At 41.3% G+C, this 144,179-nt stretch overlaps 3 protein-coding genes across 8 annotated transcripts; 1 reads left to right on the top strand and 2 right to left on the bottom strand.

The window, feature by feature from the left end:
• Window positions 1–50,625: 50,625 nt before the first annotated feature.
• On the bottom strand, window positions 50,626–111,849 carry pigq (phosphatidylinositol glycan anchor biosynthesis, class Q). 5 transcript variants are annotated; one of them, XM_067232413.1, is made up of 14 exons: window positions 111,770–111,849; window positions 110,626–110,864; window positions 81,878–82,064; window positions 79,816–79,991; window positions 79,150–79,346; window positions 59,199–59,330; window positions 58,785–58,905; window positions 57,747–57,873; window positions 56,852–57,005; window positions 55,214–55,325; window positions 52,327–52,407; window positions 51,546–51,660; window positions 51,254–51,315; window positions 50,626–50,930 (listed from the first exon to the last, which is right to left on the bottom strand). In XM_067232413.1, exons 2-14 carry the CDS (start codon window positions 110,776–110,778, stop codon window positions 50,778–50,780), a joined length of 1,770 nt encoding a protein of 589 aa, XP_067088514.1. In that variant the 5' UTR covers window positions 110,779–110,864; window positions 111,770–111,849; the 3' UTR covers window positions 50,626–50,777. The 5 variants fall into 5 exon arrangements, 4 of the variants coding, with proteins under 4 accessions (XP_067088514.1, XP_067088513.1, XP_067088515.1 ...); XM_067232412.1 differs by lacking the exon at window positions 111,770–111,849 and adding an exon at window positions 111,389–111,519; XM_067232414.1 differs by lacking the exon at window positions 111,770–111,849 and adding an exon at window positions 111,389–111,519 and having other exon boundaries at window positions 79,948–79,991.
• Window positions 111,850–112,178: 329 nt separating this feature from the next.
• Window positions 112,179–116,555, top strand: eef2kmt (eukaryotic elongation factor 2 lysine methyltransferase). Its single transcript, XM_067232419.1, has 8 exons — window positions 112,179–112,461; window positions 112,546–112,608; window positions 112,699–112,779; window positions 113,027–113,128; window positions 113,224–113,357; window positions 113,480–113,724; window positions 114,206–114,355; window positions 116,343–116,555. Exons 1-8 carry the CDS (start codon window positions 112,258–112,260, stop codon window positions 116,441–116,443), a joined length of 1,080 nt encoding a protein of 359 aa, XP_067088520.1. The 5' UTR covers window positions 112,179–112,257; the 3' UTR covers window positions 116,444–116,555.
• Window positions 116,471–121,438, bottom strand: alg1 (ALG1 chitobiosyldiphosphodolichol beta-mannosyltransferase). Of its 2 annotated transcripts, none has more exons than XM_067232418.1 (13): window positions 121,151–121,438; window positions 120,974–121,042; window positions 120,764–120,867; window positions 120,297–120,445; window positions 120,117–120,206; window positions 119,769–119,879; window positions 118,973–119,094; window positions 118,783–118,821; window positions 118,554–118,613; window positions 118,152–118,262; window positions 117,779–117,893; window positions 117,195–117,270; window positions 116,471–116,961 (listed from the first exon to the last, which is right to left on the bottom strand). In XM_067232418.1, the coding sequence occupies exons 1-13, from the start codon at window positions 121,434–121,436 to the stop codon at window positions 116,827–116,829; spliced, it is 1,467 nt and encodes a 488-aa protein (XP_067088519.1). In that variant the 5' UTR covers window positions 121,437–121,438; the 3' UTR covers window positions 116,471–116,826. The 2 variants fall into 2 exon arrangements, with proteins under 2 accessions (XP_067088519.1, XP_067088518.1); XM_067232417.1 differs by having other exon boundaries at window positions 116,472–116,961; window positions 120,965–121,042.
• Between the last annotated feature and the right edge of the window lie 22,741 nt (window positions 121,439–144,179).

Raw genomic sequence — 144,179 nt, 5'->3', positions numbered from 1 at the left:
GATGTCCAATCAATTTGGTGTCATGTGATCGGCGTGGCCGCAGGAACCAAAAATGTGTTTTGGCCAATAACTGTTGATTTGTTTGCCTTTAGTTCATGAAAACTCTTGAGAATGTTTAGTACACAAATCTCAGAAAAAGTTGACTGTAAGATGAAAAGTTGAATTTTGGTGAATATTTGAAAAATGCATGCTTGGCTAATTGTTAAGGAAATTTCCAATGAAATGTCTCCCCTGCTCCTCAGCGCCCACGCTCCACATTCTCACACACTCAGCCTTTCCCTTGACACACGCGCAAGCTTGGCGAGACGCATACACAACATTTCAGGCAATTGTGGGCTGACCAAGCCCCCACTCATTGCTTGGTCTTTAGCAAAGGCCCATGTGGATCTTGATGGTATTGCATTTCCGATTTTGTATGCAATGGTAAAAAGTTCTCAAAATCCTGAAACATTGATAGTATAGGCCAAGAGTAACTACCACACCACAAATGGCCCAATATCACCCATAAGTGACGCTACAGGCCACACCCTGATACACAAAGATACAAGGCTTTCTGGAATGGGTAGGCTCACCAAGCCCCCTCCCTTCACTCCTTGGCTTGAAATAAAAGCCCTTGTGGATCTTGATGGTATTGCATTTCAGATTTGGTATCCCATTGGTAAGTCTGCAGCATGGAATTTTACAGTGACAATTTGTAAAGAATATACATTTTTCAGTGGTTTGCAATGTTTGGAGGAATCCGCCATTGCTGCTTGCAGTTATATTTAGGATTCCTCCGTAAGGAGGAAACCTATTGTTATTGTTAGTTTTATTATTATTATTATTATTATTATTATTATTCTAGTTCCATGGGAGTCAATGGCAGCCCCTAGAACCCTTGGATAACTTTTTGTGAAATTTGGCACACTCATTAAGGACAGTTCCTTCTATACCTACACCAAGTTTCATGTATCCCATCAGACCACTCTAGCGCCACCAATGGGTCAAAGTTGGACTTGTGTTTACACACGCAACTTTTGAACCGTATGCCTTATTTTCAAAAATTAGGTACCATTGGATTCCCTGGATCAAGACGAGTTCAACGCACCCTATGACGTAAATTTCCGGTTATATAGATTTTCCGCTATTTCCGGTTGTATCAAAAACCTTTGAAAGCCTACTCCTCCTACAATTTTTGTCATATCTTCTTCAAAATGACCAGAGATGATCTTCAGACCAAGCCTCACAAAAGTTATCCCATGGCGTTTTGATTTTCTAAACCGTTTGTCCGGCACAGCCAATCAAAATCAGCAAAAAAGTAACCAAACAGGAACTTGGGTCAAATCTCAGCAAATCTTTGAGATATCAACACTAAACTTGGTATATCGGTGGACGACACTACAACATGTTACCATGTGCAAAGGCAACTTCATATCTCAAAAAATGATTGATATAAAGCAAATCGAATTTATCGCTAACGCTAAAATAATGCTTTACACATCCGCCGGTCAAAAACTGATACTTTGATTCAATCACAAGTTCATATGAAGACTCTTGAGAATGTTTAGTACACAAATCTGAGGAAAAGTTGACTGTAACATGAAAAGTCGATTTTATGTGAATATTTGAAACATGCATGCTTGGCTAATTGCTAACGAAATTTTCAATGAAATGTCTCCCCTGCTCTTCAGCGCGCGCGTGCTCCACATTCTCACACACTCAGCCTTTCCCTTGACACACGCGCGGGCTTGGCGAGACGCATACACAACATTTCAGGCAATTGTGGGCTGACCAAGCCCCCACTCATTCCTTGGCTTGAAGTGAAGGCCCTTGTGGATCTTGATGGTAATGCATTTTAGAAAAAGTTCTCAAAATCCTGAAACATTGATAGTATAGGCCAGGAGTAACTACCACACCACAAATGACGCACCATTATCCATAGGTGGCGCTACGGCCAAGCCCCAATTTTCCATTTACAAAGTGATGCCATTCGCATCCCATTTGTCCCAAAATTCTGAAATTCATTAGATATGCCTTATTTCTCATGAGGAACAAAAAAGCCTCAATAACCTATAACGGCCGCCATATTGGATTTTTTGGTACAATAAAGATTTAGGAAACACGTTTTTTTGCTACTTCTCCTACAATTTTTGTCAAATCTTCCCCAGAATTGGCAGGTATCATCGTCAGAGCAACCCTCACTGAATTCTTCAACAGATTTTTGAATTTCAAAACCGTTTGTCCGGTACAGCCAATCAAAATCGTCAACAAAGCAACCAAACAGGAAGTTGGATCAAATCTCAGCAAATCTTTGAAATATCACCACCAAACTTGGTGTGTCACGTGAAAGACACTACATCATGTTCCCATGTGAGAAGGCAAATTAATATCTTAAAAAATGATTGAAATAAAGGAAATCTAATTTATTTCTATCTAACGCTAAAATAATGCTTTACACATCCGCCAGTCAAAAAACTCTGATTCAATCACATGTTCATAAAGACTCTTGAGAATGTTTAGTACACAAATCTCAGAAAAAGTTGACTGTAACATGAAAAGTTGAATTTTGGTGAATATTTGAAAAATGCATGCTTGGCTAATTGCTAATGACATTTCCAATGTAATGTCTCCCTCTGCTCCTCAGCGCGCGCGCTCCACATTCTCACACAGCCTTTCCCTTGACACACGCGCAAGCTTGACGAGACGCATACACAACATTTCAGGCAATTGTGGGCTGATCAAGCCCCCACTCATTGCTTGGTCTTTAGCAAAGGCCCATGTGGATCTTGATGGTATTGCATTTCCGATTTTGTATGCAATGGTAAAAAGTTCTAAAAATCCTGAAACATTGATAGTATAGGCCAGGAGTAACTACCACACCACAAATGACGCACCATTATCCATAGGTGGCGCTACGGCCAAGCCCCAATTGTTCATTTACAAAGTGATGCCATTCGCATCCCATTTGTCCCAAAATTCTGAAATTCATTAGATATGCCTTATTTCTCATGAAGAACAAAAAAGCCTCAATAACCTATAACGGCCGCCATATTGGATTTTTTTGTACAATAAAGATTTAGGAAACACGTTTTTTCGCTACTTCTCCGAAAATTTTTGTCCATTCTTCCCAAGAATTGGCAGGTATCATCGTCAGAGCAACCCTCACTGAATTCTTCAACAGATTTTTGAATTTCGAAACCGTTTGTCTGGTACAGCCAATCAAAATCGTCAACAAAGCAACCAAACAGGAAGTTGGATCAAATCTCAGCAAATCTTTGAAATATCAACACCAAACTTGGTAGGATGACTCGGAACCCTCTTCTGAGGATGTCCAATCAATTTGGTGTCATGTGATCGGCGTGGCCGCAGGAACCAAAAATGTGTTTTGGCCAATAACTGTTGATTTGTTTGCCTTTAGTTCATGAAAACTCTTGAGAATGTTTAGTACACAAATCTCAGAAAAAGTTGACTGTAAGATGAAAAGTTGAATTTTGGTGAATATTTGAAAAATGCATGCTTGGCTAATTGTTAAGGAAATTTCCAATGAAATGTCTCCCCTGCTCCTCAGCGCCCACGCTCCACATTCTCACACACTCAGCCTTTCCCTTGACACACGCGCAAGCTTGGCGAGACGCATACACAACATTTCAGGCAATTGTGGGCTGACCAAGCCCCCACTCATTGCTTGGTCTTTAGCAAAGGCCCATGTGGATCTTGATGGTATTGCATTTCCGATTTTGTATGCAATGGTAAAAAGTTCTCAAAATCCTGAAACATTGATAGTATAGGCCAAGAGTAACTACCACACCACAAATGGCCCAATATCACCCATAAGTGACGCTACAGGCCACACCCTGATACACAAAGATACAAGGCTTTCTGGAATGGGTAGGCTCACCAAGCCCCCTCCCTTCACTCCTTGGCTTGAAATAAAAGCCCTTGTGGATCTTGATGGTATTGCATTTCAGATTTGGTATCCCATTGGTAAGTCTGCAGCATGGAATTTTACAGTGACAATTTGTAAAGAATATACATTTTTCAGTGGTTTGCAATGTTTGGAGGAATCCGCCATTGCTGCTTGCAGTTATATTTAGGATTCCTCCGTAAGGAGGAAACCTATTGTTATTGTTAGTTTTATTAGGATTCCTCCGTAAGGAGGAAACCTATTGTTATTGTTAGTTTTATTATTATTATTATTATTATTCTAGTTCCATGGGAGTCAATGGCAGCCCCTAGAACCCTTGGATAACTTTTTGTTAAATTTGGCACACTCATTAAGGACAGTTCCTTCTATACCTACACCAAGTTTCATGTATCCCATCAGACCACTCTAGCGCCACCAATGGGTCAAAGTTGGACTTGTGTTTACACACGCAACTTTTGAACCGTATGACTGATTTTCAAAAATGAGGTACCATTGGATTCCCTGGATCAAGACGAGTTCAACGCACCCTATGACGTCAATTTCCGGTTATATAGATTTTCCGCTATTTCCGGTTGTATCAAAAACCTTTGAAAGCCTACTCCTCCTACAATTTTTGTCATATCTTCTTCAAAATGACCAGAGATGATCTTCAGACCAAGCCTCACAAAAGTTATCCCATGGCGTTTTGATTTTCTAAACCGTTTGTCCGGCACAGCCAATCAAAATCAGCAAAAAAGTAACCAAACAGGAACTTGGGTCAAATCTCAGCAAATCTTTGAGATATCAACACTAAACTTGGTATATCGGTGGACGACACTACAACATGTTACCATGTGCAAAGGCAACTTCATATCTCAAAAAATGATTGATATAAAGCAAATCGAATTTATCGCTAACGCTAAAATAATGCTTTACACATCCGCCGGTCAAAAACTGATACTTTGATTCAATCACAAGTTCATATGAAGACTCTTGAGAATGTTTAGTACACAAATCTGAGGAAAAGTTGACTGTAACATGAAAAGTCGATTTGTGGTGAATATTTGAAACATGCATGCTTGGCTAATTGCTAACGAAATTTTCAATGAAATGTCTCCCCTGCTCTTCAGCGCGCGCTTGCTCCACATTCTCACACACTCAGCCTTTCCCTTGACACACGCGCGGGCTTGGCGAGACGCATACACAACATTTCAGGCAATTGTGGGCTGACCAAGCCCCCACTCATTCCTTGGCTTGAAGTGAAGGCCCTTGTGGATCTTGATGGTAATGCATTTTAGAAAAAGTTCTCAAAATCCTGAAACATTGATAGTATAGGCCAGGAGTAACTACCACACCACAAATGACGCACCATTATCCATAGGTGGCGCTACGGCCAAGCCCCAATTTTCCATTTACAAAGTGATGCCATTCGCATCCCATTTGTCCCAAAATTCTGAAATTCATTAGATATGCCTTATTTCTCATGAGGAACAAAAAAGCCTCAATAACCTATAACGGCCGCCATATTGGATTTTTTTGTACAATAAAGATTTAGGAAGCACGTTTTTTCTTTACTTCTCCTACAATTTTTGTCCAATCTTCCCCAGAATTGGCAGGTATCATCGTCAGAGCAACCCTCACTGAATTCTTCAACAGATTTTTGAATTTAAAAACCGTTTGTCCGGTACAGCCAATCAAAATCGTCAACAAAGCAACCAAACAGGAAGTTGGATCAAATCTCAGCAAATCTTTGAAATATCACCACCAAACTTGGTGTGTCACGTGAAAGACACTACATCATGTTCCCATGTGAGAAGGCAAGTTAATATCTTAAAAAATGATTGAAATAAAGGAAATCTAATTTATTTCTATCTAACGCTAAAATAATGCTTATAACATCCGCCAGTCAAAAAACTCTGATTCAATCACATGTTCATAAAGACTCTTGAGAATGTTTAGTACACAAATCTCAGAAAAAGTTGACTGTAACATGAAAAGTTTAATTTTGGTGAATATTTGAAACATGCATGCTTGACTAATTGCTAATGAAATTTCCAATGTCATGTCTCCCTCTGCTTCTCAGCGCGCGCGCTCCACATTCTCACACACTCAGCCTTTCCCTTGACACATGCGCAAGCTTGGCGAGACGCATACACAACCTTTCAGGCAATTGTGGGCTGACCAAGCCCCCACTCATTGCTTGGTCTTTAGCAAAGGCCCATGTGGATCTTGGTGGTATTGCATTTCCGATTTTGTATGCAATGGTAAAAAGTTCTCAAAATCCTGAAACATTGATAGTATAGGCCAAGAGTAACTACCACACCACAAATGGCCCAATATCACCCATAAGTGACGCTACAGGCCACGCCCTGATACACAAAGATACAAGGCTTTCTGGAATGGGTAGGCTCACCAAGCCCCCTCCCTTCACTCCTTGGCTTGAAATAAAAGCCCTTGTGGATCTTGATGGTATTGCATTTCAGATTTGGTATCCCATTGGTAAGTCTGCAGCATGGAATTTTACATTGACAATTTGTAAAGAATATACATTTTTCAGTGGTTTGCAATGTTTGGAGGAATCCGCCATTGCTGCTTGCAGTTATATTTATTATTATTATTATTATTATTATTATTCTAGTTCCATGGGAGTCAATGGCAGCCCCTAGAACCCTTGGATAACTTTTTGTGAAATTTGGCACACTCATTAAGGACAGTTCCTTCTATACCTACACCAAGTTTCATGTATCCCATCAGACCACTCTAGCGCCACCAATGGGTCAAAGTTGGACTTGTGTTTACACACGCAACTTTTGAACCGTATGCCTTATTTTCAAAAATTAGGTACCATTGGATTCCCTGGATCAAGACGAGTTCAACGCACCCTATGACGTAAATTTCCGGTTATATAGATTTTCCGCTATTTCCGGTTGTATCAAAAACCTTTGAAAGCCTACTCCTCCTACAATTTTTGTCATATCTTCTTCAAAATGACCAGAGATGATCTTCAGACCAAGCCTCACAAAAGTTATCCCATGGCGTTTTGATTTTCTAAACCGTTTGTCCGGCACAGCCAATCAAAATCAGCAAAAAAGTAACCAAACAGGAACTTGGGTCAAATCTCAGCAAATCTTTGAGATATCAACACTAAACTTGGTATATCGGTGGACGACACTACAACATGTTACCATGTGCAAAGGCAACTTCATATCTCAAAAAATGATTGATATAAAGCAAATCGAATTTATCGCTAACGCTAAAATAATGCTTTACACATCCGCCGGTCAAAAACTGATACTTTGATTCAATCACAAGTTCATATGAAGACTCTTGAGAATGTTTAGTACACAAATCTGAGGAAAAGTTGACTGTAACATGAAAAGTCGATTTGTGGTGAATATTTGAAACATGCATGCTTTTCAAATTGCTAACGAAATTTTCAATGAAATGTCTCCCCTGCTCTTCAGCGCGCGCGTGCTCCACATTCTCACACACTCAGCCTTTCCCTTGACACACGCGCGGGCTTGGCGAGACGCATACACAACATTTCAGGAAATTGTGGACTGACCAAGCCCCCACTCATTCCTTGGCTTGAAGTGAAGGCCCTTGTGGATCTTGATAGTAATGCATTTTAGAAAAAGTTCTCAAAATCCTGAAACATTGATAGTATAGGCCAGGAGTAACTACCACACCACAAATGACGCACCATTATCCATAGGTGGCGCTACGGCCAAGCCCCAATTTTCCATTTACAAAGTGATGCCATTCGCATCCCATTTGTCCCAAAATTCTGAAATTCATTAGATATACCTTGTGTCTCATGAGGAACAAAAAAGCCTCAATAACCTATAACGGCCGCCATATTGGATTTTTTTGTACAATAAAGATTTAGGAAACACGTTTTTTTGCTACTTCTCCTACAATTTTTGTCCAATCTTCCCCAGAATTGGCAGGTATCATCGTCAGAGCAACCCTCACTGAATTCTTCAACAGATTTTTGAATTTCAAAACCGTTTGTCCGGTACAGCCAATCAAAATCGTCAACAAAGCAACCAAACAGGAAGTTGGATCAAATCTCAGCAAATCTTTGAAATATCACCACCAAACTTGGTGTGTCACGTGAAAGACACTACATCATGTTCCCATGTGAGAAGGCAAATTAATATCTTCAAAAATGATTGAAATAAAGGAAATCTAATTTATTTCTAACGCTAAAATAATGCTTTACACATTCCCCGGTGCAAAACTGATACTCTGATACAATCACAAGTTCATGAAGACTCTTGAGAATGTTTAGTACACAAATCTCAGAAAAAGTTGACTGTAAGGTGAAAAGTTGAATTTTGGTGAATATCTGAAAAATGCATGCTTGGCTAATCGTTAAGAAAATTTCTAATTAAATGTCTCCCCTGCTCCTCAGTGCGCGCGCTCCACATTCTCACACACTCAGCCTTTCCCTTGACACACGCGCAAGCTTAGCGAGACGCATACACAACATTTCAGGCAATTGTGGGCTGACCAAGCCCCCACTCATTGCTTGGTCTTTAGCAAAGGCCCATGTGGATCTTGATGGTATTGCATTTCCGATTTTGTATGCAATGGTAAAAAGTTCTCAAAACCCTAAAACATTGATAGTATAGGCCAAGAGTAACTACCACACCACAAATGGCCCAATATCACCAATAGTTGACGCTACAGGCCACACCCTGATGCACAAAGATACAAGGCTTTCTGGAATGGGTAGGCTCACCATAGACCCTGAAGCCGACGCCAAGTGCCACCAAGCGGTGCCATTTGAGTTTCAGCCAAAGCCAGCTAATATTTTGTAAGCCAAATTGAGCCACCATCTGATATTTTTTGGCTTAGCAAGATGAAATTATTTGCGTCAAACAATAATTATATCTATCACATAGAGACATACACACACAAAAAATCAATGATAAACTAAATCAATTTTGCACACCGGATTCGCCACAGTCTTGTGCTCGTTGCTATGATACACAGGACTCACAGTGAATTGATGACCAATTAAAATTGTGCGTTTTCCGATAGTGATGATCATAGACATAGACAGTAAAAGAAGCAATGCGTTTTTCTCTCACGCTGAGCTGAAATGGCGGAAACAACTAGAAAAGGTAATTGTGTTGTTCTCACATACTTTCTTAATTTCTATGTTGCATACTCAGACGTTTGTTAGATCTTCCGTTTTTGGAAGTAAGAATGCCGTTTTGTCAGGACTAGGGTTTTGTCGATATTTTTGTACTCTTTTAAAACTTGGAAATATTGAGATCTAGTAAATCAGTATAACATAAACATCTGTAGACATGAAGTGGCAGCTTCAGGCATTTGTAGCTATTAACATTTTGGCGGCTGCAGCAGCCATTTAGGTTTTGGCTGAGCTGGCTAGCCAGCCAATAACTTCATCAGCCAGCCATTATTCTCAAAACAAATGGCTTCGGGGTCTAGCTCACCAAGCCCCCTCCCTTCACTCCTTGGCTTGAAATAAAAGCCCTTGTGGATCTTGATGGTATTGCATTTCAGATTTGGTATCCCATTGGTAAGTCTACAGCATGGATTTTTCTATACAGTGACAATTTGTGAAGAATATACATTTTTCAATGGTTCGCAATCTTAGGAGGAATCCGCCATTGCTGCTTGCAGCTATATTTAGGATTCCTCCGTAAGGAGGAAACCTATTGTTATTGTTAGTTTTATTATTATTATTATTATTATTATTATTATTATTATTCTAGTTCCATGGGAGTCAATGGCAGCCCCTAGAACCCTTGGATAACTTTTTGTTAAATTTGGCACACTCATTAAGGACAGTTCCTTCTATACCTACACCAAGTTTCATGTATCCCATCAGACCACTCTAGCGCCACCAATGGGTCAAAGTTGGACTTGTGTTTACACACGCAACTTTTGAACCGTATGACTGATTTACAAAAATGAGGTACCATTGGATTCCCTGGATGAAGACGAGTTCAACGCACCCTATGACGTCAATTTCCGGTTGTATAGATTTTCCGCTATTTCCGGTTGTATCAAAAACCTTTGAAAGCCTACTCCTCCTACAATTATTGTCATATCTTCTTCAAAATGACCATAGATGATCTTCAGACCAAGCCTCACAAAAGTTATCCCATGGCGTTTTGATTGTCTAAACCGTTTGTCCGGCACAACCAATCAAAATCAGCAAAAAAGTAACCAAACAGGAACTTGGGTCAAATCTCAGCAAATCTTTGAGATATCAACACTAAACTTGGTATATCGGTGGACGACACTACAACATGTTACCATGTGCAAAGGCAACTTCATATCTCAAAAGATGATTGATATAAAGCAAATCGAATTTATCGCTAACGCTAAAATAATGCTTTACACATCCGCCGGTCAAAAACTGATACTTTGATTCAATCACAAGTTCATATGAAGACTCTTGAGAATGTTTAGTACACAAATCTGAGGAAAAGTTGACTGTAACATGAAAAGTCGATTTTATGTGAATATTTGAAACATGCATGCTTGGCTAATTGCTAACGAAATTTTCAATGAAATGTCTCCCCTGCTCTTCAGCGCGCGCGTGCTCCACATTCTCACACACTCAGCCTTTCCCTTGACACACGCGCGGGCTTGGCGAGACGCATACACAACATTTCAGGCAATTGTAGGCTGACCAAGCCCCCACTCATTCCTTGGCTTGAAGTGAAGGCCCTTGTGGATCTTGATGGTAATGCATTTTAGAAAAAGTTCTCAAAATCCTGAAACATTGATAGTATAGGCCAGGAGTAACTACCACACCACAAATGACGCACCATTATCCATAGGTGGCGCTACGGCCAAGCCCCAATTTTCCATTTACAAAGTGATGCCATTCGCATCCCATTTGTCCCAAAATTCTGAAATTCATTAGATATGCCTTATTTCTCATGAGGAACAAAAAAGCCTCAATAACCTATAACGGCCGCCATATTGGATGTTTTTGTACAATAAAGATTTAGGAAACACGTTTTTTTGCTACTTCTCCTACAATTCTTGTCCAATCTTCCCCAGAATTGGCAGGTATCATCGTCAGAGCAACCCTCACTGAATTCTTTAACAGATTTTTGAATTTCAAAACCGTTTGTCCGGTACAGCCAATCAAAATCGTCAACAAAGCAACCAAACAGGAAGTTGGATCAAATCTCAGCAAATCTTTGAAATATCAACACCAAACTTGGTAAGATGACTCGGAACCGTCTTCTGAGGATGTCCAATCAATTTGGTGTCATGTGATCGTGTCATGTGATCGGCGTGGCCGCAGGAACCCAAAATGTTTTTTGGCCAATAACTGTTGATTTGTTTGCCTTTAGTTCATGAAAACTCTTGAGAATGTTTAGTACACAAATCTCAGAAAAAGTTGACTGTAAGATGAAAAGTTGAATTTTGGTGAATATTTGAAAAATGCATGCTTGGCTAATTGTTAAGGAAATTTCCAATGAAACGTCTCCCTCTGCTCCTCAGCGCGCGCGCTACACATTCTCACACACTCAGCCTTTCCCTTGACACACGCGCAAGCTTGACGAGACGCATACACAACATTTCAGGCAATTGTGGGCTGACCAAGCCCCCACTCATTGCTTGGTCTTTAGCAAAGGCCCATGTGGATCTTGATGGTATTGCATTTCCGATTTTGTATGCAATGGTAAAAGTTCTCAAAATCCTGAAACATTTATAGTATAGGCCAAGAGTAACTACCACACCACAAATGGCCCAATATCACCCATAAGTGACGCTACAGGCCACGCCCTGATACACAAAGATACAAGGCTTTCTGGAATGGGTAGGCTCAACCAAGCCCCCTCCCTTCACTCCTTGGCTTTAAATAAAAGCCCTTGTGGATCTTGATGGTATTGCATTTCATATTTGGTATCCCATTGGTAAGTCTGCGGCATGGAATTTTACAGTGACTATTTGTAAAGAATATACATTTTTCAGTGGTTTGCAATGTTTGGAGGAATCCGCCATTGCTGCTTGCAGTTATATTTATTATTATTATTCTAGTTCCATGGGAGTCAATGGCAGCCCCTAGAACCCTTGGATAACTTTTTGTTAAATTTGGCACACTCATTAAGGACAGTTCCTTCTATACCTACACCAAGTTTCATGTATCCCATCAGACCACTCTAGCGCCACCAATGGGTCAAAGTTGGACTTGTGTTTACACACGCAACTTTTGAACCGTATGACTGATTTACAAAAATGAGGTACCATTGGATTCCCTGGATGAAGACGAGTTCAACGCACCCTATGACGTCAATTTCCGGTTGTATAGATTTTCCGCTATTTCCGGTTGTATCAAAAACCTTTGAAAGCCTACTCCTCCTACAATTATTGTCATATCTTCTTCAAAATGACCATAGATGATCTTCAGACCAAGCCTCACAAAAGTTATCCCATGGCGTTTTGATTTTCTAAACCGTTTGTCCGGCACAACCAATCAAAATCAGCAAAAAAGTAACCAAACAGGAACTTGGGTCAAATCTCAGCAAATCTTTGAGATATCAACACTAAACTTGGTATATCGGTGGACGACACTACAACATGTTACCATGTGCAAAGGCAACTTCATATCTCAAAAGATGATTGATATAAAGCAAATCGAATTTATCGCTAACGCTAAAATAATGCTTTACACATCCGCCGGTCAAAAACTGATACTTTGATTCAATCACAAGTTCATATGAAGACTCTTGAGAATGTTTAGTACACAAATCTGAGGAAAAGTTGACTGTAACATGAAAAGTCGATTTTATGTGAATATTTGAAACATGCATGCTTGGCTAATTGCTAACGAAATTTTCAATGAAATGTCTCCCCTGCTCTTCAGCGCGCGTGTGCTCCACATTCTCACACACTCAGCCTTTCCCTTGACACACGCGCGGGCTTGGCGAGACGCATACACAACATTTCAGGCAATTGTGGGCTGACCAAGCCCCCACTCATTCCTTGGCTTGAAGTGAAGGCCCTTGTGGATCTTGATGGTAATGCATTTTAGAAAAAGTTCTCAAAATCCTGAAACATTGATAGTATAGGCCAGGAGTAACTACCACACCACAAATGACGCACCATTATCCATAGGTGGCGCTACGGCCAAGCCCCAATTTTCCATTTACAAAGTGATGCCATTCGCATCCCATTTGTCCCAAAATTCTGAAATTCATTAGATATGCCTTATTTCTCATGAGGAACAAAAAAGCCTCAATAACCTATAACGGCCGCCATATTGGATGTTTTTGTACAATAAAGATTTAGGAAACACGTTTTTTTGCTACTTCTCCTACAATTCTTGTCCAATCTTCCCCAGAATTGGCAGGTATCATCGTCAGAGCAACCCTCACTGAATTCTTTAACAGATTTTTGAATTTCAAAACCGTTTGTCCGGTACAGCCAATCAAAATCGTCAACAAAGCAACCAAACAGGAAGTTGGATCAAATCTCAGCAAATCTTTGAAATATCAACACCAAACTTGGTGTGTCACGTGAAAGACACTACGTCATGTTCCCATGTAGGAAGGCAAATTAATATCTTCAAAAATGATTGAAATGAAGGAAATCAAATTTATTTCTAACGCTAAAATAATGCTTTACACATCCGCCAGTCAAAAAACTCTGATTCAATCACAAGTTCATGAAGACTTTTGAGAATGTTTAGTACACAAATCTCAGAAAAAGTTGACTGTAAGATGAAAAGTTGAATTTAGGTGAATATTTGAAAAATGCATGCTTGGCTAATTGTTAAGGAAATTTCCAATGAAATGTCTCCCCTGCTCCTCAGCACGCGCGCTCCACATTCTCACACACTCAGCCTTTCCCTTGACACACGCACAAGCTTGGCGAGACGCATACACAACATTTCAGGCAATTGTGGGCTGACCAAGCCCCACTCATTGCTTGGTCTTTAGCAAAGGACCATGTGGATCTTGATGGTATTGCATTTCCGATTTTGTATGCAATGGTAAAAAGTTCTCAAAATCCTGAAACATTGATAGTATAGGCCAAGAGTAACTACCACACCACAAATGGCCCAATATCACCCATAAGTGACGCTACAGGCCACGCCCTGGTACACAAAGATACAAGGCTTTCTGGAATGGGTAGGCTCACCAAGCCCCCTCCCTTCACTCCTTGGCTTGAAATAAAAGCCCTTGTGGATCTTGATGGTATTGCATTTCAGATTTGGTATCCCATTGGTAAGTCTGCAGCATGGATTTTTACAGTGACAATTTGTGAAGAATATAAATTTTTCAGTGGTTTGCAATGTTTGGAGGAATCCGCCATTGCTGCTTGCAGTTATATTTAGGATTCCTCCGTAAGGAGGAAACCTATTGTTATTGTTAGTTTTATTATTATTATTATTATTATTATTATTCTAGTTCCATGGGAGTCAATGGCAGCCCCTAGAACCCTTGGATAACTTTTTGTTAAATTTGGCACACTCATTAAGGACAGTTCCTTCTATACCTACACCAAGTTTCATGTATCCCATCAGACCACTCTAGCGCCACCAATGGGTCAAAGTTGGACTTGTGTTTACACACGCAACTTTTGAACCGTATGACTGATTTACAAAAATGAGGTACCATTGGATTCCCTGGATGAAGACGAGTTCAACGCACCCTATGACGTCAATTTCCGGTTGTATAGATTTTCCGCTATTTCCGGTTGTATCAAAAACCTTTGAAAGCCTACTCCTCCTACAATTATTGTCATATCTTCTTCAAAATGACCATAGATGATCTTCAGACCAAGCCTCACAAAAGTTATCCCATGGCGTTTTGATTTTCTAAACCGTTTGTCCGGCACAACCAATCAAAATCAGCAAAAAAGTAACCAAACAGGAACTTGGGTCAAATCTCAGCAAATCTTTGAGATATCAACACTAAACTTGGTATATCGGTGGACGACACTACAACATGTTACCATGTGCAAAGGCAACTTCATATCTCAAAAGATGATTGATATAAAGCAAATCGAATTTATCGCTAACGCTAAAATAATGCTTTACACATCCGCCGGTCAAAAACTGATACTTTGATTCAATCACAAGTTCATATGAAGACTCTTGAGAATGTTTAGTACACAAATCTGAGGAAAAGTTGACTGTAACATGAAAAGTCGATTTTATGTGAATATTTGAAACATGCATGCTTGGCTAATTGCTAACGAAATTTTCAATGAAATGTCTCCCCTGCTCTTCAGCGCGCGCGTGCTCCACATTCTCACACACTCAGCCTTTCCCTTGACACACGCGCGGGCTTGGCGAGACGCATACACAACATTTCAGGCAATTGTGGGCTGACCAAGCCCCCACTCATTCCTTGGCTTGAAGTGAAGGCCCTTGTGGATCTTGATGGTAATGCATTTTAGAAAAAGTTCTCAAAATCCTGAAACATTGATAGTATAGGCCAGGAGTAACTACCACACCACAAATGACGCACCATTATCCATAGGTGGCGCTACGGCCAAGCCCGAATTTTCCATTTACAAAGTGATGCCATTCGCATCCCATTTGTCCCAAAATTCTGAAATTCATTAGATATGCCTTATTTCTCATGAGGAACAAAAAAGCCTCAATAACCTATAACGGCCGCCATATTGGATGTTTTTGTACAATAAAGATTTAGGAAACACGTTTTTTTGCTACTTCTCCTACAATTCTTGTCCAATCTTCCCCAGAATTGGCAGGTATCATCGTCAGAGCAACCCTCACTGAATTCTTTAACAGATTTTTGAATTTCAAAACCGTTTGTCCGGTACAGCCAATCAAAATCGTCAACAAAGCAACCAAACAGGAAGTTGGATCAAATCTCAGCAAATCTTTGAAATATCAACACCAAACTTGGTGTGTCACGTGAAAGACACTACGTCATGTTCCCATGTAGGAAGGCAAATTAATATCTTCAAAAATGATTGAAATGAAGGAAATCAAATTTATTTCTAACGCTAAAATAATGCTTTACACATCCGCCAGTCAAAAAACTCTGATTCAATCACAAGTTCATGAAGACTTTTGAGAATGTTTAGTACACAAATCTCAGAAAAAGTTGACTGTAAGATGAAAAGTTGAATTTAGGTGAATATTTGAAAAATGCATGCTTGGCTAATTGTTAAGGAAATTTCCAATGAAATGTCTCCCCTGCTCCTCAGCACGCGCGCTCCACATTCTCACACACTCAGCCTTTCCCTTGACACACGCACAAGCTTGGCGAGACGCATACACAACATTTCAGGCAATTGTGGGCTGACCAAGCCCCACTCATTGCTTGGTCTTTAGCAAAGGACCATGTGGATCTTGATGGTATTGCATTTCCGATTTTGTATGCAATGGTAAAAAGTTCTCAAAATCCTGAAACATTGATAGTATAGGCCAAGAGTAACTACCACACCACAAATGGCCCAATATCACCCATAAGTGACGCTACAGGCCACGCCCTGGTACACAAAGATACAAGGCTTTCTGGAATGGGTAGGCTCACCAAGCCCCCTCCCTTCACTCCTTGGCTTGAAATAAAAGCCCTTGTGGATCTTGATGGTATTGCATTTCAGATTTGGTATCCCATTGGTAAGTCTGCAGCATGGATTTTTACAGTGACAATTTGTGAAGAATATAAATTTTTCAGTGGTTTGCAATGTTTGGAGGAATCCGCCATTGCTGCTTGCAGCTATATTTAGGATTCCTCCGTAAGGAGGAAACCTATTGTTATTGTTAGTTTTATTATTATTATTATTATTCTAGTTCCATGGGAGTCAATGGCAGCCCCTAGAACCCTTGGATAACTTTTTGTTAAATTTGGCAAACTCATTAAGGACAGTTCCTTCTATACCTACACCAAGTTTAATGTATCCCATCAGACCACTCTAGCGCCACCAATGGGTCAAAGTTGGACTTGTGTTTACACACGCAACTTTTGAACCGTATGACTGATTTACAAAAATGAGGTACCATTGGATTCCCTGGATGAAGACGAGTTCAACGCACCCTATGACGTCAATTTCCGGTTGTATAGATTTTCCGCTATTTCCGGTTGTATCAAAAACCTTTGAAAGCCTACTCCTCCTACAATTATTGTCATATCTTCTTCAAAATGACCATAGATGATCTTCAGACCAAGCCTCACAAAAGTTATCCCATGGCGTTTTGATTTTCTAAACCGTTTGTCCGGCACAACCAATCAAAATCAGCAAAAAAGTAACCAAACAGGAACTTGGGTCAAATCTCAGCAAATCTTTGAGATATCAACACTAAACTTGGTATATCGGTGGACGACACTACAACATGTTACCATGTGCAAAGGCAACTTCATATCTCAAAAGATGATTGATATAAAGCAAATCGAATTTATCGCTAACGCTAAAATAATGCTTTACACATCCGCCGGTCAAAAACTGATACTTTGATTCAATCACAAGTTCATATGAAGACTCTTGAGAATGTTTAGTACACAAATCTGAGGAAAAGTTGACTGTAACATGAAAAGTCGATTTTATGTGAATATTTGAAACATGCATGCTTGGCTAATTGCTAACGAAATTTTCAATGAAATGTCTCCCCTGCTCTTCAGCGCGCGCGTGCTCCACATTCTCACACACTCAGCCTTTCCCTTGACACACGCGCGGGCTTGGCGAGACGCATACACAACATTTCAGGCAATTGTGGGCTGACCAAGCCCCCACTCATTCCTTGGCTTGAAGTGAAGGCCCTTGTGGATCTTGATGGTAATGCATTTTAGAAAAAGTTCTCAAAATCCTGAAACATTGATAGTATAGGCCAGGAGTAACTACCACACCACAAATGACGCACCATTATCCATAGGTGGCGCTACGGCCAAGCCCCAATTTTCCATTTACAAAGTGATGCCATTCGCATCCCATTTGTCCCAAAATTCTGAAATTCATTAGATATGCCTTATTTCTCATGAGGAACAAAAAAGCCTCAATAACCTATAACGGCCGCCATATTGGATGTTTTTGTACAATAAAGATTTAGGAAACACGTTTTTTTGCTACTTCTCCTACAATTCTTGTCCAATCTTCCCCAGAATTGGGAGGTATCATCGTCAGAGCAACCCTCACTGAATTCTTTAACAGATTTTTGAATTTCAAAACCGTTTGTCCGGTACAGCCAATCAAAATCGTCAACAAAGCAACCAAACAGGAAGTTGGATCAAATCTCAGCAAATCTTTGAAATATCAACACCAAACTTGGTGTGTCACGTGAAAGACACTACGTCATGTTCCCATGTAGGAAGGCAAATTAATATCTTCAAAAATGATTGAAATGAAGGAAATCAAATTTATTTCTAACGCTAAAATAATGCTTTACACATCCGCCAGTCAAAAAACTCTGATTCAATCACAAGTTCATGAAGACTTTTGAGAATGTTTAGTACACAAATCTCAGAAAAAGTTGACTGTAAGATGAAAAGTTGAATTTAGGTGAATATTTGAAAAATGCATGCTTGGCTAATTGTTAAGGAAATTTCCAATGAAATGTCTCCCCTGCTCCTCAGCACGCGCGCTCCACATTCTCACACACTCAGCCTTTCCCTTGACACACGCACAAGCTTGGCGAGACGCATACACAACATTTCAGGCAATTGTGGGCTGACCAAGCCCCACTCATTGCTTGGTCTTTAGCAAAGGACCATGTGGATCTTGATGGTATTGCATTTCCGATTTTGTATGCAATGGTAAAAAGTTCTCAAAATCCTGAAACATTGATAGTATAGGCCAAGAGTAACTACCACACCACAAATGGCCCAATATCACCCATAAGTGACGCTACAGGCCACGCCCTGGTACACAAAGATACAAGGCTTTCTGGAATGGGTAGGCTCACCAAGCCCCCTCCCTTCACTCCTTGGCTTGAAATAAAAGCCCTTGTGGATCTTGATGGTATTGCATTTCAGATTTGGTATCCCATTGGTAAGTCTGCAGCATGGATTTTTACAGTGACAATTTGTGAAGAATATAAATTTTTCAGTGGTTTGCAATGTTTGGAGGAATCCGCCATTGCTGCTTGCAGTTATATTTATTAGGATTCCTCCGTAAGGAGGAAACCTATTGTTATTGTTAGTTTTATTATTATTATTATTATTATTATTATTATTATTATTATTCTAGTTCCATGGGAGTCAATGGCAGCCCCTAGAACCCTTGGATAACTTTTTGTTAAATTTGGCACACTCATTAAGGACAGTTCCTTCTATACCTACACCAAGTTTCATGTATCCCATCAGACCACTCTAGCGCCACCAATGGGTCAAAGTTGGACTTGTGTTTACACACGCAACTTTTGAACCGTATGACTTATTTTCAAAAATGAGGTACCGTTGGATTCCCTGGATCAAGACGAGTTCAACGCACCCTATGACGTCAATTTCCGGTTATATAGATTTTCCACCATTTCCGGTTTTATCAAAAACCTTTGAAAGCCTACTCCTCCTACAATTTTTGTCATATCTTCTTCAAAATGACCATAGATGATCTTCAGACCAAGCCTCACAAAAGTTATCCCATGGCGTTTTGATTTTCTAAACCGTTTGTCCGGCACAGCCAATCAAATTCAGCAAAAAAGCAACCAAACAGGAACTTGGGTCAAATCTCAGCAAATCTTTGAGATATCAACACGTAACTTGATATGTCACAAGAAAGACACTACAACATGTTACCATGTGCAAAGGCAACTTCATATCTCAAAAAATGATTGATATAAAGCAAATCGAATTTATCGCTAACGCTAAAATAATGCTTTACACATCCGCCGGTCAAAAACTGATACTTTGATTCAATCACAAGTTCATATGAAGACTCTTGAGAATGTTTAGTACACAAATCTGAGGAAAAGTTGACTGTAACATGAAAAGTCGATTTTATGTGAATATTTGAAACATGCATGCTTGGCTAATTGCTAACGAAATTTTCAATGAAATGTCTCCCCTGCTCTTCAGCGCGCGCGAGCTCCACATTCTCACACACTCAGTCTTTCCCTTGACACACGCGCGGGCTTGGCGAGACGCATACACAACATTTCAGGCAATTGTGGGCTGACCAAGCCCCCACTCATTCCTTGGCTTGAAGTGAAGGCCCTTGTGGATCTTGATGGTAATGCATTTTAGAAAAAGTTCTCAAAATCCTGAAACATTGATAGTATAGGCCAGGAGTAACTACCACACCACAAATGACACACCATTATCCATAGGTGGCGCTACGGCCAAGCCCCAATTGTCCATTTACAAAGTGATGCCATTCGCATCCATTTTGTCCCAAAATTCTGAAATTCATTAGATATGCCTTATTTCTCATGAGGAACAAAAAATCCTCAATAACCTATAACGGCCGCCATATTGGATTTTTTTGTACAATAAAGATTTAGGAAACACGTTTTTTCGCTACTTCTCCTACAATTTTTGTCCAATCTTCCCCAGAATTGGCAGGTATCATCGTCAGAGCAACCCTCACTGAATTCTTCAACAGATTTTTGAATTTCAAAACCGTTTGTCCGGTACAGCCAATCAAAATCGTCAACAAAGCAACCAAACAGGAAGTTGGATCAAATCTCAGCAAATCTTTGAAATATCACCACCAAACTTGGTGTGTCACGTGAAAGACACTACATCATGTTCCCATGTGAGAAGGCAAATTAATATCTTAAAAAATGATTGAAATAAAGGAAATCTAATTTATTTCTATCTAACGCTAAAATAATGCTTTACACATCCACCAGTCAAAAAACTCTGATTCAATCACATGTTCATAAAGACTCTTGAGAATGTTTAGTACACAAATCTCAGAAAAAGTTGACTGTAACATGAAAAGTTGAAATTTGGTGAATATTTGAAAAATGCATGCTTGGCTTGTTAAGGAAATTTCCAATGAAATGTCTCCCCTGCTCCTCAGCGCGCGCGCTCCACATTCTCACACACTCAGCCTTTCCCTTGACACACGCGCAAGCTTGACGAGACGCATACACAACATTTCAGGCAATTGTGGGCTGACCAAGCCCCCACTCATTGCTTGGTCTTTAGCAAAGGCCCATGTGGATCTTGATGGTATTGCATTTCCGATTTTGTATGCAACGGTAAAAAGTTCTCAAAATCCTGAAACATTGATAGTATAGGCCAAGAGTAACTACCACACCACAAATGGCCCAATATCACCCATAAGTGACGCTACAGGCCACACCCTGATACACAAAGATACAAGGCTTTCTGGAATGGGTAGGCTCAACCAAGCCCCCTCCCTTCACTCCTTGGCTTGAAATAAAAGCCCTTGTGGATCTTGATGGTATTGCATTTCATATTTGGTATCCCATTGGTAAGTCTGCGGCATGGAATTTTACAGTGACTATTTGTAAAGAATATACATTTTTCAGTGGTTTGCAATGTTTGGAGGAATCCGCCATTGCTGCTTGCAGTTATATTTATTATTATTATTCTAGTTCCATGGGAGTCAATGGCAGCCCCTAGAACCCTTGGATAACTTTTTGTTAAATTTGGCACACTCATTAAGGACAGTTCCTTCTATACCTACACCAAGTTTCATGTATCCCATCAGACCACTCTAGCGCCACCAATGGGTCAAAGTTGGACTTGTGTTTACACACGCAACTTTTGAACCGTATGACTTATTTTCAAAAATGAGGTACCGTTGGATTCCCTGGATCAAGACGAGTTCAACGCACCCTATGACGTCAATTTCCGGTTATATAGATTTTCCACCATTTCCGGTTTTATCAAAAACCTTTGAAAGCCTACTCCTCCTACAATTTTTGTCATATCTTCTTCAAAATGACCATAGATGATCTTCAGACCAAGCCTCACAAAAGTTATCCCATGGCGTTTTGATTTTCTAAACCGTTTGTCCGGCACAGCCAATCAAATTCAGCAAAAAAGCAACCAAACAGGAACTTGGGTCAAATCTCAGCAAATCTTTGAGATATCAACACGTAACTTGATATGTCACAAGAAAGACACTACAACATGTTACCATGTGCAAAGGCAACTTCATATCTCAAAAAATGATTGATATAAAGCAAATCGAATTTATCGCTAACGCTAAAATAATGCTTTACACATCCGCCGGTCAAAAACTGATACTTTGATTCAATCACAAGTTCATATGAAGACTCTTGAGAATGTTTAGTACACAAATCTGAGGAAAAGTTGACTGTAACATGAAAAGTCGATTTTATGTGAATATTTGAAACATGCATGCTTGGCTAATTGCTAACGAAATTTTCAATGAAATGTCTCCCCTGCTCTTCAGCGCGCGCGAGCTCCACATTCTCACACACTCAGTCTTTCCCTTGACACACGCGCGGGCTTGGCGAGACGCATACACAACATTTCAGGCAATTGTGGGCTGACCAAGCCCCCACTCATTCCTTGGCTTGAAGTGAAGGCCCTTGTGGATCTTGATGGTAATGCATTTTAGAAAAAGTTCTCAAAATCCTGAAACATTGATAGTATAGGCCAGGAGTAACTACCACACCACAAATGACACACCATTATCCATAGGTGGCGCTACGGCCAAGCCCCAATTGTCCATTTACAAAGTGATGCCATTCGCATCCATTTTGTCCCAAAATTCTGAAATTCATTAGATATGCCTTATTTCTCATGAGGAACAAAAAATCCTCAATAACCTATAACGGCCGCCATATTGGATTTTTTTGTACAATAAAGATTTAGGAAACACGTTTTTTCGCTACTTCTCCTACAATTTTTGTCCAATCTTCCCCAGAATTGGCAGGTATCATCGTCAGAGCAACCCTCACTGAATTCTTCAACAGATTTTTGAATTTCAAAACCGTTTGTCCGGTACAGCCAATCAAAATCGTCAACAAAGCAACCAAACAGGAAGTTGGATCAAATCTCAGCAAATCTTTGAAATATCACCACCAAACTTGGTGTGTCACGTGAAAGACACTACATCATGTTCCCATGTGAGAAGGCAAATTAATATCTTAAAAAATGATTGAAATAAAGGAAATCTAATTTATTTCTATCTAACGCTAAAATAATGCTTTACACATCCACCAGTCAAAAAACTCTGATTCAATCACATGTTCATAAAGACTCTTGAGAATGTTTAGTACACAAATCTCAGAAAAAGTTGACTGTAACATGAAAAGTTGAAATTTGGTGAATATTTGAAAAATGCATGCTTGGCTTGTTAAGGAAATTTCCAATGAAATGTCTCCCCTGCTCCTCAGCGCGCGCGCTCCACATTCTCACACACTCAGCCTTTCCCTTGACACACGCGCAAGCTTGACGAGACGCATACACAACATTTCAGGCAATTGTGGGCTGACCAAGCCCCCACTCATTGCTTGGTCTTTAGCAAAGGCCCATGTGGATCTTGATGGTATTGCATTTCCGATTTTGTATGCAACGGTAAAAAGTTCTCAAAATCCTGAAACATTGATAGTATAGGCCAAGAGTAACTACCACACCACAAATGGCCCAATATCACCCATAAGTGACGCTACAGGCCACACCCTGATACACAAAGATACAAGGCTTTCTGGAATGGGTAGGCTCAACCAAGCCCCCTCCCTTCACTCCTTGGCTTGAAATAAAAGCCCTTGTGGATCTTGATGGTATTGCATTTCATATTTGGTATCCCATTGGTAAGTCTGCGGCATGGAATTTTACAGTGACTATTTGTAAAGAATATACATTTTTCAGTGGTTTGCAATGTTTGGAGGAATCCGCCATTGCTGCTTGCAGTTATATTTAGGATTCCTCCGTAAGGAGGAAACCTATTGTTATTGTTAGTTTTATTATTATTATTATTATTATTATTATTATTATTATTATTCTAGTTCCATGGGAGTCAATGGCAGCCCCTAGAACCCTTGGATAACTTTTTGTTAAATTTGGCACACTCATTAAGGACAGTTCCTTCTATACCTACACCAAGTTTCATGTATCCCATCAGACCACTCTAGCGCCACCAATGGGTCAAAGTTGGACTTGTGTTTACACACGCAACTTTTGAACCGTATGACTGATTTACAAAAATGAGGTACCATTGGATTCCCTGGATGAAGACGAGTTCAACGCACCCTATGACGTCAATTTCCGGTTGTATAGATTTTCCGCTATTTCCGGTTGTATCAAAAACCTTTGAAAGCCTACTCCTCCTACAATTATTGTCATATCTTCTTCAAAATGACCATAGATGATCTTCAGACCAAGCCTCACAATAGTTATCCCATGGCGTTTTGATTTTCTAAACCGTTTGTCCGGCACAACCAATCAAAATCAGCAAAAAAGTAACCAAACAGGAACTTGGGTCAAATCTCAGCAAATCTTTGAGATATCAACACTAAACTTGGTATATCGGTGGACGACACTACAACATGTTACCATGTGCAAAGGCAACTTCATATCTCAAAAGATGATTGATATAAAGCAAATCGAATTTATCGCTAACGCTAAAATAATGCTTTACACATCCGCCGGTCAAAAACTGATACTTTGATTCAATCACAAGTTCATATGAAGACTCTTGAGAATGTTTAGTACACAAATCTGAGGAAAAGTTGACTGTAACATGAAAAGTCGATTTTATGTGAATATTTGAAACATGCATGCTTGGCTAATTGCTAACGAAATTTTCAATGAAATGTCTCCCCTGCTCTTCAGCGCGCGCGTGCTCCACATTCTCACACACTCAGCCTTTCCCTTGACACACGCGCGGGCTTGGCGAGACGCATACACAACATTTCAGGCAATTGTGGGCTGACCAAGCCCCCACTCATTCCTTGGCTTGAAGTGAAGGCCCTTGTGGATCTTGATGGTAATGCATTTTAGAAAAAGTTCTCAAAATCCTGAAACATTGATAGTATAGGCCAGGAGTAACTACCACACCACAAATGACGCACCATTATCCATAGGTGGCGCTACGGCCAAGCCCCAATTTTCCATTTACAAAGTGATGCCATTCGCATCCCATTTGTCCCAAAATTCTGAAATTCATTAGATATGCCTTATTTCTCATGAGGAACAAAAAAGCCTCAATAACCTATAACGGCCGCCATATTGGATGTTTTTGTACAATAAAGATTTAGGAAACACGTTTTTTTGCTACTTCTCCTACAATTCTTGTCCAATCTTCCCCAGAATTGGCAGGTATCATCGTCAGAGCAACCCTCACTGAATTCTTTAACAGATTTTTGAATTTCAAAACCGTTTGTCCGGTACAGCCAATCAAAATCGTCAACAAAGCAACCAAACAGGAAGTTGGATCAAATCTCAGCAAATCTTTGAAATATCAACACCAAACTTGGTAAGATGACTCGGAACCGTCTTCTGAGGATGTCCAATCAATTTGGTGTCATGTGATCGTGTCATGTGATCGGCGTGGCCGCAGGAACCAAAAATGTTTTTTGGCCAATAACTGTTGATTTGTTTGCCTTTAGTTCATGAAAACTCTTGAGAATGTTTAGTACACAAATCTCAGAAAAAGTTGACTGTAAGATGAAAAGTTGAATTTTGGTGAATATTTGAAAAATGCATGCTTGGCTAATTGTTAAGGAAATTTCCAATGAAACGTCTCCCTCTGCTCCTCAGCGCGCGCGCTACACATTCTCACACACTCAGCCTTTCCCTTGACACACGCGCAAGCTTGACGAGACGCATACACAACATTTCAGGCAATTGTGGGCTGACCAAGCCCCCACTCATTGCTTGGTCTTTAGCAAAGGCCCATGTGGATCTTGATGGTATTGCATTTCCGATTTTGTATGCAATGGTAAAAGTTCTCAAAATCCTGAAACATTTATAGTATAGGCCAAGAGTAACTACCACACCACAAATGGCCCAATATCACCCATAAGTGACGCTACAGGCCACGCCCTGATACACAAAGATACAAGGCTTTCTGGAATGGGTAGGCTCAACCAAGCCCCCTCCCTTCACTCCTTGGCTTTAAATAAAAGCCCTTGTGGATCTTGATGGTATTGCATTTCATATTTGGTATCCCATTGGTAAGTCTGCGGCATGGAATTTTACAGTGACTATTTGTAAAGAATATACATTTTTCAGTGGTTTGCAATGTTTGGAGGAATCCGCCATTGCTGCTTGCAGTTATATTTATTATTATTATTCTAGTTCCATGGGAGTCAATGGCAGCCCCTAGAACCCTTGGATAACTTTTTGTTAAATTTGGCACACTCATTAAGGACAGTTCCTTCTATACCTACACCAAGTTTCATGTATCCCATCAGACCACTCTAGCGCCACCAATGGGTCAAAGTTGGACTTGTGTTTACACACGCAACTTTTGAACCGTATGACTGATTTTCAAAAATGAGGTACCATTGGATTCCCTGGATCAAGACGAGTTCAACGCACCCTATGACGTCAATTTCCGGTTATATAGATTTTCCGCTATTTCCGGTTGTATCAAAAACCTTTGAAAGCCTACTCCTCCTACAATTTTTGTCATATCTTCTTCAAAATGACCAGAGATGATCTTCAGACCAAGCCTCACAAAAGTTATCCCATGGCGTTTTGATTTTCTAAACCGTTTGTCCGGCACAGCCAATCAAAATCAGCAAAAAAGTAACCAAACAAGAACTTGGGTCAAATCTCAGCAAATCTTTGAGATATCAACACTAAACTTGGTATATCGGTGGACGACACTACAACATGTTACCATGTGCAAAGGCAACTTCATATCTCAAAAAATTATTGATATAAAGCAAATTGAATTTATCGCTAACGCTAAAATAATGCTTTACACATCCGCCGGTCAAAAACTGATACTTTGATTCAATCACAAGTTCATATGAAGACTCTTGAGAATGTTTAGTACACAAATCTGAGGAAAAGTTGACTGTAACATGAAAAGTCGATTTTATGTGAATATTTGAAACATGCATGCTTGGCTAATTGCTAACGAAATTTTCAATGAAATGTCTCCCCTGCTCTTCAGCGCGCGCGTGCTCCACATTCTCACACACTCAGCCTTTCCCTTGACACACGCGCGGGCTTGGCGAGACGCATACACAACATTTCAGGCAATTGTGGGCTGACCAAGCCCCCACTCATTCCTTGGCTTGAAGTGAAGGCCCTTGTGGATCTTGATGGTAATGCATTTTAGAAAAAGTTCTCAAAATCCTGAAACATTGATAGTATAGGCCAGGAGTAACTACCACACCACAAATGACACACCATTATCCATAGGTGGCGCTACGGCCAAGCCCCAATTGTCCATTTACAAAGTGATACCATTCGCATCCCTTTTGTCCCAAAATTCTGAAATTCATTAGATATGCCTTATTTCTCATGAGGAACAAAAAAGCCTCAATAACCTATAACGGCCGCCATATTGGATTTTTTTGTACAATAAAGATTTACGAAACAAGTTTTTTCGCTACTTCTCCTACAATTTTTGTCCAATCTTCCCCAGAATTGGCAGGTATCATCGTCAGAGCAACCCTCACTGAATTCTTCAACAGATTTTTGAATTTCAAAACCGTTTGTCCGGTACAGCCAATCAAAATCGTCAACAAAGCAACCAAACAGGAAGTTGGATCAAATCTCATCAAATCTTTGAAATATCAACACCAATCTTGGTAGGATGACTCAGAACCCTCTTCTGAGGATGTCCAATCAATTTGGTGTCATGTAATCGTGTCATGTGATCAAAGTGGCCGCAGGAACCAAAAATGTGTTTTGGCCAATAACTGTTGATTTGTTTGCCTTTAGTTCATGAATACTCTTGAGATTGTTTAGTACACAAATCTCAGAAAAAGTTGACTGTAAGATGAAAAGTTGAATTTTGGTGAATGTTTGAAAAATGCATGCTTGGCTAATTGTTAAGGAAATTTCCAATGAAATGTCTCCCCTGCTCCTCAGCGCCCACGCTCCACATTCTCACACACTCAGCCTTTCCCTTGACACACGCGCAAGCTTGGCGAGACGCATACACAACATTTCAGGCAATTGTGGGCTGACCAAGCCCCCACTCATTGCTTGGTCTTTAGCAAAGGCCCATGTGGATCTTGATGGTATTGCATTTCCGATTTTGTATGCAATGGTAAAAAGTTCTCAAAATCCTGAAACATTGATAGTATAGGCCAAGAGTAACTACCACACCACAAATGGCCCAATATCACCCATAAGTGACGCTACAGGCCACGCCCTGATACACAAAGATACAAGGCTTTCTGGAATGGGTAGGCTCACCAAGCCCCCTCCCTTCACTCCTTGGCTTGAAATAAAAGCCCTTGTGGATCTTGATGGTATTGCATTTCAGATTTGGTATCCCATTGGTAAGTCTGCAGCATGGAATTTTACAGTGACAATTTGTAAAGAATATACATTTTTCAGTGGTTTGCAATGTTTGGAGGAATCCGCCATTGCTGCTTGCAGTTATATTTAGGTTCCTCCGGTAGGAGGGAACCTATTGTTATTGTTGGTATTCTTATTAGGTTCCTCCGGTAGGAGGGAACCTATTGTTATTGTTGGTATTCTTATTCTTATTATTTTTCTTCTCCTTGCGCCCCAATATCTCAAAAAGTCCTTGGTCATAAATTTTCTAATTTGGCACATTGATACTACATCCAAGTGGGTACCCCCACACCAAATATGGGCCACATCGGACCATAGGGGGCGCCACAGGCCACGCCCAAAAGTCCGATTTTCAAAGGGATGGCATTTCCACCCCATTGCTCCAATTCTTCTGAAACTTGGTGTGCATGCCTAATTTTTCATGAGGAACAAAAAAGCCCCAAGGACCCATAAGGTCCGCCATGATGTATTTTCCTGTACTGTGATAATTTGGGAAAACCTTCAAAATTCCTCTTCTCTTGAACCAAAGTTGAAATTGACTTGAAATTTGGTACAGATATTTATCATTGACGTATTTAAAAACGTTACTTAAGGCAATTGAATCAAGTACAAAATGGCTGAAATGGGTGTATATATGTAAATGTCCACATTGCCTCAGTATGTTTGTGTCACTAAATCAAATGTATTTTTGAAGGATGGTTCAAACCTAATAGGCTTTAAGGTGACATGCCCCTGAAGTCCCATGCAAAGTTTCACCTTGATATGTTGAAATATGACTGAATTACAGCTGTTTGAACTTCGACCAAATCTGACAATGCTCGCCATTGCAGAAACAGCTTTTTTTATTATCCAGTTTTGTGTAATCCCTGTCTGGGAATGTCTCAATTGGCTGAGATGTTGTGCTGGTAAGCAAAGGGTTGTAGGTTCAAAACCAGTCAGAGGCATAGTTTTTAATTTTTTATTCTGACAAAATGGTTTCTAGTCTTCCGATCAATCCTCCGGTTGTAAAAACATAGCAATGCGTGTTTATTTGAGCCCATCACAACACTCTGATCATCTGTTTAGCGAGACTGTGTAAACCACTGCAAAACAAGCCAGGTTCACCACAGTATCTAACTACTTGTAGTCTACGCATGGTAGAGATAACTCTAATGAAGTAAATTGATTGTTCAGGTAGATCCCTTGCCTGTTGCACAAATTCATTTCAGTAACCTAAGCCAGGACACATTCCCACTAATGCTAGGCATGATTTAAAATTCCCTTCCATGACAAGTTATGGCACTCCAAACAACCTGTTTAAAAAAACGATGAGAAAGTTATTCTTTACAGCAGCAACCAGTCATCCCGTTGTCCGTTTTTATAGGAAATGTACAAGCAGTTTCAACTTAGGCTGAATCTAACAACGCTTAACACAGAAGAAACAGCGTACTTTTTTATACAGTAACTGAACATGAAAATATTTAACACTGAGAATAGCTCAATGGGCTGGGATGTTGACCTGTAAATGTATAAGGTCGTAGGTTGGAATCCAGCCATAGTCGTTTGGCCTGTCATAGTTTTGATTATCTGTTTAGTTCAACAGGATGACATCATTCTGAAATACCATGCACAATTTCATGCAATTTCACCTTGAAATGTCAACCGTTTCTTAACCTTTGTCCCAAAGCTGACCAAAGCTAATACTCTGCCCTTTTACTTCATACAATCTCAACAATTGGTGTGTAGCAGAGAGGATAGAGAGACTGACTTGTGACCTTATGCTCATGAGTTCAAATCCCCATTCAGCCTGTTGTTGGCCAAACATGAAGTAGTTTTGCTCCCTTGTTGTCCAACTCCCGATCTTATACAGTGTACATGTTTATAATATTTTGCCATTTTGCGGAGGAACCTGCATCGCTGCTTGCAGCTATATTTAGGGTTCCTCCGGTAGGAGAACCCTATTGTTATTGGTGGTATTATTATTATTATTATGTTTTACCCATGGGAGTCAATGGCAGCCCCTAGACCAGTACCGTAAAAAGTTGTGAAATTTGGCATGTTGAAACTGCAGACCATTACTAACTACCATACCAAACATGGGCCATGTGAGACAATAGGTGGCGCTACAGGCCACGCCCCAATATGTCAATTTTCAAATTGATGCCATTTGCAGGCCATAAGTCCCAAAATTCTGAAATTCATTACATATGCCTTATTTCTCATGAGGAACAAAAAAGCCTCTGGAAGCTATAACGGCAGCCATATTGGATTTTTCTGTACAATAAAGATTAAGGAAACATGTTTTTTCCCTACTCCTCCTACATTTTTGGTCGAATTTTCTTCAAAATTTCCATAGATGATATCCAGACTGAGCCTCACAAACGTTATCATAGGGATTTCTGATTTTCAAAACCGTTTGTCCGGTAGAGCCAATCAAAATCTGCAACAAAGCAACCAAACAGGATGTTTGGTCAAATCTAAGCAAATCTTTGAGATATCAACACCAAACTTGGTATGTCACGTGGAAGACACTACAACATGTTACCATGTGCAAAGGCAACTTCATACCTCTAAAAATGATTGATATAAAGCAAATCGAATTTATCGCTAACGCTAAAATAATGCATTACACATCCGCCGGCCAAAAACTTATACTCTGATCCAATCACAAGGTCATATGAAGACTCTTGAGAATGTTTAGTATACAAATCTGAGAAAAAGTTGACTGTAAGATGAAAAGTCGATTTTTAGTGAATATTTGAAACATGCATGCTTGGCTAATTGTTCCCCTCGCCTGCTCCAAATTCTCACACACTCAGCCTTCCCTTGACACACACGCTTTCTTGAAATTGTGTGCTGACCAAGCCCCCACCCTCGTTTTTTAGCCCCTGTTTCATTTCGCTTCCAATCGCAGCTCGCCGTTACGAATATAAATTCTTTTTCGGCGGCCATTGTTGTTTTCAACTGGAGTCCCGTAATAGCCGTGTTTGAGGCAGCCACTTTCGGTAAGTCCTGTTTTTACACATTTTAAGCTAGAATTAATGATTGGGTTTGTGAAAGTACACTACTCTTGAATTATGGTGAAGGTTTAGCACTTTTAGACCTTTTAGATCGTGATTCTGAAGTGACGGAAAACCGAACTCGAAAAGTAGCTACTGTAGCTCTAGCTTTTTTCCTCTCTGTTTTTAATTAGTGAGTCATTTTGCATCTCGGCGAATTGTTCATCAAAAAGGTCGAGGAGAGGAGCCTTTAGGAGAAAAAGCACTTCCCCAACAGACCTGTCGGCTCATAATTGTGATTTGGGGCGTGAAAGTCTTTGTAATAAGCCTATGCGGCAGGGAGACCGCATAGGCGCTTACATTGTTTTGACGTTAGCCTCAGAGTCAGGCTCGGCTCGCCCACTGGCAGTGTGTAAACAATTTTGTATTTCACTCAATTCTACTCCAAAAACGTCAGGGAGGACTGCTTTTTGTAGACAAGGGCCTGCTAAAGATAGCCAGTATATCTGATTTTTCAAGGCGAGCCTGTTTCATTCGTCATATGCCCTGAGAAAGCGACCTACGTTAGCCAGGCTAGTTTTGCCAATTTCAGTAAGTCAGGCTATTTAAAGGTCTCTGACAGTCAGAATCACTGTTTACAGGCAAAGGTCGAGCTGGTCTTTTGTCAGATGTGTATATATTGACCAGTTTAGAGGTAAATACTCTTGCCAGAGCCTGGAATCGAACCCGTGTTTTGAGTGACTTTGCATGGGTCTCCATGAGGTCAACACATTTGGATTCAAGTTCAAGTAATGACACTGCATTTCACAGTCAAAACTGAAGTCTGTATCAAGTGTAGATGGGAAAAGCTTCATTTTTCACAACTGACATGGACCCTTTCTTCACTTTGACAGGTCTGGAGGGTCATGCAGAGGCCTGCTCAACAGAGTTCAACAGAGGATGCAACAGACTCGAGGATGGTGAGATCCACACAGACCCCTTGCTGGACTACCCCTCTCTAGCTGGACAGCTTCTCTTCAGCCCTGACCCCAGGACAACTTCATCCAGCTGGCCTGCCTGCCTGCCTGCCTTCCTGCCTGCCTGCAGGCCCTGCTTGCCCCTGCCTGCCAGCCCTCCAGAGACAGTCACCCCACAGACACAATAGCTCTGCAGCCTGCTTTTTTGAGGACATTGATGAAAAAGGACAAGCCAGCATTACTTTGATGAAAGTCTAAATGTTTAATCCTTTCCATGTGCCAGTATGCCAAGCTGCTGACTTTGTGTCTTAAGTGATGAAACTAGTTCAAGTGATAGACTTTTGACCTGAATCCAATGATTATTCATCTGAATAAAAACCACTCAAGAGAAGTACTGCTTCTTGGATCATTTTTGCTCCACATCAGTACATCTCACACATTTGCCTTTGTTTCCATGGGATTCATGGAATTGTTAGTTTCTGCTCCACCATTTCCACCCTAGTGTAATAATAAGTATAATTTAGGACAGCAATTACATTTTTGTGTTATCCTTCCGCATTACACACATTTAGTCAATGTTCTTAAACTCAACCGATTATTGTCATTTTACCATACTGTTCATATTGAACAGACATCAGTGTTTACTTGGAGAGATTACTGTATATTTCCACTTTTGATTTGTATTTCCGTCGTAAGTTTGGTCTTTAATTTCATTTGGAAGTGGTATTAAAAGGTCTTACATTTAACTTGATTATACCTGTAGACACCCTGTGAAGCCCCCACCCCCCACTCCAGAGACAGTTGGTGACAGAGAGGTGCAGACATTAAGTTAAACATGCCTTAAGAGTAGAGTAACAAATAGAGACTAAATGTGTAAATGGCTGTTGAAACTCAGTTCTCTGAGTTGGTGCATGTCAGTTTAGGCAAAGGTAACCTTTTAAACCTCTAGGTTTAAAACAAATTCAGATTTGATTGGAACTCTCTTTTATACATTTATAGTTGGATTTGACATTTAACAGACATTTAATTCATTTAGCAAGTTGTTTAACTCAAACAACCATAACACAGTACATATGGTATACAAAGCTGCAGTCAGATTTGGCGAAATTGTTAGCTTGGATGTTATCTTTACATATAGATGGGGTCTTGTTGATGCACACGCAGCTTCAAGGCAGAAAGACGCGTTCCATTTCACTTTTACTGTACCTACACCTTTAATGTTCCCGCCATCCCCCCATTTCTGAATAAAGTTCGACTGATCTGATTTGTTGATTTCTGTTGCTATGAAAACCAGTTTAGCCAAGCTAACTAACATTGTTTTTAGCTAGCTTGCATTACCATTCAATTGCTAACAAAACATTAGTAAAAAATATAGCTGCAAGCAGCAATGGCGGATTCCTCCAAAACATTGCGACCATTGAAAAATTTATATTCTTCACAAATTGTCACTGTATAGAAAAATCCATGCTGCAGACTTACCAATTATTAACAAATTATTATGAGTCACACACGGGATGTCCCAAGATATCATGAGACAAAGGAATCACTTAATAAAAGGCAAACAAATCAATAGTTATTGGCCAAAACAAATTTTTGCTTGCTGCGGCCACGCCCAGTGATCACATGACACCAAATTGTGAGGACATCCTCAGAAGAGGGTTCCGAGTCATCATTCCAAGTTTGGTGTTGACATCTCAAAAGATGTACTGAGATTTGATCCAACTTCCTGTTTGGTTGCTTTGTTGCCGATTTTGATTTCCTGTACCGGACAAACGGTTTTGAAAATCCAATATAAAAGTAATACCTGAGTGAGGGCTGCTGTGACGATGATGTGTGTCAATTCTGGGGAAGTTTGGAAAACAATTGTAGGAGGAGTAGGCTTTCAAAGGTTTTTGATACAACCGGAAATGGCGGAAAATCTATATAACCGGAAATGGAACTCGTCTTGATCCAGGGAATCCAATGGTCGCTTTTAAAAATCAGTCACACGGTTCAAAAGTTGCATGTGTAAACACAAGTCCAACTTTGACCCATTGGTGGCGCTAGAGTGGTCTAATGGGATACATGAAACTTTCACAAATTCTCACTGTAGAGAAAAATCCATGCTGTTGACATTATGGGTTCTTGAGACTTTTTTGTTCCCCATGAGCAATAAGGCATGCGTACCAACTTTCAGACATGTTGGCCTAACAGGGTCAAAATGCCACCAAGTGTGTTCTGTGCTCTGGTCAGGCACACCATGCAGAGATCCATCCTTTAAAAGCTTTGACTACAACAATAACTTAATGAAAGTGAGGATACACTTTACAAAAAACATACCACACGTGGCAATACTGTTGTCAAAGTTCCCCGGGACTGGTTTAAAAACCATGGATATTGGAACTCATCCTGAATTGACCTCTCTCTAGAATCTCAGTTAAACACAACTGACAAGAGTCATGCGGGCAACTGGACCACGGTAGAGCTAATGTCTATCTATATGTAAAGATAACATCAACTCTGGAGTTGGGAGTGGGGCCTTCTTATCCAACAAATTACATTTACATTTACATTTACATTTAGTCATTTAGCAGACGCTCTTATCCAGAGCGACTTACAGTAAGTACAGGGACATTCCCCCGAGGCAAGTAGGGTGAAGTGCCTTGCCCAAGGACACAACGTCAGTTGGCATGACCGGGAATCGAACTGGCAACCTTCGGATTACTAGTCCGACTCCCTCACCGCTCAGCCACCTGACTCCCTAAATTACACCCCTAAACATATTAATGGCCTACTACAATTGTAAATATCATTTGGACCTCTTTTGCAATTGGGCCTTGATACAATCTAATGTAAAATCTAATATTTTCTGGCCATTCTGCAGTTTGTGGGGACTTTCCAAACCAGCACACTTTTCCCATTTCCTGTATTCTGCATTATTACACTTTTTCTTTGAAACTTTCATGTAGGCCCATACTATAGCAGTTACGGATATACATAGAGGAAACTCAGGAGAGTGAATTTGAGATAATGGTAGTGGGAGGATGTTGTACCTTTGTACTTTTTCGCCAGTCTATGAAACGTATCTGGGCACCACTGCTTTTGCCTGTTAGTGTTTGCAATGCTGGGAAGAAAACTACAGTTTTTATTTGATTATACGTTGCCCTGGAATAAACGCTGCACCAAAAATGAACATTGTGTAATAAATGGCACCCTCGATTAAACGCCTCCCCCCAAAAATCAGAAAACGGTTATTTAATTGGTTTAAATTCCATCCATCCATCCATCATCTTCCGCTTGTCCGGGGGTCGGGTCGCGGGGGCAGCAACCTAAGCAGGGAGGCCCAGACTTTCCTCTCCCGGCCACTTCCACCAGCTCTTCCTGGGGGACCCCGAGGCGTTCCCAGGCCAGCCGAGAGACATAGTCCCTCCAGCGTGTCCTGGGTCTTTCCCGGGGCCTCTTCCCAGTGGGACGTGCCCAGAACACCTCACCAGGGAGGCGTCCAGGAGGCATCCTTATCAGATGCCCGAGCCACCTCAACTGGCCCCTTTCGACGCGGAGGAGCAGCGGTTCTACTCTGAGCCCCTCCCGGATGACCGAGCTTCTCACCCTATCTCTAAGGGAGAGCCCGGACACCCTGCGGAGAAAACTCATTTCGGCCGCTTGTATTCGCGATCTCGTTCTTTCGGTCACTACCCACAGTTCGTGACCATAGGTGAGGGTAGGAACGTAGATCGACTGGTAAATAGAGAGCTTCGCCTTTCGACTCAGCTCCTTCTTCACCACAACGGACCGATGCAGAGCCCGCATCACTGCGGACGCCGCACCGATCCGCCTGTCGATCTCGCGCTCCATCCTTCCCTCACTCGTGAACAAGACCCCGAGATACTTGAACTCCTCCGCTTGGGACAAGATCTCCTCCCCGACCCGGAGATTGCACTCCACCTTTTTCCGGTCGATAACCATGGCCTCAGGTTTGGAGGTGCTGATTCCCATCCCAGCCGCTTCGCATTCGGTTGCGAACCGCTCCAGTGAGAGCTGGAGGTCACGGCCCGATGAAGCCAACAGGACCACATCATCCGCAAAAAGCAACGACCCGATCCTGAGGTCCCCAAACCGGACCCCCTCAACGCCCTGGCTGCGCCTAGAAATTCTGTCCATATAAGTTATGAACAGAATCGGTGACAAAGGGCAGCCCTGGCGGAGTCCAACCCTCACCGGGAACAAGTTCGACTTACTACCGGCAATGTGGACCAAACTCTGGCACCGGTCGTACAGGGACCGAACAGCCCCGATCAGGGAGTCCGGTACCCCGTACTCCCGGAGCACCCCCCACATGAGCCCCCGAGGGACACGGTCGAACGCCTTTTCCAAATCCACAAAACATGTGTAGACTGGTTGGGCGAACTCCCATGCACCCTCCAGAACCCCTATTTCTTAACTGTTTATTTAAATTAATATATTTTTGGGAGATGAAGTAAACATGTAAATAGGTGCGTTCGACATGGACTGACTTCATGCAGCGCTGCAGCCGGCTGCAGGCGGATGACTTGAAACAGTGAATTCTGGTTAGACTTTTTGTCCGACTTGGGACGGCGCCGAGGCAAGGTCACTGTGACGTAGCCATCAAAGTACCGTGAGATCGATTCGAGAACTGCCGGCTGTGTAGCCGAGCGCATTTTCTCAAGAACAACTGCAAGGGTTCTAATGACAACACAGCTATTTCATGATTGGCCAGACTCACACACGACAACTTTGACTCGTGTTTTGTAATTATTCTGACACCTTCAGTCTCGCCAACGCTCAAATCCGAACCAAACAGTTTAATTGAATAAAAAATGTGTTGAAGAAAGGGTTTTAGTCCGCCTCTTCACTAACGGAAAGACTAAGTTTAATTATAAATAAAGTAAAGTAAGCAAACAGCGCTTGATCGGCCATGAATGACGTCAACGCAGCAAACCACGAGAAGCTGGAATGTCCGACTTTACAGAGCCGTTTTCAACTCTTCCCCGACTGCAAGCGGCTACTCTCGCCGGTCGTTTCATGCAGTTGCAGTCCATGTCGAACACACCTAGTCATTCATGTCTGCACTTCAAAAAGTCTGAATTTACGTTTCCGAACACGGACTAAAGTGCTTTGCGCGCAGGAATTTACTCGACGGAACTGTCTTTTGAGATTCTGTTTCCGCCTGTTTGAAATTATTTGCAACACATTTTAGTTTAACTTGACTTTTAGCCAAAGACTTATATATTAATAGCAGAGAATGTCTAATATAGAGAGAACTGCCACTCTCGGGAAACCTCCGGGTTCTGAACTGGTTGCAGTTCCACTCTAGTTCCATATGAGGGCGCTAACGGTCGAGTGCAGAATGAATGATGATCTATGGAGCTAGTCACCTTATTCCGGAAGTCACAATGGGCGCGGCCATCCGCGTATTCTCATTTCCGGTTTAGATACGTTCCGCTTTATAACGGTACTATAGGAGGGAAGATTACTAGTGCACATAGGGTTGTCACCCGTCCCGTATTGAACAATAAAATTTACCGTCAATACGGGACGCAATATGTTCCGTATTTTCGTGCTAAACCTACTCTAATGCTTACGTTACGTTTTCACATACTCCTACATGAGAAATAATATAATAAAATCAAGAGTTTCACGAGACATGGTAACAATGACATTGAGTGACTGCCTGTCATTCTGATACGTCTGTCTCGTGAAACTCTTGAATATCAGAATGACAGGCAGTCAGTCAAGCAACGTCATTGTTACCATGGTTACGTAGACAAAACGCAGGGCTTTTACAAATGTCGGCTAATAACCCTACCTTCGGCCCATGTCCGCCTGTCAAACGAGAGAGGAGTCACAAACAGTTATTATTAGCTATTTATTAAAACTGGCTGTATACTTAAGTCTTAGAATAAAGCCTATATTGTTACAACAATAGCCATACATCTCAGAATATTATGAGCATACATTTTTTTGTACATTCACTTTTTAATACTGTCAACTTTGAGGATTTTAAATATGATGTGCCTAAATATGCCTAATGTGCCTAAATATGATCATATATAAGTACCAACAATTATTTAAAAATATATATTTTATATTTAATTGTTTCTTTCATACTTCCTTCCTCCCATGTAACAGCTGCAGAGCTGACTCAGGTTTACCACACTGTAAAGCACAACCTGAGCTACAATAGTAGTGATTGTGCACAGAATCTCACCTCAAAGATTTTGCCAGACTCAAAGGTTGCGAAAAAAATCTCCTGTGGGAAAACCAAGGCAGAGTCATTAGTAAATAGATTAGATGTGCTGGCACCAAAGGCAGTGGAAGACGTAGTCAGGATGTTGAAGAAGGATGAAACACCTCTACCTTTCTCCATCCAGACAGATGCCTCCAACAAAGGCAACAGAAAGATGTTCCCAGTGGCAGTCCAATTCTTCACACCAGAATGTGGTGTGGTGAATAAGATGATCGACTTTGTCGAAAATCCAGATGAATCAGCAGTGGGGATCGTGGGGTGTCTGCTGGACTCGTTGGAAGCTGTTGGCTTGAAAATAGAGCAAGTTTCTGCTTTCAACGCAGACAACGCAAATGTGAACTTTGGGGTCCACAACTCTGTCTATACAATGTTGAAACAACAAAATAACCACTTACTTCAGGGTAACTGCCATGCACACATTGTCCACAATACGCTCAAGCATGCTCTTGACAACCTAAGTGTAGATGTAGAAAATGTGGTTATTAAAGTTTACAGCTTCTTCTCCATATCTGCAAAAAAAAAGAGAGGCTTTAAAGGAGTTTTGTGAGTTCTGTGAAGTCCTGCGACATGTCACTACCAGATGGCTGTCCCTCAACCCTGCCATCTCACGACTCCTGCAAAGCTGGTCGGCATTGAAGTCCTTCTTCATAAGCCTTGGAGATGAGTGGCCCCAAACAATCAGGACTTTGTTGAAGCTCACCACTGAGTCCGGACAAGAGAATGTTGGCGATGTTGTGGAGGTATATCTCCTCTTCTGCAACAACATTCTCTCTCTCTTTGAAGAGGTTGTCATAAAGCTTGAGACCAGTGCTACTACATGTGTAAAGCTGTATCCAATCATGCATTCATTCAATGCCAAATTAAGGCAGAGGCGGGTTGACCAGTTCTACGGTTACCTCACAAAAACAAAGCTGCAACGTCTCTCTCCAGTTGATGCAGGCAAGGGAAGAGTTCACTGCATTCATCAACACTGCCCTCAGCTACATCGAGAAAATGGTTCGACTTCTCTGACAGAAATTGGCTTCACTGTCTTCTACCCCTCTCTCTCCATGGCAAGCTCACCTTTAATGACCTGGAGAAGATCTGTGAGAAGCTTCACCTCATGGCCAGAGTGAACATGGACGACCTCTACGATGAGTGCACCACACTGAACATTGTTGTGGAGAAGTTCCTTGAGGGGGATCAATGGAACAATAAATGTTTGGTAGGCAAGTGGATGGCTGGATTTCAAGCAGCTGATCTCCTAAATATGCTCAACATAGTCTCATATGTTCTGAGCATACCAGCCTCCACAGGGTTTGTGTAAAGAATATTCTCCAAGATGAACAGCAAGTTGAGTGACGCACGGAACCGGTGCTCGGTGGATACAGTAATGCTGGGGGAAGAACGGGAATGATTTACACAAGTTCGAGTGTTATTGGTTAATTGGGGGAGATGTCTAGCCTGGTTTGGGAATAGGTGGAAAGATTGAAAGGGGCGGGACCAAGGGATAGGAAAGGGAGGGGAGGGTTAAACTATGCGGGCTTTTGAACCTGACGAGTAGGCAGACAGTTGGGTTTGGTTCTGAACGGGTCTCACCAACCTGGTTATTTGTTTTGGCGGACATCTCAACCCCGGGGTAGCTGTCGTGTCCGCACGAGGAAATATATCTGGGATCTTGAGCTATCAAACTGACAATGTGATCCCTGCCTCTTTTGTCCTGAGTTCTGTCTGTTTCCCCCGCACGCTACAATACTTATATACTGATATGTAATGTACAAAATTGTTGTGTTTCTGTACAAAAAACGAAACATACTTGCACGATTACAACTTGGCATTATTATATCAAGCCATATTTAACGCGACCGTAAACGTCCAGTGCAGTTACAAACCCAGTATGATGAATTAGATAACTAGCTAACCATTAATTCCAACAGTGTGCAACACAGTATTTTTAAAACTCAATGTGGCATATAGCTACTAAGAACACTTAATACATAACATTTAACTTACTGATTGGATGCATGCAAACTAAACGGACACATTTGAATACGGTAAACCAAAATAAGAAGTCCCACGTGTAGCACTGTCGATGATGATTGTAATGACTTAGCATTCTAATAATCAAGTTCCTGCCTCGATCTCTTAAAGGAGCTCTGCTCTTTTAACAGTTGTTCTGATCGGCTTGACAGCAAAACATATTCTGAACTTAATGCATTTATCTTCACAACTAATTGTGTTGTTAATTTAATTTCACAAATAAATTAAATATCCATCATAGTGGTCTTTGGTGGTCTACCAGGTCATTTGCTATTTCTGAGTTTATCAATGGTTTCTTGCTTCTTCCAAACTAAATAGTTAATTTTGACAGACCAAACATACTGCACATGTCCAGGATCTGATGTTTTAATCCTTAAAGCCCCCACAAAAAATCAAAAAAATACTTTACTGTGATTCATATTTTGTTCAACAGTAGACTTCCAGTATAGGATTCAGTATAGGATTGTGAAAGAAAACTCTTCAAACTGCACAGATGCCAGTTTAGTTATGTTTAGTCATAACTAAACTGGGGGTCAGATGGCTGAGCGGTTAGGGCGTTGGGCTATTAATCAGAAGGTCGTTGGTTCGATTCCAGGCCGTGCAAATTGTACTTGTGGCCTTAGGCAAAGCACTTCACCCTACTTACTCGGGGGGAATGTCCCTGTACTTACTGTAAGTCGCTCTGGATAAGAGCGTCTGCTAAATGTAGTCAAGATCAAACATTTTAAGGCACATAAATGTAAGAAAAACATTTTCCATTTAGGGCATCTTAAATATAATAGATGCAGCTCTGCATTAATTTTATGTTTAGAGTGGCAGAGGAATTTAAGTTGATGCATAAAAACCACACCCACAATCTTCTGGGGGACAACCCCGCTTAAATATTTCCCCACTGCCAAGGTGTCCATTATTTGACCACATTGGAGGTGGCAACCCTAAGTGCACACCCTATATCATGTAAGTTTTGACACATTGCATAAAGCTTGTACCAAAGACCCTCGATGAAAAAGTTGTTACTATTTATTATTACAGCATAATTTGTGTAATTTGTCACTCATACATTTGCAGTTCATGGCTAATAGCAGAGACCTGATGTAAAAACTAGAGCCTCAAGTAGATAAACAAGAAGCTAACGTTCTACTGCTAACAATGTTAGCTGGTCGGTTTTGCGGGGGAATCTCAAATACATGTACTGACTGTAAAATTCATCAAACGACTGAATTCTAGAGGACCTAAGCTTTCAAACAAAGTATAGCAAATGCATATGCCCTGCAGTGAAATCGTTAGAACATCTTATGTTTGTGGCTAATGTAACTTATCGCAGCACAGCAGAGCGCAGGGCAGCGATCTGACTGGCAAACGAATTATATAAACACTTAAAAGTCGTTTTCAAGCCATCCAATGAAAGGGTCTATTGCTGACTTGTTGTAGCACACGAACATAACACATCTGGCACAAATCGACCTAACTATTTAAAATTTTAGCAGCGGGACTTCTCGGCAGTTCTCCATTGAATTGAATGATATCCCCGGTAAACAGGAAGTGCCAATACAACGGAAGTGCGAAAAGATGAAAAAAGTGGGCGGGGCGGAATAAGGTCAATACCCCTCAAAATCCACTTTTCTCAGGATATTTTTATTTTTCTAGTAATTTGAATTTTGAATTCGAAAGGGGAAGCAAAACAAATACACACTGCTGGGTGTTACATTTTCTCACTCACCCATAACATTGTGTTGATGCTACATGTACTTTTTAAATGACCATAACTTGCTCAATTTTCTACCGATTTTTAAACGGTTTGGTTTGTTATCAACGTCAGAGATGTCGTTATGCCACTGCATACTTATGAATAATATTTAAATAGGATGGAAGTACATGCAGCATCAACACAATGTTATGGGTGAGCGAGTTGACTGTAGCAAGATGGCCGCCATGTGCGGACGTTCTAGACTCCGCCGTAAGACATCTAGTCTTTATATATATATCTATGGATGGAACACCCCCCAGGTAACATTGCTAGCTACGTTCTTCCTGCAATAACTATCGTTCGTTATCTACAAACAAATGCTTCGTAACTGAAGTGTATTTACTTTTTATTGGTGACATTGACAACAGAGGTTAAGGAACTTGTCTTTAATCAAAAGATCGTCTCCGTTTTCAATTTAAAGCAGTATCTAGTTTACTGTAGGAAATCTCCCAGCTCTCTCCAGCTTCGCTTCGGCTAAAGATGGACATGCATGCATTATTCACGTCTACCGTATTAATACAGTCTGTAAAAATACCACGTGGACACACTTGCAAGAAATGATCCGCTGGTAGATGTAGCATGATTTTATTTACTACCCACAATAGTTCAGCTTTTTTTGCAGCAGCATTTCCACTGCAGCAACGCGATGCGAGCGACAACATGTTTTCCATTCATTTTCAATGGAGCCAGGCGAATCGCTTGCGTGGTGTATTGTGGGTAGCGACGCGACGTGACCGAGTTGAGATTTTCTCAACTTTATGCAAATGAGGAGCGATTTTCGCTAGCGATGGCCAATCGGAGTGTTTTCTTGTTTCTCGTAACGTAGCAACCATGGTGAACATTTCTAGCTTTCTAGGTGGAGGAGAAACTAATTGTTTGTGTGGCTGCTTACCCAGTCCTGTACAATACATAGCTGTATTCGTACAGAGATGTTAATAAAAAACGGTCAAAAATTCAGTCTAGTCACATTACGTAACTTCGTTCTGTGGTAACTAGCTAGCTAGCCCGGCTGGAACTCCCTATTGTATCAGATTAGCAGACTTTGAGTAATATAATAAAACGTTTTTTACACATGTCAACGTTTATGTCTATTAAACAGTTTTGTATTTTGTATACAAGTTGTATTTTGATCGATGTTGCGAGTACGTAAACCCAAGTCTGCACACTTGGCCATGACAACTACAACAGTGACTTTAGAGAACTACATTTGACATGAATCTGTTTGAAACGCCCCCGAGCGTGGTGAACTGTGGGAAGGCGAGCGATGGCAAGCGATTCGCATCGCTGCAGTGGACACGCACTGTTACGCCTGGGACACACTGCCTGCGATCGGCTGCGATGCGCCTGGAAGCGCCTTCTTTTCTCTCTCGGCGCCCATGTTATCAAATGGGACCGACCACACTGGCTGCGAAGCCTGCGATCGCCTGCGAGCGTTTCGGCAGCTGGTCGAATTTTTGCGCGAGACGCTTGCGAAATCGGCTGCAGGATATGAAATACACCATATTAGTTGATATATTTGAATAAAAAAACATGTTATTAAGATTTTACTCGTAGTACTTGTAGACTACGGTGAACATTTGTAAAGTTGTAGACTTTATAATTACACAATGTTGGTAACAAACGTCCTTTACATGAGTTTACCCTGATGAAAACGAATGAAAATAAACGGATTGATCCATTGAGCTAGCATGCCCGTAGTTGTTTTGTTTGTTTGAGAGAACGAGTTGTCACGCGTTGCACACAACACACACGCAGACATAGCCTACCGAGAGAGAACCCCCAAGTCGATTTCTAAAATCAGCATCAAATGAATTGTCGAAGTTGAAAAGCACAGGGAGTTGTTCAGGGCCGGAGTGGGGCCACTTTTCAGCCCGGGAGTTTCAGGCCCAAGACCGGCCCTTTTTTTTGTATAGCAAACAGGGTCGGATGCAGCCTGCTTTGACTGGGGGGTGCAGTGAACGTTTCTGGGGGTATCATGATACAGAAAGGGATCGTATTATTTTTTATATTGATACAATTTTTGAGAGTTGCTCAACGATCCGAGTGTTAATCAGGCACGGAGCCAGACGTTGTAAACATTAGGAGCTTTGCCCCAACCTAGGACGTATGGGTTTGATGTGATGCAAGATAGGGACTTCTACACTTAATGCGAGCGTGCGTGTAGTGTTTTGGTGTAAGTGTAGTGTTTTGGCCATTATTTGACCGCAAAAAAGTTTTTTGAGCTTGATGTAAAATAAACAGACGTTTTTCAATTGGTAAAACCTTGTCTAGTGATGCCATCACTCCGGCCCTGCTCCCATCCATCCTCCCTGACACGTAGTTACGGTAGGGCCGCCCGTCCCAGCTATCGGTAGCCGGGTTAGGGTTATATGTTAGGGTTAAATGTTGACAATGACAATGACCAACGGTTGCTACGTTACAAGGAACCAATCCGATTGGCCAACGCTCCTCACTGTTGCACTGTTCAAACTTTTTTTCTGTTTCTACATCTTTCAATTATTAATACTTTTCAGAATGGGTTTAATTTGCCAAGAAACATCACACAGACAAGGAATTTACTGTGGCAGGAAGGTGCACACATTAAACATAAGAATGTTAAATAAGAAGTGTACAAGACTAACTAATACTAAGGGGCTAAAAATGTAAAAAGATTTAGAATGAAAAAAATATATAAAATGGCTATAGTACAAATAGGGCAACATACATAACAAACATATATGGGAAGTCAGGTGGCTGAGCGGTTAGGGATTCAGGCGAGTAATCAGAAGGTTGCCGGTTTGATTCCTGGCTATGCAAATGACGTTGTGTCCTTGGGCAAGGCACTTCACCCTACTTGCCTTGGGGGGAATGTCCCTGTACTTACTGTAAGTCTCTCTGGATAAGAGCATCTGCTAAATGACTAAATGTAAATACTGCAATATGGCAAGGTGTCTTGTGCAGATAAAGTGATAAGGGGGGGTCAGATGGCTGAGCGGTTAGGGAGTCGGGCTATTAATCAGTAGGTTGTTCGCTCGATTCCCCTTCGTGCCAAATTAAGTTGTGTCGTTGGGTAAGGCACTTCACCCTACTTTCCTCTGGGAGAATGTCCTTGTACTTACTGTAAGTCGCTCTGGATTAGAGCGTCTGCTAAATGACTAAATGTGAATAAGTGGTAAAGTCAGTGTGGGTCCTTGGCCTTGTTGAAGAGGCCAGCAGCGGATGGGAAAAAACTGTTTGTGTGGCGTGAGGTTTTGATCCCGATGGACCGCAGCCTTCTGCCGGAGGGGAGTGGCTGAAACAGTGTGTCCAGGCTGGGAGGAGTCGGCCACAATCTTCCTTGCTCGCCTCAGAGTCCTCGAGGTGTGCAGGCCCTGGAGGGTAGGCAGATTGCAGCCGATCACCTTCTCAGCAGCGTGGATGATACGCTGCAGTCTGCTCTTGTCCTTGGCAGTGGCAAAATTGTACCAGATGGTGATAGAGGTGAGGATGGACTCAATGATGGCTGTGTAGAAGTGCACCATCATTGTCTTTGGCAGGTTTAATTTCTTCAGCTGCCGTAGGAAGTACATCCTCTGTTGTGCTTTCTTGGTGAGGGAGCTGATGTTCAGTTCCCACTTGAGGTCCTGGGAGAGGATAGTGCCCAGGAAGCACAAGGACTCCAGTGTTGACTGGGGAGTCACACAGGGTGATGGGGGTGACTGTCTTAAGAGCATTGAGCTCTAACATAACGCTTTAACATTTATGAAATTAAATAAGATACCCTTTTCATCACTCTTTTTTCTCCTTTTTCAACTGTGAGAAAATATTGCAATGCATAACAATGACAGATATACTTTTAAAACCGTCTCACCATTTTGGTTTCAAAGCAACACTTTTTTTCACCTTCATACTGCTGACATACTTTTGTCTGCTATGATATTGATAACTGTTATGCAATATACTCTTCATCACTATATTTGCTCATTTTTCTAACTTCAAACTTTTTTCTGTTTTTCATTCTTTCATTCAACAAGTTTAAGAAAGCTTTATTGCTTGCGGCCGGCCCACAAGGAGACAAAAACATCACACGCCATTGTGCTACAAAGTTTGTCTGCTAGCATGTTGCGCTAGCTACCAATTTAAGCAACCCCACTCTTTACAGTCATTGGTTAAGACAAAGGCATGCAAATGTCCCATGGCTCTTCTTCATTGGCTCCCTTGCATAGACCTGGCGCGCGTGTTTACATGTGTGCGTGTTTACGACATCAACCCTGATTGAAACACAACAGGATCTCCGGTCCTGTGGCCTGTACTACGAATCAAGATTTGCCGTTAGCGAGGTAACTTCAGGTTCAACCCAGGGTTTTCTGTACTATGACGGTGGATCACTTGTTACCGGGGTAAGTCGCCATGGTAACACATGCTGAACGGCTAACCTGGGGCCTGTACTACGAATCAAGATCAACATGCTCTGGATCACTTTCAGTTACCCGGCTACGCGAAGCGTAACAATCGCAATCACGATAAGTGGTATCACAACGGCGGTTATCAACTCTCTAACTCAACCCAGATCTTTCCAATCTAGACACGTGCACGTTCACATAAAGGGGCGGTGTTTGCACCCTATGTCCAATCGCAAACATGGACAAAACAAGAGCCGCACATTTCACGCAGGAGGAGCCGACAATAATCTTCCAAACTTTGTCTACTCCTCCTGCGTGAAATATTGTAATACAAACATATCAGGAATACAGACATATAATACAGACAAAAATCAACAAAGTCGCTGCTGCCAAGCTGGCAGAAAATAGCAGACGCTGTAAATGCGTAAGCTACATGACTTACTGATATCTTGTGCAGGCACAAGATGTGACCATAATTACACGTGTGCATTCCATAACGTTAACCTTTTGTTGCTGTATTATTTTAGTTGCAACCCTGGCAGTGGCAAACGATCGTGGGAGCAAATAAAAAATAAATATAAAACCATAATTCAAAACGGTAAGTAGCAGTAGGCAATACTTGCACATATTTTAAGGCCAACAAGTACAAGGCTGAATTGCCTTAGTCAGTCCCTTTTGTAGGATATTGGTATAGCTACAAAGGGCCTATAGAACAATGAAATTGCTTGCAGCCAACAGGAAGAAAAATAAGGCATGAAAACTGGGGGGGCCCTCCTCCACAGGACTTCACTCCTGCTGAGGAGCTGGCCCTCTCCAGCTATCAGGGTCGCCCCATGATGGAAGGAGTGGAAGGGGGCATTTCTTCAGACCCTGGTGGCAGCAGCTCGGAAACCCAAGCATATGTATGTTTCAAGTATGTGACTATCTATGTGGTCTATGTGACCATGTTCATTCAACAATTATTTATGAATATTGTAGGAGTGAAATGTATTACTGTTCTTTGCAGTGACAGGATATACAGTGGTGTTGCTGCCACCACCCACTGTTGTCCCACTGTGCCATACAGAGGTAACAGTGAAACTAATAGTCATACGCCAGTATGTATGCCATATGTGGTTGCTGAATATTGATCAAATATACCATTTACTTTCTCAAGTGGAGGTCCGAGATGATCAGGAAACTGTGTCTGCCTGCTCAGAGAGCATTTTGGGGGTACACTTTTGAGTTTTATTTACCACTTGCAACACAGAGAGTGTGTGAACGTGTGGCTGTGATTGAAGTGTCTGTAATGACTTGCTAATGGTGGTGGTCTGAACATGAGACACAAGTCCTTACAGTGCTCATTTCAAATATGACTCAATTGATTAAATTGCGGTGTTAAAGGAACGTCTTCCTCACCCTGAGCCTATAGGCCTCCACTTCAAGGCCAAGACAAAGACACAAATTATAAGCAATGAACCTTGAAACACAGTAGTCAAATGGACACCTTCAATTTTCTCCAAGTGTGCCTTGCAAAGGGACAATGTTCTTTGTTTCAGGTTGGAGCAGACAATGGGAGGGCCCTGTATAAAAGAACCCTGCACTGCAGCGATGCAAATCGCTTGCCAAGTCACTGTTGTAGTTGTCATGGCCAAGTGTGCAGACTTGGGTTTACATACTCGCAACATCGATCAAAATACAACTTGTATACAAAATACAAAACTGTTTAATAGACATACACGTTGACATGTGTAAAAACGTTTTATTATAGTACTCAGTCTCTGCTAATCTGTCGATACGACCAGGGAGTTCCACCCGGGCTTACAGTAGTAGCCCAGCTGGAACTCCCTGGAACGTAACTTTGTTCGAGAGTACAAAGTACAAAAAAAACACCAGGAGCACCGACAACGTCGGCAAACCTGCGCCTGGCCTCATTCTTTTTATTAATGTCTTTGTACAAATACAGAGACGTATCGTACAGGACTGGATATGCAGCCACACAGGCGATTAGTTTCTCCTCCATCTTAAAAACTGAAAGCTAGAAATGTTTACCATGGTTGCTACGTTACGAGAAACAAGAAAACACTGCCATTGGCCATCGCTAGCGAAAATCGCTCCTCATTTGCATAAAGTTGAGAAAATCTCAACTCGATCGCGTTGCGTCGCTACCCACAATGCACCACGCAAGCGATTCGCCTGGCTCCATTGAAAATGAATGGAAAACATGTTGTCGCTCGCATCGCTGCAGTGTAAACGCACCGTAAACGCACTGTTAGAGAGTTGATAACCGCCGTCGTGATACCACTTATCGTGATTGCGATTGTTACGCTTCGCGTAGCCGGGTAACTGAAAGTGATCCAGAGCATGTTGTGGTGGCCGAACTGTCCGACTTGCCCAATGGGACGCAACGCCCCTGTGTATAATGCCTGTTTGAAATACGTATTTCAGAGTCGGGCAAGCCATGATCTAGTAACTTAAAGGCTGGTAGTTGATTGAAGATAATAATGGGGATATGCTTAAGATTGAGATTGGACTCAAATGTGGGTAATTGGATGTGTAGGCCTACATGTTATTTTTGCTTAGGGTTCACTTCAAACATTAAAAGAAAGGGTAAGATAGCAGACTTCTTCAAAAAGCTGAGCAAACAGGATCAGGTGGAAATAGACCCCAGTCCTTGCACCACCCCAAACCAATGGTTTGTTCATATAATAAAGGCAGTCTATAAACTATTTTAGAGCCATACTGCGAAATCCCTGCTGGCTTATTCATTGATACCTGGGCATGAGTGTCTTAGTATGTTGCTCCATATCATCAATCATCCAGTTTTGCTCACCAGCTCTTACCATAACCATACCTCAGCTTCACAATTCTACTACTACTGAAAACTCTAGACTACTGTAAGTACTTTGACATAGCCCTGTATTTTTTGGGTTTGAGTACTGAAATATATACATACATGAGAGCATGAGATAGTGAAAGACTGATATTAGTATACCAATAGTTAATGATACTTACAATGCAAAAGCAAACTGATAATAATATCATATACCAACACTAACGGCACAGTAGCCTTTATGATCCATGTTGTCAGATTATAAGGACATAAGGAAAAACAACGTAGTTTTGTAAATAATCCATAGTTTATTCAAATGGTAGTGGAACACAAACACTGATAAGACTGATATTCAACAATACAATATCAAATGAAATCAAACAACAATGCCAACAAAAAATTAATAATGTCTCTGTTTCAAGTCGAAATGATTGAAAACCTGTTTTAAAAATAAGATAAGTAAACACACTTTGGCACAGGAGAAAACTAAATTTTAATGGAAAGGACAAATTAGATGTAAAAATGGAAATACATACCATACAAGTGTACTATCACTTAAGGTTAGCTATTATTATGATTGGATTCCAGGGCAACTTGACACACACTGAGGCCAGGACAAAGTGAGCAGCCACCTGATTGGACAAACCTGTACAATCTGCCCTGCCCATGCCAAGTACCATGATCTATGGGTTTATAACACAGAGGTGAATCACAACCATAAAGTTCTCCTAGGGATAGCGCTAGCTACCAATTGGAGTGTTGGTGAAAGTATTATATATAGAACACCTAGGGAATGGTCCAGGAGGGCTTACCCCTAGAAAGTTAGGAGAGATAGAACGAGGATCATCTTCTATGCATTTCATAGTCATCTTCTATGCATTTCACATGGAACAATTGGAAGGTTGATTCCTACTGATGAACACAACAGGAAGTCATGACAACTGTCAAATGCATAGGAAAACGCAAAAAAATGAACACACAAATATTTATTCAATAAACTTTTGTTGACAAAGTCTCTAACATTAAACCCTTTCTCTACACATTCGGAATGGAATAACATTAAACTGGTTTTGTCTAATTTTGAAATGTAAGAAAAAGAAATCTAGGGTTAAATAAGACTACTTCATCTGTGCAGTGAATGCTTCAAATACCTGATTGTTAGTCAGGGATCATCGTCCCCCTTTTCTGTAACATCGACACACGTTTGTTCATTTGTAAAACGAAACCCTGTCCACGCACTCCCCCCCCCCCCCCCCCCCCACACACCTCCCTCTGCTCTCTATGGCGCTCCTACACTCCCTCTCTCCTGCTCATGAGTCTTCAACTAACCTGAGTATTACTTCTCTAGTCCATTTATTTATCTCCCACATCTACTTCCTCACCCTCTCCCCTCTGCATCGTATTCATCTCCTCACTAGTGTTCTTCAGTCAGTCTTGGTTCCCTTGTGTCTCCACGGGTAGACAAGCTCCCCTAGAAAGAGCTTCTTAACCAGTGCTCCCCAGGAGTCTTTGGGGTAACAGCTGTAGGTGGGCATCCGGTAGGTCTGCACCACAGTGCTACAGCTGATAGGGTTTATCTGGATGGGGAGGTTGGAGAGAGAGATGGAATGGGCGGGGATTAGAAAGTGACAGATAAAGAAAAAGGGAAATAAGGAGAGCAGGACAAGGAGTGAGAGAGACACAGAGAGAGTAAGATAAAGGAAAAAAAAAAGCAACAGAAAAAGATAAGAGATAGAGAAACGAGAGAAAGCATGTCAAGTATGTAAGAGTAGGGACATCCAAAGAAAAACTGTGGATACTGTGGTTCACAGTGTGTCTTTGTGTGTGTGTGTGTGTGTGTGTGAGAAAGAGACAGAGGAAAAGAGGGGGGATTAGAGGAATAAAAAGAGAGAAGTCGTACCTCCATCATCAGATGAAGTGGTGTGCCTGGTTCCTCACAGAGCACCCGGAACTTTACCCCCGCTGCAAGACATAGTGTCAGAGTCGGTCACACTTGCGCGCACACACACAGATAAGTGTGTATCTTTCACCAACATTATATTTTCATCCAAACATATTGCTAGGTGTTCCTTCCTCATTTAATTCTGCTGTTCCATAAAATCTTTCTTATTTCTTCATCTATTGGTCTACTCCCATGCATCCACCCGTCCGTCCCATCACTCTCATCCATCCACCCATCCTCGCTCCCTCACCTGCTAAATGGTAGGGCCTGGCTACCTTCAGGCCAATGGCGAAGAGAGGGAATGAGTTGATGAACTCCATACTGAGGTGGAGAATGCCCTGGAACAACACCACCACCAGGCGGAGCTGAGAGACAGCGTTGGGTAGAGTTCATGTTAGCGGGGAGAGCAGGAATCGAAAGAGGAATTGAGAGAGGGAAGAGCATGCAGGAATCAAACCAGGGTCCCTGTGGTGCGGTAAGGCCTTAGGCTAGACCAGGGGTGGGGTATGTCCGGCCTCCGGGCTGTATGTGGGCCCCCAAGACAGCTTGATCTGGCCCGCGAGGCAATTAATTAATTAATCTGGACAGCAATAAAGTTTTTGCTACGATAAAAGGAATTAATATAAAACTGGAGAATCAGGTGTTTAGGTCACGGTCAGTGTGATCGCAACAAACACGTAGCATTATGGCGACTGTTAAGAAATGCAGATGGTGGATTTTGTGCTTTCCAAGGGAAATTGACAAATTTCAACATTTCAAATTTATAATTTTTGTTGAAGTAAAAAGCCAGTGTGCCTTATTTGTGGGGACTCAAGGAAAGCCAGCTGCGAGTAGCCTCATCAAATCTACCATCTGACATCAGATGCCTCTCCAAAGTAAAAGAGAAGCTGTTCCAGCCATCGCATTAGAGAGATTAGCATGATATATTGTATGCATGGCTGTGGGAAGTCTAGATGGTAAATGTACTTAATGGATGAGTAACCGGGGGGGGGGGTTACTAGTTACGGGTTGGGATGTGGGCTGAGACTCACCAGAGTGAAGACCAGGTAGTAGAGAGCGGTGGTGGGTAGGAGGAACAGCAGGATGGTGAAGAGTAGTGTCCCAATGAACAGCTGAAACACAGGATGACGTACGGACGAGAGATTGAAAACAGGTAGCAAGTGTAAGCACAGGATGTGTGTATGATGAGGGTCCGGTACCTGGCCCAGGAGTGTGTGGTTTGCATTGCATGTGCATTATTTTGTGGTGTATGTGAGAGTGTGTGAAGGTGGTTGTTATTATTCATTCAGGTCAGTGTGAGTGCTTAATATGTGGTTATGTGTGTGAGGGGCGTCTGTGACACTGCCACTGAATTATATGAAAGCGCCTTACTAGCGCCTACTTACGATCTCACGATCATAACTCTGAACGTGATCTGAACGCACGCCAGGAATTTAAATAGACTCCCAATGGACACACAGGCGTGATGCACACGTCACGCTGGCTATGTGCACGCGTATTGCGAAGACGTGTGCACAGCACGTGCATCTAATGAACACTACCCCAGACATATGTACAAATACGCGTCACCTATGTCACATGAACACTACACCTTACAGTTTGATAGATAACTAGGCGTGCGTACAGACGTTGTTAGTGCTGTGCACAGTTTGTAGCGAATGTGTCAGCGCAGCACATCAACGCCTTCAAACGCCAGCACGCCTAGACTGTTAGCTCTTTAGGCTGCATCAAGGGATCACTGATCCCAAGAAAGATAACTAACGCATTCTTTCTTTACATGGGTATTAACATCTTTAATTCGGGTCTACTGCTATTATGTTCGGCAACATAGCTATGCCAGTGAATCTGCTATCAACAATATAATTATAATTGGGCACTACTAAGAATCATATTAGATTAAACTTTATTGTCATTCAAGTACTGAGACAACAAAATGCAGTTTAGCAAAAGCCACCTCAGCTGAGACTCGAACTCACAGTCCCTATAGACCAGGGGTGGGCAGTTAATTTTCCCGAAGAGCCACATGAGAAATTGGGGCCGTTGTGGCGTGCTGAAGCAATAGGCTGAACTTAATTCTGCTCAATATTAATTTGATTACTTTATAAAAAAGTAGAACAGGTGTCAAAGTCCATTGACACCTCTTTCCTATCTAAATCTAACAATTTGAAACTGCAACTGTAAAAAGATCGGTTTCCAAAAAGCTACATTTGTGACGTCACAAATGTAGCACAACCTTTTTTGGCTCTGGTCTGTACCTTTGTCACGCCCAAAAATTTGCTGTGCGCACCTCCACAGAATTACAAAGAAGAACGGGATATTGAAAATGGACTACGGTGGTAAATGCAGTGTTCCAGGCTTTACAGGGAATGCTGACACTTTGAGTCTTCCTAAGGAACCAAACACTCGACGGGCTGTGATGTTTGTCTATGAGAAGATCCCTGCCTGTATCTAGCATCGGTAGAATGTGTGATGATTTAGTTTATTGGCAATGGGGCTAACGTTATTTCATGTTCCTGACTGTGTTTCATTCAAATAAATAACCTGTGTTGTCATGTAACTCTACAATTCAAGATGCATGTTTGTCCAGATATATTTTTCATCAAGATAGCTAGAGCTAACTGAAGCTGAGTTGAATCACAATAGTTTGTTTGCTAAGCTTTAGTGCTAACGTTACCCACCTAAGTCGATCCCATTTGCTTCTGTCGTAGGCCGAAAACTGGATATAAGACACCTCAGGTTAAGCTGAGTGGAAAACACCACGATATAGGGTTGTCTTGACATTTTGCCTCTCAGTGAAACTGAGAGAACATCACATATTTACTAAAACGCTCACAAGAGATAACGAGAGGCACCCACGAGAGCTCAGACCTTGTACGAAGAACAGAGGGCAGGGCAAACTGACATTTTAGGGGTTTAGAAGATAATCACACCATGGCAGGCTAAACTGCCATGTAGATCAGGGGCGTTCTGTGCACTATAAATGCTGTCTGTATTCAATTGTTAAGTGGGCTCTCTATCTTGTGCTCGGAGAGACCTAACGTATGTTGCCTTTCTGACTTGATCAATAAACTTGCCATTGCATCTGAAAACTTGGACAGACCCCCTGCGTTCGTCCTTTCGCACCTGTTCGGCTAAAAAGCTAGCCACCACACTTCAACAACAGAAGTGGAAACAACTAACGCCTATATGCACGCCTAGTTATCTATCAAACTGTAAAGGCCGAATTATACTTCTCCGACTCCGTTACGGACAGACGGACTCGGACGGATTGGTTGAATTTATAGTACTCCGAAGGCTGTGGGTGCTGAAAAAATTCACTGCCAGAAGAGTAGGTGGCGCTGCACTGCGATGCTAGCTAGGTTATCGAAAAGTCAGAGCAAATTTACAAATTAGCCGTTTCATCAATAAAATAAGCACATTTTTAGCAACTACACTACTTCTCGTCACATTTTAATTCAGATGCTGATTTACATGTACTGTTTATCTGAAATATGAGTTGTAAACTTACAACAAAGGATTCTGTTCGTCTTGTTGGTCACGGCAACCCCGCCCCTGACGCAAGCGGTTCTTAATATGGACCAATCACAGCCAAGGGGCATCAGTAAAATGAAGGACGGACGGATAGTCAGGAAAATCAGGAGGTGCACGTAGAGCTCTCCGAGGGGGTCGGAGAGGGCACAGAGAGGGAGTTCCTCGTCGGAGAGGACGTTCCCTGTGTCCGTCTCCGAAAAAACAGAGAAGTATAAATCGGCCTTAAGGTGTAGTGTTCATATGGCTTTTGCTAAAACTCACCAAAGTACACATACTTCACCCGTAGCAGGTACGCGGTGAATGCACTATGTGCAGTTGCGCTGGCACGGATACCGCCCCATAGGCACATAAGTATGCGTGAGTGTTTGTGAGAGCTATGTATCGTACCTGGTCCAGGTCGTAGCAGCAGGAGTCGACTCTCTGTCGTAGCACGTTCCACTTCTTGCCTCTGAACAGTCTCCAGAGAGAAGACAAGCCGTAGACCTTCATACAGTACAACCTGACACAGAGATACACATCATTCATTACAACCTCACAGATACACACCATCATCCAGTACAACTTGACACAGAGATACTCACCTTCATAGAGTAGTCTCTCACACGTACACAAACACCTTCATATAGGGTTATTAGTTCTGCTGAAAGTGTGAGGGAGGATAGCTATCTTTTGACCAATACATTCATAATTACCTGAACCCTGACTGAAACAGGGCAGGCTCTTTCTGGAGCATTTGTGTAATAATCACTAACCGAGTGAAGTCGTATTTCCGAAGAATAAGTATGGTGGTGTATGTATGTGTGGGGAGGAGGAGGGGGGTGCGGGGGCTCGCAATAACAGTCATATGGCTGCTACTGTTGTGGGAAAAACATCACACTGTTGTAATTATGAAGATGGGTAATGATTATGGATTTAAATGATTTTAAATGAAACTCTTAATCACCTTTTTTAGCATCTGCTATATTACTGAAACCAGATGCAAAGCTGTTGACTGATTATTATTGCCACTAAAACGTAGAAGATATTGAGCCCAAAAGGTGAAGATCTGGATTATTAGGGGCTGAGTGCGAGAGATGACTGTGTTTATGCTTCTTTCATAGAGAAAACAAGAAAGCCCAGCTATATCTCATGAGGCATATGAATGGCCCTATGCCCAGAAACCTAGTGCAGCTGGCCTTCAAGGTCAGAGCAGGCCTAAAAATGGTTAGTTTTCTATGCAAAAAAAGCTCCTGTAATCTGAGTCCCCTATGACGAGGGACCAGCTGAGTAAGAATGCATAATGCATCTGTGACCAACAAGTATTGTACCAATGGCAGACTATCATGAAATAAGGGAGAAAATATATAAGTGAAATGTCCGGAGAATAATTTGTCTGATCCCGGGAACTTGCACACGCGTTTGTTGGAGCTTGTGTCACCTTGAAGCTCAATACACATTTTGCATCAAACTTTGCTGAGTTCCAGTGCTGTTCTTAACTTGGCAAATTGGTTGAAGACAAAGTTTTTTCCCCCCAATACACTATGATAATAAGGCCAATGGGTTATCACAGTATGGGGAACTTAGGATATCTCATCCATTCAGTGAAGGGGAAGAAAAAAAAAAACTCTTCTTTTTGTACTTTTAGAATATAGCAAGTAGGCCCTTTACAATAACATTATAATGGACCATCGATATTTTTTATAATGCATCCACAAATGTTCATCCAAAAATTGCATCCAAATTACATTGGATGATGTGTGACGAATTGGATCCCAAACTGTCTGTCTGAGTACGAGACTGAGGAGTCTATTATCTGTACAGTACACAAATTTGTTTGAAAATAGGTTCATAAAAAACACTGCTGTATTTTCCATTATTTACTGTCATCTACAGGTAGGACACCAAATTGCCTTTAGCAACAGGCACAACGGGAATTGGGAGTGGGATAAAGAGACGGGGAAACTAAATAAAGTGAGAGGAAGACAGGAAGAAAGTGGATTAAACTTGGTAGCACATTGAGGACACAACCACCCCCCCTCCTCTCACCTTGCCCCGTAGACGTAAAAGCAGTAGATATGGAAGGTGAGCAGCGCCACCATGTCAGACAGCAGGGAGATGGCGAAGGTCAGGCCCAGGCAGGCAGACAGGCCCACGTACCACAGAATCATCTCAATGAACGGAGACATCAGATGGATGTAGCCTGGGGTGTGTGTGTAGTATAAAAAGTACAAAAAGGAAACATCATGTGTGTGTGCATTTGCCACTAGAAGAAGTCTGTAATCTGTGTGCGTGTCTGTCTGTGTGTGCGTACACAAGTGTGTCCTCATTAAGGCCGATTTATACTTCTCCGTTTTTACGGAGACGGACACAGGGAACGCCCTCACCGATGAGGAATTCCCTCTCCGTGCCCTCTCCGAGCCCCTCGGAGAGCTCTACGTGCACCTCCTGATTTTCCTGACTATCCGTCCGTCATTTTACGGATACCCCTTGGCTGTGATTGGTCCGTATTAAGAACCGCTTGTGTCAGGGGCGCCATTGCTGTAAGTTTTTACAATTCATATTTCAGCTAAATAGTACATGTAAATCAGCATCTGAAATAAAATGTGACGAGAAATGGGCAGTGTAGTTGCTGAAAATGTGCGTATTTTATTGATGAAACAGCTAATTTGTACATTTGCTCCGACTTCTCGATAACCTAGGTAAATAAACACTTGACGACGACTTACAAAAAACCGTTGCGCCACCTACTCTTCTGGCGGTGAATTCTTTTCAGCACCCACAGCCTTCGGAGAACTATAAATTCAACCAATACGTCCGACTCCGTCCGTCCGTCTGTCCGTAACGGAGTCGGAGAAGTATAATTCGGCCTTTAATCCAAGGTAGATACTGTATGGCAAAAGGGTGTGTGTTTGTGCATAGTGTGTGTGTCAATCCTACTCACTGATCCACAGGTGGATGTGGTAGAGGAAGAAACGCCCCAGGACCTGGTCCAGAGCCCGGTTCATCTTCAGGCCAGCCGGCGCTCCCATCAGCCACTGCAGCAGCTGTTCCAGTTCTTCAGCTACGTGCTAGAGCGTGGGGGCGGAACATCACGTCAGTCACTGTCCTTCACAAAGCCCATTTTTAAACACCAATATGGCTAGTACAAGAGGCTATAATAAAAGGCCATCGGACGGTATTTAAATGACAAAAGAAGCGCAGAACACACTTTCACACACGTAACAGACAAGAAACGCTTTAAAGAAAACACACAGGTGTTGCTCAACACCTGTGTGTGGTTCTGTGATGCACAATTATGTTCATAGCAAATCAGGACTTTAGAACTGGTGAGTACAGCACGACATGACAGATCACAAATGTACACAACATTCAAGGTAAACCGGAGAGGTTCCAAGTTCGAATTTAAGCATAACAGCAGTTGTTTTATCATCTTTGATACATACAGTATAGCCTGAATACTGTTGTATTTTTCTTTTTAAGACCAACTAAGTTTACTCAAAGGGATCCCTTATTGTCAGAGAGAGTTTACATAATATCTTACATCCAATTAGTTACATCCAGCGGTTTTACATTAACAAGATGTGTCAGACATGTGCAGTGTCTTCAAATGATGTTTACATAGTGTTATAACGTCTGGACTACGTATTTTGCTTGATGAGGGAGACGTCATGCGTTACAACAGGGCTGTCCTTCATGTCACTGGAGAGATAACCTTCGTCCGGTAGGTTTTCTGATCCAACCTTTACATTGAACACCCCTCAATTAAAAAAGTGGTTGAAAAAAGGGTACCTGGTTAGTTACAACTAGGGCTGGAGAGTAAACCTACAGGATGGTACATAGCTCTCAAAAATAGGGTTGGAGAGTATTGAAGAAAGTTATAAATACAAAGAGAATGTTTTTTATGCAGTTTTTTTTAAACATATAATATTGGTGTTTTATGCTTTATTGGACAGTTTGAGATATACTCAACTATACTCACATCTGCAGCTGGCACCAGCGCGTTGGCCAGTTGGCCGATTCGGTTTTCTCTGTAGAGCCAGGACACGAGCAGCATGCCCAGGGCGACGTCCACCAGGAACGACACAAACGTGTTGGCTTTCCTAGAGAAGGGGAGTGAGTTAGAAGTGTGTGTGTGAGAGAGTGGATATGAATATGAATATAGTAAGTGTGTGTTTGTCAGTGTGAGAAAGCGAGTGTGTCCATGCAGGTGAGTTGGAGAGACACAGAACAAGAGAGGGACCTATAGGGAATGTGAGGGTGTATGAGAGTGTGTTAGACACAGTGGGAATACATACAAGAGCAATCCAGGTTCAGTTTGTGTACACCTGCTACAGTAACATGCAATGTATGATAACACATTCTCCATTCCTTGGCCCTCTACACACACACACACCTCATGAAGTGTGCGTGCGTGTCGGCTCTCTTTGTGGAGCTGAGCATCTGCAGGTGCTCGGTCCTGTAGCTCAGCTGGACGCAGGTGGACAGCTTACTGGAGACAAAGATCACCGGACGCGTGTTCAGGAGCCTGCAGAAACATGTTGGTTTAGAGCCAACGTGTTTCCATGAGGTAGGAAAAAGCATGCACACTCATCGCTTGTATCTTTTTTTCCTGTGACACGTTAGAGTTGTTTGTGTATGTGAATTTTGAAAACAATGTGTGTATTTATATAACTTTGGTTATACAGTAGAGCCCGGACGATTTATCGGCGGGACGATATCATTGGCCGATTTTAGGCATTTTCCAAACTATCAATATCGGCATTTATAATGGCCGATATTTTTTTTAATAATTATAATTTGTATTTTTTATTATGCCTTCACAATACAAACAAACAAACGCGGTACAAAATCAAGGATCATAATGGCCGATAAATGAATATAAAAAACGGGTGAAAGACCCTTCAATCATGTTATGAGCGTTGGCGTTGCATAGTTTGTCCACCAGAGTGCACTCTACAACTTCCCTGTTGGCAACACATGTTTATAATGCCACAAACCCTACAACCAACTGATCCAGCCTGAGTCGGGCAGAGTGTTAGGGAAATCTGTTTGTGTTTTGTTACATGTTTCTGGATTCTGGTTTCTATTGTTTTTGTTAGTATTCTTATTATTAGGGTTACTCTGGTTGGAGGAAACCTATTGTTTTTGTTAGTATTCTTATTAGGGTTCCTCCGGTAGGAGGGAACCTATTGTTTTTGTTAGTATTCCTATTATTAGGGTTCCTCCGGTAGGAGGGAACCTATTGTTTTTGTTAGTATTCCTATTATTATTAGTTTTCCTCTTCTCCGCTAAATGGCTCAATAGCTCAAAAAGTCCTCGACCCGATTTTTTTAAATTTGGCCCAATGATACAACAGGTCACTCACTATTCCCAGACGGCTAGTGGCCCACGCACGCCCATAGGTGGCGCTATAAGCCACGCCCAAAGTCTATGTGATTTCCCCAGCGCCCATTATTCCAAAATGCCTGAAAATTGGTGTACATGCCTTATTTCTCATGGGGAACAAATAAGCCTCAAGGACCCATAAGGTCTGTCATAATAGATTTTGCTGTACTGTCCCAATTTGGTACAACCTTCAGAACCCTTCTCCTCATAAACCATAGATCCAATCGACTTGTTATTTGTAATATATGTGTAGAATACATGTCTTTATATAGGGTGACATGGAATAAGAAATGCAATACAAAATGGCTGAAAGGGGTGTATTTATGTAAATGTACACATTGCCTCAATATCTTTGTGTCAGTAAATCAAATATAATTTTGACTTATGGTTTTTCAAACCTTATTGGCTTCAAGATGACATCATTCTGAAGTACCATGCACAATTTCATCCAATTTTACATTGAAATGTCAACGGTTTCTTAACCTTTGTCCCAAAGCTGACCAAAGCTAATACTCTGCCCTTTCTATTCTTAAAATCTCAACAGTTGGTGTGTAGCAGAGAGGATAGAGAGAATGACTTCTAACCTAATGTTCATAAATTCAAATCCCCATCCAGCCTATTGTTGGTGGCCAAACATGAAGTAGTTTTGCTCTTGTTGTCCAACTCTTGACCTTCTACAATGTACATTTTTATAATATTTTGCCATTTTGCGGAGGAACCCGCATCGCTGCTTGCAGCTATATTTCATTATTTATTTTTTACATTTACATTTGGTCATTTAGCAGACGCTCTTATCCAGAGTGACTTACAGTAAGTACAGGGACATTCTCCCCGAGGCAAGTAGGGTGAAGTGCCTTGCCCAAGGACACAACGTCAGCTGGCACGGCCAGGAATCGAACTGGCAACCTTCGGATTATTAGCCCGATTCCCTCACCGCTCAGCCACCTGACGCCCCAATTTTTTATTTATATCGGCCGATGTATCGGAATATCAGATTTTTAAATCACCAAATATTTGTATCGCTATGGGCCTTAAAAATCCTTTATCGGTCGGGCTCTATCCTTTATCGGTCGGGCTCTATTAGTAACAATGGCAGTCACAAAAGTTGGAAACTTACAAACTTACAATAGAGAATTGACAAAGTAGGCAACAATGGCAGGTTCTTTCCTTAACGTCTATGTTTATGTCGGGAGTCAGTTGGCTGAGCGGTGAGGGAGTCGGGTTAGTAATCCGAAGGTTGCCAGTTCGATTCCCGGTCATGCCAACTGACGTTGTGTCCTTGGGCAAGGCACTTCACCCTACTTGCCTGGGGGGAATGTCCCTGTACTTACTGTAAGTCGCTCTGGATAAGACTGTCTGCTAAATGACTAAATGTAAATGTCCTTAATAACTATTAAGGACATACCAACAAAATACCTCAAAATCACACAGAGGAATTTAAGGCTATTTTGCTCATGTTTTGGTTTAATTGTGCATTTGGCAACTTTTCCCCCTGCCTTTCAAGGCCTTAATAATATCAGCAGATATTACAAGGGTTCCCTTGCACAAGTCTCATACAGACAAAGGTTAGCCTATATAGCTTAAATAAGATGTCTAGAAAATATGTAAAGTTTATTTAAAGTCTATAATTATGTGCAAATTGGTGACATGAGATGGAATGGAAGTGTATGGTATGAGGTGCATTAGCTTCATATGGGCGTGTGTGTGTGGTAAGTGCATTTCTCATGTCATGACATAGCGGGAACAATAATTCTAATCGTAAAATGCAGATTAACATAACTAATAAATGCATTTAGCATATTTACACATGATCGAAACAAATCATATGATATGACTTTTACAGTTTGCAACTATTTTGCAAATGGTAGGCTAAACTATTTAAGAATATAATAAGGTAGGTCTAATAAAAGGAGACGACGGCATGGGCAGGGGCTGTTATGATAATTGGATTCCCAATAGTGTAACCGATCGTTCTTGAAAGCTTGAAGGAGTCATTGACTGCAAAACCGAGTTTACCTTGTCTAGAGCTTTAGCTGCGCGCTGCTCTGTGTACTTCCACGGGAATTACAAAGAAAGTTTGGAGGTTTAAAAGAAGGATTTAAACACAATGGACAATTTAAAGAAGGATTTGCTCAGCCGCTGTTCCTGAAAAGAGGTGCTGTTACGACCGTATGCTCATCAAAAACTCAAGCTCTAACGGTGCGTTTACACTGCAGCGACGCGATGCGAGCGACAACATGTTTTCCATTAATTTTCAATGGAGCCAGGCGACTCGCTTGCGTGGTGCATTGTGGGTAGCGACGCGATCGAGTTGAGATTTTCTCAACTTTATGCAAATGAGGAGTGATTTTCGCTAGCAATGGCCAATCGCAGTGTTCCTTGTTTCTCGTAACGTAACTATGGCTGGGCGGTATGACGGTATATACCATGCGACGGTACAAATGTGTCTACCGGGAGAGATTTGGCTATACCGTTTCAACCGTGGTATACTTTTATACTATATTTTTGTATTACACATGTCAATTAAATGTCTGGTTGTTGTATTGTATATAAGCCATCATGTAAATCGCATTCTTGTGATATTTAGAATTGTAGTTAACTTTTATTTGATTTGCTATTTTCGTCTGACCTTGAAGCACATTTGCGTTGGAACGGAGTGTATTTTGTCTAAGCGGACCACATTCATGCCGATGCTAATTAATTATATATTTGGTGACCCATTCTGCAGGTAACCAATTCGATTTGTTGTTCAAGTTTTATATCTCGTGCTGTAAAATTATTGATGTAAAATTACACTGGTGGCGTTGCTAGCATTCTTGATCTAGGATGACTAGTGAAGGCTAGTCAGCTAGTCATTAGGGAACTAAGTTTCCACATGCACTCTACCTCTGGGATCGATCACATTGACAGCTGATATTCAGGGGAGGGGACTTCTTACCAATATGTTTAAATGTCTTACATGACGACTTGTGAACCAGGCGATCAGACTTTGTCTCCTTGCTGGCAAGCATTAAACCATTGTACTTTTTTTGAATCCAACAACTCTGTGCATTACTTGATAAAGAAATTATCCTAACACCCCTTTAAAATGTATAATAATTAGAGACACAAACAGATTAGAGAGCTTCAAAGGGTTGATACCCTCTGTCTCTGGGGGAGAAGGGGAGCCAAATGGCAAACTAACATCAGCCTGTCCCCTCTAGCCCAGAGTAAACTCAGGACAAATGTATTTAACAAGAACTGACCTTTATGGATGTATAAACATTTCTCAAGGACCACACTGTTCATGGGCCCTACAAGGATGATAGGAATTGATGTGTGATAATGTGTGCTTTTCCCTTTTAAATTGTGTTTATTTAACTTGATGTTTTAATTTAACTTCCTTTCAAGTTACGATAAGTATTGGTATCCAATGTATTGTAATCTACTAACAAAACCACAACCAATGTTGTGTAGATACATTATGAAGTATATACAGGTATGAACATTTTAAGGCCACAATCCTAAAGTTACATTCCACTCACACCTCTCTGTGAATCAGCTTGGACAACACCCAAGCCGAGGAACTGACCAATAAACTCTCACCTACTCAAAGACACTCCCTCTTGGACTATAAAAAAACAACAAGAACAATCACTCGTTGAGTCCATTGATACCGCAAGTCCAGTGATCAGGGTATCTGCAGGTTTAGGACAGTTGGATTTAAGACCTTTTTAGTACCACGCCGAATGAAATTTAAGACTAGTTTCATTTGAACAATTTTGTAAAGAGCACACAATACCACCAATGACCTTCCTTATGGAACATTGTTTATTGTTATATAAAAAATATATTGCAACTTAAGTCTTTGAGCAACTGACTAAACATTAGGCAGTGACTGCACTGAAAGCTTTGATCACTTTTGTTCAGTTGTATAATGTTCTTATAAAATGTACACCTGAACTTGTACACACTGCCACTAACTTGATATAACCACGGTGCAAAACTAGGGTTAGGCCTATGTCACCAGTTTTCATTAAATTTGCACTTCCCCCATGGTTAAAGTGCAAACTTTTCTCCATGTAGGGCCCAATCCCAATGTCCCCCCTAAACCCTAAGCCCTTAACTTGACGTCACCTCGTAATTTATTGAGTGCAAGAGGCTTTAAGGGCTCAAAATGCTATAAATTGGAGAAGGACAGCACTTTTCTGCAATATCCGCAAAATTGTAATGTTGTTGGATCAAATCTGATGAAAGCATATTTGGAATGTATCAAAGGACAAACTACACACAGTTCTGGCTATATTAACCATCAATGAGCTTTGTGCTTAAAGTGAACTTTTATTTCTATGTTTGTCAGGATTGGTTGCTCCTTCCATTCTTGTTTGTTTACCATTCTTCTTCTTTCTTGTCTTATGAGGCAGGTTTGCCAGGATTTTTCTCTCGCTTCTGGGCTTCCCCTGGTAACCCTCATATTTCACGTTACAACTCTGTGAATTGTGGGCAATTCCCTTAGGCAAAGTAAAAAATGCCGACTTGGAAAAAGGGTGTATAAAAGGCTATAAATGTCTGCGAAAGAGCCCTCACACACTTGACGATATGACAGTGGATCCGCCCTAAGCCCTTACAGACTTAGCGAGAACACGCCTCAGAGTCTGAGGGGTAGACATTGGGATTGGCCATACTAATATTTGGTTTGCGCACCTAACGACCCCCCACAATCATCTAACTGTTGTTGGTTCCGCTTTTTGTTTTATAAACAGAGGAACATATTTTTGTAACACGATTTCAAAAAGAAACAAGTGAAAATGAAATAATATTTGTTACGGTATCAGCTCAGTTGCATTTTTAAGAACTTTTAAACTTGAATTTAAGGAATTTTAATTCTAATCAAGGCCTTATTTTGACATTATGGAATTTAAGACTTCTCAAGACTTAAAGATCCTGTAAAGTGGACCTGAAAACGAGTTTTAAGTTTGCCAAACCACAGAATAATGTGTTATGAACTACCCATCCAAATTTAAATGAAAAAATAACACAGACAAGTATGTTAAATTAGGCTTTGAAATCGTGAAAAAATCAGCAGTCTTCTCTGCTTGAGACTGGGGGGGCGTGTTGCCTGAAGGAGCTGAAGCTCCGCCCCCTTGCTGGAAGGCGCTAGCTCTCTCAAGTAGGCTACCTCCGACTCAGATAATGGACGCTACGTCAAGCCGAACAAAACCGTATAGAATTAGAATTTATTTGTTCAATGAGTGAAACATAAAGATGCATATAAATTATATGTTCCCCTGAGCTGTAACAGTAAAAATGGACACCAGAGACAGCAGACAGTGAGCTCTCCAACTAGGCTACTTCTAACACATTAGCTACCATTTCACCAAAATACTATCATTCTACACCGAGTATCCTAATATCAATTTAGCGGTTTGCACTAACTCAAAGCAGAGATACCTCTGGAAAAGTTATCTAGTATAATTATAACAAGCACACAGAACAGAGTGATGAACTGCTGGCGGCGGTGGATTGTCCAGGTGCGACCGGAGGAGGAACGCCGGGAGGACGATGCTCGGTACGACTCCGCGCTGCAAGAGAAGCCGTGTGTCCGCGAACCCCGTCTGTCTCTGGTCCATGTTAAAACTATCCGCCGTGAAATGGTCACTGCATTTAGTCATTTAGCAGACTCTCTTATACACTGCAGAGGCGGCTGTTGGAGTTTATCCGAAGCTTTCCATCAGCGTGGCTCTTCACAAAATCAATCCACCTATTTTTCCTTTCCTCATCAATAGGGAAATTAAATAGTGTTGCAGCGCAGCTGAAGTTTTTGCATCCAGGGAAGATGCAGTTGCAGGTGGAGGGAGACATCCTGAAGCTAGCTAGGTAGCTAGCTGATGTTGGCTACAATAACAGTACAGCAGTCAGTGATCTGACGTAGATGGGTCGAAATGACGTAGATGGGTAACTTTTTGGCCCCGCCCATTAAAACCTGATCTGAAAACGGAACAAAGTTTTAGCGCTTTGCTCATGCTTTCAGGAACTCATTTCACACATATGTAATGTACTGACAAGCAAATCATGGAATTGACTTTACAGGATCTTTAAGGATCCAAGGATACCCAGAGTGATAACGAATAGGCATTCAAAAGGATCTCGACAAGCTTCTCCTAAGAATTTATTTGGCTAGTGATTGCAACGCTACCAAACAAGTTCTCCAAAATAAGTACCCAAACCGCAAACCACTAATCTCAACCTGACTGATATAACAAAAATCTGTCTCACTAGATTAAAATAAATACTTTTGACGAAAGGACCTTTTATTGAACTATACGGATTCCTAGGGATTAGAATTTAAACTGAGACAGCTTTGACCCACAAAACACATCAACAAAAGTAAATGCGACTAGCTATAATTTTTACGAGTGACATCGGTATGAAGAGATTCATATTGTTGTGTTTGATTAGACTACAAGTAAAGCTAACTATCGTTGGTGTTATCGCTAGACTCTTCTAGTTACCAGGCAAAGCCTGATTCTTTCCCCCTCTTCCTGCTCTTTTCACCTTTCCATTGTTCCAATTGTACATTTTGCTATCCATCTTTAATACTCACCCAATAACATATCCAGTCCTGTTCATTATATTTCCATGTTCTTCAATAAATCTGATCTGCTCTTCTCTTAGTAGAAATTAAATCCTTCAGAATACTGGTTATTACATATTGACTATAGGCTACGTTTCCTTGGTCTTCTAAAACCAATATCCAATAGGTGGTGCCCCGATAACTCAATTATAGATTAAGTATATCTAACCTTTATGTTTTCCATATATTTGCATATAGTAATTTACTTTTGATACAAAATACTAAGTTGAAACACAAAAACAAATGATCATTGATAAGTGTAAGCAGCAATGAGGGGGCCAAGCAGCTTAAATTACCCCCAATATTTGTTTTACCTCCTCAGAACAAAATTCTGAGTACATAAAGGTTTTGTGTGAATAATCAAAGATTTGCATATATTGATGATTAATGTGAAGCTTGTTTGTAGGAGTAGCGAAAAAAGGTTTTTCTTAACTAAGAATCATGTCAAATTCGCCTAAAACGTCTAAACAAGGCATACCCAAAGTAAATTGAAAGCTGTTCTTGAACAATTTGGAGTACATGCATGGTCTCTTTGAAAGGTGACACTGAAGTTTCTTCCCCTGTTGTCAGGATAAGTCCTATTGGTTTTGAGTAATAGCAGGGTTTTTCAGTGCTCCAGAAAAAAAGAATATATATATATCCTTTTTTTTCTTTTTTTCTAATAAATGTATTTATTCCCAGGTGTTTTGCATCTCCCTCAAACAACGAAAATCACCAGTTAACTTGATTTAAATTTGCAAGAACTATAGACTTATGTTGTCAGTTCATTTAAGCCTGTTATTGTATAAGTTATACAATTTACAGTTCTCAAGGACACACACGCAATCTCAACTGCGGTGTGAAGCGCGTGTCCGTGCAATTCTCCGACATGCACTCTAACAATCACTGCTGATAGACGGCCTACATTTTTTTACAGCCTGATTTCTGATACCGTGGCGGCAGAAATTTAGCCATAGAGTAAACACTGCACTATATATTATCATTCCAGGTTAAGAATACCAATGGAGGCTGCGTTGGAAATAGTAAATCAAACTTTTGTCAGCATTTTGAGTAGAAATTTCCTTTGCATTTGTACAGGTGTATTCGTGCACGTCGGGCTGGCCCTTGCAGCGGAACGACAGTTTAGTGGCCACTCTGTCCATTCGCGCACCTCACAGTTGCGTATTGATCAGACAAGAAGACACGCTTATCAACTCGATTACTATTGATCAAAACAGAACGAGGGTTCGGCTGTAGCCTACTTGAAACATACTATTGAGAACATATTCGCTGACATGCATTGCACGCGTGATGAACACAGACTTTTTTTTTGCCTTTGGTGCTCGGGATATGTCATTGGTGCTCGGGAAAACAGTTTTGGCGCGCGCCAACATTTTCTCTATGCAGGAAAGACCCTGTAATAGAAGCTTGAAATTGAAAGATTTCATTTCCGCCTAGATTTCTTTTTGTAAACAGATGCTTGAAGAGGCCTATAGGTGGGAGATATTAGCTGGAAGACACAATGGGACCATAGCATGAAGCCTTACCTAATCTAGGTCAAAAGTCTAATACAATACATTGTTCATATTTGACATGTTTTTTTAAGAGTACATCCAGGCGTTTTCTAAAAGGGCCTTGTAGAGACCAAAAGGACCCTTGGTAACCAAGGTCAAATACTTAGGATAAAAAGGTATTACTTTTCATAATTGTTGTCTCTAATGAAAGGTGGTACTTAGAACTATCATATATCATAGATAAATCCCCCATTAGTATTGCTGAAACACAGAAACTGAAGCATAAACACATTAGACTGCTTTATCTGACTCATGGTATTTACTCAGAAAAAGCCCTGCTTCTGTGAGCCATTTTTGCACCTGGACTTTAACTTTGAAGCTTCCAAAGTTACCCCTAATATTGCCTATTGGCGTCTGCAGACTTTCATGGGCTAACAAGCTTAGTTGTGAGCTAGCTAAAGGCAATTTCAATTTTGTACCAAAGAAAGAGTTGGAACAGATTTTGGGAGCCACCTGGTTGGCTTTAGAAGGCTATGAACAGGGCAGCTCCTATTGGGTCAAATGAGGTGTCAATCGAAAGGTCAGAGTGCAGTGGTCATTTTGACAACAAGATATCGTAGATATTCAAAAACGAACCGGAGTTATGACCAATTGTACGTAGGTGACTGGTCTCTTCAGTCTGCAAAGTCAGAATGATGCAACAAGAGTTCATGTCTACTTATGGATGTAGTAATACATGGTTTTCGACGAAATACTTTACGTGGTTTTTGTTGGGATGTTTTGCATAACTGGACAACTCTGAGCCTTGTTAGGTGAGTAGTCTCGGTTTACTTTCACATTGTTGACACGTTCGTGGTTGGACAAAGACGTTGATTGTGCCTGCTGTTACGACTTGATCTTGAAATGGTTTACATAAATAGAATCTCACAAGACTCGCAGCTTTCCAACAATAAATGGCATGTGTATGGCAGTCTAAACATATATTTGTTTTTTTTTTTTGGGGGGGGGGGGGGGTTACTTACATTTGACAACTAATATTTCTGTATAATTTAAATAAGCACAGTTAGGTCCATAAGTATTTGGACATTGACACTATTTTCATCATTTTGGCTCTGTATACCACCACAATGGATTTGAAATAAAACAATCAAGATGTGCTTTAAGTGCAGACTTTCAGTTTTTCAGTTTTATTTACATCCAAATCAGGTGAACGGTGTAGGAATTACAATACATTTTATATGTGCCCCCCCCCTTTTTAAGGGACCAAAAGTAATTGGACAATTGGCTGCTCAGCTGTTCCATGGCCAGGTGTATGTTATTCCCTCATAAAGGGAGTTCGTTATTTCATTGACAAGGAGCAGATAAAAGGTCTAGAGTTCATTTCAAGTATGGTATTTGTGTTTGGAATCTGTTGCTGTCAACTCTCAATATGAAGTCCAAAGAGCTGTCACCATCAGTGAAGAAAGCCATCGTTAGGTTTGTTTTGATTTTTCAGCGAGATAGCAAAAACATTAGGTGTGGCCAAATCAACTGTTTGGTACATTCTTTAAAAAAAAAGAATGCACTGGTGAGCTCAGCACACCAAAAGACCCGGAAGACCACGGAAAACAACTGTGGTGGATGACAGAAGAATTCTTTCCCTGGTGAAGAAAAACCCCTTCACAACAGTTGGCCAGATCAAGAACACTCTCCAGGAGGTAGGCGTATCTGTGTCAAAGTCAACAATTAAGAGAAGACTTCACCAGAGTAAATACAGAGGGTTCACCACAAGATGTAAACCATTGGTGAGTCTCAAACAGGAAGACCAGATTAGAGTTTGCCAAAAAACATCTAAAAGAGCCTGTACAGTTCTGGAACAACATCCTATGGACAGATGAGACCAAGATCAACTTGTACCAGAATGATGGGAAGAGAAGAATATGGAGAAGGGAAGGAACTGCTCATGATCCAAAGCATACCACCTCATCAGTGAAGCATGGTGGAGGTAGTGTTATGGCGTGGGCATGTATGGCTGCCAATGGAACTGGTTCCCTTGTATTTATCGATGATGTGACTGCTGACAAAAGCAGTAGGATGAATTCTGAAGTGTTTCGGGCAATATTATCTGCTCAGATTCAGCCAAATGCTTCAGAACTCATAGGACGGCGCTTCACAGTGCAGATGGACAATGACCCGAAGCATACTGCGAAAGCAACCAGAGTTTTTTAAGGCAAAGAAGTGCAATGTTCTGCAATGGCCAAGTCAATCACCTGCCCTTAATCCAATTGAGCATGCATTTCACTTGCTAAAGACAAAACTGAAGGGAAAATGCCCCAAGAACAAGCAGGAACTGAAGACAGTTGCAGTAGAGGCCTGGCAGAGCATCACCAGGGACGAAACCCAGCGTCTGGTGATGTCTATGGGTTCCAGACTTCAGGCTGTCATTGACTGCAAAGGATTTGCAACCAAGTATTAAAAGTGACAATTAGATTTATGATTATGTTAGTTTGTCCAATTATTTTTGGTCCCTTAAAAAGGGGGGGGGCACATATAAAATGTGTTGTAATTCCTACACCGTTCACCTGATTTGGATGTAAATACCCTGAAATTAAAGCTGAAAGTCTGCACTTAAAGCACATCTTGATTGTTTCATTTCAAATCCATTGTGGTGGTATACAGAGCCAAAATGATGAAAATTGTGTCAATGTCCAAATACTTATGGACCTAACTGTATGTGTTGTGGAAAAAACATCACACTGGTGTAATTATTAAGATGGGTAATGATTATGGATTTATATGATTGAAAATGAACCTTTTAATCACCTTTTCAGCACATGCTATATTACTGAAAACCAGATGCAAAGCTGTTGACTGATTTTTTTATTGCCACTTAAACGTAGAAGATATTAAGCCCAAAATGTAAAGATCTGGATAATTAAGGTCTGAGTGCGAGAGGTGTATATGCTTCTTTCATAAAAAACTACAAGGCCCAGCTATCAGCAGGCATAGTCATGGCCCCATGCCCAGAACCTAGCAGCTGGTCTTCAAGGCCAGAGTAGGCCCAAAAATTGGGGAGTTTTCTATGTAAAAAGACACCTACAATCATAATGTATTCTGTGACCAACACGTATTGTACCAATGGCAGAACCTCATAAAAATAATTGGGAAAATATATAAGACGAATGTCGTTAGCTTTAAACGTTAAACTGGAGCTGGAAACGACTGAGACAAACGTGTGTGACTAGCGTGTGTGTGTATATTTGTTTGTGACAGTGTAAAGGGGGTTAACATGTGTGACTAGTGTGTGTACTGTGTGTGTGTTTTTGTTTGTATGAGAGACTGTAAAGTGGGTTCTTAGTTTCTACCTGACTGACTGCATGTGTACTAAGCATCCCCTTGTTTGCCAAATACTGTAGCTAGTTTTGTCATTCACATAGAAATCACACTGAACTGAATTTGGCATCAATAACATGACTTTGTATACCTAATCTAAGACATACAATTTAACAAATGGTTTTGGCATTAAAATGCCTCCCGAGACTACTGCTTAGACTACTGTTTTGATTAAAAAGAGACTAAAATACAATTTTCATTGACTTAAACTAGACTAAATGTCATCAGTTTTTTTAACTAAAACTAGATGAAAATAGTCATGGATAAGTCTGACTAAAATAAGACAAATGCTCAGACTTTTAGTCAACTGAAACTTGACTAGACTAAAAAGAGTATGAACGTGACTAAAACTAATAAAAACTCAAATGACAGCTTGACACAAAGACTAGACTAAAACTAAAATTAAAACAAGCCGCCAAAAACAACACTAACTAGAGAGGGTACAATTTCTGGGAAAATTGTAGGGTGTGCTTGCTTGCGTCGGTTGCAGGTGGGTCCATTTTCCCTTCTAGTGATATTTTCAAGCATTTAGCCTACTGATATTGCATAATTCATTAAGAACACCCTTTGAAACAAGCGAACACCCTTTGAAACAAGCTACTGTAACAACGTTGTCACTGGCAGTATTTCAGATGGAATTGCGATTCATACAGTACCGTCTGCTAACTGAAAATATGCCCCCCAAAACGTAAATAAGTTTGAAATTAATTTAGGGGGACATGGCTAATTCAAAAGAAGTTTGCTAGAGGCAAGCTAGCTGCTGTTGCTAGCCACACTTCACGGATTGTTTGAAAGCGCTGGAAATTAGAACATTTCTTTTGACATAATAAAGTTTAGCCAAATGGTGGCATAGAAGATAGTACTACAATACACTGCCAGTGGGAGAGCCGAGTCTGATCACTGCTACACTACAGTCAGTAAAGCCTACCACGCCGTCCCTCGTGCAGCACTGGGTCACTCTGACCATGCCATGGTCCATCTGATTCCTGCATACAGGCAGAAATTAAAGCTCTGTAAACCTGTTGTGAGGACATCGAAACAGTGGACCAGTGAGGCTATGGAGGATCTGTGGGCGTGCTTGGACTGTACTGACTGGGATATGTTCACGACTGCTACCAATAGTCTGGATGAACTGTGAGGACTGCTGTATTCCTCCCCCCTCCCCCCCTCTACAGTGACGACTCTCTCCATTCAGGAGGGTGAAGTTAACAGACTTTTCAAGAGGCAGAACTCCCGCAAAGCAGCTGGGCCGGACTGTGTCTCTCCTGCCACCCTCAAGCACTGCGCTGACCAGCTGTCTCCGGTGTTTACCAACATCTTTAACACCTCCCTAGAGACATGCCATGTGCCAGCCTGTCTCAAGTCCTCCACCATCATCCCTGTGCCCAAAAAGCCAAGGCCAACAGGACTCAATGATTACAGACCCGTCGCCCTGACCTCTGTGGTAATGAAGTCTTTTGAGCCCCTTGTGCTGGCACACCTCAAATCCATAACGCCCTTTTCCTGGACCCACTGCAGTTTGCCTACAGAGCCAACAGGTCGGTGGATGACGCTGGACGGTGGATAACATGGCCCTCCACTTCACCCTACAGCACCTGGACTCCCCAGCATCCTACGCCAGGATCCTGTTTGTCGATTTCAGCTCTGCCTTCAACACCATCATCCCCGTCCTGCTTCAGGACAAGCTTTCCCAACGAACGTGCCCGACTCCACCTGCAGGTGGATCACAGACTTCCTGTCTGACAGGAAGCAGTGCGTTAAGCTGGGAACACAAGTCTCTGACTCCCGGTCCATCAGCACCGGATCTCCTCAGGGCTGCGTCCTTTCCCCTCTGCTCTTCTCCCTGTACACCAACAGTTGCACCTCCAGTCATCCGTCTGTCAAAGTTTGCGGACGACACCACCCTCATTGGGCTCATCTCTGACGGGGACGAGTCTGATTATAGGTGGGAAGCTGACAACCTGGTGACCTGGTGCAGCCAGAACAACTTGGAGCTCAATGCTCTTAAGACAGTGGAGATGGTTGTGGACTTCAGGATGTATACAGCCCCACTCACCCCCATCACCCTGTGCGACTCCCCAGTCAACAGTGTGGAGTCCTTCCGCTTCCTGGGCACCATCCTCTCCCAGGACCTCAAGTGGGAATTGAACATCAGCTCCCTCACCAAGAAAGAACAACACAGGATGTACTTCCTAGGGCAGCTGAAGAAATTGGTGCACTTCTACACAGCCATCATTGAGTCCATCCTCACCTCTTCCATCACCATCTGGTATGCTGCTGCCACTGCCAAGGACAAGAGCAGACTGCAGCGTATCATCCGCACTGCTGAGAAGGTGATCTGCTGCAATCTGCATACCCTCGAGGACCTTCACACGTCGAGGACCTTGAGGCGAGCGAGGAAGATTGTGGCCGACCCCTCCCACCCTGGCCACTCCCTGTTCCAGCTACTCCCCTTCGGCAGAAGGCTGTGGTCCATCAGGAACAAAACCTCACGCCATAAGAACAGTTTCTTTCCATCTGCAACTGGCCTCTTAAACAAGGCCAAGGACTCCCATTGACATTCATTCATTATTTAACTAAGTATCTGATTGCACTATGTTGACCACTCATGCTGCTCATTCTTATTCTTATATATATTTTATATTTAAATTGTTTTATTCTTAGATGGTTTAGTTCTTAGGAATAGTTAAACTTCTGAACCTTTACTTAATTTAAGATTCGTATATTTTTAGTGTTTGCACCTCCGTGCCACAGTAAATTCTGTGTTTGTATAACATACATGGCGAATAAACCGAATTCTGATTCTGATTCAGAGACCTCAGACAAGCAATTGTCAGACGCATTGAAACGCATTGTAAAAGTTGCAGGAGATACTAAATTAAAATCTTTATAAAAGTAAAACAATTTGTAATACAGGATGGAGAAACACTGTGCATGAGGTACCTGTAATACAGGCACCAGGTACCCTAAAAGATTGGAGGGAGGAGTCGTTTTTGTTATTTTCCAAAGCCGAAAACAAAACTAGATCAATGTAAGCGATGGACAAGGCTCTGTGGTCCAACTGAACGTCCAGACTATTACCAAGGACATTTATGTTTGCTCAAAGATAAGTTAATTCCTGATTTGTAAATAAATTATGCATTTTTACATGTATACGTGTGTTAGCCTACTACTATTAGCTACAGTAATTAATTAATTTGTCTATCAATGGATGTAGTTTCATCCATTGTAACAGTATATGCCATATGCCAGCTTGGTAGATAGATTGAACTTTTTCCTCAAAGATGTCATATATATGACAATATATATGATGTGATCCTATCCTAGTTCAACCAACTCAATTATTGCAAGCTAGTTAAATACTCTGTTGGCTAGTTCAAGGCTGGCATCTGGACAGCTGCTTATCACGTCGCATCACTCTCTTTGGGGATTTCATGTTGTAATGTAGCAGAATAATGATTTACCCTGCAGTGCACAATCAACACTGGTCTTTGATGATATTGTCATCAGCAACATCGATGCTGAGCTTGTGATGTTTCTCATTTTTCCATTGCGAACGGTAGCTAGACATTGGCCTCAATTCTTATATTTTTCTTTTTGGATAATTTTACCCCATGAACATACCACTCATTGGCATACAGTAAAACCTTCTGCCTGCTGCTTGTGGATATAACAAAAAATAAACAGGTCTATTACCTGCTGTGGCTATTCAGATGTGTATTTCTGCCACTACTTTCAATATGATGTCAGTGAACGCTTGTCCGACGTAGCAACAGTAACTAAGAGGGGTAGGACTAAGCAATAGGTTAATTACAAAAAACAACAACATGTATAGTGTAATCACACATGCTTATGGTACTGTGAGGATTCTAGTTCTCCCTCTCTCCTGCATTTGGCCATAATTGGGGCCCATATCTCATAATTTGCCATCATTCAGTTTTTAATGTGTTTTTAACAGTTTTGGAAACAGAGCGTTAGCATTTGAAAAATGTGTTGAAAATATACTGTGTTTTGCAGGTGGTGAAGTCTGAATGATTCATAGTTTGGTCCACGTACACCTTTTCCTCATTTGATTTGTGTGTTCTCTTACAGTGGGCAAAATAAGTATCGCTTAAAAAATAAAATTGTAAAAAGGCTTTGTTACCATGATGTCACACAAGAAACATAGTGAAACAGTACATTTTGAAGCCATACTAAAGCGTTTGTCGCATTGTTAAAAAATATTCAGTTGGAATGTTTGAAATCGCATATGTGAGACCCGCATTCGAACGATCACATATGTGCGACGCTACTCCTGTACGGGTTAATAAAGAAGTTAAAGTACATGGAATCTTAGAAAAAACTTTAACGTGGTATCGAAATCGGCATTGAGAATCGTGTTATTTTACTGGTATTGGCACCGACTACTGAATTCGCTTGGGCGACGATCATTACTCTGACAAGTGTGTCTGTATTGTCATCGTACTGCTACTATGGGTTAGCATATGAGTGTATTTCAACGCTAGCTTAACACTACTTTGTCTTGCCAATGAAAATACACGATCATGTGTGACGTGATCTGTAGTCGAGAGGAGGAAGGGATGGGGGCTAACAAACTTTGAGAAGAGTTCAACAAAACATCCAGCAGGTGGTGGTATACAGTCAAATTGAGATTTCATCGCATAGTTTGGAGATGTAGAAGCGTGATATCTTATTGTGGAGGACATAACTACGTCCCCGGATATGTTGACAGCATTGATGGTCAGTTTGGTGACCCTGGATCAAGTTAATATCCCCGGAAAATAGCAGCAGCCAGTGTTTAGAAGTGCGGTTGGGTTTGGACAAGAGTAGCGCACGGCTAATTTACCAGCGCCAGCGTCATTTTACCGACCAAATTTTTTTTAACAATATTTATCTCGAAAGGTAAGAAGTTAAAGCTTAACGTGAAGTCAGTAAATCAGCTGAAAACGTGATACGGTCGGGATTGGACACAGTGACGCTATACCAACAGTGAAGTTTGGAGGTGGAAGCGTCATGGTGTGGGGCTGTTTTTCATTGCATGGTAGACTATATATAGTTGAAGGAACGATGAACTAGCTTACCTGGCTAAATAAAGGTGAAATAAATAAAATAAAAAACGGCCCCCCTTAGCGGGAGCTTCTTCAGAAGAATCTGCTTCCATCCACCAGGATGATGAAGATGAGATGTGGGTGGACCTTCCAGCAGAACAACAATCCAAAGTATACAGCAAGAATGGCCCAGTCAATCACCTGACTTGAATCCAATTGAACATTTGTGGAAATGAGCTAAAGATCAAGGTTCACAAAAGGGCCCAACAGAAGATTTAAGATTTTAAGACAATATGTTCAGAAGAATAGGCCAAAATCACACCTTAACACTGTGGCCGATTTAAATTCTTCATACAGGAAGTGTCCTGAAGCTGTCATTACAAACAAAGGGTTCTCCGCTAAGTATTAAATACATTTCAGTTAGCTTGTTCAATACAGAATTACAGATAACTTCATTTTTGGACTTTATGGACAAACTAATGTTTGGATTTCTTTATGTGTGGATTTGAGTTTATACCAAAGTCTGGTGAAAATCTCATGTGAATAACCTCATTGGAAATGTATATTATATATATATATATATATATATAAAGAAAATATACGCAACTTATTTCCCCCGCTATCTTTCCCATGTAGATGTATGAATATGTCCACATTGTCACCTCATCTATTTTTACATGTGAAACAGAAATTCATAGATTATTGTTTGTAAGTTCCTAAACACTCTGATCAACTTTAAAAAGTCTAATATAAATGGAAAAATTATTCAGCAGTTTGTTCATAAGAATGTTTAGGGGTGCCAATAATTGTGGCACACAGGGTTTCATTAAAAATAATTATTTCTTAATGCCAGATTTTGGTTTTCACAAAATAAATGTTGGATTGTTCTCATTCTTTCCACTGTGACATTAAGCTGAATTACTAAAAAGGTGTGTGCGTCCTTGAGAACTGTAAGTCGTATAACTTATGTTGTCAGTTCATTTAAGCCTATTATTGTACAAGTCTATAATTCTTGCAAATTTAAATCAAGTTAACTGGTGATTGTATTCTTCCCCTGTTAACTAAATTGTCTGTTGATTCGATAGCTGCCCTTGCTCAGGTTTGTATTTTAGGTGCATTATTATGCTGAAGTAGTTTTAATTAATAAAAAGTGTGTTTATTGTTATTATTTGCTACAGAATGCTTAGCCTATCAAGATCAAATGAAGCAGGCAGTGTACATTCTTCAGAGTGGCCTACCTTAATCGATAGGCTAGGCTACTGACCATTTAGAATACGTTTTTACGTCAATTATTAATTGGCAGCATTTATGCCATTTAGAGCATACTTTATGAGTGTAAGGTGTCTTTAAGTAGCCTAACTTTATTGCTTTAGGGGAAATAGGACGAAAATATGTGCAATATTAAGGGAGTCATGTGGTTGAGCGGTGAGGGAATCGGACTAGTAATCCGAAGGTTGCCAGTTCGATTCCCGGTCATGCAAACTGACGTTGTGTCCTTGGGCAAGGCACTTCACCCTACTTGCCTCGGGGGAATGTCCCTGTAAATACTGTAAGTCGCTCTGGATAAGAGCGTCTGCTAAATGACTAAATGTAAATTACATTAGCTATTAGACTATTACAGGGGGGGGGGGGGGTGCAAAACACCTGGGAATTTTTTCTTTTTTGGAGCACCGAAAACCCATTTTGACCCAGGAAAAACCCTGACCACTATCGAAAGTATACTAACCTACTGCATATCGGCATGGTACTCCGGTTGCACTGCAGCAGACAAGAGAGCCCTCCAAAGGGTCATCGACACAGCCCAAAAAATCACTGCCGTCTCACTGCCCTCCCTGGATTCCATTGCCCGCTCCTGCTACCTTAGCAGGGCCAATAACATCTTGAAAGACTCCTCTCACCCAGGCCAACACCTGTTTACTCTCCTGCCCTCAGGCAGACGGTACAGATCCTTTAGAGCAAGGACCACTCGTCTTAAGAACATTGTTTTCCCCGACGGCCATCAGAACACTAAATATAGACATGCACTAAACACTAATCACTTTATTGACTACAAGTCACACATACCATCTCTGTCACCTTACACGTGTATGAACATAACTGTTTCTATATTTATTGTGAAGAACCTCAGGGAAGTACTGTTGATGTATTTATTGTTCCTCAGGGAAGTACTTTAATCTAGACCACCACACTTGTTGAACTCAATATATATATATATATATATATATATATATTTTTTTTTTAAGCTATTCATACCGTTTTTAGATAGTTGTAATATTGTTTTGTTATATGTTGTTGTTGTGTTTTATGTTGTCCCTCGTTGCACCAACAGGAGAAGCACTCAATTTCGTTGTATGCAAATACAAGGACAATAAAGGCTTTTCTATTCTATTCTATCTGCATGCTTGTGTGCGTATTTGTGTATGTGTGCCTCACCTCAGGCTGCAGAGCCAGGCCCAGAAGACCAGCAGCTTGGTGAGAAGCACACAGAGGGGCACTGACGCTTGTTTCATCAGCTCCACAATGATGCTGGCTTCGCGGCCCTCCGACTGCCAGTGGGTCAGCTTTAGTGGCCCGTCGTCGTATTTGTCCTGGGAGAACAGCAGCTCCCCCTGGGCCACCGTCTGGAACACCTGCCACAGGAGGGGGGCGGGGGTTGGACAGAACCAGGCTTCAGGTCCTTACTCGCATGATCCTCATGACGAGACACAGCACTGATATTCTTTATCGTCTTTATTTTTCTCATGTATCTATTATAAAGCCAGACAGCACCACATACATCTATTTGCAATAAAATAGTCAGAATCATTTACAATCTTCAACATTAAGATTGAGGCAGAGCCATAAACAGCCATATGGAGCACTCATATTTGGTTGGGCTAGAATCTAAATATATTTTACTAGACTAGATGTGTATAATCACATGGCATACTGTAATTCAGAACCAAAATAAATACAATAATAATTAATAAAATAAAGATTTATGAAAAACTATACAAATAACTAAAAAGGTTGCTAACCCTAACTACTAAGTATTGTATTTTTTAAGTAGGGGGGCCTGGAACAGATCAAATGGCCTCAAGATGTTCTTTAGTTTGTTACCAGGCGGAGTTCTGAGGTGCGGTTGGCCTTTGGGTCACAATGGCCATTCTCTACAGGATGCAGCTGGGACAGCATGACCTTCCTCTGCTCATAGTGGACAAAGATAACCCTTCCCTTGTCTCCGTCCCCTACCTCACCATCACCCTCCTCTGTCAGTTCCATATGCTCCTCACCAACTGTTGTAGGGAGATAGATCACAGGTAATTGTAGTGAAACATTTTCTTCACAATATTTTGCTCTTAGAGTATTTCAACATGAGTTTTAGCGCAAAAACTAGCTCCTACATCTGTGAAAATGTAGGGGTAGTCAATAGGACTCGTAAGTCACTAAGACGAAATCACAAACAGTCCTACAATGTATGTTGCTGCTGATCCACCTTGGAACATTTTAGTTCAACATTTCTGATAATGAGCTTTTAAAAAGGTATTGCCTTAATCCCAAGGGTATTATGATTGTAGTAGTTATCAGGAATGCAATCACTTATAGAAACAACCCCAAACCATCGGAGATTAAGGTTTTGAAAACTCTACACTACTTAGCCACAGGGAAAATACAGCTATGCAGTTCAGACGAACTAGGTATAACCATCCATCAGTAAAACAATGCATCCAACAACAAATGCCCTCTCCAGACCCCATATCAACAATTCACACGGCTGCCTTTATGCATATATAAGATGCTGACAATTAGTAACTGAACATGTACCGTATTTTTTGGACTATAAGTCGCATCAGTCAAAAAATGCGTCATGAAGAGGAAAAAAACATATATGTCGCATTTATCTAGAAATGTATTTCACAAAATCCACGACCAAGAACAGACATTTAATCTGGAAAGGCAAGTTATTCAGCTACACAATAGCATAAAGAACATACCTGGGAGGCTGAATAGGCTAAATTAACATAACAAGCTAGCGAGTCCAACAAGCAAGTTACCGGTAAGCTAGTTCACCAAGCTCACAATCTCATTCCACATCACTGAATCCGTTGAACTTGTTGGTTTGTGTCAGTCAGTAGGAATTAACATTTAAAAACATGTTAAGTTATATATATTTTGATATACAAGTTGCACCTGATTATAAGTCAGGTGCAGGACCAGCCAAACTATGAAAAAAAGGTGTGACTTATACATTTACATTTAGTCATTTAGCAGACGCTCTAATCCAGATCGATTTACAGTAAGTACAAGGACATTCCCCCTAGGCAAGTAGGGTGAAGTGCCTTGCCCAAGGACACAACGTCAGTTGGCATGACCGGGAATCGAACTGGCAACCTTCGGATTACTAGCCCGATTCCATTATAGTCCGGAAAATACGGTATGTTATATGATGTAAGTATATATACTTGTTTAATTGGTGACACTTGTGGTAGGACACTGACCTACAATTGAAAATCTGTATTTGAATATGGCAACGTGATACCTTGTTCTACAATATTTCTATGACAAAATCACAGACAGAACCCCATCCCCTTTAAGCCATTCACTGTGGGCATAGTTAGAAAACTTGTTGACATCATCCATAGCAACAAGATAAATCCCGCCTTTTCTCTTAGCTTAAGATTTCTCTCTTATCCTTAGCAAAAGTTGGTCTCAGCAGCTTTTTTTTGAATATGTTTAAGAAGGAAAGGTTTAGCTCAGAACTTTTACTGCTATTTACATTTAGTCATTTAGCAGACGCTCTTATCCAGAGCGACTTACAGTAAGTACAGGGACATTCCCCCCAGGCAAGTAGGGTGAAGTGCCTTGCCCAAGGACACAACGTCAGTTAGCATGACCGGGAATCGAACCGGCAACCTTCGGATTACTAGTCCGACTCCCTCACCGCTCAGCCACCTGACTCCCTGCTATTTAAGAGAACTCTTATTGGTAAGATACAATGTTCTATGAATACAGCCAATAATCTTTAAAATAATTACTGTCTAGTATCCTCTACAATACTTTGCAACCATGGCTTTGGCTTCACTATCACCATAAAGCTGTTGGAGAGGGTATCCGATTAAACTGGGCTTTACAATTCACTCACATTGAAGTTGACACATTTTAAAAGGATCGTCAGACTTACTCTGGTCTCGGTGGAGCACCTGACACCTGAAACCTATCTCGCCTATCTGCCGGCTGAGCTGGAGCCAGTGTTGCTGGGGGAAGATGGTGCTCAGGTCCCTGAGGAAGCTCTCCATGCCCTCCTGGCCCTCCTTTGGCATGCTCCAGGAACCCAACACCGCAAGCTCCACGTGGCTCTGGCCCTGTATCTGGAGCCGGGAGAGAAGGTGGAGCAGGGTAAACAATTCATAGTTTTAAGTAAGGGTGCGCCGATCGTTTGGTCGCCGATCATTTTCGGCCGATAACCATTTTAAATACTCAGATCGGTACTCACTATAAAGGCCGATCAAAAGAGCCAATTTTTATTTTAATTTGTTTTGCTGTGCACTCTATTGCCCATGGTCCTTTATCTCCTACCTAAATGCAGAGAAAAATGTGAAACAATATTTTGACTTTAGATAAAAAAAATATGCAACATAAAAGGCCAAAGTTAAAATGTATAAAGACACAGTTTATTCTGTTTTTGTAATTTATTATTCGGCAGGATAGTTCAATTAGTTTATTTATAAGCAGTTATCAATAACCCAGCATAGGCTGCTATGGTTTATGTTGCGTCTCTAAGAAAGCGAGTGGAATATATTAACCTGACTATGGTCCGGGCCCGCCTGCGGCCCCAAAACGCTGCCCCCTCCTCCCCCAGTTACTGCGCACTAGGGCTGTCCCCGACTAAGATTTTCTTTGGTCCACCAAGACTCGACTAAACACTTCTGAAAATCGACTAATCGAAATTTGAAACTTTTTTTTTTTTCTAGAAATGTCACAATGTTTTTCATCAAACCCTTTTGTGTGATGTTTTGCCTCACTGTTTTAAGAGATAATATGAAAGAAATACATACGTAAGAAGGGATATTGACAACTAGACAAACATAAATGTACAAACATTTTCCCGATCTGACTCAATGTAGCTGCTGGACATTCCAGATTCAGCCGCTATAAAATAAGCTAACTAGAGGGTACAATTTCTGTGGAAATTGTAGGGTGTGCTCGCTTGCGTCGGTTGGAGGTGGGTCCGTCCCCTTAAGTTTTTTCCCATCTAGTGATATTTTCAAGCATTTAGCCTACTCAAGAACCCCCTTTGAAACAAGCGAACCCCCTTTGAAACAAGCTACTGTAACAACGTTGTCACCGGCAGTATTTTAGATGGAATCGCGATTCAAACAGTACCATCTGCTAACTGAAAATATGCCCCCAAAAACGTAAATAAGCTTTACATCTATTTAGGGTGAAATGGCTAATTCAAAATAAGTTTGCTACGAGCAAGCTAGTTGCGGTGGCTAGCCAAACTTCACTGAGTGAGGGGATTGTTTTTAAGCACCGGAAATGAGAATGTTTGTTTTGACAAAGTTTAGGCTGTGGCACTGAAGCCAGCGACGCACTACACAAGCTTGAGTTTAAACTTTACATACATTCTTTAATGTGACATTACTTACTGTACATGCAAGTCTTGATTTGCTTAAATGTACATGTATGATGCTGCTAGTAGTAGAAAAGAGTCAATATAAGTTCTTTGGTAGTAGGACACCACGGCACGATACAATACTCGCTGTGCAACAGCACATCAATCCATGCGTCGTTGCTAACGTGGTGATGTAGCTAGCACTGAGTACCCTTCGTCGACTAAAGGCACTTTTTTGCCACAAAAACATTGTAACCTCCTAAACCGTGCAACGGAACGTAAATAAAAATACAAGCAACGCAATCGAGACCAAGACAAACATTTTGACACAGGCGTCGTCTATGTAGTCCAAATATTGACTGATCCTTAGGGGGGCAAAAATAAACAATAAATAAATAATATATATGTGAGAGAACAAAGGTTGTGCCCTTGCCGAAGGCAAAGCACACCCAACTAGAGAGGGTACAATTTCTGAGGAAATTGTAGGGTGTGCTTGCTTGCGTCGGTTGCACAGGGGTCCGTTTTTTAATGACATTTTTACAACTGATATTTCTGTATAATTTATATAAAAAGGCATACTTATTATTTATAAAGATAACATAGATTTAAAAGCATCTTTTTTTTGCTGCTCAATTACAACTCAAAATACGAGTGAAGTGTAGAATGAAATAGATGTCTTTTCATTTCCCCTGCAAGAGGCAGCCTCATAGCTGAATCAAAACGAATACATTTGGCAGAACGGTGTAAAAATTGACCTAATCTCTATGACTTAAACGTCCTTTTAAGTTTTTCCCTTCTCGTGATATTTTCAGGCATTTAGCCTACTCATATTGCATTCATTCATTAATAAAGAACCCCCTTTGAAGATTATTTTACGACGTTACCGGCAGTAGAAGATGGAATCGTGATTCAAACAGTACCATCTGCTAACTGAAAATATGTCCCCCAAAACGTAAATAAGCTTGACATTTATTTAGTGGAAAATCGCTCATTCATAAAAAGCTCAGTGGTAGCGATCATTGTCAGTAACAACGCAAAATGCGATATAGCCCTGTGTGGAGAAGCTGCCCCGGTAAATTGTACTACTACGGTACAGTACTAGACTACTGCTGTGTTCGTCTTGGTAGCGATTGCGTTGGTTGAATTGGATTTAACGTTCCGTTGTACGGTTTAAGCTGAAATTAATTATTTTCATGAACAGATTGACAACGTTTAGGCTGTGGCAATGAAGTTCAGGTTAGTAGTTAGATAGACTTTTGATTTAAGTAAGGGGAGTACCGAACATGTTCTGTCGCCGTTTGACTTCCTAAACAGCTGTTTAGTGTAGATGTTTTTGTACAGTAGTGTGTCTCGCGTAAGCTACAGCATTGCAGTGAGCTACACTGGTTTGAAACCACAGGTAATGGTAATTTCACCAACAAATCGTTTTCTAATGTCAGAATAAATCCTACAACGAAAATGTATATGTGAGGAATGTTTATTTTAACGATTGAAAACAGATAACGCTACATCATAGACCACTGTAGTATGTGTTGCCCGGGCAACACAGGCTAATGTCATGATGCTAATACTTCAGTGAAATAGTAGACTACTGTTTCCGAAAGTAGATGTACTTCCTTAATAATATCAGCTTATATTGTACATTACACATCACAATTGTGTGTCATATCACAAAGTAAAATAAGTAAATAGTTATCACCCTGGCCTCTTTTCTTGTGGCGTTTCTGCAGCTGCCTTGCAGTAAAGCTATAGTTAGCCTAGCTATCCCCCAAGTTAACAGATGCTAAACGAATGTTCTGGCAAAGGTAGTCACGCGTGTTTTCGTGACGTTAGTGATGCAGTGACGTTAGTAACGTCAGTGACTGTGGCTAGCAAATTAGCCACCGTTAGCTTCACTTTTCGCCACAAAAACTTAACTTAAGCTTAAACCATGCAACGGAACGTAAATTCCAATAGAAGCAACTCAATCGCTACCAAGACGAAACTTTTGACACCTACGTTGTCTATGTAGGCCAAGTATTGACTGAGTTTTAGGGGGGCAAAAAAATAAATAATAATAATAATAATATATATGTGAGAGAACAAAGGTTGTGCTCTCGCCGAAGGCTTGAGCACACCCAATAATAAATATATATGTGAGAGAACAAAGGTTGTGCCCTTGCCGAAGGTAAAGCACACCCAATTACTAATAATAAGTCTCGTGTCCTGTCTTGAGTCCTGTTGTTACCGAATTCCGATATAATACAAAATGCTGGATGTGATTCTTATAATAGGCATATTCATTTTTCAACCCAGTGTGTTATCATTAGCGAAGTAGGCCTAAGCCAACTTACGTTTTTTCAGGTGGTATCATATTCGAAGTTGAACTATGAAAAATAAACCATTGTCGGCAGAGTTTGCATTCAAAGTTTTTCGAGTCACCCGACTTTGTAAATTTACTTTAATGAAATGCTGCCATACCACAGATTTCTTTGCCATTTGGACTAATAACACCGACAAAGTAGGCTATGGCAGAGTTTGTAGTTCGGCAGCCAATTCTGCTTGTGCCGTGTGCAAAAAAAACAAAACAAAAATATAGCTGCAAGCAGCGATGCGGGTTCCTCCGCAAAATGGCAAAATATTATTAACATGTACACTGTAGAAAAACAAGACTTGGACAACAAGAGAGCAAAACTACTTCATGTTTGGCCAACAACAACAGGCTGAACGGGGATTTGAACTCATGAGCATAAGGTTACAAGTCAGTCTCTCTAGCCTCTCTGCTACACACCAACTGCTGAGATTTTAGGATTAGTAAGGGCTGAGTATTAACTTTGTATAGGATATTGAAACTCTTCTTGAGTTGATCTCTTTCCAGACTCTCAGTCAATGCACAACTAACAATAGTCATGTGGGCAACTGGGCTTGGGCAGAGCTCATATTCAGCTCCTTGCGAGAATAGCCTGTGACAGTACAGCAGCCGACTCTCTGGTCCCATTAAACTACACAACATGCACAATCAGGGTGACCAACAACATTATATTAACTAACAAACAATAACATTACAAACATCTATCTGAATGAACACAACAACTGAAATCCCTCACACGGCTGTTGTAACCAAACTATTTTCCACAAGTCTTTGCGTTTTTTGACATGCCGCACTGCATGCTGGGAACCCAAGGGTGCTGACGCTGATTATCTAGCTGTGCTCCGACTGCGTGATATGAGTATTAGTTTTTGGTCAGCTTCGGACAAAGGTTAAGAAACAGTTGATATTTAAAGGTGAAATTGCATGAAATTGCGCATGGTATTTCAGAATGATGTCTGCCTGTTTAATTAAACAAGTAATCAGGTGGGAGTCAGGTGGCTGAACGGTTAGGGAATCAGGCTAGTAATCAGAAGGTTGCCAGATCGATTCCAGGCTGTGACAAAATGATGTTGTGTCCTTGGGCAAGGCACTTCACCCTACTTGCCTCTGGGGGAATGTCCCTGTACTTACTGTAAGTCGCTCTGGATAAGAGCGTCTGCTAAATGACTAAATGTAAATGTAAATGTAATCAAAATGATGACAGGCCAATAGACTGTGCCTGGATTCGAACCTGTGACCTTGCACTTTGTAGGACACCGTTTCAACCCATTGAGCTACCCTCAAGAACGACAATACATGGTCAGTTACTGTACAAAAAAAAGGAAGCCGTTTCTCCTGTAGCATGGATTGTTCGATTCGGCCAAAGTTTAAACATCTGTAATTCAATAATCTTTTGACATATCAAGGTGAAATTGCGCATGGTTCTTCAGAACGATGTCATCCTGTTTAACTAAACAGATATTCAAATTTAAGACAGGCTCAAATTTAAGACAGGCTCAAACATCATCCTGTGGCTGGATTCAAACCTACGACCTTCTACTTTGGAGGTCACCGTCCCAGCCCATTGAGCTATTCTCAGTGTTGAATATTGTCATGTTCAGTTACTGTCTGAAAAAGTAAGCCGTTTCTCCTGTGGTAAGCATTGTTAGATTCAGCCAAGGTTGAAACAGCTCTAATTCAATCATATTTTGACATACCAAGGTGAAATTGTTTATGGTACTTCAGAGTGATGTCATCTTGAACCCTATTAGGTTTGAAAAACCATCATTCAAAATGACATTTGATTTAGTGACACAAACATATTGAGGCAATGTGGACATTTACATAAGTACACCCCTTTCAGCCACTTTGTATTTGATTCAACTGTCTTACATAACGTTATTAGATACATCCATGATACATATCTGTTCAAAATGTCAAGTCAATTGGAGCTTTGGTTCAAGAGAAGAGGAATTTTGAAGGTTTTCCCAAATTATCACTGTACAGGAAAATCCATCATGGCGGACCTTATGGGTCCTTGAGGCTTTTTTGTTCCCCATGGGAAATGAGGCACGTACACCAAGTTTCAGAAGAATTGGAGCAATGGGGTGGAAATGCCATCATTTTGAAAATCGGACTTTAGGGTGCGCCCCCTACAGTCGAAGGTGTCCCATATTTGGTGTGGGGGTACCCACTCGGATGTAGTATCAATGTGCCAAATTAGAAAATTTTGATTTAGAGATATTGAGGCACAAGGAGAAGAAAAATAATAAGAATACCAACAATAACAATAGGTTCCCTCCTACCGGAGGAACCCTAACAAAGCGCAGATTAACGAAAGGGAAAACAGTAACACCTTTTCTTTTAAATGCTATATATTTTTTGAGTTGCTTTACTTGTCTTAAATAATAATATACAATTTATGTATAAAATTTCTTTAATTCAGCAATGGTGACACAAGCGGGAATCAGATCTCACACTGCCATACGGGCAGCTCGACTAAAAAAATCTTAGTCGACCAAGAGCATATCGACCAGAAAGTCGACTGAGTGGGGACAGCCCTACTGCGCACTCACTTTTAACAAATATATAAGTCTGTGCAACACAGTCCTAGCAAAAAACAGGAACATCTGCCTGTCTCACAGGCACTTTTGCAGTCGCAGTGTATCACATGCAAAACACTGTCAGGGGCCGAATTTCTGGTCATCCAGGTGACGTGCAAGGTCCCATCCTCTATTTGCCAACCATATCCATCCATGTTGACAAAAAGCAGCTACCTTATTGGTGTAGAACGATCACGTGTCGAACCGTGCCACCAAAATCCTATTACGCTCTGAAGAAACTAGTTCTGCATAAAACAGACACATCGACAATGGACTGGAATTTTTGCGCCAAACCTTTTTTTGGTAGCTAAGCACGACTCGGTCTTTTTTTATGAGCTAAAGATTGTGTAGATGCCAGACTGTGGAACGGGATGAAACGATAATAGGGTTCACCTTATGGCCTATTTCACTGGCTCTGAAATGAGCTTGTTATCATTGTAGCTAAGAAGATGCTGAAAATGCTAATACCCAACATGCTAGGTATCTGTGGAGCCTTCAAAATAAAAGTCCCGGGAGTAATACAGATAGACACAAGCTGTGTTTCTTGTGCGTCAATCCTGGGAATCAGATAAAGCACTCCAATGTGTTCATGCTTCAGTTTTTGTGTTTCAGCAATACTAATGGGGGATTTAGCTATTATATATGATAGTTCTAAGTACCACCTTTCATTAGAGATAACAATTAAGAAAAATAATACCTTTTATCGTAAGTATTTGACCTTGGTTACAAAGGGTCATTTTGGAGTCTCCAAAAGGCCCTTTTAGAAAACGCGTGGATGTAGACTTCTGGATAAGTTAAGAGCGTCTTTTACAGTTTTAGATTCATTTAGCGTCTGCTAAATGTAAAAGTAAGAATTTAGGATAAAAAAATTATAAATATAGCTGCTGTGACAAGATTTGACAGATTGAAGGAGGAGGATTCAATGGCGGAAAATCTATATCACTGGAAATTGAAGTCAAAGGATGTGTTGAACTCGTCTTGATCCAGGGAATCCAACGGTACCTAATTTTTGAAAATCGGTCATACGGTTCAAAAGTTACGTGTGTAAACACAAGTCCAACTTTGACACATTGGTGGCGCTAGAGTGCTCGAATGGGAGACATGAAACTTGGTGAAAGTAAAGAGGGGACTGTCCTCGAGTGTGCCAAATCTCACAACTTTTTACCATACGGTTCTAGGGGCAGCCATAGACTCCAATGGGAGAAGAAGTGTAATAATAAATATAGCTGCAAGCAGCAATGAGGTGGCCAAGCAGTCTAATGACCCATAAAACAGGTTAGACATCCTCAGAAGAGGGTTACGAGTACACGCAACAAGTTTGGTGTGAATCCGTCAAAGATTTTCTGAGATACGACCCAACTTCCTTTTTGCTGGCTTAACGGCACATTTTGATTGGCCGTACCGGGCAAACGGTTTTGAAAATCCCAATAAACGAAAAATTATGGCTTTTGTGAGGCTTGGTCTGAAGATGATCTCTACCAAATTTGGTGAAGATTGGAAAACATTTGTAGGAGGAGTAAAGAAAAAAAAAATTCAGTCATTCAAAATGGCTGTACCGGACAAACGGTTTTGAAAATCAAATAGAAAAGTAATACCTGACTGAGGGTTGCTCTGACGATGATGGTTGCCAATTCTGGGGAAGATTGGAAAAAAATTGTAGGAGGAGAAGGCTTTCAAAGGTTTTTGATAAAACCGGAAATGGCGGAAAATCAATAACCGGAAATTCACGTCATAGGGTGTGTTGAACTCGACTTGATCCAGGGAATCCAATGGTACCTCATTTTTTAAAATCAGTCATACGGTTCAAAAGTTGCGTGTGTAAACACAAGTCCAACTTTGAAACATTGGTGGCGCTGGAATGGTCTAATGGGATACATGAAACTTGGTGTAGGTATAGAATGAACTGTCCGTAATTTGTGCCAAATTTCACAAAAAGTTATCGAAGGGTTCTAGGGGCTGCCATTGACTCCCATGGAACTAGAATAATAATAACTTGAGAGGGTACCATTTCTGGGGAAATTGTAGGGTGTGCTTGCTTGCGTCGGTTGCACAGGGGTCTGTTTTTGAATGACATTTTTACAACTGATATTTCTGTATTTTATATAAAAATGCATACTTATTTATAAAGATTACATAGATTTAAAAGCATTTTTTTTTTCTGCTATTAACTATTTTCATGAACAGATTGACCAAGTTTAGGCTGTGCCAATGAAGTTCAGGTTAGTAGTCAGAGTTTCATCTATTGAAAGACTTTTGATTTAAGTAAGGGGAGTGCCGAACATGTTCTGTCACCGTTTGACTTCCTAAACAGCTCTATAGATGTTTTTGTAGTGTGTCTCGTGTAGGCTGCAGTGAGCAACACTGGTTTGAAACCACAGGTAATGATAATTTCACCAACAAATCGTTTACTTGTAATGTAATGTCATAATAAATCCTACAACGAAAATGTATTTGTGAAGAATGTTTATTTTAACGATTGAAAACATCATAGTCCACTGTAGTATGTGTTGCCTGGGCAACAGAGGCTAATGTCATGTTAATGCTTCAGTGAAATAGTAGACTACCGTTTCCGAAAGTAGGAAAGTTTTATTAGGATTCCTCCGTAATAAAACTAACAATAACAATAGGTTTCCTCCTTATGGAGGAAATCCTAATAAAACTAACAATAACAATAGGTTTCCTCCTTATGGAAGAATCCTAACTAGAGAGGGTACAATTTCTGGGGAAATTGTAGGGTGTGCTTGCTTGCGTCGGTTGCACAGGGGGGTCCGTTGCTGAATGTCTTGTGAACATTTAAAAGGTTGAATGGTGTCTCTAGCTGAAAGTATGCTGAAATAGTTAAGTTTGAAAGAGGAGGAAGCTTTTTTAATGATTTGAAAGGATTTACCATTACTTTTAAAGGGAGAATCATTTGCACAAAAACCTTAATGTATTAAAAAGTATAAAAGTGAGAAATTAAAAAAGTCATAGCACACATCTCCTGAAAGAGCTGAACGTTTTGATACAAAAATTGTAGGAATCGGTGAAAGTATGCAGGACTAGTTAATGGACAAAAAAACAGCGGAAGAACTAAGAAGTTGAACTAGAAAATGCATTTCCAGCTGAAAATGCGTTGAAATGCTAAAATCTGAATTTTTCTTTTTAAATGGCTGAAAATACAGAAATTAGAAAATATCCGCAAGCTGACAGCTGAAATTTATTTAAAAAATGTGTGATTCACACAAGAGTGTGGAAGCTAAACTGCATCATCTAACAAAGCTAAGAGCTTAAATAGCCTACAATGCGGGAGAAGCTGAAAGCTGAACTGTTAAACAGAAGAAGAAGTAGGCTAGCTAGTCATAACAAGAATATTATAGTTTTAACAGCTGAAATTATAGTTGGGGTAGTAATAGCTGTAGCCTATCATTGAGTGCGTTTACTCAGCTTTCTTAGTAGGATTCAATGTGTTGATTGAATGAAACATACAGCAGTAGGGCCAATACAGGAAGACACGGCAACACTTTGTTGCAGAAGGATGATGGTGCAAGTTATCCGTGGAGCATACAACGATTAATAAAAATAATCATGTAGACGCGTTTATTGAGTAATCGCATAACTAATTACACATGTAAACGGAGTAATCGTATTATTGGCATAAACCGACAATTGCTAGTAATCAGGTTTCTCATGGTTAGTAAGTAAACGCACTCAGTGGCGTAGTAGAATAAAACAGTTCCATTAGCAATGGTGGTAAAAGAGATATTAGCAGCACCTGCAGTCACTTCTTGTAAATTGTATTAGGTTTAAATACTATCAAACTCTGTCTTGTGACTCCACTAATCAGCTAATACCAATCGCCTGTGTGAGAGACTGAGTAAGTAAGTAAGTAAGACTTTATTTATATAGCACTTTTCATACAAGAATTGCAGCTCAAAGTGCTTTTGAGTGGTGCATGTCTGTCGTTGCCACGGTGATGGTGCAGCTATGATTGCTAACGCACTGAGGGCAGAGAATAACAGAAATGTAGCTAAAATCCACACCTCAAACAAGTTAAGCTAGACGCAAAACTATACGTCCAATCCAAAAAAGAGACCCAAGACTCTGCCGAAACCAGAGATGTCCTTTATATGTCTGTGCGGTCAGAAATACGACTCTACCGGCAGTTTCAAAATCTTGTTCTTTTTGCTTTCTCTGACGATTTTGTCACCAGATTTGCATTGGTCTCTATGGGGCGAGAGTTGGACTTTGTCTCGCTTTCGTGGGGCTCTGAACAAATGTGTACGTCTGTTGGATTCAACAGACAACTGTCTGCGACCAGCACAAAATTAGCTATCTATTGATCCAAAAACGAAGCATGAAGAGCGAAAATTGTGGCAATGCTGGCAAACTAGAAATATTCTTTAAACAACATCCGAGGCTCAGGCCTCCACTCTAAGCGTTTCAGTCTGCACTCTAGGCTTTCACATACACACCCATGTAAATCTCAGAAACGGTTTGAAAAAGTCATGAAACAATCAGTAATATTGAAAAAAAGTTGAATAGATATCAAAAAGCTGAATTATAAAAATACATCAACAACATTTTAACGTTTAAATGGTGGCTCTAGCTGAAAGATTGCGGAAGACGAAGGTTTTGGAAGTTGAATAAGTTTAAAGAAGTTTGAGAGGATTTGAAAGAAAACTCCATTGGAAAACCATGTAAAAAATATTATGAATATTGATTTATATTAATTCAAGCATAAGAGGTACAAAGCTGAAAAGTCATAGCAGGAATGGCATGAAACTGCTGAATTTTTTGATAGCTGAACGGTTTTAATAGCTGAAGATCTGAAGGCGCTGAAACGTGCCACGGAAGAAATAGAATAAGAACAATATGAAGAAGTTGAATAAAGATTCAAAGAACAATACTTGGAATGCTGAAGCAGCAGTCCGACAACTAGAAAGTGCATTTCCTCCAGAAAATGCGTTGAAATGCTGAAAGATGAATTATTTGTTTTTAAATTGCTGAAAATAGGCTACAGAATTAGAAAATACCCGCAAGCTGAAAGCTGAAATGAATTAAAAAAATGTGTGAGTCACACAAAAGAGGCAGTGTGGAAGCTAAACTGCATCATCTAACAAAGCTAAGTGCTTAAATACAATGCGGGAGAATAAGTTTGAACGTTGTGAAGCAATCGAAGAAATAGTAGAATTTCAAGAGGCAGTGTGGAAGCTGAACTGCATCATCTAACAAAACTAATAGGCCGTAAGGTGAACCCTGTTATCGTTTCAACCCGCTCCACAGTCTGGCATCTACACAATCTTTAACTCATAAAAAAGAACGAGTCCTGCTAAGCTACCCAAAAAAAGTTTGTCGCTGAAATTCCAGTACATTGTCGATGCGTCTGTTTTATGCAGAACTAGTTTCTTCAGAGCGTAATAGGATTTTGGTGGCACGGTTCGACACGTGATCCTTCTACACCAATAAGGTAGCTTGCTTTTTGTCAACATGGATGGATATGGTTGTCAAATAGAGGATGGGACCTTGCACGTTACAGTGTTTCCTCTGTTTATTTTGCCGTGGCGGCCCGCCACGACTACATTTCTGCCGCCATGGTATCAGAAATAGGGCTGCACAAAGTTTTAGGACGTCTATGTGATTGTTAGAGTGCATGTTGGAGAATAGCATGGATACGCGCTTCACACCAGTTGAGATTGTGCGTCTTTGAGAAGTCGTATAGCTAACTTGTCAGTTAATTTAAGCCTGTTATTGTATTAGTCTATATTCTTGCTAATTTAAATTAAGTTAACTGGTGATCTTCGTTGTTTGTATTATTCCCCTGCTAGCTAAATTGCACGTCTGTTGATTCGATAGCGATTGCTGCCTTTGCATTATCGGTGCATTACTATGCAGAAGTAGTTTTAATTAATAAATAGTGGGTTTATTGTTATTATTTGCTACAGAATGCTTAGCCTATCAAGCTCAAATGAAGCAGACAGTGTACATGCTTTCGAGTACCTTAATGGATAGGCTAGGCTACTGACCAACGTCAATTATTAATACGTCAATTAATAATTGGCAGCATTTATGCCATTTAGAACATACTTTATGAGTGGAAGGTCTCTAAGTAGCCTAACCTTATTGCTTTAGGGGAAATAGTATGAAAATATGTGCAATATTACATTAGTTATTAAACTAGGCTATTACATTAACCTGGGGGGGGACAGACAGACTTATGTTGTTGTTGTAACATTCATTCATTCATTCTTCCACAAATGAAAACACTGATCAACCATAAAAACAATCGTAATTAAAAATATGAAATATGATATATAAAACTGTACAAAACAGAATAAGGAACTATAAAAGGCATTTCCTGCAGAAAATGCGTTGGAATGCTGAAATCTGAAATTATTATTTTTAAATGTCTGAAAATACAGAAATGAGAAAATACCCGCAAGCTGAAAGCTGAAATTTATTAAAAAAATGTGTGATTCACACAAAAGAGGGCGTGTGGAAGCTGAACTGCATCATCTAACAAAGCTAAGAGCTTAAATAGCCTACAATGCGGGAGCAGCTGAAAGCTGAACTGTTAAACAGAAGAAGTAGGCTAGCTAGTCATAACAAGAATATTATAGTTTTAACAGCTGAAATTATAGTTGGGGTAGTAATAGCTGTAGCCTATCATTGAGTGCGTTTACTCGGCTTTCTTAGTAGGATTCAATGTGTTGATTGAATGAAACATACAGTAGTAGGGCCGATACAGGATGACACGGCAACACTTTGTTGCAGAAGGATGATGGTGCAAGTTTTGTCCGTGGAGCATACAAGGATTAATAAAAAGAATCATGTAGACGCGTTTATTGAGTAATCGCCATGACATGGCATGTCAATTCTGGTGTCCAAACCATATTCATGATATAAAACATTTACATCATTCTGGGTAACTGTCCCGGCTTAAAATCTGAACAGAAAAATATAACAAAAATGTCAAATATATGAATAAAAGTATTTCAAATATACTTGGGCATAATAGTACTGATGTTTTCAATGATACCTAAACATATAGTGATAATACTAAGCTTATAAACAATTTTATGACAGAAAGACTTCTGTCTCCAAACTGTGATTTCTTAAATGTCAGTCCTGGATAACAGACATCGATGACCATTTTGGACCATAATGCAATCTGAAATGTCATGTGTCATGTTTTCCATAGGTTAAGTTAGTGCCTGATTATAAAGAAAAAAATTTAGCTTTGTCATTCCTGGATAACAGCTTGTCTTTCTTGGATAACAAAAAACCTCTGTTAACCAGGACATGTCATTCGTTATCTAGAATGACATGTATAACAATCTAGTTTTTTATTATTATTTGTAAACTTTTATGCATAGTTATATTAACATAATCTACATATTTGTATGTTTTCACCCCATATTCTTTCCTTAATCTTGATTTCATATGATTCCATGGGTCACATGGGTCATCATCATTTATTTGAATGTTGTAATGTTATTAGTCAAACATGAATAATTTAATCATTTATTAATGTAGCAACATTTGATTAAAGCCTTAGTATAGATTCTGACATTTTAAGGTCAATTCTGTCCTTCCAGATGCCTCTGTCTAATAAAGAGAGGCAGAGACGGTTCAGAGCCAGGAAAAATGCAGATGCAGAAGCTAGAGCTGAGTATCTTGAGAAAAAGAGAGCAAGGTATTATAGTCATAAACAAGTGAAGTGATTGTATGTAACAAGAAAACTTGAAATATTCTTAAAAATAGGTTCACACTAATTAGTTTACTAGTTTAATGTTTCAGACTATACCCGTGGCCATTGTTTATGAAGCCATATCGTTTTACAGATTTACTGTCATATTTTGAAAATAAGATTGTAGTGAAATTGATTACAATCTAATACTTTTATTATTATTACTGTTTGTAGCTACTACAAATCAAGGCCAGTCCCCAAAACACCTGTACGGCTGATGAGCCTTTCAGCTGCAAAGAGGAAAAGGGAGCAGTGGAGGGTAAACCAGAGGAATCGGAGGGAGAGATTAAAGCAAGTCAATGAACTAATGAACGACACTCCAGTCTCAATGAATGGAGAACCCCAACCAGACCACCGGATGACCCTCAGCCACACTCACCCAGAGAGCCAGATGTACCTCAGCTACAACCACCCAGAGAGCCACAAGAGGATGTCCAGCCACTTGCTTCGTCTACCCCAGAATGAAATGATGGCAACATCGCAATAAAAAGCCCAAACAACAATAAACTAAAGAATGAAAGTCAAACTTAAAAGGCAACTTGCTCTGTCCCCAAAAAAATCGGAGAAACTAAGAAAACGTCAGCAAAGGGTTAACAAAACAAGTGCTACATGCGTCAGTGAGAAACACAAGCCACGTGGAGCCAAGAAACTCTCTGCAGTAAAGAAGGCAGAGGTTACTCGCTTCCTGTGTAGGGATGTAAATAGTAGACTTTTACCAGGAAAAATAGACACAGTAACAAAAAAACAAGAGAAAGTTCAAAGAAGAGTCTTACAAAAAAACATGAAAGAACTACATTTACACTACAATAAGGAAACACAAAAGGAACTGACACTGTCATATAGACAGTTTGTGCGCTTGCGCCCATTCTACATCACGGAACCTAAAACAAGTGATCGCAACACTTGCGCCTGCATTGACCACGAAAACGTCCAGATGCTTGTGGAGAAACTATTTCAAAGTGGCTTTGTAAAAGTGGCAAGTGTTTCACAGTTGTTGGCATCTATTGTGTGTGATCCTCTTAGAAAAGATTGTATGTATTGTGTTTGCGTTAAGTGCTGTTACAAAGATGTGGAAATAGCTCCTCAAGAACAGAACACCACCACCCCATGGCTACAGTGGGAAAGGGTCAAGACCACCTCTGGTGAGAAGGAATTCACAAACTTTGTGAAAAAAGCTGAATGTGGAACATGGCAGGACCTACAAAGAATACTGAATGAAAAACGTGATCTGCTTGCCAAACATCACTACAACTGGATACACCAGGTTGAGCAGTGCAGACAAGTGAAAGAAACAATCAGTGACACAGAGGTCGTGGTCCACATGGATTTCTCGGAAAACTATGCTTGCAAGCTCCACACCGAGATTCAAGCTTTCCATTTTGGTGGAAGTCGTAAACAGGCCACAATTCACACCAGTGTGGTCTACACATCCGATGGGAGCCAATCATATGCCACAATCTCGGACAGCCTTCGCCATGATAAAAGAGCAGTGTGGGCACACATTGAGCCAATTTTAAAGAAGTTGAAGGAGCAGAAGCCCACTCTTACATCCATCCACTTCATGAGTGATGGGCCTGTTACACAATATAGAAATAAGCGCAACTTCTATCTCCTGACAACGCTGCCATTTATTTGGGGGTTCAAGGAGGTGACCTGGAATTTCTCTGAGAGAGCCGATGGTAAAGGTGCACCTGATGGGGTGGGTGGTGCTGTAAAGCGCATGGCTGATCAGAGGGTGAAAATGGGAGCAGATATTCAGACACCAAAAGAGCTCTATAATACTTTACAGACCTCAGCCTCTTCTATCAAGTACTTTTGGGTGTCAGAAGTGGACATCCTGAAACATGATGAAGCTGTACCAGAGAAGCTACCTGTTGTGAAGGGCACAATGAAAATTCACCAGATTGTGTCTCTTACCCCTGGACAGTTTAGTCACAGAGAGCTGTCCTGCTTCTGCAGCCGAGGGAAGGGTAACATTTGTGACTGCTTCAGTCCCAATGAAGTGGACATGAATGTGTGTGAATTACCCACCAGTGCTCCAGCAACAACACCACATCATACTATGACAACAGATCTTGTTGGAAGGTTTGTCATAGTTAAATATGATGCACAGCCATTTGTCGGCCAAGTCCTAAATCTGGTTGGTGATGAACTTGAAGCGAGCTGCATGTGACAGACAATGGGCAGAAATGCCTTTGTGTGGCCAACAACCCCAGATGTAATATTTTATTACGTGTCTGACATGCAAGCCATCCTATCGGAGCCTGAGCCATTAACAAACCGCTCATCACAACTATGTATCCCTGACTGGGAAACATTCCAAAACATGTGGTAGTCACATGCCCACACTCATGATATTGTCACAAACATGTCTTTTTAAGTTCATTTGTAAATGTTCAAAAGTTCCTATCTTCTCTTCATAAACTGATTTAAACTCGTCTGATTAAATGTTGGCAACTCAAATGGTTAGATGAGGTTATAAATGTAAATGTCACTAAAACAGTATGTTACTCTTTAAATGTATTCTCTATGTAAAATATATGAAATATGTTAATTCCTAAGTGTTTTATAAAAATGTTATGTAATGTTAAGTGAAATTAATCAATTAACATTTTTATTAAAACATTTTAAAATCATTACAAACTTGTCAATTTCTCTTATTTAGTTTCAAGTTTGAGTGTTGGTAAGAAAAATTGTTTTTAAATGGTAATCCTGAAAATGTTTGCAAAATGTCCTTCCGTCTAACAGTATATCATTCCGGCTAACAATGACACAGCCAAGTAATTTAACCCATATTTTTGTGTTAAATTACACAAATCTGTTATTTGTTGAGTTAAGGATACATCAATAGTCTTGTTTTCTTTACTGGAAAACTTTTTTATTTTAATTCCCCCCAAAATTACAATTTGATTTTGAATTATGAGTTAGCGCCAGCCAGAAATGAGCCCATGTCTATATGAAATTCCAAATTGATTATATTAGTTGGGAGTAAAATGTCGTTTTCTAAGCACTAATTGTTTGTTGAGCTCCAATTATAAATATTAGTACATTTGTATATTCCAACAAAAAGGTTTATTACATTCTTAAAATTAAAACATGCAATTGCATTATATACGCAACACTGTAAACAGTTTTGAAAGTCCTTAAATTTGATATTGTCAGTTTTTTTTTTCTCCAATTTTAAAATCCTTATCCGTCATTCACCCATAAACCGACAATTGCTAGTAATCGGGTTTCTCATGGTCTGCACTGAGTGGTGCGTGTCTGTCGTTGCCACGGTGATGGTGTAGCTATGATTGCTAACGCGCTGAGGGCAGAGAATAACAGAAATGTAGCTACAATCCACACCTCAAACAAGTTAACCTAGACGCAAAACTGTACGTCCAATCCCAAAAATAAGGATATTTTCCGAGACCCAAGACTCTGCCGAAACCAGAGATATTCTTTATATGTCTGTGCAGTCAGAAATACGACTCTACCTGCAGTTTCAAAAACGTGTTCCTTCTGCTTTCCTGGTGCATGTTTGTTAGGTTGCCAGAGCTATGGAGCAGCTGTGATCGCTAACGAGCTGGGCAGAGAGAAAAACGAACATTTACCTAGCATCCACACCTCAAACAAGTTGACCTAGACGCAAAACTATACGTCCAATGCAAAAAATAAGGATATTTTCCGAGACCCAAGACTCTGCCGAAACCAGAGATGTCCTTTATATTTCTGTGCGGTCAGAAATACGACTCTACCGGCAGTTTCAAAATCTTGTTATTTTTGCTTTCTCTGACGATTTTGTCACCAGATTTGCATTGGTCTCTATGGGGCGAGAGTTGGACTTTGGGAGTCAGATGGCTGAGCGGTGAGGGAGTCGGGCTAGTAATCCGAAGGTTGCCAGTTCGATTCCCGGTCATGCCAACTGACGTTGTGTCCTTGGGCAAGGCACTTCACCCTACTTGCCTCGGGGGAATGTCCCTGTACTTACTGTAAGTCGCTCTGGATAAGAGCTTCTGCTAAATGACTAAATGTAAATGTCTCGCTATCGTGGGGCTCTGAACAAATGTGTTCGCAGCTTCGCTGCTTGGCCTCTAATAATAATACTAACAAATACAATAGGTGCCTCGCCGCTTCACGGCTTGGCCACCAATAATACCAACAATTGCAATAGGGTTCCTCCTGACGGAGGAATCCTAATAATAAAAAAAACTACCCCTGCAGTTGGTTGCCTCGATACACAACAAACTATGTCAAACCGATTACATAAAGATGTGTTTTAGGGCTAAAAATACGATAATTAATAGACCTGTATATACTTGTGTTTAACTTTACTTGAGCTTACCTTTGATGAAGTGTTCGCTGCAAATATGTGTATATTTGGACGGCTGCCATTGTTTGCCCTCCCCGGAGACAGAGGTAACGTTATGTTTAATGGCACAAATCCACAATCGCCTCAGAATCAGAATCAGGTTTATTCGCCATGTATGTTATACAAACACAGAATTTACTGTGGCAGGGAGGTGCAAAACACTAAACATATACAGATCTTAAATTAAGTAAAACTACAAAAGTTTAACTATTTCTAAGAACTAAACAATCTAAGAATACAACAATTTAAATATAAAATATATATAAAAATAAGAATAGAATGAGCAGTGTGAATGGTCAACATAGTGCAATCGGATACTGAGATAAAGTGGCTTATGCATACTGAATTGCAATTAGATGGACTTATAGTTAAATAAGTGAATGAATGTCAATGGGAGTCCTTGGCCTTGTTGAAGAGGCCAGTAGCAGATGGAAAGAAACTGTTCTTATGGCGTGAGGTTTTGGTCCTGATGGACCGCAGCCTTCTGCCAGAGGGGAGTAGCTGGAACAGGGAGTGACCAGGGTGGGAGGGGTCGGCCACGATCTTCCTCGCACGCCTCAGGGTCCTCGAGGTGTGCAGGTCCTCGAGGGTAGGCAGATTGCAGCCGATCACCTTCTCAGCAGTGCGGATGATACGCTGCAGTCTGCTCTTGTCCTTGGCAGTGGCAGCAGCGTACCAGATGGTGATGGAAGAGGTGAGGATGGACTCAATGATGGCTGTGTAGAAGTGCACCATCATTGTCTTTGGCAGGTTGAATTTCTTCAGCTGCCGTAGGAAGTATATCCTCTGTTGTGCTTTTTTGGTGAGGGAGCTGATGTTCAGTTCCCACTTGAGGTCCTGGGAGAGGATGGTGCCCAGGAAGCGGAAGGACTCCACAGTGTTGACTGGGGAGTCGCACAGGGTGATGGGGGTGAGTGGGGCTGTATTTTTCCTGAAGTCCACAACCATCTCCACTGTCTTAAGAGCATTGAGCTCTAAGTTGTTCTGGCTACACCAGGTCACCAGGTTGTCAGCTTCCCACCTATAGTCAGACTCATCCCCGTCAGAGATGAGCCCAATGAGGGTAGTGTCGTCCGCAAACTTCAGAAGTTTGACAGACGGATGACTGGAGGTGCAGCTGTTGGTGTACAGGGAGAAGAGCAGAGGGGAAAGGACGCAGCCCTGAGGAGATCCGGTGCTGATGGACCGGGAGTCAGAGACTTGTGTTCCCAGCTTAACGCACTGCTTCCTGTCAGACAGGAAGTCTGTGATCCATCTGCAGGTGGAGTCAGGCACGTTCAGCTGGGAGAGCTTGTCCTGAAGCAGGGCAGGGATGATGGTGTTGAAGGCAGAGCTGAAGTCCACAAACAGGATCCTGGCATATGATGCTGGGAGTCCAGGTGCTGTAGGGTGAAGTGGAGGGCCATGTTAACGGCGTCATCCACAGATCTGTTGGCTCTGTAGGCAAACTGCAGTGGGTCCAGGAAAGGGTCTGTGATGGCTTTGAGGTGTGCCAGCACAAGGCGCTCAAAAGACTTCATTACCACAGAGGTCAGGGCGACGGGTCTGTAGTCATTGAGTCCTGTTGGCCTTGGCTTTTTGGGCACAGGGATGATGGTGGAGGACTTGAGACAGGCCGGCACATGGCATGTCTCCAGGGAGGTGTTAAAGATGTAGGTGAACACCGGGGACAGCTGGTCAGCGCAGTGCTTGAGGGTGGCAGGAGAGACACAGTCCGGCCCAGATGCTTTGCGGGGGTTCTGGCTCTTGAAAAGTCTGTTAACTTCACCCTCCTGAATGGAGAGAGTTGTCACTGTAGAGGGGGTGAGGGAGGAGGCCTCGTGGGTGGGAAGGGGTAGTTCAGGACAGTCCAATTGTCTTTCAAATCTACAGTAGAACTCATTCAGGTCGTTGGCCAGGCGGGAGTTGTTAGTGGAGTGGGGGGCTCTGGGCTTGTAGATGGTAATCTGCCTGAGCCCTCTCCAGACAGAAGCAGAGTCGTTAGCAAAGAACTGACGCTTCAGTCTCTCTGAGTACAGTCGTTTAGCCTCTCTCACCGCCTTGCTAAACCTGTTCTTCGACTTGAATCTGTCTCTATCCCCACTCCGAAATGCTTCCTCCTTCTCTGACCTCAACCTTCTGAGCTCTGCTGAGAACCAGGGCTTGTCGTTGTTGAAGTTCACCCTGGTGCGTGTTGGAATACAGCAGTCCTCACAGAAGCTGATGTATGATGTCACAGCCTCTGTGTTCATCCAGACTATTGGTAGCAGTCGTGAACATATCCCAGTCAGTACAGTCCAAGCACGCCCGCAGATCCTCCATAGCCTCACTGGTCCACTGTTTTGATGTCCTCACAACAGGTTTACAGAGCTTTAATTTCTGCCTGTATGCAGGAATCAGATGGACCATGGCATGGTCAGAGTGACCCAGTGCTGCACGAGGGACGGCGTGGTAGGCTCTACTGACTGTAGTGTAGCAGTGATCCAGTGTTCTCTTCTCTGGTTGGGCATTTGATGAATTGTCTGTATTTAGGGAGTTCGTGGCTGAGATTACCTATGTTAAAGTCGCCGAGTACGATAACAAGGGAATCCGGGTTTGCTCGCTCCACACTCAGAATCTGGTCGGCGAGCATGCGTTGGGCCTCTAACCTGTGGACCCGGTGCCATGTAAACTCCGACCAAAATGAGTGACGCAAATTCTCGTGGCGAGCAAAAAGGTTTACAGTTTATAAAAAATGATTCCAGATCCGGAGAACAATGTTGCAGAATCACTGTCACATCTACACACCAGCCACTGTTGATGTAGAAACAAATACCACCGCCTTTGGTTTTGCCGGAGAGTGCAGTGTCCCGGTCAGCTCTCACGAGTTGAAAGCCTGCCAGATGTAATGCAGTGTCCGGGATCAAATCGCACAGCCATGTCTCCGTCAAGCACAAAACCGAAGATTAAAGAAAGTCCCTGTTTTTCACCATCAGTAACTGAAGTTCGTCCATTTTATTGCACAGTGAACGTACGTTGGAGAGGAAAAAACTTGGAAGCACTGTTCGGATTCCACGTCTGCGAAGCCGAACTAGCGCTCCCGCTCGCTTTCCCCTTCTTCGGCGTTTCACTGCATGAGCAAAGCCTAGCGCGGCACTGGCTATAATTCCCACTAAATCTGCCGCTGGAAGCAGAAAAGTGGGAAGCAAATCCACAGGAGTTGTAGTCCTGATGTTTAGAAGTCAGGGCTCTAGAGTGCGACCAATTTGGTCGCACTATGCGACCAAAATCTGTACGGGTGCGACTAAATTTTTTCCTAGGTCGCACCGGTGCACCTAACCTCCTCGCATCCGCTGTCTCTCCACAAACGAAGCGTTTGTTATCCTAAGACGGAACTGACACTCATGGTTGGATCATATCGTGGTCTAAACCAATCAGAGACAGAGATGGGGTGGGTCTTTGCCTCTGATAAATAAATGTGTTGAGCGGTAGTAAATATGTAGTCCTGAAAGACTACAGTGATCAGGCGATTTACATATGTGCGCTTGCGCAACCTCACCGACAGGAGAGTTAGCTGTTGGTTAGCACTCGAAAATGAACTTTTAACAAGACATGGACTTCTAAGTATCTGTTTACTGAGGTCAAAGTGAAAGCTGTGAAGAAAAAAAACTAACGCGGACATAATAAGAACTTGACTGATTCAGTGGGCGCGGGCTGATGGTTTGCTAGTTGAACTGCAGACCCTGATCATTACCTGTCAGCTGTCCTTCGCATTCAGACAGATTTCGATGCACTTGTTCAAGCCCACTGGATTTCTCTCACAGAACAAAATGAACTGTAAAAACGCTTTTTGCATAAAGTTGATCAAACTTTTCAGTGTTTGTGAAGATTAACTGGTTACAAATAAAATGAAACACTGTTGTTGCTGTTTATACTGTTTATTACTTCTATAATCTTTCCTATTTGACCTACACCAAAATCTAAAATATTTATATAAATATTTACAGAATATCCTTATTCTTCTGATAACCAGTAGCAGCTAATCAAAATATATACTTTACTGCTTTTTACAATGGGAGAAAATGAATAGTGAGCAAATTGATGAGGCCCTCCAACACATTTCAGGTTTCTCATGTGGCCCCTTGTAAAAATGAATTGCGGACCCCTGAGTTACGAAGCTGGGCCATGGAGCTAACCCATGGAGCTAGGATTTTGATGCTAGGGAGAGTGTGGCAAGATGATTTAGCCAAGGCCATAGGGCAAGAAGACCAAATTACAGGTGTTGGCCATCTGAAGGGCATGGGACAGCAAGGTGGGACCCGCTATAAGACTTTGAGCCATGAAATGTTAGGTCTCAGTTCAGGGAAGCACTTTTAAACTGTAGCACTTTCTATTTTTAAATGTTTTATTTTGCTTAAAATGTTTTAGTTTGGTAGCTCAGTGAAGCACTTAAAATATATTTTTTTATATATATACACAGTATGATTGTGCTTCAAATAAAAAATATATTTACCTACACCTTATTCTTGTTTAAGATCATTTATATAATATATATGAATGTATATGGAGCGTGATAAAAAGGTGACCTTGAAATTGTGGCGATGCAAGGAAAGATTTGGGTGCACCTAAATTTTGTGCTGGTGCACCTAAATAAAAAAAGTTAGGCGCACCAGTGCAACCAAGGCAACAAGTTAGTCTGGAGCCCTGGAAGTACTTCTCTTGTTAGAGAACCCCGGAAATCTTGGCAGAACACTGAATTAACAGACAAAACAGAGCGCACCTAGCAACCGAGGCAGCCATTATCGGCGCCATCTTGGATCAAACTCCTCTCTGGGTTTTCTTTATCGGACAGCTAAATGACTAAATGTAAATGTATTCCCACATCATAAAGTGTGGAATATTGTGATACCCTATTATCCAATTAGTTGGGTGTTCCCTGTGTATGCTTGCAGGCCCTTTGTGTAGTTTCCTAATAGTGAATGGAATTCACTGAATTAATGGAAATTGTCAAATTTAGCATCCCAAATACCACATAGTATTCCAAGACCCCTGTTGTTAGTGAGACTACATACACACCAGAAAATTAAATTGTAAGATAATTCATGCGTGTATAGTAACACAGCCCAGGCTCGTCTCCTGTTCGATTAGTGCATCCGATAGCACAACAACTATATGGCATTTTGGCAACACAAAAGCAACAGACTCAAAGTAAATGTATGACTTGCTTCCTGGTTGGTGGTCAGCAGAAGTCTTTTTTGCCCTCCAAGGGCCCCTTGGAACATGACATCAAGTGAAAACTAAGTATAGGGGCTTGCAGGCAGAGAGGAGAGCTCCACCCATGATATCTCTCTGCCCTGAAAGTGGTCATGGGTTGGGAGCTGTGAATCTCTTTCTCTGTGACTCTTGTAACACCATTACTGCCTGACTGTCACTATCTATGTTTACATTCTTGTGCCCTATAAAATATTGTCCTCCAGCCTTCCTTTGAAGGAGGACCTGATTGAAACCTAAGCCTGGTTTTGTAATTTATTGTCACAGGTCTGGTTCTCTCCCAATCTGCAGATTGATAATACTTATAAAAATCCAGAACTCTAACTTAGTCACTCCGTTAATGAAGAGACGGACAAAACACTTTCTTAATCACTTACCCACACCTAGGGATGAGTATTGATAAGATTTTAAAAAATTCAGATTCCTTATCAATTCCTGCTTATCGATTCGATTCTTTATCGAGTTATCGATTCTCCCCTCTACAGCCAACTAGGTCTGTGCGTCACACACACACACACACACACACACTGGTTATTGTACCCATGTGAGGACCTTGACTCAGACCCCACGAAGTGAGGGCCACCCTATCTGGAGGAGAAGGGAGCCTGCAAAAATATATTTTAGCACTAGGTGGCTCTCACGAGGCCAGAAGTCACCTCAAAATCACGATACACTCGTAAGAAAAAATATGTGTACAGACCCGCGGGTGTGAGGACCACTGGTTACTACTCTGTTACTAGGTAGACTTTAGATCACATGACTTTTCTTTTGTCCACCACCGGATCGCCATTTTTGGTATATGCCGCTCATATACTGACTATGGCTTTCACTTTAGTTGTCGACAAACCAATTTGCACGAGTTTAAATTAAACAATTTAATGTAAAAGCAGATTGTGGTGTATGGGTTTTAATGGACTTATTTTGATTATGTATTGTAACTACCGAACTATTACAGATGCGTTAGCAATTTTCGCATTTAGGTCACGTACGCACACAAGCACAAAGATTATTTCAACAACGCCGAATGCAAATCTATTTAACTACCTATGTAATTAAGCAGTTTAATACCGTAAAGTCACTCACAAAATAACTATTACCTGCTAAAAAATATATTGACTTACCAATACGGCTGACACATGTTGGCAAACTTCTTTAAGATCTTGCAGTCTTTTAGAGCGGTAACCGCTTTAAAAAAAAGATATACAGTATTCATAACTCCTGACGTCAGTTGACACGAGTTAGCTAGCACAAGGAAACTGTTTAATTATTTAGCTTACAGCAATCCTGGCCACGACCAATCAATGAAGTATGAATGAAATCCATAGACTATAAGAATGTTGGCCATATTAGTAAATTAGCAGAGGGGTTGATAACGCAAAAGCATTCATTATAATCTGAATCAGAAACCGGTTCATTTCCAAGTTGCCTACGTTTTCACGTACAATAAATTATATATGGTGCTGTTGGTGCAGACAAACAGTAGTTATATAAAGATAAAAATTGTTAGTGGATAAATGAGTGGTTCTCAACTGCCTTTTTGTGTGTATGTTGGTGTGTTTCCCAATTACCATTTGCAGTTAATATGAAATGAAACCGATGTCCATTAGTCAAGAGAAATGTTAGATAGAAAAGAGGATACAGTAAATACAGTAGATAAGGAGTTTGGTGTAATACAATATCCTTAAAACGCCTGTCTTCATTCAATTAATATGTCACAGATATTAGGTGACTGAGGGAGCAATCAGACAGGCAGTTAGGTAGTCAGACATTCAGCTAATCAAGAGTCCAGAGCAGTCAGGTGGTCATATCTGACCTGGGAGGTGAGGGGACAGCAAGCCTTGTATAGCTAGTACAATGACGGTCAGGCTTCCGCACTTGATAGAATAATAAGAAATCTGTCATGTCCTCGAGGTGTGTAGGTCCTCGAGGGTGGGCAGATTGCAGCCAATCACCTTCTCAGCAGTGCAGATGATACGCTGCAGTCTGCTCTTGTCCTTGGCAGTGGCAGCAGCGTACCAGATGGTGATGGAGGAGGTGAAGATGGACTCAATGATGGCTGTGTAGAAGCGCACCATCATTGGCCGGGAACGCTCCTAAGAAGCTCTTAGCGTTAAGAGCTTCTTAACGAATCTGGGAAACCCGGCCATTGTCTTTGGCAGGTTGAATTTCTTCAGCTGCCGCAGGAATGACAAGAGCAGACTGCAGCGTACCAACCGAGCTGCTGAGAAGGTGATCGGCTGCAATGTGCCTACCCTCGAGGACCTACACACCTGGTGATAAATCTTGCCTAGGTTGCCAAATGTGCTAGGACCGGCACTGCCTGTGTGGTTCTATGCTGGCCTGTGTGGCTGACTGTCCTGGCCTGTGTGGTTCTGTCCTGTCCTGTGTGGTTCTGTTCTGGCCTGTGTGGCTGACTGTCCTGGCCTGTGTGGCTGACTGTTCTGGCCTGTGTGGTTCTGTTCTGGCCTGTGTGGTTCTGTTCTGGCCTGTGTGGTTCTGTTCTGGCCTGTGTGGTTCTGCTCTGGCCTGGTGGTTCTGCTCTGGCCTGTGTGGCTGACTGTCCTGGCCTGTGTGGTTCTGTTCTGGCCTGTGTGGTTCTGTTCTGGCCTGTGTGGTTCTGTTCTGGCCTGGTGGTTCTGCTCTGGCCTGTGTGGCTGACTGTACTGCCCTGCGTGGTTCTGTTCTGGCCTGTATGGTTCTGTTCTGGCCTGTGTGGCTGACTGTACTGACCTGCGTGGTTCTGTTCTGGCCTGTATGGTTCTGTTCTGGCCTGTGTGGCTGACTGTACTACCCTACATGGTTTTGTTCTGGCCTGTGTGGCTGACTGCTGGTGTGGACCTCCATCAAAACAACAATGGATCACTATCTGCTACTCCCAAACCGGGCACACAGGTTTGACCAGGAGAGCACAGGATCACAAGTAACTGACTATTACAATCTTAGTATGTTGCATGGGCTGATTCACTTAACTATAAAGTAATTAAAACAAAATAATAATATATCTTAAAGTGACCAAGACGCGTTTTCCATCAACAATCCTTAAAACAGTTTTCCTCCCTAAATTGCCCTCTCTGATTTGAGTCCTCTGACTTACACACACCACTGACCACCTGTCATAAACATCACTTGAACCAGCTATGCAACTCAGAACCTAGTGGGGGAGGGGTGAGTGAGTTGTGCTGTGCTGGAAGCCAAATCAAATGTATCAAACTGCCACTTACCAACCTCTCCTAAGGCCACACAATATGCAGCCTTAGATCTCCCAACTTTTATGACTGGCACAAATATTTATCTGGTTATGTTAGGAGACTATTCAAAGTGGTTAATTAATCTATACCAAATACATTGCACGCAATTACATCATTGCATAGACTATGCAATGCAAAGTTTGGCTGAATATCAGATAAAAAGTTTTGTCATAAGTCTGGAAAATCTCACAAACAAGCTAAAAGTAGTTATATATATATTTTTAATCCTAAATAGAATTTATTTACATATGTAAAAAAAATCAAAGTAAGCTTGATTAGTCTCTGTCAAAATTTCAGATCGCATTCAGTGAGTGCAGAGCAGTGGGGGAGGGGTATCTGGATAAGCGCGTCTGCTAATTGACTAAATGTATCGTTTTCAAACTGCCACTTCACAACCACTCTCCAAAATCAACACAATATGCAGCCTTATGTCTCCCAACTTTTATGACTGGCACACAACTGTTTCTGTTTATGTTAGGAGACTATTGAAAGTGGGCAATTAATTAATCCATACCAAATAGATTTCATGCAAGTACATCATTTCATAGACTATGCAATGCAACGTTTGGCTGAATATAAGATTAAAAAAAAAAATCATCATAAGTCTGGAAAATCTCATGAACAAGCTAAAAGTATTATTATTATTTTTTTAAATCCTATATAGATTTTTTTTTTACATATGTAAAATAAATCTGAGTAAGCTTGATAAGTCTGTCAAGATTTCAGATCGCATTCAGTGAGTGCAGAGCAGTGGGGGAGGGGTATCTGGATAAGAGCGTCTGCTAATTGACTAAATGTATCGTTTTTAAACTGCCACTTCACAACCACATCTTGGCATCTCGTTTTTTTGTCCAGGATTTTTTTTTTCCAAAATGTCAAGCCAAATCGCCATTGATTTTTATAAACTTTATGTTTGGCCTAGATTGTATTAACATTGAACTAGCAGCCCTTTTACTTTTTTTGCCCAAGCTCAAATATAATATGTGAGACATTTAGTAACTGATTTAAACGTTAATCCAGGTCTATGTATTGCATTTGGGTTTCCCAAATGAAGCAAAAGCAGGTGGCCACATCCTTCCTCTCTCTTGGTCATGTGGTAAGAATTCGAGCCAATCAGAAAAATGGCCCAGATTCAGAAACCAATCAAAAAAGGTCTGCAACTCAATGGGAAAATCCGAATGCAACACCAAGCCTGGCCTACAGGGGTGCACTAGAGCATAGAGCCAAAACACAGTTTTTGACAGACTACCACATAGGTGAGGACTTTTGGTGAAATTTGCAGAGATGGATGCCTATGGTCATAGGGTGTCAGTGTAAGAGTGTGAAGTGATTTGCTTGTGAGGACCAGCAAAAATGTCCTCACAAAGAAAAATGTCCTCACTTTAAAGGTCTGATGTCAGGTTGTGGTCCTCACAAGTATAGTATTACTTGCACGCACGCACGCACACACACACACACACACTTTAGAACGCTTCTGCCTAGATGCCATGTTTGCTGCAGTCTGAATAAACTATAATAGTAATAGTAAAACTATATAGTTTGCGCATGCGCAACGGCACAGAGAATCGTTTACAGAATCGTTAAAGAATTTGGCTGACGATTCCAAGGAATCGATTTACTGGGAACCGGTTCTCGATACCCATCCCTACCCACACCAGGGTTTGAACTCGGGGTAGTCCAGACTCATGTACACAACAATCATCTTTCATTAACACCACTTTAGTCAGCTATGCCACAGAAAAGCTAGCTTCACTGGCATGGGTGGAGGGTATCTATACTGAGGAGAAAGTTACAGAGTAACTCGGTTACACTTGGATCTACTGACCTCGTTGATGTACTGCTTCACCTGCCAGGGGATGAAGGGGTAGTGGATGACTGCTAGGACCACAGCTGAATTGTGGCCCGGGATCCATTGCCCCACCAGCAGCCCACTGTCTGCCCGGTTACAGCACTGAGGGAAGAATATTTTCAGCACCATGGCAACAGGTCAGTGTAGTCAGCTAAAGACCAATACTCCCTGAGGGACTGGACTCTCCTCGAGGGAATGGCTTGGAGGTCAGATTTCTGCAGTGGGATAGAGAATGGAGATGTTTTTTGGTAAATGGTACAGATTTGTGTAAAACAAGTGTGAATCAGACACTATTTCTTGCATAAGAGAGGTTGTTGGACAGAAAAATGAAATGGTGGTTACTTTTAAATGCATTTTAGTCCAGGAAAGTTTTTCGTTTACATTTGTATCGACTACTACAGTACACTGCCCTCTTTTGTCCTTCAAATATTGAGCCTTGTACAAGTTTCTAAGGCAACCAAGCCTGAGGCATAACTGTCATTGATTAGACTGGGGGTTACCACAATGTGCACGCTAGCGACATTACCAACTTTAACACGTATTAAAAATAGCCTTGTCGTAGACTAATCTGTTATTTAGATGTAATATCAAAAGCACATACGAACAGTTAGAGCTAGAGCAAGCTAATTTGCCGATAGTTTACTCTGAGGTCCACCGCAGATACTAGTCTGGCAAATACGCAGAACACGCTGAATTAAATGATCATTCGATTAAAAAAAGAATAGCCTTAATATATTACCGTTGCTTGTACTTTCACACAGCATTGATTGCACATCGAAACAATTCAACAGTGAAGGATCATCCTGGCCATATGGTAATACAGTCCACTTTTCCAGTTTGTGCAAGCTTTAGAAAGCTGCCATCTTTGTTGTTAGAGCTTTATCAGTCCGTCGCCTAAAATCATCCGGGTAAATACACACGTAAAGGAGAATTAAACTATAATCACAGTGTTTCACGAGCTGGTGTGTAGAGTGTAGCGGAAACGTGCTTCGACCCAGTCAAAAAAGCTAACTTTTCCACACACCTGTTTATAATCTAAATTAGGCTACATAGCCTATCAACGTAGACAATGTGAATACAGGTTTTAAATAATAGCCATGGAATATAATTAAACACTCACCTAAAACGTTAAACACTGTATTGTTGCTGTAGGAGTTTTTCAACTGAATGAACTTAAACCAACGGTAATTTGGGTTATCTTCTTCACGCAATGACACAGCAAGAAATGAGCGGCCAATTGATAGGCCTAGGCCTAGGCCTACCCGGGATTTGTAGGGTATAGCTATATTCACCTGATATTGGAGACTAGGCCGAAGATAGGCCTACTTATCCGAATATTAATAATGATAACAACGTAATATCAAATAAAAAATGAACAAATGTCGGCTATTTCAAAGCATATGTTTTGAATGGTTAATTGTTCAATTACTTTTGGCTGACAGTTGTGGGAGATCGACACATAAGATTACATAAATGTGGTTGCTTATAACTTAGACAGTGAATTTTTAATTGTCGATATGGATTTTTCTTTCGGAACTACATTGACCATCAGCCTCGGCATACACACACTAAATCGGTAATACGGAAGTAAAAAAGAATAGCCGTCGCATGAGGTCTGACAATATTTCCGTGAAACGCTTTTGGCCTACTATTTCTCTTTATCTTACTTTATTTGAAATGAATGATATGCACCCTTCAAAAGATTACTTTGAAAATGACTGTATAGTTTCTGCACGGAACAGGACAGATCTATTACAAGCCTTTAAATTATCGTTTTTTGCCATGAGCCGTTTTCCTACTTTCCCTTGGAATGTGAGTAACACGAAATCACTTTGTTGCGGAATTCCACTTCCAATGTAGGCTAATTCATAAATAATAATTATTTTTCATCAACAGCTCCTTCAAACCGAACTTGAGAAGGACAAATCATCCGAGTTGATTTCGGATATTTTAAAGCAGGTAGCCTACGCCTAAATGCCTATTTATTCATAATTTCTGAAGCATTCGACTTCTTACACTGGACACCTGTCATAAATATCTGTCTCATAGACATGCCTTCATTCGCTGTGTACCAAACACCCACCATCAGTCAAATACAGAAGACTATTCCTTATCGAACTGATCAAAAGGGTAGGTATCCAAAATGTTCAAACCTGTCATAACTGTCAAGTATATTCAAGTCGTGTTCCATCATGTTCAGTGTTATTGGTACATTATTGGACATAGTTATATGGCGTACATAATCAGTTTTAAAATGTTACCTGGGGATCTGATTTGATCTGCATTTTCTAAAGGAATCCCATTAGTGAATACTTGTGTTTTAAATTGCTCTACTGTAGATGTATACCATACTAAACCACCTTCCTCTGTTCTAAAGCATGAAGCTACTGAGTCAGAACGTTTGGATGAGCTCTACGACGCCTTGGGTGAAGTCCTTGGTGCTGAGGAGAGACATGAGTGCTTCAAAAGCTATTTACTGGTACAATTAACCTCAGACCTTCCAGTCATTCAAAGAAATTAACCCCCATCATGGGAATACAAGCCAGAAAGATTCACTAATCTTTATCTTACCAGCCATGTGGTGATGCTCTGAGCCTGTCAGAGAGTGTGGCGGTGATCTCAGAAGGCACCACTGGGCTGGTCACATGGGAGGCTGCCCTCTTCCTGGCAGAGTGGGCACTGGACAACCCCCACATCTTTATGGGCAGGTAATGGTGTGTGTGCCTCTGTGTGAATGAACATGTTCCTTGTGTTCACATGGAGGCAGAAATATGTGTATTCATGGCCTATGCATTTGTTGGTTTGTTATCCGTTAATTCCCTCTGTCTAGGACTATCCTTGAACTTGGCAGTGGAGTGGGGTTGACAGGAATTGCAGTGTGTCGCTCCTGTAGGCCCTCCAAATATGTGTTCAGTGACTGTCACAGCAGTGTACTGCAGAAATTGCAGGAAAATGTTCAGCTAAATGGACTGTCTAAGAAAAATCCTCCCAGAGTTTCTGTGGAAGAATTGGACTGGGCGGCAGTGACAATGGAGCAGCTGAGGGAGATAGGTGCCAACACTGTCATTGCTACAGGTAATTAATACAAACTAATAGGATTTAATGTGGGTTGAGAACTTGTGATGATTTTACTCAAAGTATTATCCTGTAAACAAAATGGCATACGTCATACAATTAAAGATTGTGGCCTAATCTGGCAATCATAGCATTCTGTAGTACATTATGGGAGTCAGGTGGCTGAGCGGTGAGGGAATCGGGCTAGTAGTCCGAAGGTTGCCAGTTCGATTCCCGGCCGTTCAAACTGACGTTGTGTCCTTGGGCAAGGCACTTCGCCCTACTTGCCTCGGGGGAATGTCCCTGTACTTACTGTAAGTCGCTCTGGATAAGAGCGTCTGCTAAATAACTAAATGTAAATGTAAATTATAAAAATTGCCTTGTGATACGCCATACCTACTGTAAAGTTTCATATTATTTATATATTTTTTTTAAATTTACAACCCAAAAATGTACAACCCAATTCTGTTTCTTTCTATATCTACCACACACTGTGGAACAGATGTGGTTTACGACCCTGATATAATTTCTTGCCTGGTGAAGCTCCTTACCCGGGTCTTGAGGTGCATGTCCCCTGTTACCCCTCCAGAGGTCATCATCTCCTCAACCATCAGAAACCCAGACACATACAAGTGCTTCAAGCATAAACTTGGTAAGCTGTTATGTTCTCATTTATTTCATTTTTTCAACTGACCCTATGCTGACCTAGCTGAATTTATAGGTTTTAGAAAAAAAAAACATCAGATTAACATACACATTGCATTGATAATAAACAGATTATAGTTATGTCCCCAATAGTGCATCAATACAATAATGCAAGGAATCTCTGTGTGTCTGTGGTTTTATAGAGGGGTTTTAGGGCAGAGAGTGTCCGACGATTATCTCGAGAACTGTGCAAAGTTGTAATTTTGCAGGTGTACGTTTCAGGACCCAAAGACATGCGGTGCTAGCCTGGTCCTAACCAGACTCTCGTATTTCATTTGTACAGAGAGTCTGGCCTCGCTCCATTGACAAGCGTTGACTTCCTTGTAGGCGGGTACTCTGTTGAAGTTTAAAACTATTGGATCTGCCCAGAGCCACTCTGATCTGCCATAACCAATCGCTAGCGTTCGCCTTAGCCAATTCCTTCACCACTACTGTAACAGAGCTAGCTGCCGTAGCTGGAAAATCAAACTGTTCCCGAACCCCTTGGGGAGGAGGGCCACAACATCATGGCCACCAACAAAACTCAGCAAAACTTGTTCTTGCTCTGGCTTTAGCTTATGGATATTCGGCAGCGTTGCCACACTTTTAGTAAGAATCATACGCACAGTTTTATAAATGAGACCCCAGGGGTCTCATTTATAAAACTAAAAAAAGTGTACGTACGCCCAAAAGCCTAAAATGGCATACGCACACAAAAATTCAGATTTATAAAACCGTGCCTACGCACACCTGTACGCAATGTTCCCTTTATAAATCACAGATTACCCACAAGTGTGCGTACGTGAATCAGCATTGTACCCCGCCCTGAACACGCCCATTTTTAACCATAAATAGTCAATGCAAAGCACCTCATGAATGCTAATCTAGTATCTCATCATGACCCTGGCATGCGATTGTTCTTTACGGTGAATCATAGCGCATGACAACTTCTCAGACACTGTTAGCCTATTGGTGGAGCCCGAAAACGTGGTGGCCGGTAGATCACCAATTACAAAAACTGTGCGAGTGGCGTCAACTGTGCCAGTGATACCGCGAGTCGAGATACAATTTGAAAACAAAAGTGTTTTGTTATGAACAGTAATCTATTAAAGTCTGGACTGATGACGTGGAGTGTAGCGATTGCACGGGAGCTTAACGACTGTATTTCCAGTTTTTGACATATGATGATATATGCACAGTATTAAATAAATATGTTTAGTTATACACTGTATTCTGCAGTTATTTAAAGGTAGGATATGTGATGTTTTCTGCATTCCATGTAGTCGGGCATTTCCCCCTCCTGCACTCCGGTAGTGGACAATATGATGGTGAGACAGCGCTGAATTTTGATTTAAAATTTGAGTTGATTGTACAAGGTGTTTATGGAACAATTATCACTCAGTACAAGCTAAAATAATACTGCTGGATTAAATCTTCATGATAATGATGAAATCGAGTGAGAAAAGTGTGTGAGGAAAACAAAATATATAAATATTACGAGTAATCGTTCTTCCCACATTTACTTTCTGCAGTCTGACTACAGTACGGTCATCTGCGTCTCCAATTCCAACTGTTTCCAAAATGTGCGTAGGCCTACGGGAGGGTCAGAGTTTGCGTGGAGGACCGCACATTCTCCCGTCAAGTTTGTTTTTTATAAATCACAACCTATGAGTGGAAAGTGGCGTATGCACATTTTCAACCCCGTTTTATGCGTACGCAAGCTTTATAAATGAGACCCCAGGTTAGTTTTGCAGCATAAGTTGCCACAGTGACTGAGCTTGAACTAATGGAACTGGCTTTATGGAACCGAATCAACTGGAAATGAGTCAGACTGACAAATCTGTCTCGCGTCATGGAACAGTCCTCAGGAATGTGTCTCACCAACATCACCAACTGCATCACAGGCACTATGCACTAGTCCAGTTAACTGCCAAACTTTCTTTTTCTCCATGTAGAATCTGCTGGAATCCAACATGAGGTCATCACAGGACCTGTGACCCCTGTTTTTCAATACAACAGACTCTCCACCATTGAATTGATTAAACTGTACACATGACAAATCTACTGCCTTTTAAAACTGTATGATAAGTTTTATTTACATGAAGTGTACATTGTAAAAAGTCATTTTCAGGAGATATGTTGGAAGCAATACAAAAACCCAAACTAGATGCTTGTGTGGTTTCATTTGAAAGCTGATACCATGACAAAAAGTCATCTTATAACATGTATTTGATACCAAAAAAATGCCAGGTTTACAAAAGTTCCATCTTGTTAAGTAATCCTGAACATTTGTTTTGGTCACTCTGGGAAGTCAAGGGTTGTATATTTCCAACCACTAACCCATCTGACACCTACAACCGAAACATCTAGACATGTGCTTGCTCAACCACTTTTGGTCCTTCTAAAATCACTCCACCATTGATCAAGCAGTCCACAGTGCTACCAGGGTGCTGTGAGCAAGGGGAGGACGTTCTTGTCCCAGTTTTCATCCCAACGAGTCCCTCCGCTGGCCCGCAAGTTCTTCCTGAAAAAGCCCAGCCTGCTCTCGGTACCGGGGAAGTCTGACAGCAGAGACTGACAAAGACACACAGGCTTATGTAGATGAGGTTTACAAGAAAAAACAAGGACACACATTGTATTGATGAGGTTACAGGAAAGGACAAGGACACAGGTTGTTGGTGAACTTTACAGGACATTTTCTAGTGCCTAAAGTGAGGTTTAGAGCAGTGAACTGTAAGTACTGTTCACTGTTCTACCCTCAGTTAGTTCTATGACAGTATTCAATGTAGCTTATTTGAATATCTTACCTTGAGCTGTTGAGCCAGTTCCCAGGAATCTTTGAAGATCAGGCCATTCTCTTCATGCTTTATCAGCTCGTGTAAACTAAAGGTTGGAGATGATAAAAGATTGGCACTGCTATTACACACATGAATTATATTACAATTTGATTTCTGGTGTGTATGTAGTCTCACTAACAACAGGGGTCTTGGAATACTATGTGTTATTTGGGATGCTAAATTTGACAATTTCCATTAATTCAGTGAATTCCATTCACTATTAGGAAACTACACAAAGGGCCTGCAAGCATACACAGGGAACACCCAACTAATTGGATAATAGGGTATCACAATATTGAACACTATGATGTGGGAATACATTTAGTCATTTAGCAGACGCTCTTATCCAGAGCGACTTACAGTAAGTACAAGGACATTCCCGCCGAGGCAAGTAGGGTGAAGTGCCTTGCCCAAGGACACAACGTCATTTTGCACGGCCAGGAATCGAACTGGCAACCTTCAGATTACTAGCCCGCTTCCCTAACCATTCAGCCACCTGACTCCGAATACGAGGCTTACGTTTGAGCGAGTTCCTCTTACTATTAGCGACTTACCAGCTGAAGTGGATGGCACAGACAGGCAGGCAGCAGCCAAACATGTCCACCACCTTCATGGGCAAATCCAGACCGCTGGAGGACTTGTGGAGACACACACCTAGGTCAGCGGAGCCTGAGGAGAGAGGTAGACCCCATCACCGCTACGTAACTATGGGGAGGAGGTAATACACACTGCAGGGTTCCCATGGATCAGGGAATTTTCTAGAATACATGTCATTTTGAATCGTTTTAAGAAAGGGATTTCATGATGTCATTAGAGTGGGAACCTTGGCATTGACGCACACAACTGCACTTAAATGGATGAACAACACTTACTGAATTACATAGCACTCAATCCAGAAACTTTCCGGGAAAAGGTCAACATACGTACCCAGCAAAACCGGGTAGTCCTCTGCATCAAGCCAAGGGGTGCAGATCTTCACATGTTCAAAGTGCAGTGTGTCTATCAGCTTCCTGTAATGGTCCTTCTGGGGACCCTTACCTGGAACCAGAGGATTGGAACCATATTTAAAACTGTAAGTGTCAGGTTATATACTCGATTCAGTCTATTTGAGGTGTAGACTTGTGTAACATTTGTTCTATAGGAACTATGACATTGAACACTGAATTTGTTCTATGTTGAGTTGTATACTAGAGTTTCACAATAGGAGGTTTATTAACTGATGTAACTTAGATGTTATTCATATATGTAACAGTCTGTACACTTCTGCTAGGTCGTTAGCAATTGCAGTGCTGTTTTGCTAAGTGGTGAGAGTATTTTGGATCCAGTTACCTGTAATGACACAGACCAAAGTTGGCAGAGACTCTCCTCTTTTTATAAATCCTTCATATTCTATAATGCCGAGAGAAGGTATAGAAGTTTAAGGTCAGCATGATCCATTGTCCATATTTCAACTGTTTAGGTCAACAGGAAGTACAAGCTCAATGGAGAGTTGGTAAAATGGTCTTAATATAATCAAATTAAAGGTACAACAATAAAGTGCAAAATATCTGTGCCTTACCTTCAAGTGCCTTCAAAAGAATGGAGAAATCTTCATCCTCTGTAAAAACAGACACATTTCAGATATTTGAACAGAACTAAAAGGTGGTAAAAAAAAAAGAAGAAAAGCAAAGGCTACTGAGTGTCCGTGTCATAAGACTGCAGTCTCTCGACAGGCTTTGTAGGTTCTACCTATCTATGGGTGTACTGACCAGTCCAGCTGGTACTGCTAAGTAGCAGGACCGGTCGCCCCGGGGTCCGGGTCACGGTGCCGTCTGTGGGGTTGTGACCTGTGTAAGCCGTCCTCTCCGTCTCACACCAGACGTTCCCATCCCTTCCAGGAGACACACATCCAGTGAGTGACATCACATCCAAAAGTGCCATCACTGACCCTTGTGGAATATATGAGATTTCCTATGTGCATATGTTCATCACAATCAGTAGATCAGATGTTGCCTTATCATCCTTTCATATTTTCTTATCCATTCATGCATGTGTTCCTACATTAACCTATAGTGTCCTGATGACAGTCACAGGTGTAGGATGTAGTATCCGCCTGCCTATAATAAAATGTGTTATCGTTGTTTTTCTCTATTCACTATAAACACCGTCTTCTGAGTTTCAAGCCTCAGAGAGACTAGTTTCGCTGTGTGTCTAAAATTGTCATTTTTACATCGAGGTGTTTGTTAAACTCTCTCTCCAATCTGCAGATTGTTTAATACTTATAAACCCAGAACTCAACTGAACAGTCACACTGTTCCTGAAGAGATAGAAAAAACTGTTATTCATTGCCATGTAACAAAATCCTGAGTCAGGTTCATTAGAAAGTATAAACGACCTAGCAAGTCTATAAATGGTGATGTTCAATTTAATTATAATCCAGATTATTTTTCTTCACAAGGTTTCTTCCATCCTTGAGGACATGTTTTTGCCAAAATGACTAGGCACATTTTTTGTCTTACAGAGATAATGCTTTGTTCTACAGTTTGAATGGGAGAGCCCACTCACCCTGACTGGAACTGAGGGTACATCTTGGCCAGTCTCATAAACAGCTCATGCTGGAGTTTCACTGGCGTCTCTTTGAATATTAAAGGAGGCTTGTCATACAACGTAGTTGCCCTGCATATTAGAGAGGATGATGACAATGCAGTGATGTGCTGTAGCATTCTTTCTGTTTTACCGTCTCACTCTAAATTTCTTAGAAACTGAAATGTGAATCTGGTGGAATTCACTGTGTGAAGAATTTGTTTAAAATAGCAAGATCTACACACTGACATACAATACTGCAATGGGGCTACTTATCAACTGAAAGTTCCAGATTCTACTACTGATAGAAGGCACTTAATGAGACATTACTTGATGCCCCAGTTCTTCTCCAGGTCCTTCTTCATAGCATTGGTAACACACAAGTTGTGACAGGCGAAGCGTCCAAAGAACCGCTCATACCTGAGGCAAAGAGAGCAGCAGAGGTTCAAATCAAACAAAGAAAATATTAGTTATGTCTCGCTATGACATGGTACATTTGATTTGACTGACCACTTTGCCACCCTGACAATTGGGTGCTCCTGGCCATGGGTGATGGCCATGATGGTGTAGCCATAGTTGTGCCAGTCGATGATGAACTTTGTGCTGCGCAAACTGCACACTAGACTGGTCACTGCTATGCTGGGTAGGCCGGGGGGGTTCTGATTCCACACATGGAAATTAGGGGAATGAAAAACAATGCTTGAATGTCGGCAGCATGTTCTCTCTCTAACACACACACCAGGGGCGTAGCCACGGGTAGGCACAGGCCTACCTAGTTTGTTCTAAGGCCTACCCAAAAACGAAAATATCTCCGAAAAATTATGCACCGGGTGCCATTGCAAAGTAAATAAGTAAAAAAAAACTTAAAAGATGTATATCCATATTTTTCTAGGCCTACCCTAAAATATTATTCTGGCTACGCCCCTGACACACACACAAACATATTCAAACAGACACAGAATTGTGTTTATCCATACCTGCATAAGAACATAAGACTGGACATCCATCTTCATAAGAACAAATAGCAGTTGCAGAGACTGCCTAATCACTTTGGTAGCATATGTCAGGATCCTCGGACCGACTGACCAAAGACGGAAAGACGACCAGAGAGATAAACATTAAACTGACAAGCACAACCCAATGTACCTATAGGTAGGCCTAATGTTTATTTAAAATACCTTTGAGACCTTTCACGTCGTCAATGGCGATAATTTGAATGTTGTCATCTCTAAGAATGTCCTGGTGTGGCTTGGTACCTGAAAAGGATGTATGGATCTTATTTTGAAACCAAGACCGTCTGCTAGTAAATATCTATATTACAATTTACTGTAATCAAGTGCATTAAATATAGATTATGGGTTTACCAAGGAATCCAACAAAAGTAACACTGTAGCCGTGTTTACTGAGTGAAATAGCATGATATTGCATGCGAGGGCTGCGTCCAATATCTCCCAATACCAAAACACATACGCGCCGTTCCGAGAGTCCATTGCCCTTCCGTAACGTTTGTATCAGCCAGAATATGAGTACCACAGTTACACTAACCAAGAGTAGTAACCATATTGCACTCGATCTAATAAAATAATATCCTGTCACCAATCCTGCAACTATCCATGAACCTGTTAGTAAAGGCATGGATGAATCCGCCATTATTGTTCTTCGTGACGTGGCAAAACAGGGAGGGATTTTCGTAATTAAAGGGACCGCTCGTTAAACTCACCTGCTCAGGGTCCTGCACAACTTTTTCCGCATTCTCCATAAAATTGCTCCTAACAGTGCGTTCACACTGCAGCGGAGCGGGCGGCGCGCGGCGTCGGCTTCCAATACATGAACCCAAATCTGCACGCTTGGCCATGACTATGCAGAGCGTTAAAAAACGCTGCGTTCACACTGCAGCGTTTTTTAACGCTCTGCATCGCTTGCCTTCCCACTAGTGATGGGCATTCCGGCTAGTGATGGGTTGTTCGCGAACGATCCGGCTTTAAGAGCCGGCTCTTGAAGGTGAACGTCGGGAGCTGGCTCGCATATCTGAAGAGCCGGCTCACGAAAAAGAGCCGGAATTAGTGATTGGCATTCCGGCTCTTTTTCGTGAGCCGGCTCGTATGGCTCAGCTCACTAAAAAGAGCCGGCTCTTTTGGCTCCCTAACGGCTCTTTAAAAAATACATGTTTTAACTATGAATTTGACTATGATAGGTGTGAAAACAATTTGATTAAATTATGAAATGAACAGTTCGCGAACGACCCATCACTAGTGACAACGTTGTTACAGTAGCTTGTTTCAAAGGGGGTTTGTTTGTTTCAAAGGGGGTTCTTGAGTAGGCTAAATGCTTGAAAATATCACTAGATGGGAAAAACTTAAGGGGACGGACCCACCTGCAACCGACGCAAGCGAGCACACCCTACAATTTCCCCAGAAATTGTACCCTCTCTAGTTGGAGTTATTTCCGCACTTTGCAATGCTACGGCTAATATTAATCGAGGGGAAGACTCGGTCCTGCTAGCCCCCATGTTGAGACAGCGTGCGAGGTGCAGGACCAAATGTCTAAAACTTGCCCGGAGCTGCTGAGAGAAGCAGCGAATTTGATGGAGGAAGATGCTGATGCACCCTGGTACCAGAGTCTAAATTTGCAGTCACTGTGGTCACTATCTTGGTCGGAAAGTGCGGAAATAACTCCAAACTTCAAGAAGTTCCTCTGCTTTACTCAGAGGAACTTCTTGACAGATAACACAATTAATGAAGCACTGCAACACAACTCGTTGTGAAATGTAGCATGAAATGTAGCATGAAATGTAGCATGAAATGTAGCATGAAATGTAGCATGAAATGTAGCATGAAATGTAGCATGAAATACTTAAATAGTGAAATAATTATATATGTATTTTACATTAAATTAATTGGTATTTTAATTAATTCATGACACATTGAAGAACACATTTATGTATTTAATGTCTATTTTAATTAATTAATGACACATTTAAGTAATTATTTAATGGTGTATTTATTTATTTAATGGTGTATTTATTTAATTCATTGTGGCACTTTTAGTCCTCCATAGTCGTGTTGCAGTGCTTCATTAATTGTGTTATCTGTCAAACTCGCCCATCAAAGTCAGTGGGTGGGGCTAGCGCGAATCTAGTCTGATCCATTCTCGTTAGTCACGTCGCGGCCATATTGAAAACGAAAACGAGGCTTGGTCGAGCGGAAGTAATTCTCTACTATACGAAGAGTAATGATGGACGGAAAATGGACCACAAATCTTCTGCTCTTGCCCCCTATAACTGCGGCATTAATCGATAAATGGGCGGACGAGAAACACCGGATCCCCAAACTTGTCCAGACCAAAGGGTACAGCAACTGGATCGAGGGATATGTCCATGATGTTGAAGGTAAGTTAATCACTGTCTTACGTTAGCTAACGTTAGCTAACATTAGCTATTAAATAAATTGAAGAACATTTTGACCAACTCTGCTATTTATGTGTTTAGCTAGTTCATATACGTTAAGGTTAAACAGTTTTTTGCAACTCACCGTCAGCATCATGGTTATTTACTTTGCTTGCTTGCAATTGGCAGCTAAGTTATACTGTCAGAATTGCTAGCACGATAAGTCAAAAATGTGTACAATGACAGGTGATTCATAGCATCTTTTCTTCTCTAACCGGGATGATCTTGTGAATAACAATGCTTTTGCAGTCAGAAAGAGAGAGAGCGACAGGGCAAGTGTGAGAGCGAGGGCATTTCCCTCTATGAGAAAGAATGAGCCCCCCTACATGGTCCAGGTAGCTAAGTTAGATGTTAAGGCAAAATAGTTCCTCACGTTCAGAGGCTGTTCAAAGGTTGCTCACGTTCTGAGCTTTTAGAGTATTCTGGCACACACATTCCATGGTATGTATGGTGCATTTCATAATATTATGATCAATTATCATACTCACAAAACAGTATAGATAATCAGATTAAACACAAGGATTGTCACTTAACATTTATTTTTGTCATTTACACCTTTCAGGTGGACCTTTCACTGGAGAGTCCCTTTATTGAAAAGGCAGAATGCAACTGCAAAGCAGGCCAAGGACATTGTGCACATGTTATTGGGTTGCTCTACACTGTAGCACACTATATGAAATTAGGCTGCAAGTCTGTCCCTCCTGTGGAGAGCAATTCATCTTTACCACAAACCTGGCACATCCCCCGACGCTCAAAGGGGTTAAGTCCAAAACCCATTACTGAGGTACAAATAAATTAAATAAAACCCCAGCAAAATGACTTTCCCCCTGCCAAACAGATGCGAAGTGAAGGAATAGTCAGCAATCTGTACTGTCCAGTGCCACTCCCACTCCCTTGTAAGGATTTTGCACAGAGGCCGAAGTCAAATCTTAATGACATAGGTAGTACATGTCAGTTGGCCACACTAATGAACTTGCCCTCATATCAGCCACAGTATGTGCCCTCACCGTATGGTGATGTTCCTCTGGGCTCCATCCTGAGTTATCAGACTCGCCCTGCAGTTATCCAGTCTGATGACTACCCCCCCTTCCCTTTGCCCCCACAGCCAAGAGACTATGCCACTGTTCTTGGTGAAGAGGAGATGGACTACTACAGTGGTATATGTATGACTCAGACTGACTCTGAACTCCTGGAGAACGAGACAAGAGGCCAAAGCATGAACAAGGTCTGGCATCGCGTGCGGTCTCAGCGCATTACCTCGTCTAATTTTAAAAGGGTGTGCTCAAGACGAGCTGACTTTGACAGTCTTGCTGCAGAGCTCACGAGGGATAAAAAAACAGTGCATACCAAAGCTATGCGGAGGGGAATTGAAATGGAACCAGTGGCTGCAGCAAAGTACACTGCATTAACAGGAACCGTTGTTCTACCATGTGGTTTTGTGGTAAACCCGAACACTCCCCACTTAGGAGCATCCCCAGACGGAAGAGTGATTGACCAATCCGAAGATTCTCCCTACGGCCTCTTAGAAATTAAGTGCCCAGACAAAAGCACATGTGCAGTGTGTCCGTATCTTATCCGACAGGCAGATGGTGATTTAGCATTAAAAGTTGACCATGAATATCAATTTCAGATACTCGGACAGATGGGTGTTAGTGGAGCAAAGTGGTGTGACTTCTTTGTGATGTCTCACAATGACTTCCACTTGGAGCGACTACACTTCGATGTCAAAAAGTGGGAAGAAGTTAAATCTAAACTAGACTGCTTCTATTTCCAGCATTTCTTGCCAGCACTATTTAGATAGTACTTTATTAATCCCTGGGGGGATTATAAAACAGACTATAAAACTAAGTAAATCAGTAATCCAAAAGATGTGTGTGTATATACAGTTATGTCCATAAATATTTGGACATTGACACAATTTTCATCATTTTGGCTCTGTATACCACCACAATGGATTTGAAATGAAAATGTGCTTTAAGTGCAGACTTTCAGCTTTAATTTCAGGGTATTTACATCCAAATCAGGTGAACGGTGTAGGAATTATGTGCCCCCCCCCCCCCTTTTTAAGGGACCAAAAGTAATTGGACAATTGGCTGCTCAGCTGTTCCATGGCCAGGTGTATGTTATTCCCTCATGGGAGTTCGTTATTTCATTGACAAGGAGCAGATAAAAGGTCTAGAGTTCATTTCAAGTATGATATTTGTGTTTGGAATCTGTTGCTGTCAACTCTCAATATGAAGTCCAAAGAGCTGTCACCATCAGTGAAGCAAGCCATCGTTAGGCTGAAAAATCAAAACAAACCTATCAGAGAGATAGCAAAAACATTAGGTGTGGCCAAATCAACTGTTTGGACATTCTTAAAAAGAAAGAACGCACTGGTGAGCTCAGCAACACCAAAAGACCCGGAAGACCACGGAAAACAACTGTGGTGGATGACAGAAGAATTCTTTCCCTGGTGAGGAAAAACCCCTTCACAACAGTTGGCCAGATCAAGAACACTCTCCAGGAGGTAGGCGTATCTGTGTCAAAGTCAACAATTAAGAGAAGACTTCACCAGAGTAAATACAGAGGGTTCACCACAAGATGTAAACCATTGGTGAGTCTCAAAAACAGGAAGACCAGATTAGAGTTTGCCAAAAAACATCTAAAAGAGCCTTTACAGTTCTGGAACAACATCCTATGGACAGATGAGACCAAGATCAACTTGTACCAGAATGATGGGAAGAGAAGAGTATGGAGAAGGGAAGGAACTGCTCATGATCCAAAGCATACCACCTCATCAGTGAAGCATGGTGGAGGTAGTGTTATGGCGTGGGCATGTATGGCTGCCAATGGAACTGGTTCCCTTGTATTTATCGATGATGTGACTGCTGACAAAAGCAGTAGGATGAATTCTGAAGTGTTTCGGGCAATATTATCTGCTCAGATTCAGCCAAATGCTTCAGAACTCATAGGACGGCGCTTCACAGTGCAGATGGACAATGACCCGAAGCATACTGCGAAAGCAACCAGAGTTTTTTAAGGCAAAGAAGTGCAATGTTCTGCAATGGCCAAGTCAATCACCTGCCCTTAATCCAATTGAGCATGCATTTCACTTGCTAAAGACAAAACTGAAGGGAAAATGCCCCAAGAACAAGCAGGAACTGAAGACAGTTGCAGTAGAGGCCTGGCAGAGCATCACCAGGGACGAAACCCAGCGTCTGGTGATGTCTATGGGTTCCAGACTTCAGGCTGTCATTGACTGCAAAGGATTTGCAACCAAGTATTAAAAGTGACAATTAGATTTATGATTATGTTAGTTTGTCCAATTATTTTTGGTCCCTTAAAAAGGGGGGGGGCACATATAAAATGTGTTGTAATTCCTACACCGTTCACCTGATTTGGATGTAAATACCCTGAAATTAAAGCTGAAAGTCTGCACTTAAAGCACATCTTGATTGTTTCATTTCAAATCCATTGTGGTGGTATACAGAGCCAAAATGATGAAAATTGTGTCAATGTCCAAATACTTATGGACCTAACTGTACCGGACCAGACATAACTTTTGTGGTCAGTAAACTCTCCCAACACTTTGCTGAACCTACAGTAGAACACTGGAACACATTAAAACAATTGTTCAGGTACCTCAAAGGTACAACAGAACAAGGATTATGTTTCAGGAGAAATGACACAGAAAAAGTCAGGTGGCTGAGCGGTTAGGGAAGCGGGCTAGTAATCAGAAGGTTGCCAGTTCGATTCCCGGCCGTGCAAAATGACGATGTGTCCTTGGGCAAGGCACTTCACCCTACTTGCCTCGGGGGGGAATGTCCCTGTACTTACTGTAAGTCGCTCTGGATAAGAGCGTCTGCTAAATGACTAAATGTGAATGTAAAAACTAGGCCTAAGAGTCTACAGTGATGCTGACTGGGCAGCAGATCCAGCGGATAGGCGTAGTACATCAGGATATTGTGTCAGTCTAAATGAGGGAAGCTCTTTGATATCCTGGAAAACAAGAAAACAACCAACAGTAGCTTTATCCACCTGTGAGGCTGAGTACATGTCCTTAGCATCAGCCATACAGGAATGCATCTACACCCCTGAGTAGAACAGCTACTCAGGGGTGTAGACACATACCAATATGCACAAACAAAGGTGTATGAAGACAACCAAGGTGCCATAGCACTAGCCAAAAATCCAGTCAATAGACAACGGTGCAAGCACATTGACATTAAATATCATTTTATTAGGGAAAATGTGAACAATGGAAAGTTTATTTTGGAATATTGTCCTACTGAGCAAATGATTGCTGATGTCCTGACAAAGCCACCTACAAAGCTAAAGTTACAAAGATTTACAAGAAACATGTTTGGTACTTAAGAGTGCAAAGAGTATTTTGTTCCTTTAAGATAACGAGGTTATCAAATTATGTTACTTTTGTTTTCATGCAACCTAATGAGATAAGAGCGAGTGGGGGTGTTAAACTATCATTATGGATGACGCTCTTATATTACGGTAATAGCATTGTCTGTTATATTTGAGGTGTTACGTTTCTCATACCTGCGTACATGACGCGTATGACGTGTATGTCGTTGAGTTCTCTTGTATGATGCACAGAGACGGTTGGACATAGCCGGTGCACAGAATAAAGAATTATAAAACAGACGCTCCGCTCATACTTCCACGCCAAATTATTCCTGCGCAAGTCAGATAATTTAACAGACCTGGGGTCTCATTTATAAAACTGTGCGTAGGATTCTTACTAAAAGTGTACGTACGCCCAAAAGCCTAAAATGGCGCTCACAAAAATTCAGATTTATAAAACCGTGCGTACGCACACCTGTACGCAATGTTCCCTTTATAAATCACAGATTACCCACAAGTGTGCGTACGTGAATCAGTTTTTGACATATGATGATATATGCACAGTATTAAATAAATATGTTTAGTTATACACTGTATTCTGCAGTTATTTAAAGGTAGGATATGTGATGTTATCTGCATTCCATGCAGTCGGGCATTTCCCCCTCCTGCACTCCGGTAGTGGACAATATGATGGTGAGACAGCGCTGAATTTTGGTTTAAAATTTGAGTTGATTGTACAAGGTGTTTATGGAACAATTATCACTCAGTACAAGCTAAAATAATACTGCTGGATTAAATCTTCATGATAATGATGAAATCGAGTGAAAAAAGTGTGTGAGGAAAACAAAATATATAAATATTACGAGTAATCGTTCTTCCCACATTTACTTTCTGCAATAAATGAGACCCTGGGGTCTCAATTATAAAGCTGGCGTACGCCAACTCTGACCCTCCCGTAGGCCTACGCACATTTTGGAAGCAGTTGGAATTGGCGACGCAGATGACCGTACTGTAGTCAGACTGAAGAAAGTGAATGTGGGAAGAACATTACTCGTAATATTTATATATTTTGTTTTCCTTACACACGTTTTTTTCACTCGATTTCATAATTATCATGAAGATTAAATCCAGCAGTGTTATTTGCGCTTGTACTGACTGATAATTGTTCCATAAACACCTTGTACAATCCAACTCAAATTTTAAATCAGAATTCAGCGCTGTATGTCTCACCATCAGATTGTCCACTACGGGATGTAGGAGGGGGAGATGCCCGAGCCTGACAGCATGGAATACAGGATAACATCACATATCCTACCTTTAGATAACTGCAGAACACATTGTATTACTAAATATATTTCTTTAATACTGTGCATATATCATCATATGTCAAAAACTGGCAATACAGTCGTTAATATCCCGCGCAATCGCTACACTCTACGTCCTCGTTATCAGTCCAGACTTCAATAGACTACTTGTTCATAACAAAACACTTTTGTTTTCAAATTGTATCTCGATTTGCGGTATCACTGGCACAGTTGACGCCACTCGCACAGTTTTTTTTTTTATTGGTGATCCAACGGCCACCAAATAATGTGGTTTTAGCGCTTTGCACATGCTTTCGGGAACTAATTTCACACATATATAATGTACTTAGAAGCAAAACATGGAATTTACTTTACAGGATCTTTAATCAATTGTCCCTTTAGCCCGTTAACATTAGCGAGATGAGCAGTGGCGGCCGGGACTTTGCAGAGGCCCCCCCGCAAAGTTGGAGCTCGAGGCCCCTCCCCTAAATCCAAAAATGGATTCTAGGTTGTGTATCTCCATCCTATCTTATACATTGCTGTCTACCTTTAAATATAGCCTATATTCACCAATGTGAGAGAAATAAAAAAGTAAAAAAATAACAAAAGCACAATAGCAGCCTATTTGTGTGGCATTCTGCGGAAACCCATCGGATGTCGCGGCCGCGCGGTCATTGCTGGCCATAAGCCATAAAAGATCGAAAATTGTTTTCTGTCAAAATTTAGATTTTTGATGTTTTCTATAGTTAACACCCTAAACTTCATTGTAATGTACAAAAAGTATAGCTTCTGAAAAACTGTTCATTTCAACGTTTTTTGGACATGTCAGCTAGCAAGATTTCCAAGCCATTTCAAATCAAATGCTCAGTTTGCTTGCTCTTTTGAGGGCTGCAGCAGCCCCAAACAACTGATCAATGAAGTCAGGCTGTTAAACTTAAAAATAACTTGCTGAGAAGTTATTAATGTAGCCTATACTTAAACTGACATTTACATTCACAACGTGATTACGAACAAAAGGATTTACTTTCCATATTCGCCACAGAATTAGAATGAAAGTGGAGTGGAATGCAATTTTCTCGGTTATCACTTTATTGACACAGGTCAACTTTAAAATTATGTAACTTCAGTTGTGATAAAGATATCTGAGTGATTTAAACATATTTGTATTCAGGATAGTTTGTAGTTTCCAAATATGTATAATACCCAGAAAGACCCAAATGTTCACGATGTGAAGAGTTTCCGCAGGCCGCCACACATTTGTCATTGTTCAAAACCAAAGACAGCACTAGCCTTCTGATAGTTCAGCACCAAGGATAGCATCGTCGAAATAACACACAATCAATGGAGGAAAGGAAAACATTTATTCTTGCCAATAAGTAGGCTAAGCAAGTATATTTATTGTTGGTTGCTGGTGAAGACGTGCTGCTGCTAGCTACCTGCGGCTGCGGTTGTGTTTCGTCTGGAGATGTTGATAATATTCCTCTCTGGCTGGTCTAAATAAGTGTGTAATCTTCGGGTGTTTTGCTCGAGCTTATTCAGACAACAGTTTATTGCTGCGCTTTTGAGCACCGCGTGCATATTTTCTTTTACTCATGTCTCTACCGTCATCTAGCAGAACGTAGCCTAATGATTAGCATTTTTAAATGTGCGCGTTCAATAGGCGTAATGGCCCAAAAGGCACGTAAGATACGCAAAAGCCATTGTTGCCAGATTCAGGGATTTTGAGACTATTTAGCCTATTTAGGTCTGTTACGTTGCCTACATTACGGAATTCCTTTACCTGGCAGTTGAAACTTGGGGCTCTAAATGAGCGCCCTCAAAGTGTTTTCCTTGTTTTTTTTATATATATTTTTTTTTATATAGGCCTAGTCTGTTTTTTGATATGCAGGGCGGGGCCCTTAGGGCGTGGGGGCCCCCCGCCTTGCGGGGGCTGCAGGGGCTTCCCAGCCGCCACTGGAGATGAGTGAGAACAGCAAATATCGGTTCGTCAACGGCTGATCCAAATCATGTGGTTAATTTCAATCAGGCTAAACTTATCAGGGAAATTGCACGTGCACGTCCTACTTCAGAAGGCAGGAAAGGTCGATCACCAAAACCGTGATTTTCTAACGGTATGATGGCGGAAAAGACGAAAGAAAGAGCGGTGATAAGCTATTCTCGCCATCCGAGCAAACTATTATAATGAGTCTCTACGAAGACAATAAGCATATTATCATGGCTAAGTCAACACCGCCACCGCTGCCAGAGCAAGACAAGCAGCTTGGCAAAAAATTGCCAATAAGCTAAATGCGAAAGTTTTGGGGAAATGTATAGGCTCATCTTAAGTGCCTCATTACCCCAATCAATCAGATCACATTTCTTTAAATGTGCCTGCTGGTATAGGCTTAATTCAGCAATAAGGTACTCGAGGCAGTACATTATCGTCAATAAAGTACGTGTTCCAGGGTGTTGTTAGTACTGTACTATAATACAGTACGATAATGTAACAAACGTTGTGTATCCATTTCAGTAGCCGAGAGAAAATAGTCCAGTACGTGTGGCTGTTGCTATGCAACGGACAAACAGCATTGTGAACTTCACATTTGTTAGCCCAGCTAGATCTCGCATCATCTCATTCATTCTCAATGCTCATTTTATAAAAGTTGCCTTTAAAATAACAACAATGGGACACTTTCAATAAAATAATATTTAATTTAAACATTAGGCCTAAACATTCTAAATCATTCAAATGTAGGCACTGGGTATAGGCTATACTATAGTTGCGAGTTACTCGATAGAATATGGTATGGAAAGCTAATCGAACTAAAATATAGCTCCTTGGTCAACTGGGTCTCTCAAAAAGGGAGCTGCCATGTTATTTTCCGGGGGTGTGGCAAGCTTATCCAGCTACTACCTGGACGCACCGCGCAGCGCCACGATCGGCTACGACTGAGCAAAAGCTGTTCACACTAGTGATGGGTCGTTCGCGAACGATCCGGCTTTAAGAGCCGGCTCTTGAAGGTGAACGTTGGAAGCTGGCTCGCATATCTGAAGAGCCGACTCTATTTTTAATAGATTAATACAGCCTATAAAAACTAAATGATTATGAAATAATGAATTTTAATTGTATTTAAAATAATTGACTAATTCAAAGAACAACGGAAAAATACTTGTAGGCTTACAGGCGCACACGATCATCGTCTGTTCCTGTCAATCCTGCATGAGGGAGGGCCGAGCCAACTCACACAGTCAGAGTAGTCAAAACTCGGAGGAGAGCCATGACAAATCAATGCATTTTTAAAGATATGTGGTTACGGTCGAGTAATATTTCATTTCATAATTTAATCAAATTGTTTTCACACCTATCATAGTCAAATTCATAGTTAAAACATGTATTTTTTAAAGAGCCGTTAGGGAGCCAAAAGAGCCGGCTCTCTTTAGTGAGCTGAGCCATACGAGCCGGCTCACAAAAAAGAGCCGGAATGCCCATCACTAGTTCACACCAGACACGCATTTCTCTGCGCCGGTCACCAAGCCTTTCAGCTACTCTGAGCTTTCCTTTACGCTGACATGGTACATAAACATGGCATTGGCTATATCCCAGCATTGATCCTTATCTACGTTGTCCTTGTAAAATTGTTGCTGACATACAACAACTCCCTGTGCTTTTCAACTTAGAGAATTCATTTGATTTCCAAGTCGATTTTAGAAATCGACTTGGGGGTTCTCTCTCGGTAGGCTATGTCTGCGTGTGTGTTATGTGCAACGCGTGACAACTCGTTTCTCTCAAACAAACAAAACAACTACGGGCATGCTAGCTCAACGGATCAATCCGTTTATTTTCATTAGTTTTCATCAGGGTAACCACAAAGGACGTTCGTTACCAACATTGTGTAATTATAAAGTATACAACTTTACAAATGTTCACCGTAGTCTACAATTAATGGAGTAAAATCTTAATAACATGTTTTTTATTCAAATATATCAACTAATATGGTGTATTTCATCATCCTGCAGCCGATTTCGCAAGCGTCTCGCGAACAAATTCGACCAGCTGCCGAAACGATCGCTGCAGATTACAGGCGATCGCGGCGCTTCGCAGCCAGTGTGGTTGGTCCCATTTGATAACATTTGATAACATTGTGTCCCAAGCGTTAGCCTGAAAACTTGCTCTAAACCGCTTAGCGAGCTACGATGAATACCCCCCTGCATGAAGCGAGTAAAGCAGAGGAACTTATTGAAGTTCTTGGAGTTATTTCCGCACTTTGCAATGCTACGGCTAATAATCAAAGGGAAGACTCGGTCTATATATTTTTATTGCAGATCTACACGAATCACAAAAATGACCTATTTTGGATAAAACAACGGCGAATTTCGCCGAAAGGTAACGATTTAGCACCCCTGTTTGTGGCTTTTGACAGAAGTGCTAGTTTTTTTTTTTTTTTGGGGGGGGGAGGGGATATCCAATGTCATCATGACACGAACGCTTTTTATGTCGAGTCTTCGGGTTTGTAATTTACGGAGCCCCAGACATGACTTCCGAAAAAAACAAACAGAAGGTTGCCGGTTCGATTCCCCGCCAGACCGATGACGTTGTGTCCTTGGGCAAGGCACTTCACCCTACGTCCCTCGGGGGAATGTCCCTGATAAGAGCGTCTGCTAAATGACTAAATGTAAATGTAATAAGGTGACACGGTAACACAGTTTTTTTTTTTTTTTTTTGCACCAAATACCCATTTTTACCCAGGAAAAACCCTGCTGGTTTGCCTTAAAATATGTGCAAGTATTGCTTACTGATATTTACCGGTTTGAATTATGTTTTTATATTTATTTTTTATTTGCTCCCACGATCGTTTGCCATTGCCAGGGTTGCAACAAAAAGAATACAGAAACAAAAGTTTGACGTTATGGAATGCACAAGTGTAATTATGGTCACATCTTGTGCTTGGGGCAGTGATATCAATAAGAAATGTAGCTTACGCATTTATAGCGTCTGCTATTTTCTGCCAGCTTCCCCTCCTTGATTTGGCAGCAGCGACTGTGTTGCTTTTTGCCTGTATTATATTTCTGTATTCCCTATATGTTTGTATTACAATATTTCACGCAGGAGGAGCAGACAACGTTTGTAAGAGTATTGTCTGCTCCTCCTGCGTGAAATATGTGGCTCTTGTTTTGTCCATGTTTGCGATTGGACATACGGTGCAAACACCGCCCCTTTTATGTGAACGCGCACATCTCTAGATTGGAAAGATCTGGGTTGAGTTAGAGAGTTGATAACCACCGTCGTGATACCGCTTATCATGATTGCGGTTGTTAGGGTTCATGAAGCCGGGTAACTGAAAGTAATCCAAAACATGTTGATCTTGATTCGTAGTACAGGCCCCTGGACATGCATCACAGGCAACTTCGTGTTGCGGGCCTGGGTTGGTCAATAATGTGGCTGATGCGCTGTCCAATTCCAATTTCAGGACTGCCGAGCATTGTGTCCGGAGGCAAAGCCGGACGGCTTGGTGTGCCCAGCCTTTCAGGAGGCTCTGTTAGACTAGACGAGATGCTAGAGGGCTACATGAAGGTTGTCGCTCAGTACGTGCGAGCAGGCATGGGCAAGGTGTACATTAAAATCATATGATTGTGCTTGGGTGTATTCAGAGATGGGCAAAAATACATCAAAATGTATTTTGATACAAAATACCCCTCAAATAAATGTATTAAAATAAACTACAAAATACTGGTGCCAGAAAATGTAACAAAATACAATACATGTATTTTGTATTTAAAATATAGGAAATACTTTTTCTGGATTTTCCTTTTTCTAACAATTTGGTATAGCAGAGCATTCAGGTTTGGGCTATATAATGTACACAAAGCTCTGGTGAACCCCACAAAAAGAAAGAACAGTCACAGAATGTCAGTGTAACTAAGCCAAGCTATTAAAAGACAACAACTTGATTGATTATGTTACATAATCAATACATACACAATTTATGTATATATTTTAATTTTGTATTAATGGGACTTAACAGCCCATAAACTTACAAACGTTGATATTTATTCATTCAATATTGTCTCAAAATGATCTGATAATGTTCTTGTGTGATTTCTTAAAGCTTATAATAAACAGTTGTTGAAAATTCAAAATTCTCTCTCTCTGTCAAGCTTTCGTGACGCTTTGACAAATCCATGTGTGTTTTCGCATAGGCATAGGGGAGTGTGTGTGTGTGTGTAATCCACACTACCTGCCCCTCCACAGGGATGCTAACACAATAGCAGTGTTGCATAAGTCCTTGATAAAGTCCACTACTGCACCTGGACGAGTCACACAGACTCTCCCTCATACACACACACACAAACACACACACTGAGGCATCAGAGGATGAGTAGGCACTCACTCACTCTCACACACTCACTCACTCAGTCAGTGAACTGGTAACTTAACAAGTGAGTTGAGACCCAACCACTGAGTTAGCCTGGCTCTGCCCTCCTACGTACTTCCGGCCCATTTGGATTTTGCTTCTGTACTAGGTCTGGGATTTCAGTGCATCCGTCGGTTTTCAGAAACACATTTTTTGTAGGTCCAATCAGCGAACAGAGGGAGTGGCTGAGAACGATGACTTGGATGTTGTGCACTAGTTTGAGTTGTAGTTCAGTAACCGCGGCGGAGAAAGATGCGAGGGAAGCTATTCTGCGGTTGTGGCAACGCTGCTGAATATCCATAAGTTAAAGCCGGAGCAAGAACAATCCTTGCTGAGTTTTGTTGGTGGTCATGATGTTGTGGCCCTCCTCCCCACGGGGTTCGGGAAAAGTTTGATTTTCCAGCTACGGCAGTTAGCTCCGTGGTGAAGGAGTTGGCTAAGGCGAACGCTAGCGATTGGTTATGGCAGATCAGAGTGGCTCTGGGCAGATCCAATAGTTCAACAGAGTACCCGCAACAGAGTACCCGCCTTCAAGGAAGTTAAGGCTTGTCAATGGAGAGATCCCAGACCCTCTGTACAAATGAAATGTACGAGGGTCTGGTTAGGACCAGGCTACCACTGAGTAGCCAGTTTAGATACCTTTAAGAACAACTAACTTTTCCAATATTTCTGGGGTTAACCGCCTCCTGTGCGGATTGAATATTATTTCTGCAAACGAGAACAGTCTCTCAACCGGAGCTGAAGAGGGGAGGGTTGTGTTAAATCGAACAAAAAGGAGCTTGAAAAGTGGGTACTGCTGAAGCGAAAGCAGGTCATTTCTGGTGTCCTCCACAAAACCAAGGGTCTCTAACTCAGCTTTGATCTGAAGACTGAACTCGTGAACTGTTTTTTGATTCATCGAGAAAGTATTTTGAGTATTTTAAATACAAAATTACTCCACTCTAAAGTATTTTGTTACAAATTACATTAGATTTTTTATCGGCCCTATCAAATACAAGTCACAAAATACTCAAAAGTCTTGAAATGTTAAAGAATGTATAATACATTACAACACATATTCTAGAACTGTAATCACCAGCTGCATATCAGGCACGGCACTAACTATGATCCCAGTTATTAATATGTGTGGCATTTTAATCACTGAATGCATCACGGGCACTGTGCACGAGTGAATATAACAACAGGATTTATGAAGGAGGCATGTCTTAAAGTTATGTATTGTGCTTATTAAAGTTATGAAACTTAGAAGTGTGCTCAGGCTTAAACATTGGGTCTCCCACTGAGTGTGGGAAGCAGGCTGTTCTTTGTGTCTCTATCTTTTCATCTTCAGAAACAACCTTGAATCTGGGTGGAGATGGCACCCGAGCAGATGGGACGCGGAGGCAAGAACAACTCCCTGATGCACGAGAGAACAAGCTCAACCCTCTTTTCATCTTTCTGTTTTAATTGCACTGTATATTATATGCTGGGGAGGGAAAGATAGCCAGTTGGACTTCGTGAACCAGCCCAAACTCTGTTGCGGGTAGGGAAACGTAGACAGCCCCAGAGCTCTGTACTTGTTGATTTCCAACTGCTGCATTAAAGCTGATATTATCGGACCTCTGCGACTCCAGACCACTCTTTCTAGAACACAGATTTGTGTCATAGAATACCATCATTACTTATTGGAATAGACACAATATTTTAATCCTTCAATGTGTATTTCAAATACAAGAAATACTGCCCATCTCTGGGTGTATTACTGTTCCTTCTGCCGCCCATTCAATACAACCCATCATTCAGTGAGCGTGCCTGTCGTATGCGCATACGTCGTTCACTGCTTCACCTCCCGGAAGCTTCAGCTGTCGACGATCAAGGCAGCTGTAGCCGGGATTCAGTTTAATCTCCAATGTCTGGACCCGTCTGTGCATAGCTTGTTGGGGAACCCGCCAATTTGGCTGCTATCCAACGGCCTGCGGAAAGAGCGGCCGCAAGGCAATGACAGTCGACTCCCCATTATCAGGGCCGCGTTTGTGCAATGGGCAGGATGGGCTGCTGCCCCGGGCCCCGGCCACTAGGGGGTCCCAGCACGGGAGATAAAATAAAAATAAATAATACATATTTCTAATGCATTTACCCACCCGTAGTGAAGTCCACGTTCTCTTAGCGTCACATGTCGTTGCCGGTATCAAAGCATGCAAGACAACAATAGCTTTGCATGAAGGTGATGTCAAACGAGTTTGACCTGCTTCGCCAAATTGACTTCAACGATTTGATTTGTGACTTTGCCTTCAAAAAAGTAGACTAGTGGACTTAAACTAGTCCCACACTGATTATCTAGCCTATGTTCTTTTCAATCGAGTTGTTTGTATATATGTGTTCGCTGGGCTGTGTGTGTGCACGCTAGACTGCATGTTCCAATTTATTTGACATCGTGGCTGGCTAGGGGTGCGTGTTACAATGTATTACAATCAGTGGCGATTTCATTAAGACTGCAAGGGAAGCGTCCCCTAAAATTTCCAAAAATTAATCGTCAAATATTTACTATTGTGTTAACATTTTAAATGCGTTAGAACATGAAGGATTTAAAGTCTATGTGTCTATTCCAATATGTAATGATGGTATTCAATGACACAAATCTGTGTTCTAGAAAGAGTGGTCTGGAGTCGCAGAGGTCCGACTGCTGCATTAAAGCTGATTAATATCAGCTTTAATGCAGCAGTTGGAAATCAAGTACAGAGCTCTGGGGTTGTCTACGTTTCCCTACCCGCAACAGAGTTTGGGCTGGTTCACGAAGTCCAACTGGCTATCTTTCCCTGCCCCAGCATATCATATACAATGCAATTGAAAACACAAGTATCAAAAAAGGGTTGAGCTTGTTCTCTCGTGCGTCAGGGAGTTGTTATTGCCTACGCGCGTCCCACCTGCTCGGGTGCCGTCTCCACCCAGTTTCAAGGTTGTTTCTGAAAATGAAGAGATAGAGACACAAAGAACAGCCTGCTTCCCACACTCAGTGTGAGACCCAATGTTTAAGCCTGAGCACACTTCTAAGTTCATAACTTTAATAAGCACAATGCATAACTTTAATAAGCACAATATATTCTTTAAACACGTTCATATCGAAGACGAGTTATTTCAGAATCAGCTACATATATTAGCAGGTCGACTGACTGATTTCCTTCTCATACATTCCCGTAGCGTCACAGTGCATTTCCCTGTTGAAGCTCAGCTTCCATGGACTTCAATGGGGCTGCTTTTAACAGTTTTTTTCAGTGCTTCGAAACTATACGGTCATTGGATGAATGCTGAGATTATGTCCCGCCTCGGGACGCTCAGCGTCTCTGGGGGTGAATGGAGGAGTGGGCTGGCCTGGACGCTGGGCTTCCGCGTGATGATTGGAGGGTCTGTCGAAAGACTGCATCTCCTTTTGATTGACAGTAATTTTGTACTACAAAAAGTCACCGAAGCTATTCAAGCTCAGTCCCATCACAGATTTTGCAACTGTAGTAGCAAGACAAACTGCAGCAACCTATTTATTGGTATTTGCTTGGCGAAATTGCTAACCAATTTTCATAATATTCATACAATTATACACCACGTTCCTTGTTTCAGTTTAACCTAATTTCCACATTTCCTCCTTGATTAATATTGTTTTGTTAGATCGTTCGTTCATAAATTCAGTAGGCTAGGCTAGTGTCGTAGGGGTGAACTAGCCAGTGAACTAGCCCCAAAAAATAATAATAATTAGGATGTAGACCGAAAATAAGCTTCCCCTCTTTGAAAGACCAGCAGCCGCCACTGATTACAATGTATCACATACTGATATTTTTGTCTGTCAATTTAATTACCAATCCCTCTCTGTCTCTCTAATATATATTGATAAAAATCATAGTAATAATAATATATATATATTTAAAAGTATTTTGCGTGGGGTGGGGGCCTCGGGGAGGCTTCTGCCCCGGGCCCCAGATGACCTTAACCTGGCCCTGACTATAGATGCAGCTCGGGCACCGGCTGCGCTGAGATACAATGATGAGGGTAAGTATGGCTTACACAATGCTCATCTCAGTCACATTTAGTACACAGGGGCTCCGCATACACGCAGCAGTCTCATACATTTGTCTCGGCTGGCATGTGGTTTTGTGTTGGGGAATGCGTCGCTGCTCTCTGCTCAATGTCGAGACGGTGTCTCCGTTGGATGCGGCAGGGAGCCGATGCAAGCAGAACCATTATGCCAAATCATGTATTACAATCATGTAATGTATCGTGTGCATTCAAGTATCAAGAAAATACTACTACTGAGTCCTCCTGCCTGAACCCACCATTCATACTTGTAACTAGTCCCAATGTTACAGTAATAGCTTACATAAAACCACATTAGACATTCTCAACCAGTATTATCCACTGCCTGTCTTGTCCTTCCAAAATGTGTTAAATTAAATAGGCTAAGCATAAACATGTAACACCAAGTAAGCTTATGGCCTGTAATTTCAAAACAAATTACACTTGGCTCTCATTTTTGCAATACCTGGACCATGTTCTGACAGTAAATGAAGAACATTACATGTTTTGATAGGATAACTGAATCCAATTCGACCAATGAAAGTGTATGATGTCCCTGCATGTTTATACTTTTGACTGGGGACAATAACGCGTTCAGTCAGCCGACTATAAAATGTTGATAATGTCGAACTACGCATCATTTATGCTACTAACGTGTGACATCCTTTAGCCAATAAATTACATTTTGTTGAATGATTGAAGGGCTAGACAACAAACATTCAAATGAAATAATAACAGACTAACAACAGAAAGGATTGACAAAAGTAAGTTAGTCTTCCGACCTTACCTTTAGCACCGTGTAAGAAGCATCATCTAGCGGTCATTACTTGTCAGTAACAACATCCCTGTCTGAAAACTCAGGGGTCATTTGACCGCTATCCGCTCCACATGGGACAAGAAGAAAACATGTATCAGGAACAAAACCAAGAGGACACATCTCTGGCCACAGATTTGGCTACTTGGACAACTCAGTGTCAAGTTAAACTATCTGCTGTGGACCAACAGATGAAAGTACTTAAAAGTCATGGTCACACAAAACTTCCATTCTCTGCTCGTACGCTCCTTCATACACCAAGGCAAGGCAACTTGTCTGAAAAAGTCTGGCATGGAGCATCTCCATTACCCACTGAGGGAGAAATTGTTGGAAGCCTTTGCTACATACCTAAAACAGTGGCTAGACCATGAGTAGAATGTAGAATGTTTATTTAATGTTATACCATGGTCTGGGTGAATACTTCATTCTGATTGGTTGCAGGGATGTATATTAGCATGTGATAATGTATACCTACTAAGTAGTTCCAGCTCACCATTCTAAATGATTGCGCTGGCTACATATTAAGAGCCTGTCTAAATAAGTAAACATAGCAAAAGTAATGCAGTCAAAGCCTCTGTTTACAATTTATTGAAACACTTTAACAAGCTAACATCTTATTCCAACGAGTGACATTTCTTTGAACCCATTTGTAGAATTTTAATTGTTTTCTGAATTTACTGTGTCAGTGTTACACATCTCACATCCCATTCGCTATTCACATCGCTAGTCAATCTACTTTAGCCAGTCTGCGGCCAACACGACAGTACTGTAGGCAACACATGGCCGATTATTTTGCTAGTGAAAATCTTGATCAGAATCAGAAAGGGTTTTATTTGCCATGAAAGTTTTCACAGACAAGGAATTTACTTTGGCAGAAAGGTGCATACATTAAACATATAGGAATCCTAAAACTTAAATATTGTCATGCTGAGTGGAGGTGTAGGACCCGGATGCAAGGGAATATGCAGCCATGTCGAAAACAAAGGGTTTATTATCAAAAACGGGAAACAGATCGGGTACTCACAGGGACACGGGTAGTAAAGACAAGACAAAGACTGGACACAAAACAGGAACCTAAATACAGAACCAAACGACACACAGGTGGACACAATGACGCTAACGAGAACGAGACACAGGTGAAGACAATGACAGGGAAACACTAGGGCAGGGCAAAAACAACAGGGGGGCACGGCTGTGGCCGTGACAAATATGTGGTCAAACTATACTAAAGGTACAAGTCTACCTGATACTAATCAAAAATATAAAATAAAATATAAAGTAGCCAAATCATTTACAATAAAAAAAGTACAAATAGTACAGAAGATACAAATAGTGTAATATAGTACAATTGCAATGTGGCAAGGTGTCATTGTGCAGATTGTGAATTAAGTCAATGCGAGCTCTTGGCCTTGTTGAAGAGGCCAACAGCGGCTGGGAAGAAACTTTTTGTGGCGTGTGGTATTGGACCTGATGGACCGCAGCCTTCTGCCGGAGGGGAGTGGCTTTAAACAGAGTGTGTCCAGGGTGGGAGGAGTCGGCCACAATCTTCCTCGCATGCCTCAGGGTTTCTCGAGGTGTGCAGGTCCTCGAGGGAAGGCAGATTGCAGCCGATCACCTTCTCAGCAGTACGAATGATACGTTGCAGTCTGCTCTTGTCCTTGGCAGTGGCAGCAGCGTACCAGATTGTGATGGAGGTGAGGATGGACTCAATGATGGCTTTGTAGAAGTGCACCATCATTGTCCTTGGCAGGTTGAATTTCTTCAGCTGCCGCAGGAAGTACATCCTCTGTTGTGCTTTCTTGATGAGGGAGCTGATGTTCAGTTCCCATTTGAGGTCCTGGAAGGGGATAGTACCCAGGAAGCAGAGGGACTCCACAGTGTTGACTGGCGTGTGATTCGTGTCGCTGCAGTGTAAACGCACCGTTACAGTATATAAGTGATTTTGCAACTGTAGGGCCTACTTTACGTTATTGACAATGAATGACTCCGGACCGGACTTCAGCCATTCTCAAATTCTGTCCGTTTTTCCTCTCCAAAGTCCTTTAGAGAGGAGAACTTTAGTGGAGAAAATAAAAACAAGAGTTTGGCCCAGATCAACTTGACATCAAAATTACACAACAGGCGAGTGAAAAGGGTAAAGATAAATCATACAGGAGAGGTTTCTCCCACGATTGGTAAGCTACAACAGAAAGGCCTGGCTAGCTAGATGCAGTCATGTCAATGCCTTATTTTGCTTCCCGTGCTTGCTTTTTATAACATTCGGAACATATACAGCATGGACTGTTACAGGAGTTAAAGACATTAAACATTTATCTGAGAAAAAAAAACAAGTGCACAAAGGGCACACATGGAGAATACAATCAAGTTAGCCATGCTAGGCAGAGACAATATTGCTATGCAACTGGATGAAGGTCACCGGATTGGGGTGAGGAAACACAACGAAGAAGTGGATAAGAACAGGTGACGGGAGTCAGGTGGCTGAGCGGTTAGGGAATCGGGCTAGTAATCAGAAGGTCGCTGGTTCGATTCCTGGCCATGTCAAATGACGTTGTGTTGGGCAAGGCACTTCACCCTACTTGCTCCGGGGGGAATGTCCCTGTACTTACTGTCAGTCGCTCTGGATAAGAGCGTCTGCTAAATGACTAAATGTAAATGTAAGAACAGGCACGTTCTATCAAAGATAATTGATTGTGTTAAATTAATCTATAAATCCTTAATATTTAGTTTACAGTAATAGTTGTGTTGTGTTTCCTAATAATACCAGGGAGAGTGGCTTAAGGGCCCAGATTAGGGTTGCCATCCGTCCCTTAAAATACGGAATCATCCCTTATTTGAGGGTAAAATAGCGCGTCCCCTTTTGAATCAATACGGGACGGGTTTTGTCCCGTATTTTCTGAGTTGTCTTCAATGCAGCATCCCATGCAAATAATCCCACCCGAATTCTGTGAAGACTCGTCCTATTCTGCCCCTGATTGGATTATACTGGCTGCCATTGTTGGTTTGATCGTTTTTTTTCAGGTTCACTGCCAATCAGAGTCAGAGAAGGGCGTGTCTCTTGGCGGAGATTCGATTTGAAAAATGGCGGAGGCAGCTCCAGATACACTTATAAAAGGAAGTAGGCTTGACATGCTTCAATACTGCACACTACTACTACTTCTGGTCCACTGATCAGGGCTCAACATAAAAATTTTTTGGCACTGGCCCCATCGGGCCAGTGGGTTTGAAACTTACTGGCCCCAAGACAATATTTACTGGCCCCCCCTCCAAAAGTTGTAATTTATCATTGTTACAACAAAACCAAAGACTTATAAGTTGTGTTATTCTGTTAACATGTTTAACCATTTATTAAACACATCCTGGATATAAAAAGAACAAAAGTGAAATCACTTTTCTAGTGATAAAAAATAAAAAGGTAATAGTCAGCAAAACAATTGACTTTTAACCTCAAACGTGACGTGCTCTCTTCCCTGCTGACAGCCATCTCTGCACAACTCTGGCTGAAACTGAAACTTCTGGTCCCTCAATGCTAATATATAAAAGCTTCCATAGCATTTCATCAGTATGATACTAAGTACCCAAGTCAACACCATTCTTCTGCTGCAGTTCAATAGCCTGGGGGAACGAGGCGAACGGCTGGCCCGTCTTAATTACGTGATATGCCGTTGTTATATATATACCAGCATGGTCAACGGCCTGGAAGATGGATTGTCAACCATCCGCTTAGCTGTCACGAAAACCAGGTGCTGGCTGCTAGCAGGGCTGGTCAGGTATTGTTTTCGGTGCCTCTGTAAAATGTAAAAATATCCACTTTTGTCTGCTTTAGACGGGAACATACGACAGACGACACAGTGCATTTTCATTCCATAAAAAACGTTGCTTCCGTTTGAGCTCATAGCTCTACTTTGCTGCCATCTTCACTTTATTGTCTCGCGCCAGTTGTAAAAAAAAATTATCGAGATTAGAGAATTACAATTTGACAACCACTCGTCACTCCTCAACTCTTGATTTGCCAAATGTGCGCCCCACAAGCTCCAAATTTATTTATGCATTTAGCAG

This window comes from Osmerus mordax, chromosome 3, assembly GCF_038355195.1.
Source record: "Osmerus mordax isolate fOsmMor3 chromosome 3, fOsmMor3.pri, whole genome shotgun sequence".
NCBI classification, from domain to species: Eukaryota; Metazoa; Chordata; class Actinopteri; order Osmeriformes; family Osmeridae; genus Osmerus; species Osmerus mordax.
Note: the sequence above shows the minus strand (reverse complement) of the source record. Positions and strands in the feature narration are given on the sequence as shown.

Coding starts and splice junctions, on each gene's coding strand:
- pigq (XM_067232413.1), bottom strand. CDS start 110,778: ATGGTGCTGAAAATATTCTTCCCTCAGTGCTGTAACCGGGCAGACAGT. Junction 55,326..56,851: donor TTTTACGTCTACGGGGCAAG/GTGAGAGGAGGG, acceptor TCTCTGTGTCAG/GTTGTACTGTATGAAGGTCT. Junction 51,316..51,545: donor CAGGCCCTACCATTTAGCAG/GTGAGGGAGCGA, acceptor TATGTCTTGCAG/CGGGGGTAAAGTTCCGGGTG.
- eef2kmt (XM_067232419.1), top strand. CDS start 112,258: ATGAGGTCTGACAATATTTCCGTGAAACGCTTTTGGCCTACTATTTCT. Junction 112,780..113,026: donor TTATCGAACTGATCAAAAGG/GTAGGTATCCAA, acceptor TCTGTTCTAAAG/CATGAAGCTACTGAGTCAGA. Junction 114,356..116,342: donor GTGCTTCAAGCATAAACTTG/GTAAGCTGTTAT, acceptor TTCTCCATGTAG/AATCTGCTGGAATCCAACAT.
- alg1 (XM_067232417.1), bottom strand. CDS start 121,436: ATGGCGGATTCATCCATGCCTTTACTAACAGGTTCATGGATAGTTGCA. Junction 120,446..120,763: donor AGTCTTATGTTCTTATGCAG/GTATGGATAAAC, acceptor GTGTGGAATCAG/AACCCCCCCGGCCTACCCAG. Junction 117,271..117,778: donor TGTGCCATCCACTTCAGCTG/GTAAGTCGCTAA, acceptor TCCAACCTTTAG/TTTACACGAGCTGATAAAGC.